This window comes from Saimiri boliviensis, chromosome 12 (genome assembly GCF_048565385.1).
Source record: "Saimiri boliviensis isolate mSaiBol1 chromosome 12, mSaiBol1.pri, whole genome shotgun sequence".
NCBI lineage: Eukaryota > Metazoa > Chordata > Mammalia > Primates > Cebidae > Saimiri > Saimiri boliviensis.
In genome coordinates this window covers 48492630-48636808 of record NC_133460.1, presented here as the reverse complement: position 1 = coordinate 48636808, position 144179 = coordinate 48492630, and the positions used below count along the sequence as shown (strand labels likewise).

Sequence of the window (144179 nt, the reverse complement as noted above, 5' to 3'; positions counted from 1 at the left end):
CCAATCCCCAGTTGGTCACATTGGCTCACACCTGTAATCCCAGCACTTTGGGAGGCCGAGACCAGTGGATCACCTGAAGTCAAGAGTTTGAGACCAGCCCGGCCAACATGGTGAAACCCCACCTCTACTAAAAATACAAAAAATTAGCCAGGCATGGTGGGGCATGTCTGTAATCCCAACTACTTGGGAGGCGGAGGCAGGAGAATCGCTTGAACCTAGGAGGCGGAGGTTGCAGTGAGCCAAGATCGCACCATTGCACTACAGCCTGGGTGACAAGAGCGAAACCCCATCTCAAACAACAACAACAACAACAACAACAACAAAACTCCAGTTCTCAAATACTTGAGGAGACTGATTTGAGTAATAATTCTGGTCTCCGCACAGCCTGCTCTGCGTGAGTTACTCTTTCTCTACTACAATTCCTTATCTTGATATATCAGCTCTGTCTAGGCAGCAGACAAAGTGAACCGGTAAGGGTGGTTACAAAATTAGTTAGAAAATACATGTGTGGGCCGGGCACGGTGGCTCACACCTGTAATCCCAGCACTTTGGGAGGCCGAGGCGGGTGGATCACGAGGTCAAGAGATCTAGACCATCCTGGTCAACATAGTGAAACCCTGTCTCTACTAAAAATACAAAAATTAGCTGGGCATGGTGGCGCGTACCTGTAATCCCAGCTACTCAGGAGGCTGAGGCAGGAGAATTGCCTGAACCCAGGAGGTGGAGGTTGCAGTGAGCCGAGATCACACCATTGCACTCCAGCCTGGGTAGCAAGAGCGAAACTCCGTCTCAAAAAAAAAAAAAAAAAAGAAAAGAAAATACATGTGTGTTATTCTAATTAAAAAAAGAGATAACTTTGGGAATGATGCCCATACAAAACAAAGCAACGAAATACAATAGAACCTGCATCCCTGACACCAAGGTACCCCCTCTCAGCCCCACACACTACCTCGATATTTCTAAAATTTGAGAGGAAAACAAAATTCCAATGTGTATATCCAAATGCTGTTTTGGAGTTTTCTGTTACTGCCAGCCAAATCTAATCCTAAGGGATACATAGGTTGAACAAATAAAGGGTAGGGATTTCAATTTAGACAGGATGGACAGGGAAGGTCTTCTGAAGATATGGCATTTCAGTAGAAACTAGAATAAAATGAGGGACACTAATCTAGTGTCTAGGAAAAGGGTGTTCCAGGCAGAACTATCTCCTCATCACCTTGGCTGAAAATCTGCCATCATCCTTGACCTCCTTCCACTCCCTGGGCTCCAGATCTAATCTGTTACCAAACCCCAATGATTCTACCTGTAAATGTACCTCAGAACAAACAAACAAAGCAAACAAATCAAACTTACTTTTTTTTTTTTTTGAGACAGAGTCTCATTCTGTTGCCCAGGCTGGAGTGCAGTGGATCAATCACAGCTCACTGCAGCCTTGACCTTCCAGGGCACAAGGGATCCTCCCAGCTCAGCCTCCTAAGTAGGTGGGACCACAGATGCATGCCATCACTCTCAGCAAATTTTTAAATTATTTTTGTAGAGACAGAGTCTTCCTATGTTGCGTAGGCTGGTCTCAAATTCCTAGGCTCCAGCGATCTTTCCACCTCCACTTCCCAAAGTATTAGGATTGCAGGTGTGAGCCACTGTGCCCGGACCTACAAACTTTTGTTCTGTTTTCAGACAGAAGCTCACTCTGTCACCCAGGTTGGAGTACAGTGGCACGGTCTTGGCTCACTGCAACCTCCACCTCCCAGGTTCAAGCAGTTCTCCTGCCTCAGCCTCCTGAGTAGCTAGGATTACAGGTGAGGTCCAACACGCCTGGCTAATTTTTGTGTTTATAGTATAGTGGGGTTTCACCCTGTTGGCCAGGCTGGTCTCGAACTCCTGACCTCATGATCTGCCTGCATTGGCATCCCAAAGTGCTGGGATTACAGACGTGAGCCACCACGCTCCACCTTATTTTTTCTTTTTTTCTGTTTTTTGTTTGTTTGGCCCATGCTTATATGTCTGAGGTTTTATTTGGGCTTTATTTTGTCTTGTTTCTAAAAATTATTTTGAATCCAACCTCTCCTTCCTAATCATTCTGCTAAACAGTCCTATAGTGGGTTAAATTGTGCCCTCAGAAACATATGTTCAGGCTCACGCCTGTAATCCCAGCACTTTAGGAGGCTGAGATAGGTGGATCATCTGAGGTCAGGAATTCAAAACTAGCCTGGCCAACATAGTGAAACCCCATCTCTACTAAAAATACAAAAATTAGAATCACTTGAACCTGGGAGGCAGAGGTTTCAGTGAACCGAGATCGTGCCACTACATTCCAGCCAGGGCAACAGAGTGAGACTCCATCTCACAAAAAAAGGCCTGGCATGGTGGCTCACACCTGTGATCCCAGCCCCTTGGGAGGCTGAGGAGGCTAGATCATGAGGTCAGGAGTTTAAGACCAGCCTGGCCAACATGTTGAAATTCCACCTCTACTAAAAATACAAAAAATTAGCTGGGTGTGGGGGCACATGCCTATAATTCCAGCTACTCGGGAGACTGAAGCAGGAGAATTGCTTGAACTTGGGAGGCAGAAGTTACAGTGAGCCGAGATTGTGCCATTGCACTCCAGCCTGGTTGACAGAGCAACCCCCATCTCAAAAAACAAAAAAAAAAAGGCCGGGCGCGGTGGCTCAAGCCTGTAATCCCAGCACTTTGGGAGGCCGAGGCGGGTGGATCACGAGGTCGAGAGATCGAGACCATCCTGGTCAACATAGTGAAACCCCGTCTCTACTAAAAATACAAAAAACTAGCTGGGCGTGGTGGCGCGTGCCTGTAATCCCAGCTACTTAGGAGGCTGAGGCAGGAGAATTGCCTGAGCCCAGGAGGCGGAGGTTGCGGTGAGCCGAGATCACGCCACTGCACTCCAGCCTGGGTAACAAGAGTGAAACTCCGTCTCAAAAAAAAAAAAAAAAAAGAAAAGAAAAGAAAAAAGGGGGAGGGCGGGTGCAGTGGCTCACACCTGTAATCCCAGCACTTTGGGAGGCCCAGGCAGGTAGATCACGAGGTCAGGAGATCGAGACCAGCTTGGCCAAGATGGTGAAACCCTGTCTCTACTAAAAAAATTAAAAAAATTAGCGGGCGTGGCAACGTGTGCCTATAATTCCAGCTACTCGGGAGGCTGAGGCGGAGAATTGCTTAAGACCTGGGAGGCAGAGGTTGCAATAAGCTGAGATTATGCCACTGCATGCCAGCCTGAGTGACAGAGGGAGACTCCATCTAAGAAAAAAAAGAAAAAAAAAAAGGTCTTTGAATATATAACCAAGTTAAAGATCTCAAGATAAGATTATCCTGGATTAAAAAAAAAAAAAAAAAAAACCCGTCAAGATTATCCTTGATTACCAGGGTGGGCCCTAAATCCACTGACAAATGTCCTCATAAAGACAGAAGGGGGCCAGTGCAGTGACTCCCTTTTATAATCTCGGCACTTTGGGAGGCTGAGACAGTGCCACTACTGCCTCAAGAATCTCTTAAGCCCAGGAGTTTGAGAGCAGCCTGGGCAACATGGTAAGACCCTGTCTCTACAAACAATGCAAAAATTAGTCAGGTGTGGTGGCGTCCATCTGCAGTCCTAGCCGCTTGGGAGGCTGAGGCGGGAGGATCACCTGAGCCTGGGGAGATCAAAGCTGCAGTGAGCTGTGATCACACCACTGCGCTCCAGCCTGGGACACAGTGAGACCCTATCTCAAAAAAAAAAAAAAAAAAAAAAAGAGGAAAGACAAGACATAGGGGAAAAAGGGGAAGGCCATATAAAGACAGAGGTAGAGATCAGAGCACCTCCATTCCATGCCAAGAAACACCTGGAGCCACCAGAAACAGAAGAGGAAAAAGATTCTTCCCTAGAGCCTGCAGAGGGAGCACAGGCCTTGGTGACCCCTTGATTTTGGGCTTCTAACCTCCAGAGCTATGAGAGAATTCACTTCTGTTGTTGAAACCACCAGGTTTGTGGTCATTCATTATGGCAGTTCTAAGGAACTCATAGAAGACGCTTACCAATGTCAACTCTCCTCCAGCCCCAGGCTATGGAACTTCTAATAGCATGCATATTTATTTATAAATATCAATGCATACTATTGCACTAACATACTATGTATGTCATAAAACATACCTAAGGCTGGGCGTGATGGCTCACGCCTGTAATCCCAACACCTTGAGAGGCTGAGGTAGGCAGATCACCTGAGGTCAGGAGTTCAAGACCAGCCTAACCAACATGGAGAAATCCCGTCTCTACTAAAAATACAAAATTAGGCGGGCGTGGTGGCACATGCCTGCAATCCCAGCTACTTGGGAGGCTAAGACAGGAGAATCGCTTGAACCCAGGAGGTGGAGGTTACAGTGAGCCAAGATCACACCATTGTACTCCAGGCCCTGGGCAACAAGTGCGAAACTCCATCTCAAAAAATTTAAAAATGGGGGAGAAAAAAGAGCATACCTAAAACATAGCCATGAAAACAAATGAGATAGATGGGAGTATAAAATGACATAACTACGTACAATGCCTTGAAACTGGCGGTTGCTAATAAAGTTGAATATCTACCCAACATATGACCCAGCAATTCCACTCCTGGATATTAACCCAAGAGAAATATATACATGCTAGCAAGGGAAGCAGTAGGAGTGGAGAAGGAACAAGGATAGCTGTAACTCATGATCAGTTAGTTGTAACTGTATGTGAACCAGCCAAGAAATGAAATATTTCTAAGGTTCATCTGTGTTGTAGTATATATCTGAACTTTATTCTTTTTCTGTTTAAACACGCCAGATTCATATTTATTCTTTTTTATTGGAAAATAATATTCCATTGTGTGAATACACCACAGTTCATTTATCTATTCATCAACAGATGGGCATTTGGCTTTTTCCACTTTTGGGGTTCTCTTGGTGGTGTATTAATTAGCTAGAGCTGCCATAATAAAAATATCACAGTCCGGATGGCTTAAGCAGCAGAAATTTGTTGTCTCACAGTTCCAGAAGGTAGAAGTCCAAGATTAAGGTGTAAGCATCTGTGGTTTCCTCTGAGGTCTCTCTCCTTGGCTTGCAGATGGCTGCCTCTTCACAGGGTCTTTTCTCTGTACACTCACCCTTTGTGTTTGTTTGTGGGTTCAAATTTCCTTTTCTGATGAGGAAACCAGTCAGATTGGATTAGGACCCACCCTAAAGACCTCATTCCTTACCTCTTTAAAGCACTTATATCTAAATGCAATTACATTCTGAAGTATCAGAGGGTAAAACTTCAATGTATGAATGGCAGGGGCACAATCCAGCCTGCAACACATGGTTATAGTTAAGAAATGGTCACCAAATCCAAGGTCACACAGATTTATACCCACGCTCTCCTCTAAGAGTTTCATAATTGTAGCCCTACATTTGGGTCTTTGATCTATTTGGAATAAATTTTTGTATATGGTATGAGGTAGCAATTCAATTTTATTCTTCTGCATGTGAATATCAAGTTGTCTTAGCACCATCTGTTAAAAGACTTTTCTTTCCCCATTGAATTGTTTTCACATCTTCATGAAAAATTATTATACCATAAATGTAAGGGTTTATTTCTGAACTCTCAATTTCAGTCCATTCATCTATATAATTATCCTAATCCTAGTATCACACTGTCATGATTACTGTAGCTTTATAAGTTTTGAAATCAGAAAATGTGAGTTTTCTTTCTTCTTATTTAAGATTGTTTTGGCTATTTGGCAACCCTTCCATTTTCATATGAATTTTAGAAGCAGCTTGTCAGTTTCTGCAAAGAAGCCGGCTGAGATTTTCATAGGAATTGAGATGAATCTATATATCAATTTGGGAATTTGCTATCTTAACAACAGTGTCCTCCAACCCATGAACATAGGATGTCTTTCCATTAATTTAGATCTTCTTTGTTTTCTTTCAATAATCCTTTGTAGTTTTCAGAGTAAAAGTGTATACATCTCTTGTTTATTCCTAAGTAATTTGTTCTTTTTTATGCTATTATAAATAAAAAAAAACTTTTTTAATTTAGAAAAGTCTCACTCTGTTGCCCAGGATAGAGTACAATGGTGTGATCTCAGCTCACTGCAACCTCTGCCTCCCGGATTCAAGCAATTCTCCTGCCTCAGCCACCCAAGTAGCTGGGATTATAGGCACATGTCAACACAAGTGGCTAATTTTTGTATTTTTAGTAGAGACAAGGTTTCACCTTGTTGGCCAGCTGGTCTCAAACTCCTGACCTCAAGTGATCCATCCGCCTTGGCCTCCCAAAGTGCTGGGATTACAGGGACGAGCCACCGCGCCCAGCCAGGAATTGTTCTCTTAATTTCATTTTTAGACTGTTCATTGCAAGTGTATAGAAGAAGTACAACTGATTTTTGTGTATTGATCTTGTATTTTATAACCTTGCTGAACTTGTGTATTAGTTCTTTTTTTTTTTTTTTTTTTTTTTTTTTTTTTTTTGAGACGGAGTTTCGCTCTTGTTACCCAGGCTGGAGTGCAATGGCACGATCTCGGCTCACCACAACCTCCGCCTCCTGGGTTCAGGCAATTCTCCTGCCTCAGCCTCCTGAGTAGCTGGGATTACAGGCACGTGCCACCATGCCCAGCTAATTTTTTGTATCTTTAGTAGAGACGGGGTTTCACCATGTTGACCAGGATGGTCTCGATCTCTCGACCTTGTGATCCACCCGCCTCGGCCTCCCAAAGTGCTGGGATTACAGGCTTGAGCCACTGTGCCCGGCCCAATTTTTTGTATTTTTAGTAGAGACGGGGTTTCACTATGTTGACCAGGATGGTCTCGATCTCTTGACCTCATGATCCACCCGCCTCGGCCTCCCAAAGTGCTGGAATTACAGGCTTGAGCCACCGCACCCGGCCTGAGTGTATTAGTTCTAATAGGCTTTTGTGGATATCCTACCTAGGATTTTCTACATACAAAATACGTAGGGCTCTTTTCACCATCTTTCCACACCACCGCAATGGTGCACATGAATGTCCTGGCTGATGCTCTCAAGAGCATTAACAATGCCGAAAAGAGGCAAACGCCAGGTTCTTAGGCCATGCTCCAAAGTCATCATCCGGTTTCCCACTGTGATGATGAAACATGGTTACACTGGTGAATTTGAAATCATTGATGATCACAGAGCTGGGAAACTTGTTGTGAACATCACAGGCAGCCTAAACAAGTGTGGCATGATCAGCCCCAGATTTGATGTATAATTCAAAGATCTAGAGAAATGGCAGAATAATCGGCTTCCATGCCACCAGTTTGGTTTCACTGTACTGACGATTTCAGCTGGCATCATGGACCATGAAGAAGCAAGATGAAAACACATAGGAAGGAAAATCCTGGGATTCTTTTTCTAGAGATGTAATACATATTTACAAATAAAATGGCTCATGGAAAAAACAAAAAACAAAATCATATAGGAATAACTTTTTGATGTATACGGTAACAAAAATATTAAAACCAGGCACAAGAGAATGTATATGTATGATTATATTTACATGAGGTTCAAGAACAGAAAAGCTGTGGTGACAGAAATCAGAATAGTGACAATCTCAGGACAGGAGATAGGAAGTATTGACTGGAAAAGAGCATGAAGGGATTTTGGGGGCTGATGGAAATGTTCTACATCTTGAACTAGGCAATGGTGTATACACGTGTTAAAACTTATTAAGCAGCTGGGCATGGTGGCTGACATCTGTAATCCAAGAACTTTGGGAGGCTGAGGCAGGTGGATTGCTTGAGCTCAGGAGTTCAAGACCAGCCTGGGCAACATGGCAAGACCCTGTCTCTACTAGAAAAAAATCAAAATTAAAAAAACAACTGGGCATGCTGGCACGTGGCTGTAGTCTCAGCTACTCTGGAGGCTAAGGTGGGAGGGTCACTGAGCCCATGGGGTGGAGGCTGCAGTAAGCCAACATCGCAACACTGCACTCCAGCCTGGGTGACAGAGCGAGATCCTGTCTCAACAACAAACTTATTAAGCTGACAGAATTTGTGCATTTGACTGCTAGCAAATTATATGTATATATATATATATATGTATGTGTGTATATATATATGTATATGTATTATATATGTATATATGTATATGTATTATATATGTGTGTATATATGTGTGTATACACACACACACACACATATATATATATATATATTTTTTTTTAGAAGGAGTCTCACACTGTTGCCCAAGCCGGAGTGCAGTGGTGTGATTTCAGCTCACTACAACCTCTGCTTCCCTGGTTCAAGCAATTCTCCTGCTTCAGGCTTCTAAGTAGCTGGGATTACAGGCACCCAGCACCAAGCCCGGCTAATTTTTTGTATTTTTAGTAGAGATGGGGTTTCACCATGTTAGCCAGGATGGTCTTGATCTCCTGACCTTATGATCTGCCCACCTCAGCCTCCCAAAGTGCTGGGATTACAGGTGTGAGCCACCATGCCTGGCCTATACTTTCATTTAAAAAAATAAAGAAATAGGTCAGGTGTGGTGGTGGTGCCTGTAATCCCAGCTACTCGGGAGGCTGATGCAGGAGAATCACTTGAACGCAGGAGTCAGAGGTTGCAGTGAGCTGAGATCACGCCACTGCACTCCAGCCTGGGCAACAAAGTGAGAGCCATCCAAAAAAATTAAGATGATAAATAAATAAATAAAGAGATAAAGATAAACTAGTTTTAAATGTGGTGACCTAGTAGTATCATTAGCTAATTCTCTCAAGGCACTCTGTACACATAGTGATTAGTTCATCATTAACAATATCATATGTAAAGTCAGAATTTAAATAGCCGTGCTGATTTTTAATTTTTTGACTGACTTGTCATTATACCTAATAAGATCTTTACCTTCTTTCAAACCCATGATGTAGCTAAATAGTCTGTACCAGGGAGAGGAAAATTATCAGCAGTCTTATTTTCTCATTGTTCATTTGTGTTAGCTTTAACCCAGTGCTTTTACTTTTCTTTTTAAGAGACAAGGTCAAAAAAAAAAAAAGAGAGAGAGAGAGAGAGACAGGGTCTCACTCTGTCACCCAGGCTGGAGTTAAGTGGCACAATCATAGCTCACTGCAGCCTCAAACTCTTGGGCTCAAGGAATTCTCCTCCCTCGACCTCTTGAGTAGCTGGGATTATAAAGACACACCACCATGCTCAACTAATTCTTAAAATTTTTTTAGAGATGAGGTCTTGCTATGTTGCCCAGGCTATCCTCAAACTCCTGGTCTCAGGTGACCCTCTTTCCTCAGCTTTCCAAAGCACTGGTTTATAGGTGTGAGTTACCACACCCATCTCAACCCACATTTTTTATGCAGAAATCTTTCCCTATAAAACCACTTGCCTGTCTTGCCTATATTGTGAGAGTCAGTCTAATTAAAGCCAAATAACATGATACATTGATACACAAGAGTACTTCAACCAAGCAATCCTTTTTTTTTTTTTTTTTTTTTTTTTTGAGACAGTCTCACTCTGTTGCCTGGGCAGTGGCATGACCTCGGCTCACTGCAACCTCCACCTCCCAGGTTCAAGCGATTCTTGTGCCTCAGCCTCCCAAGTAGTTGGGATTACAGATTCACACCACCATGTCTGGATAATTTTTTGCATTTTTAGTAGACATGGGGCTTCATCATGTTGGCCAGGCTGGTCTCGAACACCCGACCTCAGGTAATACGCCCACCTTGGCCTCCTAAAGTGCTAGGATTACAGGCATGAGCCACGGCACCGGGCCTCACACAAGCAATTCTAAAGCTGCCATGCTTCAGAATATGCTAAAGATGGTCCAGGAAATAAAGGAGGGGGCCGCTATCAACCCCTCCTCATCGTGAGAGGCCTGCGTACCTGCAAGGCCACCAGCATTGATCTGTCTTTAAAAAGTGGTAACAATAGAATTGTAATAAAGTTGACCCTTGAACAACACGGGTTTGCACTGCATGAGTTCGCTTACACCTGGATCTTCCTCCATCTCTGCCACCCAAGACAGCAAGACCAACCCCTCCTCTACCTCCCCGTCAGCCTACTCCAAGTGAAGACTACGAGGATGAAGACCTGTATGGTGATCCACTCCCGCTTAACGGATAGTACGTCCATTTCTCTTCCTTATGATTTTCTTAGCAATATTTTCTTTTCTCTAGCTTACTTTACTGTAAGAATACAGAATATAGTATATAAAACATACAAAATTTGTGTTAACTGACTTTATGTTATCGGTCACGTTTTGGTCAATGGCAGTTTTAGTAGTTTCGTTTTGGGGGCGTCAGAAGTTAATATACGGATTTTCTACCGCATGCTGTGGGGGCGGTCAGTGTCACCAACCCCCTCATTGCTTCAGGATCCACTGTACTTTCTTCCCACTGGGAAGTAGATCATCTTGCACAGCACACACCCTGGAGGTCTTGTTACACTTACGCCCGCTACACCCACTCTGGTTTCCTGGATACTCAAGGCTTCCTCCAGCTCAAGCTCCTTGCTACTGCCAGACAGAAAACAATGTAATCGAATGACTCCTCAGCCTGGAAGATCCTTCAGGCCCTGCTGTCAGAGTTTCTCAACTGGACCACCAATCCCAGCCCCCTTCCGCCTCCCCAGTCTCCTCAGCTTCTTCCCATTCTTTGCAGGTCTGTCTTTGCACTTGTTGCTGTCTCTGCTTGAAATGCCCTTCCTCACCCGACACAAGCTTTCCTCTTCTTCAAGACTCTGCAAATCTCATCACCTCTATCCAACTGGACCCAAGGCAGGGTTGACCACTCCCTCACCTGGCTGTTAAGGCACGTTACACCAACGTTGTAACTTTCTCTTTTTAAAAAATATGGAACTTCACTTCTCAGCCATTAAGTCTTTTGAGGCTGCAGACCGAATCTTTGTTTGTTTGTTTGTTTGTTTGTTTGTTTGTTTGTTTGTTTTGAGACGGAGTTTTCGCTCTTGTTACCCAGGCTGGAGTGCAATGGCGCGATCTCGGCTCACCACAACCTCCGCCTCCTGGGTTCAGGCAATTCTCCTGCCTCAGCTTCCTGAGTAGCTGGGATTACAGGCACGTGCCACCATGCCCAGCTAATTTTTTGTATTTTTAGTAGAGACGGGGTTTCACCATGTTGACCAGGATGGTCTCGATCTCTTGACCTCGTGATCCACCCGCCTCGGCCTCCCAAAGTGCTGGGATTACAGGCTTGAGCCACTGCGCCCGGCCCGAATCTTACTTATTTTCTTTTTTTAATTGAGATGGAGTTTTGCTCTTGTTGCCCAGGCTGGAGTGCAATGGTGCTATCTCAGATAACTGCAACCTCCGTCTCCGGGTTCAAGCGATTCTCCCACCTCAGCCTCCTGAGTATCGGGGATTACAGACATGCACCACCATGCCCAGCTAATTTTGTATTTTTAATAGACATGGGGTTTCTTCATGTTGGTCAGGCTTGTCTCAAACTTCCAACCTCAGGTGATCCACCCACCTCAGCTTCCCAAAGTTCTGTGATTACAGGCATGAGCCACTGCATCCAGCATCTTACTTTTTTTTTTTTTTTTTGACACGGAGTTTCGCCCTTGTTACCCAGGCTGGAGTGCAATGGCGCAATCTCGGCTCACCGCAACCTCCGCCTCCTGGGCTCAGGCAATTCTCCTGCCTCAGCCTCCTGAGTAGCTGGGATTACAGGCACGCCCCACCATGCCCAGCTAATTTTTTGTACTTTTAGTAGAGACGGCGTTTCACCATGTTGACCAGGATGGTCTCGATCTCTCGACCTCGTGATCCACCCGCCTCGGCCTCCCAAAGTGCTGGGATTACAGGCTTGAGCCACCGCGCCCGGCATCTTACTTATTTTTAAAAGAACACAAATAATCAGTGGAATGAGGAGCAGGGCAGAGCTTCAGGGCTCCAGGTTGAATCCATACCCAGCTTTGGGCCTCACCTGGGACTGGGTAATGGCCCGTGACACAAGGAAAATAGAGAATTTCTGTGCTTTTCTCCCAAGTTGATTCGTAAAGTCTATACCTTACCACCTTTGCATGAAGCAACCCATCTCAGATCCACTCTGTTGCCTCTTTAAAGAGACAATAAAGTGTATGCTTGGGGAATGGGAAGGAAGAAGGTAGGTCATCACAAACAGCACAGAAAATTCTCTGATTTGGAACTAAATGGGATGTGTCTATAGCAAAGATCTGACACGTGTCCATATTGAATTGCAGAGCAGATGGGTGCCAAGTTTCTGGCATGACTGACTGTGAAATGGAAAAGACAGGAGGGTAGAGACCCTTCCATTTCCCCTCCCAGAGTCCCTCACGGTCAGGATGCCACGCAGCTCCAAAGCAGGAGGGCCCTGTGTTTGGCTCTGACAATTAGCATTCCTAGTAACAGAGGCCCCTTTGAAAGCACCTTCCCTGTGCAGGTGGACTGAATCTAGCAGGGAGCAAGTTAGAGGTAAATACTGCTCCACACCCCGAAGAAGCCACAGCTGCCTGGCTGGCTTAAAACCGTGATCAGAATTCCCAAAGGGAATTGCTATGCACTGTCTTTTACAGAAAATGTTACAGAAGGAAATGAAAAAAAAATAATAATAACTTTCTTACCTCACTTTCAGTAAGCGGAGGTCGTTTTGGCTTTTTAGCTGCTACATCCTTAAAGAAAGACAGGACAAGTAGTGTTACAAATGTATTTCAGCAACTGGCGTTCACAACATTTTGAATGAGCTAAGTGAAAGCAAAAGTAATTACAAGTAACCTTGGAAAGTCTATGTAAATTCTAACACAATTACCAGTTCTCTGGATGAAATGCAGCAGAGCTCAGTAATATACAATTGGCGAATTTATTCACACAGACACTAGGTTCTTACAAATGTCCCAGGCACTGTGCTGGGAGCTAGAGATTCCAAGATGGAAAAACAACTGTGGTTCAGCCCTCAAGGAGCCCACAGTCCACGATGAAACACAGATGTGCCAGTCAGTAACGGAAGCACAGCAGCACCAGAGCTGCAGCAGAGTCCTGGAGAGGAGCTGTGGGAGCACAGGGATCTAAGCCCTGTTGACCCACTGGCCCCACTGCCTCCTAGACTGCAGGATGCAATGCTTCCCTGATGAGAAAGGAGGCAACCTGGCCATCAGGCAGTGACCAGCTCTTGGCGGGGTCTGCAAAAAATGAGTTAGCATTCTGCCACAGGGTCCCCTCTCTCTCTCTCTCTCTCTCTCTCTCTCTCTCTCTCTCTCTCTGTTTCCCCAGCTTGGAGTGCGCTGGTGCAGTTATGGCTCGCTGCAGCCTTGACCTCAAGTAGCTGGGACTACAGGTATGCAACACCACACCTGGCTAGTTTTTGTTTTTGTTGTTGTTGAGACAGAGTTTCACGGTGTCACCCAGGCTGGAGTGCAGTGGTGTTATCTCTGCTCACTGCAACCTCCTCCTCCCAGTTTCAAGCAATTCTCCTGCCTCAGCCTTCCAAGTAGCTGGGATTCATGCACGTGTCACCACTCCAGCTAATTTTTTTGTGTATTTTCACTAGAGATGAAGTTTCTCCATGTTGGTCAAGCTAGTCTCGAACTCCTGACCTCAAGTGATCTGCTTGCTTCGGCCAGTGCTGGGAGCACAGGCGTGAGCCACTGCACCTGGCCAAATTTTTTATTTTTTGAACAGATAGAGTCTCTCTATGTTGACCAGGCTGGTTTCAAACTCCTGGGCTCAGGTGATCCTCCTGCCTCAGCTTCCCAAAGTGCTGGGATCACAGGCATGAGCCACTGCACCTGGCAGATTCTGCTTTTTAATAACTTCCCTTGCCTCACAAATTTTGGAAGCTGCCACCAATTCAGAGAAAAGCTCATGTGAATTTCTTCATGACGGTAGCTGAATGAATAGGGAAGGTATAGTAAATTGTTTGCAAAAAAACAGCTACACTAATTCTCCTCCCCATACCCATGCTTTTACATAGTCTCCACCCACAGAGACTCTGGAATTGGCCATGTGACTTGCTTGACTCAGGACAATAGCAATGCCATGCAAACAGACACTTGAAATGTGCTTGCCCTTTGGGGCTTGACTTCTCAAGCTGCTCTTGGAACCTTTACAAACACCACTATGTGAATGAGCCCCAGTTAGGCTACTGAACGTGCGTGGCACATGGCCCAGTTACCATCCTTGCCTATAGCCAGTCAGCTGCCAGAGGTAGAAGAGAAGCCACAGACCTCAAGCTGTCTGCAGTCCTCTGAGAGAGCCAGGCTGACAGTAAATGAGACAGAGAAGAGCCACTCCAGCTGAGCTCAGTGCAAATTACCAACTCACGGTGTTGCAGATAAATAAGAGATTATTGTTTGTTGTTTGTTTGTTTGTTGTTTTTTGAGAAGGAGTCTCACACTGTTGCCCAGGCTGGGGTGCAGTAGCATGATCTCAGCTCACTGCAACCTCCGCCTCCTGGGTTCAAGCAATTCCCCTGCCTCAGCCTCCTGAGTAGCTGGGACTACGGACATGCGCCACCATGCCTGGCTAATTTTTGTATTTTTAGTAGAGACGTGATTTCACCATGTTGGCCTGGCTGGTCTCAAACTCCTGACCTCATGATCCACCCACCTGGGCCTCCCAAAGTGCTGGAATTACAGGCATGAGCCACTGCGCCCAGCCAAGAGATGATTGTTTTAAGTCACTAAGTATTGGGGTGATGTATTACACAACACACACAGCAAAAGCTAACTGACACAGAGGGAGATTTCAAGGTTGGAGGCAGAAATGATGGTGCATACATATCTTGGAGATACCTTCCTTCCTCCTCCAGTACCTCCAAAAATCATGTGCAAGGTAGCCTGTTTAGATGCTTGACTTTCTGGTTGTGGAATACTTCATGGAAAAGGAAACCTAGACCTACTAGAGGTGAACTGAGGCTGGAACCTCAGGCGCAGGTGAGTACCAACCCACCTGCCTAAAAGGGCATGTCCAGGGCAGCTGGCTGAGGCTGGGGACTGAGCTGTCCTGTATCAGTGGGCACAGAAGAAGGCTACCCAAGGAGCACAGAGTTGGTAAATGTCTCCACATACAGAAGATGCCAGATAGGGAGTGGAGGATGGATAAAAATGCCTGGTAATGGGCTCAAGTCACACCTCCAGAAATGAGCGTTTGGAGACACTCGTGTGGCCAGCATGCCTGCTCTGGAGCCAGTAGAGGCCAAATCAGTCTTGTCCAGTGAAGGCGGAGATGAATCAGATGGATTAGAGCCCAGCCCCACCTTTCCACCCAACACTAGCAGGGGATACAGTGGGTCCTGGTCCCACCAATCCTGGGGCTGCTAGAGACAAACTTTCTGGGGAGCCCCAAGCCAGCAGAGATATGGCCCAAACTCAAGTATATTGGTCCTAACAAGGGACTTCAAAGGACTCTACTCTTAACTTGGAGATCTCACAGGATTCTGATTGTCAGTCTCCACTCACCCCTGCAGGTGTCTCTGCAGCATGAGCGAGAGAGGGGCAGGAACAGGGGGGGAAAGTACGAATAAGAAAACTGAGGCCCCCCTCAGCCCTTTATCTGCAATGACAACCTGCAAAGTGCCTCCTGTCTTAGTGCATGGACCCAGAAAGCACAGCATAAATATTCCTCTTCTTGCTCCCGACTATTAGTGGGTGAGAAGAGATGGAATCCACAGTAACAGAGCACAAGAAGGAAACTCGCTCTCTAGGGAAGGAGACTGAAGTTCCTGGAAGGTTGCACAGCGGCCCACAGACATGCAGGTAGTGCCTGTAAGAATCAGGGGTAACCTGGCCAGGCACGGTGGTTCACGCCTATAATCCCAGCACACTGGGAGGCCAACAGTGGGCAGATTGCCTGAGGTCAGGAATTTGAGACCAGCCTGACTAACATGTTGAAACCCCATCTGTATTAAAAACACAAAAATTAGCTGGGCTTGGTGGCACGTGTCTGTAGTCCCAGCTACTTGGGAGGCTGAGGCAGGAGAATTGCTTGAACCCAGGAGGTAGAGGTTGCAATGAGTTGCAATGAGCTGCAATCACGCCATTACTCTCCAGCCTGGGTAACAGAGCAAGACTCTTTCTCTGAAAAGAAAAGAAAAATAGAACCAGGGGTAACCCATGTATGTTTCTCCCCTGGAGGGCAGGGATGATCTTTTCGGCACTTCTTGTCCCACCTCACACAGAGTAAGTGCTCAAGAAACATTTGCAGTTCACAAACTGAAAAACCATGCCCTCTTTTCAGTAGGTCCCAAGTCAAAGAAGCTCCACAGAAATCAAGGTCCTAGGCTGGATGCAGTGGCTCATACCTGTAATCCCAGCACTTTGGGAGGCTGAGGCAGGAGGATCACTTGAGGCCAGGGATCCAAGAACAGCCTGGGCAACATAGCAAGCACCTGTCTCTACAAAAAAAAAAAAAAAAAAATTAAAAATTAGCTGGGCGTGGGAGCACACGCATCTAGTCCCAGCTGCTTGGGAGGCTAAGGCAAGAGGACCAGTTGAACTCAGGAGTTCAAGGCTGCAGTAAGCCATCAGTGTGCCACTGCACTCCAACCTCGGTGACAGAGCAAGATCCCATCTATCAAAAATAAAATAAAAATGATGGTCCTAGGAAAACTAGGGAAGCAAAAAATAGCATCCCATAGAAAGTCTGAGCTATCAGAATAATCCAGGCAAATTTTCTATGTGCCCAAAGCCAAAACTGCCTAGGCCTTACACTGATACCCCCATGGCAGCCAACTCCCTGCTGAAATGGCTCTATTGTTGCAGATACTTGCAAGCCTACATGAGAACTTATAATAAGCAACAGTGAAAAATGCTGTCTGGGACTTGGAATTGTCAGGAAACCTATCAGAAGAAAACCAAATGGACCATGCAATTTTTGGCCCTTTCTTAGACTAACAGTGGACATTTCAATATCCCGAGAGTGAGTTTCTAAGCTTGGAACAACTCAAAATATATCTATCATTAGAAATATAGGGTTGAGGTCACACACCTCACCTTAAGCGTTGACCTTGAGGGGTAAGTAGAAAGAGCACAGTCCTGGAGTCAGAGAGACCTGAGTTTATGTCCTGGATCTGCCAGGACCAGCTGTGCAACCTGGGAAAGGAACGTAACCTCTCTAAGCCTCAGTTTACCCATCTGTAAAATGGGAATGATACCTTCTTCACCGGGCCTTTGGGAGTGGGGGGCACAGAGGACTTGCTTGGTAAATGGCAGATGATATAATAAAGACCATGAACTGACAGAGGATCCAGGCAGTAAGAACTACAACTGCCCTGGGCTAATTGATGGGACCAAATCAATGTCCAGCTGCTGGATTTCCATCTGTATCTGAGATCCCAGAACCTGTGTTTCTCTCCCTGGTCCTCCAAGCACCACAGAGGGCCTGTCAGATTGACACTGAACTCTGGGTGCCAGAGTCCAAACCTGCTGACTGCCACATGGCGCCTGTGACACTGGCTGCTTTGTGCCATTTCTCCAAGGCTGGCCTGGCCTACTTTAAACTGCTGGTGGCATTCTGCCTGGGACTGGCAAAGCCAGGCAGGGGCACAGGAAGGGGACCGTGAGAGGTGGCAATGGCATCCTAAACAAACTCCCGGGTTTGGAAAAGCTCCTCCTTTCCCAGAGCAGGCAAAACTTTTTCTCACCCTGGTTGGGGTGAAGGAGGAGATAAGGAAGAGGTCTAAGAAGTCCAACAGCCAAGAGGAATTTTGGACTTCTGGATTCAGTGACCTCCACTCCCCACTGACAACCACAGAAGCCTTGGATTCCACAAAGGAGAATGAGGCTGAGAGCTTGCAGTTGGGCATTAGAAACAGGATGGAATTCAGTCCTCTCAAAAGCCTGAGAGGGGCTGGGCATGGTGGCTCATGCCTGTAATCCCAGCACTTTGGAAGGCTGAGGGAAACAGATCACCTGAAGTAGGGAGTTCGAGACCAATCTGACCAACATGGAGAAACCCCGTCTCTACTAAAAATACAAAAATTAGCCAGGTGTGGTGGTGGGCACCTGTAATCCCAGCTACTTGGGAGGCTGAGACAGGAGAATCACTTGAACCTGGGAGGCGGAGGTTGCAGTGAGCCAAGATCGCACCATTGCACTCCAGCCTGGGCAACAAGAGCAAAGCTCTGTTTCCAAAACAACAAACAAAAAACCCTGAGAGGCAGGAAGGATGCACCTGAGCTGGACCTTGCAAAGCCCCTCTCAAAGACGCCGAAGAGGGCATTGTAAGCCACTCTGTAGGACTGAGAGAAAGATGCCCACCCTGGGTGGGCCCAAGCCCCTCACCTCTTGCCTCAAGGTAGAAGCAACTCCTTGTATTGTCCACTTGTGATACTAATCAGAAATTAATTTGCCACCCAAGAGCTGACCAGGAGAAAGTCTTCATAAAGGAAACAGGCCAGGCCACTGCAGTGATTTAAATGGGGCTCTGAGAGAGTTTCGGGCTCAGGGCACTCAGTTAGTTTGAGCACTGTGTCTGTTATTGAGGCAAACCCCAACTGTGTCTCAGTTTCCCAAATTGTTCTCTTGGTGGGGGGGGGGAGGTGGAACAGCTGTAGTCCTTGCTCCAGAGGGACCCATCTGCAGCATAGATTAATTTAATATGAACCAGCTACTCAGAAGAGCATAATTTGTCCTATAAACATTTTCCAGGGTTTATTCCAACATCCAAGGAGAGAATCAAAGCTCTTTTTTTTTTTTTTAAGATGGGGTTTTACCATATTCATCAGGCTGGTCTTAAACTCCTGACCTCAGGTGATCCGCCCACCTCAGCCTCCCAAAGTGTTGGGATTACAGGCATGAGCCACTGCACCCGGCTTCAAAGCTCTTTAAGATATAAGAACAGGCTTCTAGGCAGGCATGGTAGCTCACAGTGTAATCCCAGCACTTTGGGAGGCTGAGGCAGGTGGATCACCTGAGGCCAGGGGTTTGAGACCAGCCTGGGCAACATGGCAAAACCCCATCTCTACACAAAAATACAAAGTTAGCCGGGCATAGTGGTACACGCCTGTAATCCCAGCTACTAGGGAGGCTGAGGCACGAGAATCACTTGAACCCAGGAGGTGGGACAGTGAGCTGAGATAATGCCATTGAACTCCAGCCTGGGCAACAAAGGGGAGACTCTGTCTCAAAAAAAAAAAAAAAAAAAAAGTTTTTAAAATGGGCTTCTGCATTTACATGGCAACATAAAATTTGGCCAGAGGGGGCTTATCTTAAAGAAGAAAAAAGCCAAACTTCTATTTCCAGCACACATGAATGACTTCACAACATAACTGTCTAAGAAGCAATTAACCAGGGGGTTGCAGAATGATCCTCTGGGCTTTCCTTGGTCAGAACCCACGTGGCCCCTGCTGCATATGAACCTGCACCAAGACTTAGAGGCTGAGGCTGAGGGGCTCCTGTCTTGCCTCATGACACTTTCCTGCTGTGCTCTTGGTCAGAGTTTTCCCTTCTCTAAGATGGACCCCAACACACTCATCTCCCAGGGGTAGTGGGTTGAGCAGGCTGCGGTGCACGTGACCCCTCTGAGAAGCTAAAGAAACACCAGAGCTGCTGGACGTGGTGACTCACACCTGTAATCCCAGCACTTTCGGATGCTGAAGCAGGTGGATCACCTGAGGTCAGGAGTTCAAGACCAGCCTGACCAACAGGGAGAAACCTCATCTGTACTAAAAATACAAAATTAGCCAGACATGGTGGCACATGCCTGTAATCCCAGCTATTTGGGAGCCTGAGGCAGAAGAATCACTTGAACTCGGGAGGTAGAGGTTGCAGTGAGCTGAGATCACGCCATTGCACTCCAGCCTGGGCAACCATCCAAAAAAAAAAAAAAAAAGAAAGGAAAAGAAACACGGGAGCTTACCAATTGTCGCTGGCAGATCTGCCCCATAGTGGGGAAGGCACTTGCTGAGCTCGGGTCCTTTCCTGTGCTTTTCTACTCTCAACAGCTGGGTCTCGAACACCTGGAGAAAGGCAAAGTTCAAGGAAGGCAGGGTCAAGTTCTTGGCAGCCCCATTTTTGTTCTCACCAATTAGAAAGCTAAATACTCTGGTACTGAGAACCGAGACATAGTGCAGACACATTTCTAGATGATTCATAAACCCAGGTAAAATGATATAAGGTTTCTCGTTTTGTTTGTTTGAGGCAGGGTATTGCTCTGTTGCTCAGACTAGAGTGCAGTGGCGCCATCATAGCTCACTGCAGCCTCTGTTGCTCAGACTGGTCTTGAGCTCCTGGGCTCAAGCGAACCTCCCACCTCAGCCTCCTCAAGTGCTGGGTTACAGGCCTGAGCTATTGCTCCCAGTCAAGGTTGCTGGCAGGATACCATTCTAGAATAAATTCCCTGGAGCTTGGTCTGGAGGTGGTACTTCATCACCAACTACAACCTCCTCTGCTTATAACTATACCCAAAGAAAGAGTCATGCTTTGGATAGGAAATTCAATGGAAGCGGAAATTAGCAAAGACATCTCCAAAAGGCCAAGTCAGAGTTTCACTCTGTTGCCCAGGTTGGAGTACAGTGGCACCATCAGAGCTCACTGCAGCCTCAAGCTCGTACTCCTGGACACAAGCGATCCTTGTGCCTCAGCCTCCTGAGTAGCTGTAACCACAGGCACATGGCACCATGCCAGCCTAATTTTTAATTTTTTCATAGAGACAGGATCTCGCCATGTTGCCCAAGCTTGTCTTGAACTCCTGGCCTCAAGTGATCCCCCTGCTTCGGCCTCCCAAAGTACTGGGATTATAGGCATAAGCCACTGCATTCAGTCTATTTATGATTTTCAAAATCTCACCCTATAACTTTTTAAGGCTATTTTTTTAATAATGTACACATTATTTATATATGTTTTTTAAAAAATGAGCTACAACTCACATACCAAAAGATTCACCCTTTAAAGTGTATAATTCAGTGATTTTCTGTATATTCACAAGGTTGTACAACCATCATCAGTAATTCCAGAAAATTTTCATCACCCTATAAAGAAACCCATACCCATCAGCAGTCATTCCCATTCAATCCCCACCCCAGCCCCTGCAACCACTAATCTACTTTCTGTGTCTGTGAATTTGCCTTCTGGCCATTTCATGTAAGTGGAATCATAAAGGTATATAATCTCAAAATAATTAAAATGCATGTACTAAGGAATGCCAGAGATGGCTTGGCTTTGTGTCCCCACCCAAATCTCATTTTGAATGATAAACCTCATAATCCCCACATGTCAAGGGAGAGACCAGGTGGGAAGTAATTGGATCATGGGGGTGGTTTGCCTTATGCTGTTCTCATGATAGTGAGTGAGTTCTCACAAGATCTGATGGTTTTATAAAGGGCTCTACCCCCTTCACCCAGCACTTCTCCTTCCTACAGCCTTACAAAGAAGGTGCCTTTCACCATGATTGCAAGTTTCCTGATGCCTTCCTAGCCATGCTGAACTATGAGTCAACCAAACCTCTTTCCTTCAGTGGCTCACACTTGTAATCCCAGCACTTTGGGAGGTCGAAGCGGGCGGATCACGAGGTCAGGACTTCGAAACTAGCCTGGACAACATGGTGAAATCCCATGTCTACTAAAAACACAACAATTAGCTGGGCGTGGTGGCGTGTGCTTGTAATCCCAGCTACTCAGGAGGCTGAGGCAGGAAAATCACTTGAACTCAGAAGGTGGAGGTTGTAGTAAGCCGAGATTGTGCCACTGCACTCCAGCCTGGGTGAAAGAGCAAAAAACTCTGTCTCAAAAAAAAAACCTCTTTCCTTTTTAAATTATCCAGTCTCGGGCAGTTCTTTACAGCAGTGTGAAAACAGACTAATACAATGTGTCTGCAAAAATATTTTACTGATGGAGTATGTAACCAAATTGGCCTGGAAAGCCCTGGCTGAAGGCGTAAAGCCTTCTAGGATTTGTCCCTGGCTTCTCTATGAGCTTCCTCTGCAGAGGCACTGATGGGTCCCCTAGTTCAAAGCAAAGCATGAGGCCAGGCACCTCATGAGGTGGCTCGCACCTGTAATTACAGCACTTTGGGAGGCCGAGGCAGGTCAGGAGTTCAAGATAAGCCTGACCAACATGGTGAAGCCCCATCTCTACTAAATACAAAAAAATTAGCCAGGCGTGGTAGCGCATGCCTATAATTCCAGCTACTTGGGAGGCTGAGGCAGGAGAATTGTTTGAACCCAGGAGATGGAGGTTGCAGTGAGCCAACATTGCAACCAAAGTGAAATTCCATCTCAAAAAAAAAAGTAAAGCATGGTCTAAAAATAAAATATATGCCTTGCAATTATTTGCTCATTTTTGAGACAGGGTCCTGCTCTGTCACCCAGGCTGTAGTGCAGTGCAATCACTCTAACTGCAGCCTCCACCTTCAGAGCTCAAGTGATCCTCCCACCTCAACCTCTGCAGCTGGGACTACAGGCTTGAACTACCACGCATGGCTAATTTTTAAAATTTTTTGTAGAGACAGGGGTCTCACTATGTTGCCCAGGCTGGTCTTGAACCCCTGGGCTCAAGCGATTCTCCTACCTCAGCTTCCCAAAGTGCTGGGATTACGGGTGTCAGCCACTGCACTCAGCCATAATTTATTATTTAACTTTGTTTTTATAAAAACGTTCTTATTATGCTACATGGGCTTAACAAATTTCAACAAATTCCACACACATTTTTGCCTTCCTTTCTGATCCCCAGGCAAATTCCTAAGTCTAGTTCAAACACTGCTCTGAATTACCAAAGCACTTACAGAGAATGCCTGTTACCTCTTTTCCATTGGTATTTATTTCTTAAAAGCTCCCTGGGTCTGTAACACGACAGAGAAGATTATGCTATCACCCCCCTTTCTTCCCAGGCTTACAATGTTGTTACCCAGGAGACGGAGTAGGAGGAAGGGAAGGAACCCTTGGGACTGGCCCAGGGCATTCACTTTGAAGGTCATTCAAAGCAGAGTTGCTTTTTGTCTAGAGAGGATTTGGTCCAGAGGTTATGTAGAAATTGGTGGGGGTTCCACCAGCCCACCATGCAGGCCAGTTTACAGCTAGTGGTTCCATTCTCCGTGCACTCTCACCCCGGAAGCAACAGGCCCTCTCTCTGCTACTTACACAGGTCTCTGCAGAACTGTACCCCTCTCTCCCTCCTCAAGATCTAGAGCATCTGTGTAAGCCAAGTATTGCCCTTCCCCGAAATCTGGCACAGGCATCACCATAACACAGCTTCAAATTCGATGCTTCGCTTATTGTGTCATTTACTTGAGTTTAGGAATCCTGATATCTCCACATCTTAGTAACAGAAAAATCCACATTCATTTGAATTTTGCTAATAGCTGGGTTCCTTTCTCTTTTTTGTTTGTTTGTTTTTTAAGGAATAGGATCTCATGGTTCAGCTTGGTGGCTCATGCCTGTAATCCCAACCAACACTTTGGGAGGCCAAGGCGGGCAGGTCACCTGAGGTCAGGAGTTTGAGACCAGGATGGCTAACATGGTAAAACCCTGTCTCTACTAAAAATACTTTAAAAATTAGCTGGGCACGGTGGTGGGTGCCTGTAATCCCAGCTACTCAGAGGGCTGAGGCAGTAGAATAACTTGAATCCTCGAGGTAAAGATTTCAGTGAGCAAAGACAGTGCCACTGCACTCCAGCCTGAGCGACAGAGCAAGATTCTGTCTCAAAGAAAGGGAAATAGGATCTTGCTGTGTTGTGCAGGCTGGTCTCAAACTGCTGGGCTCAAGTGATCCTCCTCCCTCAGCTTCCCAAAGTCCTGAGATTACACGAGTGAGACGCTGCAGCTGGTTTAGCAGCTGGATTTCTCGTTCCTTTCCAGGTAATGCTTTTTTTTTTTTCTATTTTCTTTCTTTTTTTTTTTTTTTTTTTTGAGATGGAGTTTTGCTCTTGTTTGTTGCCCAGGCTGGAGTGCGATGATACAAACTCTGCTCACCACAACCTCCACCTCCTGGGTTCAAGCGATTCACCTGCCTCAGCCTCCTGAGTAGCTGGGATTACAGGCAGGCACCACCATGCCTGGCTAATTTTTTTTTTTTTTTTTCTTTTTTAGTATAGAGACAAGGTTTCTCCATGTTGGTCAGGCTGGTCTCAAACTCCCGATCTCGGGTGATCCGCCTGCCTCGGCCTCCCAAAGTGCTGGGATTACAGGCATGAGCCACCATGCCTGGTCTATGCCTTTTTTTAAAAGCAAAGAAAAAAAAAAAAAACCATGGTTTTAGCCTCGCTTTCAGAGAGGATGTACCCACTATTCAATTGAGTTTCACTTTGCCCTTAAGCAACTCTCTTGGAAGTCATTATAATTAGCATTTATTGAATACTTCCTGCCTGCCAGGCACTGCTATAAATATAATACCTCATAGGCATTAGTTCACAACAACCCCTCGTAAGTTCTATCTTCCCAGTTTTACACATGAGGAAACTGAGGCTTACAGCAGTCAAATAGCTTCCCAAGGTCATATGGCTGTAAGTTAACCAAACTGAGATTTGAAGTCAGGCTCCACCACCCTTTTTTTTTTTTTTTTTTTTTTTTTTTGAGACGGAGTTTCGCTCTTGTTACCCAGGCTGGAGTGCAATGGCACGATCTCGGCTCACCGCAACCTCCGCCTCGCCTCCTGGGTTCAGGCAATTCTCCTGCCTCGGCCTCCTGAGTAGCTGGGATTACAGGCACGCACCACCATGCCCAGCTAATTTTTTGTATTTTTAGTAGAGACGGGGTTTCACCGTGTTGGCCAGGATGGTCTCGATCTCTTGACCTCATGATCCACCCGCCTCGGCCTCCCAAAGTGCTGGGATTACAGGCTTGAGCCACCGTGCCCGGCCCATCCTTTTTTTTGAGGCAGGGGTGGACAGAGTCCTGCTCTTTCTCCAGGCCGAAGTGCAGTAGTGCAATCTTGGCTCACTGCACCCTCCACTTCCCGGGTTCAAGCGATTCCCCTGCCTCAGCCTCCCGAGTAACTGGGACTACAGGCACCCCCCCATCACACCTGGCTAGTTTTTGTATTTTTAGTAGAGACGGTGTTTCACTATGTTGGCCAGGATGGTCTCCATCTCCTGACCTCGTCGTCCGCCCGCCTCGGCCTCCCAGGCCAGGCTCCTCCTTTCTTAATCACTCTGGCACATTGTCCTTCAACTGCAGTGTCAGTCCCAAATCCTGAAGCTAGTACAGGACAGATGGGTACTCAAGGAAGAGAGGCATTTTACAAGTTATCAAGCTGTGAGGAATATCAGCACAGCATTTACCTTAAAAACAAAACAAAACAAAACAAAACAAACAAAAAACCATAGATGGCATTAGCTCAGTCACTTCAAACAAAAAGGCTCAACTAGAGTGAGCTTTGGCCCAGTTATAAATTACTGTGTATCTCTAGGAAAGTGTTTGCCCCTCTCTGGGTCTCATCTGTAAAATAAGCGGGCTTAAACTCCAGGATCTACCATTTAAGATCCCGAGAGCTGGATAGCTCTTTCTTTTCATTTCATTTCTTTTTTTTTTTTTTTTTGAGAGTGTCTCACTCTGTCACCCAGGCTGGGGAGCAGTACAGTGGCATGAACTTGGCTCACGGCAACTTCTGTTGCAGCCTCCACCTCCTGGGTGCAACTGATTCTCCCGCCTCAGTCTCCTGAGTAGCTGAGACTACAGGCGCCTGCCACCATGCCTGGCTAATTTTTGTATTTTTAGTAGAGACAGGGTTTCACCATGTTGGCCAAGCTGGTCTCGAACTCCTGACCTCAGGTAATCCACCTACCTTGGCCTCCCAAAGTTCTGGGATTACAGGCATGAGCCACCATGCCCAGCTAGCTCTTTATTTTTAAATTTTTATTATTTATTTATTATTATTTTTGAGATAGAGTCTCACTCAGTCACACAGGCTGGAGTGCAGTGATGCGATCCCAGGATCACTGCAGCTTTGACCTCCTGCACCCAAGTGACCCTTCCCCCTCAGCCTCTGCAGTAGCTGGGACCACAGGCATGCACCACCACATCAGGCTAATTTTTTTTTTTTTTTTTTTTTTTTTTAGAGATGGGGGTCTCTTTATTTTGCCCAGGCTGGTCTTGAACTCCTGGCCTCAAGTGATCCTCCCACCTTGGCCTCTCAAAGTGCGGGGATTATAGGCGTGAGCCACCTCGCCCTGCCAGATTATCCCTTCATTCATTTTATTTTACAGAGAAGGACAGGAAGCTGCTTAATCTGAACGCCAGAGAGAGTCTCATGCGGGAGTGAGGGCGTCACAGCCCAAGCTACCCCCCACTTGCCTTGGGATGACTTGAGACACCTTTGCTTGCTCTTCACTTGGGCTCATTCTCATTTTTCCAAAAGGGCAACATACACTGTCCTTGCAACCCAACTGTGGATTCTTGGCACGAAGCAGGTGTGGGTGGGTGTTTGGACTCTTTTCCTCCTCAGGAACAATGCTCTGGGGAACAGTTCTTCAGCTGGTTATTTGAAGCCCTGAGAACAGAAAGAGACAAAAGATGCATTTGTCATAAAATCAAGAGTCACAAAAGGTTTGCAAGGGGTAGAGCCTGCGCCAGCGTCCTTGGGAAGGAAAGCATCCTTGGATGTTACTGAGGACCTGTGGCAAGGGGCTAGGGCACTTGGATGCCCTTGACATTCAGACAGTGCTTCATGGTTATGAAGTTCTTTGCCCACTGGGACCTCAGAAACCTTGGGTGCGGGGACAGGAACAGTGACAGTGGTGAGGAGGGTGATGACATTGAAGATGGTGATGACAATGGTCACTCGTGTGCATTGAGCCAGGCGTTGTGCTAAGGGCTTCATGTGCACTGATTCCTGGAAGCGTCCCAACAATGTTAGGAGTAGAATCCATTTTCAGCAGGGAAGCTGAAGCTTAGGGGAGTTAATCCAGGTACTCATGGAAACGCAGCATTAGCAGAGCTGTTGTACTTAGGTCTCTTCAGCCCTGAAGCCTTAATTCTTTTTTTTTTTTTTTTTTTTTTTTTTTGAGATGGAGTCTCACTCTGTCACCCAGGCTGACGTACAGTGGCATGACTGAACTCGGCTCACTGCAACCTCCACCTCCTAGGTTCAAGTTTCAAACAATTCTCTTGCCTCAGCCTCCCAAGTAGCTGGGACTACAGGTGCTTGTCACCATGCCTGGCTAATTTTTTGTATTTTTAGTAGAGACAGGGTTTCACCATACTAGCCAGGATGGTCTCTATCTCCTGAACTCATGATCTGCCCGCCTCAGCCTCCCAAAATGCTGGGATTACAGGCATGAGCCACCACGCCTGCCCTAATTCTTTATTTTATGGGTGCTCTAGCTGAGGCTTAGAGCGGGTAAGTAGCTCAGAGCTAAAAAAAAAAAAAAAAACAACTTGGGTTTTAAAATGTGTGGAGAAATGAAATGCACACCCTATGGCCAAAACAGAGCAGGCAAACCTCTGGTTGGCACCAGAGAGAGCTGGGCTAGACTTGGCAGCCAAAGTTCAAATGGATGTTCCAGGCCACGTTTTTCCTTCCTCCTCCCTTCCCTTCCTTTATTCTTTGGGGACTGAATCTTCTGTTGTTTTACTCTCTTTTATTGGGCTCAATCCTGGGGGTGACTCACTACCATTCCCCACCCAAACCCTTCCTTCTTTCCTTCAATTCTCAAATCCTGTCTTCATGGAGCGTACAGTCTCTGAAGGAAAGAGAGATTAAGAAATCACATGAACCACAGCTGCAAATTGTGAATTATGTTAGCTGTCAAGAAGGAGAAGTATAGGAAGCCACAACATCTAATCCTGGGGTTCATGGATGCCTTCCTAGAGAAAGTGATCTTGGATCTGGGACACATTGGTCTAAGTCAAAGTTTTCTTTGGTGGTCCCTGAGGCAGGGATCAGGTAAGCCTTGATAAAGAGGAGGATGGGGAAGAAAAAGAGGAGGAAGAGGACAGCACGCCCTGGTACTTGTTAATCTGCCCCCTCTGCATTTGGATTTTACTGAGGGTGGGCTAACTTGGTCTCCGTCCTCGAGGGTGGTGGTTCTCCAAGCATGGTCCTTGCACCAGTGGCAACAGGATTAGGTGGGAACTTGTTAGAAAGGCACATTCTTGGGTCCTTCCGCGGACCTACTGAATGGAAAATTTTGGGGTGAACCCAAGACTCTGTTTTAACAAGCTCTCCTCCTGATTCCGTGACCTGCTAAAGTTTGAGAGCCAGGTTCTAGATGCCTACAGTCAAGTGGACTCACTCATTAAACGTATAGAAGGTCCCCGGTTCTCTCTCACTCTCTTATGTTCTCCACATGAAAGAGGAAGTTTTGTTGTTTTTTTCTTTGAGACGGAATTTCGCTCTTGTTACCCAGGCTGGAGTGCAATGGCGCGATCTCGGCTCACCGCATCCTCCGCCTCGCCTCCTGGGTTCAGGCAATTCTCCTGCCTCAGCCTCCTGAGTAGCTGGGATTACAGGCACGCGCCACCATGCCCAGCTAATTTTTTGTATTTTTAGTGGAGACGGGGTTTCACCATGTTGACCAGGATGGTCTCGATCTCTTGACCTCGTGATCCACCCGCCTCGGCCTCCCAAAGTGCTGGGATTACAGGCTTGAGCCACCGCGCCCGGCCCGGAAGAGGAAGTTATAAATGGTATTTTGAGAGGTCTGATGGGGCCTGCAGCTACAGAGAGAAATAGGACAGGTTGTTTGATAAGGTGGAGAGTGGGAGACAAAAATGCGAAGATTTTAGCAAGTCAGAGATTAGTTGCACAGAGGCTGAAACTCCAGGAGGTAAAAGCATATTATATTATTTGAAAGCTGAAAAGAACCTAGCACATCATATTCCACTCCCACCCTCACTGTCTTAGTCCCTTCAGGCCGCTACAACAAATTACTGTAGGCTAGGTAACTTACAAGTGATGGAGACATAAAGGCTGGGAAATCCAAGATTAAGTCACCAGCAGATTTGGTGCCTGGTGGGACTCATTTCTCAAAGACAGTGCCCTTTTTTTTTATTTTATTTTTTATTTTGACAGGGTCTTGCTCTGTCACCCAGGCTGGAGTGCAGTGGTTCCATTTTGGCTCACTGCAACCTCTGCCTCCCTGGTTCAAGTAATTTGCCTGCCTCAGCCTTCTGAGTAGCTAGGATTATAGATGCATGCCACCACACCTGGCTAATTTTTGTATTTTTAGTAGAGATGAGGTTTCACCATATTGATCAGGCTGGTCTTGAACTCCTGACCTCATGATCCACCCGCCTCAGTCTCCTGGAGTGCTGGGATTACAGACCTGAACCACTGCACCTGGCCAACAGTGCCTTCTTTACTCTGTCCTCACTGGTAGAAGGGACAAACAAGCTCTGTAGGGTCTCTTTTAAAAGGGTGTGAATCAAATTCATGAGGGTTCCACCCTCAGGACTTAATAATCTCCAAAGACCCCACCTTCTAATATTATCACATTGGAGATGAGGTTTCAATTATGAATTTGGGGGACCATAAACGTGCATGCCATAGCACCCAACCAAGACAAGATCCAGAGAGTTGCTACCTCATTCTTTAAAAAACCTTTTCCATCGTTGGCTGGTTAAATCTGAAATCCAAACTACTTCCATCTGACTTCCTTCCATTGGTCTTAGTTCTCTAGATTCTTGCAGGTAAATCCTTTCATCCTTCCTCATGTCTGCCCAGGGATGAGAATATGGGTGGTTCTTAGTGAAGACACGATCACTGATCAACCAAAGTATAAAAGAAGCTCCTGGACTTATAAATGCTTTTATTAAAGCAAGAGTGAAGGTGAAATAAACTTCAAGCACACGTGCCCTCTATCTGAGAAGCTGACATGACAGCGGCTTTGTAGATTGGGCCACATTCCGGAGAAACTGTTAAGTCAATTTTGCAAGGTCCTGATTTCTAACTCTGGCCCAAGCCTCCAATGTCCTAGGTTACAGACACCTCTCACATGTGGTTTCCCTTACGTCCTGCATTTATGACTTGGCTGATTAGGAAGAAATTTTTGGACCACGTATTTAAACTATCATTGCTTGCTATGGGTACTGGCTACTTCACAGGCCAAGATCGACTTAGTTTCTGGAGAAACATGTTTCTTGTGTCATTCTGAGGTTCCCCATCACACATTTAATCTACGTATGTTCATTCATACATTCATTTAACCATTCTGCACATCCTGCAAACCCAGTTTAGCCTCCTCAGTAATCAAGCACCAAAGTCAACAATGGACAAGTTCTATTTCAAAGAATATGCTAACAAAAGACCCAATTCAGAAAAAGCAAATGTGACAGAGTACAAAAGAGCAGCTCCAACTGGTGCAATTTTTTTTTTTTTTTTTTTTTTTTTGAGACGGAGTTTCGCTCTTGTTACCCAGGCTGGAGTGCAATGGCGCGATCTCGGCTCACTGCAACCTCCGCCTCCTGGGTTCAAGCAATTCTCCTGCCTCAGCCTCCTGAGTAGCTGGGATTACAGGCAAGTGCCACCATGCCCAGCTACTTTTTTGTGTTTTTAGTAGAGACGGGGTTTCACCATGTTGACCAGGATGGTCTCGATCTCTCGACCTCGTGATCCACCCGCCTCGGCCTCCCAAAGTGCTGGGATTACAGGCTTGAGCCACCGCGCCCGGCAACTGGTGCAATTTTGGCTCACTGCAACCTCGGCTCCCCGGGTCCTGGTTAAAGCAATTCCCCTGCCTCAACCTCCTGAGTAGCTGGGATTACAGGCACGCACCACCATGCCCGGCTTTTGTATTTTTAGTATAGACAGGGTTTCACCATGTTGTCCAGGCTAGTCTTGAACTCCTGACCTTCTGATCCACCCACCTCAGCCTCCCAAAGTGCTGGGATTATAGGCATGAGCCACTGCGCCCAGCCTTCAATTCTCTTTTGAACCATACTTACATGTTGTCCTAATGCCCTTCACGACATAAGTAAGAGGGCACAGACAGGAGTAGCTCATTTTAGAAAGCGCCAGAGCAAAGCACAGGAAGAAAATAGAACACAGAGACCTGCCTCTCAGCCTGGGCCTCCCACCACCAACCAGGGCCCCCTAGGCCTGTGAAGGCTCTTGGGGACACCATCGTAAGGAGATGACATCAGCCCATGAGTGATAATATAGCATCAACCAAAACAAAACTTCAAAAAGAAACTTACTATGAAATGGGCCTCTGAGATTTCTTGCATAAAGATGATCTCTGAAGAGTCACACCACAATAAAATCACCGTTTCTCTACACTCTCGATGATGCCGGACAAAAATGTGACAACATGCTCTTCAACTGGCTTCCCGCCAAACACCGGAGAGTGAGCTCATGTGCCCACCACCATGTAATAACCCAAGCCAAATCTCTGTTTTATTTTTACCAATAAGGAAAAAAAAAAGACTTCATCTTTCCACAACAGTCCATTGAATTCAAGCCTTTTCACAGAGGAAGCAAAAGACTTCCTAATCTCTAGCAAAAAATGCCAGCTATGTGCTCCCACAGGGTTCCAGTCGCTGGAGGCCGCAGGGCACCAGGACTATCACAGTAACTTCCCAGCTGATCTACAATTCAATTCCCTTTTGTGCAAAACTCCAGATACTGTCCAACAGTTTGGATCCAGGCTTCAATCCCGGGACGTTCCAGCCTTGTCGTCAGCCCCAGTGCATTCCCTGACCTGGCAAGCAGACTCAGAAATCAGGACTAGAATCTGGGACCCAGAGCCTGACCACATAGCTTTAGCTGCCTTTGAGAGGAGAGATGGATTTCCAATTTGATCCATAGTACTTTCCATGTACCAGTCCCCAGAGGGAAAGGGGATGGGTGAGCATGGAGTGTGTGGCATTGTAGACTACAAAGCCCTGAAAAACTTCATGGACAAAATGCAGATTAAACATACATATATTCAAGCAAAGCCAGCCAGGCATAGTGTGAGCAGTGGGTGCTTTACAGAAATTGCTTCAGATATCAGAGGAAATGGCAGGGAGGTTCCAAGAAGATAGATTGGAATTCAAACATTGGTTAACCTGTCAGTTTCACTTATTTTATTTATTTGGCTTTTTTTCCCCCTTTTTTGTGAAGAACGGGGTCTCACTATATTGCCCAGGCAGGTAGGTCTCAAACTCCTGGGCTCAAGCTGTCCTCCCACCTCTGCTCTCTAAGAGCTGGGACTACAGGTGTGAGCCACCTCACCTGGCCATAACCTGTCAGTTTCCCTAGGAAATGTCAGTCTCATTTCCTCTGCCCTCTCAGTCCTAACCCTACCATCAGATTTATTTTTGTGCTCAGCCGTATCCCTTATACCACTACCGTTCACTATAAAACAAACCATTTTTGCCAGCACTCAGTTATCTGGTAAATACTCTTTTATTTAGGCTTATGAGGAGTTGTAAAATACAAAAGAAACAGAGTGGGAAAACCATTTTGTAATATATAATAATAAATGAAAAAAGCTAGATAAAATTTCTAAAGTAGAATTCCATTTATTTATTCATTTATTTAGACATAGGGTCTTCCTCTGTCACCCAGGTGATATAAATATATATATCCTACAGATATAGGATGGAAGTGAAGATATTTACATATATAAGCTATTACATGTAATTATATATAAGCATAATTGTTATAATTATTTAATTAAATGATTGAATGATTTGATATTTATTAACAAATAATTTTAATCATTTAAAATGTCTTAAAATTTAAATATTAAAAAAAATTTTTTTTTTTTTTGAGACAGAGTTTCGCTCTTGTTACCCAGGCTGGAGTGCAATGGCGCGATCTCGGCTCACCGCAACCTCCGCCTCCTGGGTTCAGGCAATTCTCCTGCCTCAGCCTCCTGAGTAGCTGGGATTACAGGCATGCGCCATCATGCCCAGCTAATTTTTTGTATTTTTAGTAGAGACGGGGTTTCACCGTGTTGACCAGGATGGTCTCGATCTCTTGACCTTGTGATCCACCCGCCTCGGCCTCCCAAAGTGCTGGGATTACAGGCTTGAGCCATAGCGCCCGGCCAAAATTCTTTTTTTTTTTTTAAAGACTGATTCTTATCTTGTTGCCCAGGCTGGAGTGCAATGGCACGATTTTAGCTCACTGTAACCTCCACCACCTGGGTTGGGGCAGTTCTCATGCCTCAGCCTCCTGAGTAACTGGGATTACAGGTGTACACCACCACACCCAGCTAATGTTTGTATTTTTAGTAGAGACAGGGTTTCACCATGTTGACCAGGCTGGTCTCAAACTCATAACCTCAGATGATCCACCTGCCCTGGCCTCCCAAAGTGCTAGGATTATAGGCATGAACCACCGTGCCTGGCCAGATGTTAAAATTCTAATAAATTAAGCACAAAATATTAAAGCAAGAATTGTTAGACCTACAGAAATATTCTGAAAAATCCACATTATAAGAAAAATTTATGGCCAGGCGCGGTGGCTCACGCCTGTAATCCCAGCACTTTGGGAGGCCGAGGCGGGTGGATTTGAACTCCTGACCTCAGGCAATCCACCTGCCTCAGCCTCCAGTGCTGGGATTACAGGCATGAGCCACACCGTTCAGCTAATACAGAATCTATATATACAGAATCTTGCTCTCTCATCCAGGCTAGAGTGCAATGGCAGGATCTTGGCTCACTGCAACCTCCGCTTCCTGAGTTCAAGTGATTCTCCTGTCTCAGCCTCCCGAGTAGTTGGGATTACAGGCATGTGCCACCACTCCCAGCTAATTTTTTATTTTTAGTAGAGACGGGGTTTCACCATGTTGTCCAGACTGACCTCGAACTCCTGACCTCATGATCCATCCACCTCAGCCTCCCAGAGTGCTGGGATTACAGGCACAAGCCATTGTACCAGGCATCAGAATATATTTTCAAATGCACATAAAAGGTCCTCAAATTTCAAAGCAAACATATTTATAAAGCAAGTCTTAATAAATTTGTAAATAATTAAGATAATTTAGACTAGGGGTTGACAAACTAGGAACTGCAGGACAAATCTAGCCTGTCACTTATTTTTGTAAATAAAGTTTTATTAGAAGCAAGCCATACCCATTCATTTACATGTTGTCCATGGCTCTTTTTTGTTACAACAGCACAGATTATATGGCCCACAGAGCCTGCAATTGTGACTGCCTGGCCCTTTATAGAAATAGTCAATCCCTGATATAGGCCATAGATTTCAACATACAATTAAGTTAAAATTAACAAAATTATTAAATTTAAAACAACATACTTGGAAATTATAAATGTACAAACTTAAGCTTTTTTCTTTTTAAAAATTTTACATTTTTTTTTAAATCTAATAGAGACAGGGTCTCACCATGTTGCCCAGGCTGGTCTTAAATTCCCAGCCTCAAGCTGTCCTCTCGCCTCGGCCTCCCAAAGTGCTGGGATTACAGGTGTGAGTCACCACACCCAACTTTAAAAGTTTTTTTTTTTTTTTTTTTTTAAATAACTCATGATATCATAATGGGAATTTAAGATATTTAGAATTGGTGGTTAGAATATGGGATGTAAGAGGGAAGCAGTAGACCATTGTGTCCACTATAGAACTAGAAAAAAAAAATGGATCAACTAAAAAGCATATATACATTTCTTTTTAGAGACACTGGAAGGCTGGAAATCTAATTGAACTAAATTCCAGAGCAGAAAGCACACTTCCAAGGTGAGTGGAGATTCATGACTGCTTTCTTCTCTGAGGGCATTTGTTAGGTCTCACCATGGGCTGGGAGAGATTAGACTTGCCAGAATCGAGGCAAGCCTACTCAGAGAGAATGAGAAACCAGCCAGCTTTGATGGTCTTGTGAGCTGGCTAGACAGAGTCGAATCTGGAGAAGCTTCAAATGCCTTGCTGGTTTTCCCCACCTGCCAGTGCTCCCCATAGGATTTTTGCTAAGTTCTGGGCAGTAGAGAAGGCTAGGTTGGAAATTTAGATACAGATGTCCTATGATATTGTCGTATTTGAGAAAGAGAAAGCTGCTTGAAAAAAAAGGCTGCTTGTAATAAACACAAGACAGGCATTACTCTAAGATATTTGAAACTTTTTTTTTTTTTTTTTTTTTTGAGATGGAGTTTCACTCTGTTACCCAGGCTGGAGTGCAATGGTGCAATCTTGGCTCGCTGCATGCTCTGCCTCCTGGTTTCAAGCAATTCTCCTGCCTCAGCCTCCCAAGTAGGTGGGACTACAGGCATGTGCCATCATGCATAACTACATTTTGTATTTTTAATAGAGACAAGATTTCACCATGTTGGCCAGGCTGGTCTCAAATTCCTGACCTCAGGTGATCCACCTGTCTTGGCCTCCCAAAGTGCTGGGATTACAAATGTGAGCCACCATCCCTGGCCAAAACTTTTTTTTTTCAAATTAAAATTTGAAAAATTAAAAAAAAAATACAGATGAGGTCTCACTATGTTGGCCAAGGTGGTCTGGAACTCCTGAGCTCAATTGATCCTCCTGCCTCAGCTTACCAAAGTGCTAGGATGACAGGCATGAGCCATCATGCTCAGCTGACATTTGAAACTAAGAGTGAACTGATCCAGCTCAATATCAGACTGGATCAAAGTAATCAGTTCATTACCTTAGCTAACTGAGAGAAGAGTGTTCTCTCCCCAGTGAAAAATAACATCTACATCAGATGCTATGGCTATTTATGCAGATTATTAAAAAAATACATAATATATTCTAGAAAAATGTGGGCTGTAAGCAAGAGAAAAAATAGACAACAGAAACAGCCCTACAGGTAACCCACATGTTGAAATTAGTAGACAAGGACTTTAAGACACTTTTGTAATTATGTTTTTTTGTTTGTTTGTTTTTTAAGACAAGGTTTCACCATGTTGGTCAGGATGGTCTTGAACTCCCGACTTCAGGTGATCCACCCGCCTTGGCCTCCAAAATGCTTGGATTACAGGCGTGAGCCACCACACCCAGCCGTGTAATTATCTAAAAGAAAAATAAAAGTTGGACAAAATGGATGAAAAGACAAAAAAGAATGCAATAGAGAAATTAAATCTCTAAAAAAGGAACATGGATATTCTACAATTGAAAAATATAATGTTTAAGAATTCATTGACTAGGCTTAACAGCAGGTTGGCCACAGTAGAAAAAATATATCACTGAACTTGCAGACTAGTTATTAGAGATTATGCAAACTGGCCAGGAGCAGTGGCTCGCACCTGTAATCTCAGCACTTTGGAAGGCCGATGCAGAGGGATCACCTGAGGTCAGGAGTTCAAGACCAGCCTGGCCAACATGGTGAAACCTCATCTCTACTAAAAATACAAAAATTATCCAGGTGTGATGGCACACACCTGTAGTCCTGACTATTCAGGAGGCTGAGGCAGGAGAATTGCTTGAACCCAAGAAGCAGAGGTTGCCGTGAGCTGAGACAGTGCCATTGCACTCCAGCCTGGGTTACAGAGCGAGACTTCATCTCAAAAATAATAATAATAATAAATACAAATAAAAACAGAAAAGTTATCTGGGCATCGTGGCGGGTACCTGTAACCCAGCTACTTAGGAGGCTGAGGCAGGAAAATTGCTTGAACCCATTAGGCAGAGTTTTCAGTGAGCTGAGATTGTGCCACTACACTACAACCTGGTCAACAGAGCAAAACTCCATCTCAAAAAAAAAAAAGGAAGGAAGAAAGAAAGGAAAGAAATTATGCAAACTGAAGTACAGAGAAAATGTAGTAGCAAAAGAACAAAACTTGAAAGAGAGGTAAGTCAGGAGGAAATGCTCTAACGTTTGCATATTGGAATTTCGGAAGGAAAGAGGATAAATAACGAGTCATAAGATAAGAATTTTCAAAAAATAATGAAAGATATTAACACATGGTTCAAGATGCTCTTAGCAAACCCCAAAAGGATAAATTTCAATTAAACACACACACACACACACACACCCCCAAGCACATTATAAACAACTGTTGAAAACTGACGAGAAACAGAAACCCTTACAAACAGCCAGAAAGGAAAAAAAAAATCTCTTGCAGAAAAACAAAACAATAATACAAATTACAACTGACTTCCCAAAAGAAATTATGGAAGCCAGAAGAAAATGAAATGAGATTCTTAAAATACTGGAGGAAAAAACTGCCAAACTAGAACTGTGTATTGTATATTCTTAAAAAGAGAGAGGTAGAAAGACATTTTCAGACAAACAAGTTCAGTGAATTTACTACCATCAGTGCTGAACTACAAGAAATGCTAAAATGGTTAAGATCTGCCATCTAAGATATTATCTCTAAACAACTGTCAGCTCCATTAGAACATTTCAATCAGAGATTAATAACCTGGGCACTAGAGACACCCAAGGTAAAGGCTGGTATCCATAAGTTTCTGTGGGTAAAAAATTACAAATTAATTTTGGATGGTCTCTAATTGAAATTCAGCATTTCCTTTCATTATGAATATGGTCAACAAACCTACCAGTGCTAGCAGCACCTGTGACTTTCTCTCTAGTGGAAACTACAGATACTTTGGGCCATGCACAGTGGCTCACACCTATAATCTCAGCAGGAGAATCATTTGAACCCAGAAGGTGGAGGTTTCAGTGAGCTGAGATTGTGCCACTGCACTCCAGCCTGGGATACAGAGCAAGAGTCCATCTCAAAAAAAAAAAAAAAAGAAAGAAAGAAAGAAAGAAATCACAGATATATTCATATCTATGCTGTTTGTATCAAAGTAGTGTTTACACTCATCAGGACTTCAAAATTGCCATTGTTATTAGGTTCCTGCTGGATCTTACTACATAACGCATTAATAAATACATGCATGTATTACCATACTGCCACTTTCACATTTTAATAACTGTAATTCACACTATTCCTTTCCTATGTATTTTATGCATTGAAAAACATTATTCTGAGAAAGGATACACAGGTTTCATATGATTGTCCAAGGGGTTCATGGTGCGTGCACACACACACACGTACCTGTGCAAACAGGTTGAGAGTTCCTGATCTAAAGGAAGTAGGAAATGGTCGGGAACTGTCCTCACCTTGATCCTGTTCACCATGTTGTATTACAGATATTTATATATCTTTCCTTACTATCCTATGAATTCTTACAGGGCAGGAATGATGTCTTTTATTTCTTTGGGTCATCATTATAGAATATCTTCTGTGTATAACAATTGAGCCCCATTGGGTGAGGAAGAAGAATGGAGAGATTCAAAGGAGAGAGATAATTAATTCATGTGCTTATCTGAGCATGCATTCATTCATTCAGAGAACTGTTCAATAGCTACTCAATGCCAGCCAGTATAGTAGGCTCTGGGGACAATAGGAAGAATGAAACCCAAGTCTTTATTCTCATGGAGTACCCATTCCAGCTAATGGAAGAAAGATAAAAGATTTCTAAAGAAAGACGAATGAGAATGAACTCACTTGTTCTGGAAAGGCAGCATCATGTGGAAACTCTAGTTCTTAAATCTATATTCATCAACTCTTTCTGGGTAAAATGTTACTGGGAGAAAGTAACACTAAGGCTAAAAAATGAAGATAAAGATGCTCTTCCTCTTTTTTTTTTTTTTTTTTTTTTTTGACAGAGGCTTGCTCTGTCACCCAGGCTAGAGTGCAGTGGCACAATCTTGGCTCACTGCAACCTCCACCTCCTGGGTTCAAGCAATTCTCCAGCCTCCCGAGTAGCTGGAATTACAGACATCTGCCACCACGCCTGGCTAATTTTTTGTATTTTTAGTAGGGATGAGGTTTCGCCATGTTGGCCAGGCTGGGCTCGAACTCCTAACCTCTAATGATCTACCCACCTTGGCTTCCCAAAGTGCAGGGATTACAGACATGAGCCATCATGCCCAAAGATGCTCTTCTTCTTTGCTTTCTTTTTTTGCGATGGGATTTCACTCTTGTTACCCATGCTGGAGTGCAATAGCATGATCTCAACTCACCACAACCTCTGCCTCCCGGGTTCAAGTGATCCTCCTGCCTCAGCCTCCCAAGTAGCTGAGATTACAGGCATGCATCACCACCCCCAGCTAGTTTTGTATTTTTAGTAAAGACAAAGTTTCTCCACGTTGGTCAGGCTGGTCTCCAACTCCTAACCTCAAGTGATCTGCCTGCCTCGGCCTCCCAAAGTGCTGGGTTTATAGGTGTGAGCCACTGTGCCCAGCCAAAGATGCTCTTCTTAAAAGGCAGAGTCAGCTGGGTAAAGTGGCATGTGCCTGTAATCCCAGCTACTGAGGAGGTTAAGGTGGAAGGATTGCTTGAGCCCAAGAGTTCGAGACCAGACTGGGTAACATGGCAAGACCCTGTCTCAAAAAAAGAGAAAAATAAAGTCTCTGGAGTTCTCATGAGGACAATTTACCTTGCTGTATGGCTGCTGGTCTTACCTAGTAAACTTTGAGGATAAGTTAACCCTCCATTGCCCAAGATGTTTCAGGGACTGGCCTGTTTTAAAAAAGCAAGATAGATGTCTGCCTTCTCAGAGTTCTGGTTCTCGTTCAAGGATTCTATGATGCTATCAATTAGTCAGAATGTGCAAGGTTGCCTAGATACCTTGGGGCTCCTTTTTCTTGTAAGAGACCAGAGCTGGGAGAGAAGGGGCCGAGTGACCTCCCCTGACCTGCCAAACATGAGCTGAGAGACTGGGTCATGGCAGAACTTAACGGCACAACACCCTGAACCTATGGGTCAGATCATTTGTCCAGAAAGGACAGCAAGAAAGAGAAAGACCCCCTAGCAGAACCAGGGAAAAGAGGGACTGGAAGCTGAGGATGTCTTACCATGAAATGGGAGAACTGGGGAAAGAGAGTAAGGACAGCAAGGTTTTTAATTGATTAAGACAAAACCTGATAACGTGCAACTTTTCTCCAAAGAGGCATAACTTCCAAATACAAAAAGGTACATTTAATAAATTCATACAACATTTCTCTAGAGAGATATAACCTTAAAGTACAAAAAAAAAAAAGATAATTTTGGTAAATCTAGGACCTATTCACAGTAGTATCACCATACATTTGTATTGAAAGTATGGACCAGGCACGTTGGCTCACGACTGTAAATCTCAGCACTTTGGAAGGCCAAGGCAGGAGGATCACTTGAGGCCAGGAGTTTGAGACAAGTCAGGGCAACATAGTGAGACCCCTGCCTCTACAAAAAAATTTAAAAGTTAGCTGGCATGGTGGCATGCACCTGCAGTTCCAGCTACTCAGGAGGCTGAGATCGGAGAATGGCTTAAGCCTGGGAGGTCAAAGTTGCAGTGAGCTGGGATTGTGCCACCGCTCCAACCTGGGTGACAGAGTGAGACCTTGTCTCAAAAAAACAACAAAAAAGAAAGAATAAAAAACTATGTCCCAGGGAACCCTCAGCTCCCTCATTACCTCCAGCCCTAGCTGGCCTCTCTCTCTCGGTCTTTAGACTCAGCCTCCTTCACTCCATCTGGACATCCTGCTTCAGCAAGTGTTGACATTTAGAGCTGGAATTAAAAAAAAAATTTTTTTTTGAGACAGAGTCTCGATTTGTTGCCCAGGCTAGAGTGCAGTGGCTTGATCTCGGCTCACTGCAACCTCCACCTGCCAGGCTCAAGAGTTTCTCCTGCCTCAGCTTCCCAAGTAGTTGGGATCACCGGCATCTGCCACCATGCCCAGCTATTTTTTTTTTTATATATATTTTTAGTACAGATGGGGTTTCACCATGCTGGCCAGGCTGGTCTCAAACTCCTGACCTCAAATTATCTGCCTGCCTTGGCCTCCAAAAGTGCTGAGATTACAGGCATTAGCCACCGGGCCCAGCTGAAGCCATAATCGTTTTCTTTTTTTTTTTTTTTTTTTTGAGACAGAGTGTCACTCTGTCACCCAGGCTGGTGTGCAGTGGCGTGATCTTGGCTCACTGCAACCTCCGCCTCCCAGGTTCAAGCGATTCTCTTGCCTCAGCCTCCCAAGTAGCTGGGACTACAGGCATGCGCCACCATGCCCAGCTAATTCTTTGTATTTTTAGTAGAGACAGGGTTTCACCTTGTTGGTCAGGCTGGTCTCAAACCCCTGACCTCATGATCCACCTGCCTCGGCCGCCCAAAGTGCTGGGATTACAGGTGTGAGACACCACGTCTGGCACCATAATCTTTTGAAGAGACAGTAAGAGCACTCTGTGGAGTTGTCATAATTAAGTATATGATTAAGCATATAAATAAAAATAAAAATAAAATCACTGTGGATTATTCTTTTCCGTTTGTTTCCCATGACAATAGTTGACTCTCCTTTCTTTCTTCCTTCCGCTCTTTCTTTTCTTTCTCTCTCTCTCTCTCTCTCTCTCTCTTTTTTAAGAAGCAGGGTCTTGTTCTGTTGTCTAGGCTGGAGTGCAGTGGTACAATCATAGCTGATTGTAACCTCTAACTGAGACTCAAGAGATTCCCGCCACCTCAGCCTCCTGAGTAACTGGGACAGCAGCTGTGCACCACCACATTCTACTAACTAAAAAAATTTTTTATATGGGTGGAGGTCTTGTTATGTTGCCCAAGCTGTTCTTGAACTCCTGGCCTCAAGCAATCTTCCTGCCTTAGCCTCCCAAAGTGCTGGATTACAGGTTTGAGCCCCCATGCCTAGTCCATTCTTTTTCTGAAGATAATTTCTTGAAAAGTTCTATTTTTTTTTTTTTTTTTTTTTTTGAGACAGAGTTTCGCTCTTGTTACCCAGGCTGGAGTGCAATGGCGCGATCTCGGCTCACCGCAACCTCCACCTCCTGGGCTCAGGCAATTCTCCTGCCTCAGCCTCCTGAGTAGCTGGGATTACAGGCACGCGCCACCATGCCCAGCTAATTTTTTGTATTTTTAGTAGAGACGGGGTTTCACCATGTTGACCAGGATGGTCTCGATCTCTCGACCTCGTGATCCACCCGCCTCGGCCTCCCAAAGTGCTGGGATTACAGGCTTGAGCCACCGCGCCCGGCCCTATTTTTTCAATCAAGTAAGTCTTTGATAGGAGTGGCAGAGTACTAGGTTCACTAGAGCAATACAAGAATGTGTCTGACAAAGAGTTTACAATCTATCTGGCCAGATGCGAAATCACGCAGATAACTATGTGGCAAAACAGAAAAGCACAGGCAGTTCCGGTAAAGCAGGGAAGCGGGTCAGAGAGAGGACATCAACTAGAGAAATGGTCAGGGACAGGCCAATTCCACATAGTTCTGCAGGGTAGAATGGAGACCAATGGGGCGTATGGGAGGATCCCAACTCAGAAGTCAGAAGGACTTCCAGTCAACTCCAGCTGTTCAAAAGCAAGAGCTGTAGGATCATGTGGGAAATCTGGATAATCTAATGAAATCTGGATAATCTGTTAAGTATTCTAATGAAATCTGGATAATCTGTTAAGGATATTGTAGAAGATATTCCATATATTTCCCCTTGTTGGTAAGAAGTTTGGACTAGAGAAAAATGCTCAAGCTCCTTCTGACGCTGAATCCCTTATTCCACCAACAAAGCATGGCTTTGCCAAGTGAGCCTCCCAGAAGAAATATCAGCATCTCATGCAGTGTTTCTTGGAAAATCAAAAATTTTTTATTAATTTGCTGGATTTTGTATACCTAATGATCCTTAAAACAACATCAGCAGCAACACAAACCACATGCAAAATGAAAAATTGATGCCCCAGACAGCACCGCACCGCATAGCACACGCTTAATAAGGAACAAAACCCTACAGGATGCTGACATAACTTACTTTAAACATGCAAAGACTCCTGCAGGGCTCCCTGGTAATCAACCTCCCTGCATCCTGAGGCTGGATGCTTCAAAGTCTTTGTTCCCTCATCAGATTTGAAGTCAACATGGCAAGTTAAGAACAAGTTAGATGAGATCCCCCTAGTTCATGACACGAGTTCCTCTTCCTCTCCAATGTTCATCCACAAGTAGAGGGCCTGATCCCCCACCAGAGATGGCTTAAGCGTCCTGGGGGGAAACTCAGCCTGCCAGCCACATGGGGAGATTCTGTATGTTTCCAAGTGCAGCAGCCACAGCACTGAAAGCCATAGAGAACTTTCAGCTCAAGCCTCAACTGAAAAATGTGTTGAAAGGGGAGCTCTCAGGACAGAAATTTTGATTTCACAAGTTGGCCCATTTTGGCCCAAATATACCAAATAGAGATGTCATGTAATGTCACTGCAAATCCAGTAACAAGATACTAAGAGTACCCGAGAACCTGGGGTTCTCTTTCGGCCATCCAGAAGGTGAGGTCAGCCAGGACGGTGCCCACTGGTCTCTGTCCAACTGATCTGCCAGAGGAAAGGCTGGTCAGTATCCAAGATGCATCAGGCCCAATCCCAGGGGTTCCTAGTTCTCCTTCCGTGCCTGCTGTATCCTCTTCGCCACAGCAGTGATCAGCGCTGCCCCTTTTCCACTGCCATCTTCTGACAGCATGAATGTCACATCACATCGAGGGGCTAGTTCCTTGACAGTTTCCTGCAATATTCTAGAAAAGCTATGAAAAAGAGAGAGAAACATCATCAGCCCTTCCATGTAGAATCAGCACGTTTGTAAATGATCATAATCTAATTTCTTTAGTCTCTTCCCTTTGGTTTGCTTTCCAAGGCTCTAAACAGCTTCTTTTTAAATTTTTTTTTTTTTTTTTAAGACACAGTCTCATTCTGCAGCCCCGGGATAGGGCACAGCTGTGCAATCACAATTCACTGCAGCCTAGAGTTTCCAGGCTCAAGCCCCCCAGCTCAGCCTCCCATGTATCTGGGACTATAGGTATGCATCACCACGCCCAACTAATTTTTGTAATTTTTGCTCATTGTGTATTTTATTTATTTATTTTTGTAGAGATGGAGTCTCTCTGTGTTGCCCGGCTGGTCTCGAACTCCTGAGCTCAAGTGATCCTCCCATCTCTGCCATTACGGGCATGAGCCACTGCAACCAGTCAACTTAAATTTCTTGAGTCCTGTGTGAAGCACTTTACATACGCTAACTCATTTCAACCTCATGCATTTAGCCCTATGTCTTAGGGATTATTAGTGCCAGCCTTTTGTGGATGAGAAACCCGGGGTTGAGAGAGGCCGGCTAACATTCCCACATCATATTACTGGGTAGCAGAGGCACCAGGGCTCACGTCTTGTGTGTCAGATTGAATAGGTGACTTGACCACACAGCACTCCTTTCCCATAAAAGGACGGGGACACATCTTCCCATGCATCAGTTGAGGAGGCTATGCCAAATCCACCCTCGTCCGCCAGCACCTCCGCTGCCCCACCCACCACGCCTCTCCTGGGCACTCACTGAGGGTGCAGCTTGTACAGGGTGCCATCCACACCCACAGTGATCTTCAGGTGTTCCAGCCCCTGGTCTTCTCTCCTTTTTTCCACTACGGCAGCCAGGCCAGCACCGCAGAGCTGGGCTGCCCGCCGGGACACAGCTCCGCACACCTCCTTCACCACGATGCTGTCCTCACATGTGCTGTCCAGGCCCAGCTCCTGCAGAATCCTCCTGACCTGGAGGAGGGCCAGCCGATCGCTGCCGGCAACAGAGCAGGGAGTCAGGACCTGCTTTCCAGGGCCCTGGGTCATGCTCAATGCAACCCATGGCCTCCCCATTCTTAGATGCCCATGCAGCAGGGAGGAGAAATTGACCCAGGCAATGGCTAGGCTGGAGCAGAATGCCTTAGAAGCTGAGACTCAGGAAGGTCCACCACCCCTGGAAGTTCCATCAACTTTAAAAAATAAAGTGTGAGTGCCTGTGGTGTTCAGCATGTTCACATCTACGATCTCACTAGAAGCCATATGAGCTGTAGCAACCAACGCGCCAGGTACCCATTTTTCAGAAGAGGAGGCTGAGGCTCAGCCTGCTAGAGCTGTGCCCTCTCGGTAGAGAGCAGGGGCTCAAATGCAAGCCTTTTCACACCACCTCTTGTACTTCCCCATGAATCGTGCCAACTCCCATACTCTGGCCCCCTTCAACTGAAGGCCACCTTTCCTTCTATTTAACTTTTTCTGATTCTCTGCATCTTCTTCCCTTTTTCTGATTTCTTGGCTCTTGGACAGTAAGACTATATTTTCAGTAGTAGCCAGCAGGGTATATTTAATGAGCAAGTGAATAAATGAATATACAAAATACAGTCAGAACCTTAGAGAATGGGAACCCGGTAGGACTGTAAACACATGCAGAGAAGCACCCATCATAGCGCAGGCTGGCTTTGAGTCTAAACCCTGGTCATCTCACAGGGAACAAATGGTACTTAAACAGAGCCCTGGCTCCTATGCCATGCAGTGTGAAGTTGTAGCCTTGACTGTCTCAGGTAATATTTAGGGAAGAAGAGTGTTATCAAGAAAGAACAACTGAGGGCCGGGCGCGGTGGCTCAAGCCTGTAATCCCAGCACTTTGGGAGGCCGAGGCGGGTGGATCACGAGGTCGAGAGATCGAGACCATCCTGGTCAACATGGTGAAACCCCGTCTCTACTAAAAATACAAAAAAATTAGCTGGGCATGGTGGCTCGTGCCTGTAATCCCAGCTACTCAGGAGGCTGAGGCAGGAGAATTGCCTGAACCCAGGAGGTGGAGGTTGCGGTGAGCCGAGATCGCGCCATTGCACTCCAGCCTGGGTAACAAGAGCGAAACTCCGTCTTAAAAAAAAAAAAAGAAAGAAAGAAAGAAAGAAAGAACAACTGAGAAACAATCTATATGACCATACAGGGAATTCAGCTGGTAAATGGTGGTGTAGCCAAATGATAGAATTCTTTGTAGATCTTAAAGATGAGTTTGTGGCCAGCACAGTAGCTTATGCGTGTAATTCTAGCACTTTGGGACACTGAGGCAGGAGAAGCACTTGAGGCCAGGAATTTGAGACCAGCCTGGGCTATATAACGTGACCACATCTCTACCAAAAAAAAAAAAAAAAATTAAAAATTAGCCAGGTATAATTGCACATGCCTATAGTCCCAGCTATTTGTGAGACTGAGGCATGAGGATTGAGCTCAGGAGTTTGAGGTTGCAGTGAGCCATGATCATACCACTGTACTCCAGCCTGGGCAAAAGAGTGAGATCCTGTCTCAAAAAGAGATGACTGTGCATGAGAATATTTCATGCCATGGAAAATCTTCATGACATAGTGAAAAAATATATTATGAAATATTATGTGCTGTATGATTTTGTTTTTTTGTCTTAATGTTTATCCTTGCCCAGAAAACACACACACACACAGGGAAATCTATTCATTGTCAGGATTACAGGTAATTCTTATTTTTCTTTTCTTTTTTTTTGAGACAGAGTCTTGCTCTGTCACTTAGGCTGGAGTGTAATGGTGCCGTCTCAGCTCACGGCAACCTCCTCCAGCCGGGTTCAAGTGATTCTCCTGCAGGCACCCGCCACCACGCCCAGCTAATATTTGTATTTTTAGTAGAGACAGGGTTTCACCTTGTTGGCCAGGCTAGTCTCAAACTAGCCTTGAACTCCCTACCTCAGGTGGTCCCCCTGCCTCAGCCTCCCAAAGTGCTGGGATTACAGGTATGAGCCACCATGCCTGGCCTAACTCTTATTTTTCTTTTGCTTATCTGTATTTGTTAGATTCTCTAAAATGAATGAATAACATTTGCGTAGTAAGAAAAAAAGGTTTTTTAACTGGTATGTCTCAAGAGAAAGCCTGTAATTCCTTCCTGGGCCCGGCTTTTCACAGCTTACCCAGTTCAAGTACATTCCCTTCCTGATCCTCAGAGCAATCCTGGGGGTTAAGCAACAGGGCAATTACTTACATTATGAGGCGGGAAACTGAGGTTCAAAGAAGTGAAACAACCTGCCTCAGGTCACGCAGAATCAACAGGTTAAGTAGTGGAGGTAAATCTTAAACTCAAGCTCTAAGTCCCAGGGCTCTTCCCCCTGAGAACTCTGCCCCATCCATTTGACAAACTGCTTTGAAATGGGCTGCAGTCAGCACAGCGCCTACCAATTCCCATCAGCAATAAGTGGATAGGATTTTCTTTTTTCTTTTTTTTTTTTTTGAGACGTAATTTCCCTCTTGTTGCCCAGTCTAGAGTGCAATGGTGCAATCTCAGCTCACCACAACCTCTGCCTCCCATGTTCAAGGGATTCTCCTGCCTCAGCCTCCCAAGTAATTGAGACTACAGGTATGTACTGCCACACCCTGGCTAATTTTGTATTTTTAGTAGAGATGAGGGTTCTCCATGTTGGTCAGGCTGGTCTCGAACTCCTGACCTCAGGTGATCCGCCTGCCTCAGCCTCCCAAAGTGCTGGAATTATAGGCATGAGCCACTGTGCCCAGCCATGATTTTCTTTTTATTTCGTGAAGGTTTTAAAAAAGAAAACCTGGCCGGGCACAGTGGCTCACGCTTGTAATACCAGCTCTTTGGGAGGTCTAGGCAGGCGAATGGCTTGAGCCCAGGAATTCAAGACCAACCTGGGCAACATGGTGAAACCCCATCTCTACAAAAAAAAATACAAAAATTAAAAATTAGCTGGGTGTGGTGGTATGCGCCTATAGTCTCAGCTACTTGGTGGGGTGGGAGCAGGGGAGAGGGGCAGGGGTGGCAGCTGAAGTGGGAGGATCACTTGAACCCAGGAGGTCAGTGATGCACTGAGCTGTGATTGCGCCACTGCATTCCAGCCCAGACAACAGAGTGAGACCCTGTCTCAGAATAAAAAAAAAAATCTGCAGAAATGAAGACATCCAAAACAGATACCTCTTGTGCAGCAGAGGCAAATCGTTCTGGAGGCATAAGAGTGTTGCCACATTGCACTTGTCTAGGAACAAGTTCCCTTGTATTACAGCAAAAAAAGCAAGGCAAAAATAAATAAACTTGTTTATCTACTGCTCATCAGAGAGAAGCTGTTTTATATAGCAAAACAGGATCCCTTTAGTCACCAAACATGATGATTTTTAACCTGTCTGTTCAGATTGGATGGGCTGAAGACTAGACAGGAGAAGGATGCTGAACACTTGCTAATTAACACTCCAAAAATACATAATCGCTGCTGCTGTTACTGATTCTGCCATCGTCTCCTTAAACAGTAAGAACTCCCCTTAAACAGCCCATCTGATTTATCTCATCAAGTATACCACTTTTGTGTACAATGTGTTTTCTCCCCCCTCCCCCACTGCAAAGTAGTTTTTCACTTGTGGGCATCTGACCATAAAGACCAGGAGAATTAAATGAGGGATCACAAATGGAGAGAAAATCTAAATACAAAGCATCAGATAACAACCAGTGCTAGCATAAAAAGCAGTGAAACTGACACATTTGTACATAACTGGTAGTGACAGAAACTGAAAATATTAAAAAAAAAAAAAAATACTGCGCCCATGGCAAAACACTTCTTTTAACCAAACATTTCTACTACTAAGGAAGTAATTTACATAATTCAAATGACTATGTGTACTAAAAGAACTACGGTGTTACTCAGAATAACAGGAATTTATAAATTAACAATCTAGATGTCCTATACTAAAGGGAAAGTTTAGTAAATTATAGCACAATAACATCGTTTAATATGCAGCCATTCAAAATGATAATTACACCAAAGAGTTGATAGGGGAAAGTTCCTCTTTCTAGAAGTATTCCAGCTAATAACTGCAGGAATCATCACCATTTATGATGTCTAGTGAAATAATAGATCCAGGCAATATGCATCAATGACTGATAACATCCTAAAAGAAAGAAAGACAGACAGACAACTCAATGCCACCTAAGAAATATTCTTGTCCAAAATTCACTACTGAATCTAACTAAGCATCTGGGTCTAACTATAAGTTTTCAGGAAATACAAGAAGATAGAGGAAAATGCTAAATGCTGCAATCCACAAAATCTAGAATACAGGAAACTCATAGGATAAGATGACAGTTTCTTCAAGAAATACATTGCAAAGGAAAACAAGGGTGGGGAACCCACAGATTAACAGAGATTGTTTAAACATATCAATCAAATGCCATGTATAAACTCTGGATACCGATGCAAACAAAAGAACTGTAAAAACCATTAATTTTTGGCAATTCAGGAAATCAGAACACTAGCAGGATGTTTTATGAGATTGAGGTTTATCATTAGCTTTTAAAGTGTGATAATGGTACTATAGTTATGTTTTATTAAAAACCCTTATATTTCAGAAATACATTATGAAATATTTATAGATGAACGGATTTAAGATGTGAGATTTGTTTCTAATAACCCAGCCTGGGGATGGGTCAGCAAGACTGTATAGATGAGCCCAGTTTGGCCATGAGTTTATTATTGTTGAACATGGTGATGAAAACAGTGAGCTCACTTTACTTCTCTTTCCACTTTTGTATATGCTTAACACTTTGTGTAATAAAAAAAAAAACAAAATAGCTGGGCACGGTGGCTCACGCCTGTAATCCCAACACTTTGGGAGAGCAAGGCGGGTAGATCACCTGAGATCAGGAGTTCAAGACCAGCCTGACCAACATGGTGAAACTCTGTCTCTACTAAAAAAAAAAAATACGAAAAATTAGCCAGGCATGGTGGCACATGCCTGTAATCCTAGCAACTCGGGAGGCTGAAGCAGGAGAGTCGTGTGAATCCAGGAGGCAGAAGTTGCAGTGAGCCAAGATTGTGCCATTGCACTCCAGCCTGGGCAACAAGAGCCTGAGATGAATTTATTTATTCATCTCAAAAATAAATAAATAAAAATAAAAATAAAACCAGAATTTTAAATGAAAATTTTCACTAACACTGAAAACATAATATACAGAGTGAAAAATGTAATATGATTATGATTATGAAAAATGTTTGCATGAATTCAGAAACTTAAAAGGAGCAGGGCACAGTGGCTCATGCCTGTAATCCCAGCACTTTGGGAGGCTGAGGCCAGCAGACCGCTTGAGGTCAGGAGTTCGAGACCAGCCTGGGCAACATGGGGAAACCTCATCTCTACAAAAAAATACAAAAATTAGCCGGGCATTGTGGTGTGCGCCTGTGGTCCCAAGCTACCCAGAAGGCTAAGGTGGGAGGATCATCTGAATGAATAACATATGTATAGTAAGAAAAATGAGATAGATCAGTATTAATGGTTAATATTGTAGCAAAAAAAAAAAAAAAAAAAGAGAGAGAAAAGAAAAAAGAGATAGAGGCTGTAATTAGCCACGATTGCACCACCGTACTCCAACCTGGGTGATGGAGTGAGCTCCTGTAACCAAAAATAAAAATAAAAATAAAAATAAAAATAAATATATAAAATAAAAGGGAACATAATACGCAAAAATCAAAATAGCTGTATTTGAGCATTTGGTTGATTTTTTCCTGGATATTCATTTCATTTTATGGACACATTATCTCTTCAGGAATAAAAGGGAATTTTTTTTTTTTTTAGCTTTAACCTAACTCCTGTGTAGCTATTTAGGAAGCTTGGTGGAGGACTCAATCATCTCTGCTAAACATTCTGAGGCCCAGGAAGGCTGCGGGCCCCACAGTGCTGTGCACATGGTCCTCGAGGCTGTGACCCTGAATCAGGTAGAAGGAAGGAGCGACCCCAGGAGGCAACCCCTTGCCCAGCCAGAGCCTTTCTGTTTTTATCTTTAAACCTCAAATTGGCCCAACCCCAGCGTGGTGGCAGTGTATGCCAGTCAGAGTCTCACAATGAACTTGATCACAGGTCACCTTTCGATCTGGGACAGGAACTTGGTTTCGAAGATGCCCCTGGTCCGGAGACGCTCTGAAATCTGCCCTCGGAAGAGGAGACCCTGCTTGGTCAGGTCGATCAGGATCTGCCGTACGATCTCTCCTAGGTACATCCCACTGGTCATTTTCTCGTATCTGTTTGGGAAGAGGGATAAGGTTGGGGCAGATACGCAATGCAGAAGACCCCATGATGTGAGAAAGCCAGGCTTTGACGCCACATGGAACAAGATCTGGGTCCCGGCTCTGCCACATACTAGCTGTCTGATGTGAGCAACCACTGCAAGCTATCATCTACAAAACTGGGAGCAGAGCAGCCCCCCACAAGACTGTTAGGAGGCAAGCATCTGGGCACAGTGGACACTAAGCCAAAGTTAGTCCCCAGCCTTGGCCCCAAAGCCAATTCTCCTTGGCTTTACATTACAAATCTGTTCCACTGGAGATTCTGCTCTGTGAGATAACCACTGAAACTGTCTGCATGCACCGGGGGTTCTCAAAGGTGTTAATTCACTCCCCAGCACTTTGGGAGGCTGAGGCAGACGGATATGAGGTCAAGAGATCGAGACCATCCTGGCCAACATAGTAAAACCAAATCTCTACTAAAAGTACAGAAATTATCTGGGTGTGGTGTCATGTGCCTATAATCCCAGGTATGCAAGAGGCTGAGGAGGGAGACTGAACCAGGGAGTCGGAGGTTGCAGTGAGCAGAGATCGCGCCCCTGTACTCCAGCCCAGTGACAGAGGAAAACTGTGTCTCAAAAAAAAGTGTTAATTTCTTCCCCGTTTCTACCATACTGTGAGCTCCAAGAGGGCCAAGAGAGCAAGAGAGAAAAGGGGACTTGTACTGACCGGGCACTCTACACAGGGTGTGTAATGGTGATACACATCATCATTAACAACAATGACACAGAGCCAGACTGCCACTGCTTGCAGAGTCAAATGGAAAGCATTTACGTGCTGAGCTTGGGTTCTCTTAACTGCACAAGACCTCATCAGTCTAACGGAATTAACACCAGAACAGACAAACAATGATGGTTTCAAGGCAAGTTCAAAGGTGTTGCCCCCTTAAAATCTCAGTCCAAAAATGTAAGCTTTCAGCGGATACAGACACAAAACTAACTAGAAGGAACTGCCCCTTGAGAAGAACCATGATACTCAGATGCCCCAACTTAGGATTCAAAGGTAAGATCCCTTCTTTCTGGAGCAATCCCTGCTTCAGCTGGGCTTACCACAACTCACCTGCCTTCCAGTTACAAAGATTGGTGCCAAAGGGCGCTGGTCTTTTGTCTGATCTGAGCCTCTTCCTAGACAACGTTCTCAGTTCAACAGCTCCCAAGGTGTCCATGGCCTAGGCATCCCCTCCCATTTCCCATCTGCTCAAGCCCTCCATTTGGATAGCACCCATACAATAAATCTATGTTTCCCCTTCTTTTTTGAGACGGAGTTTCGCTCTTGTTACCCAGGCTGGAGTGCAATGGCGCGATCTCGGCTCACCGCAACCTCTGCCTCCCAGGTTCAGGCAATTCTCCTGCCTCAGCCTCCTGAATAGCTGGGATTACAGGCACGCGCCACCATGCCCAGCTAATTTTTTGTATTTTTAGTAGAGACGGGGTTTCACCATGTTGACCAGGATGGTCTCGATCTCTCGACCTCGTGATCCACCCGCCTCGGCCTCCCAAAGTGCTGGGATTACAGGCGTGAGCCACCGCGCCCGGCCTCCCCTTATTTTCTATATTAAGACACTGAGTAGCTTTGATAAAGACCATATGGCCTGCAAAACATAAAACATTTACTATCTGGTCTTTTACAGAATAAGTTTGCCAACCCTTCTTCTAGTGGATGGTCCTGGGTTAATAATCAAGTTTTAGCATGTGATATGGTTTGGATTTATGTCCCCACCCAAATCTCATGTTGAATTGCAATCCCCAGTGTTGGAAGAGGGACCTGGTGGAGGTGACTGGATCACGGGGTGGATTTCCCCCTTGCTGTTCTGGTGATAGTGAGTTGAGTTCTCATAAGATCTGGTTGTTTAAAAAAAAAATTTTTTTTTGAGATGGAGTCTCACCCTGTTGCCCAGGCTGGAGTGCAGTGGCATAATCTCAGCTCACTGCAACCTCTGCCTCCCAGGTTCAAGCGATCCTCCTGCCTCAGCCCCCCTAGTAGCTGGGATATACAGGCATGCGCCACCACGCCTGGCTAATTTTTATATTTTTAGTAGAGACGGGGTTTCGTCATGTTGGCCAGGCTGGTCTCAAACTCCTGACCTCAGGTGATCTGCCTGCCTTGGCCTCCCAAAGTGCTGGGATTACAGGCGTGAGTCACCACACCTGGCTGATCTGGTTAAGTGTGTAACGCCTCCCCCTTCACTCTCTCTTCCTCCTTCTTCAGCTATGTAAGGCATGCCTGCTTACCCTTCACTTCCACCATGATGGTAAGTTTCCTGAGGCCTTCCGGCCATGCTTCCTGTACAGCCTGTGGAACTGTGGGTCAATTAAACCTCTTTTCTTCATAAATTACCCAGTCTCAGGTAGTTCTTTATATGAAAAGGAGAATGGACTAATATCACATGCCAGCTCTATCTCTGCTACCCCTTTCTCTTGTAATATCAGCATGCAAGTGAAATCTACTCTTTTTTAAGCCATTCATTAGTTTCAGTATTTTTCTTTTTTCTTTTTTTTTTTTTTTTTTTTTTTTGAGACGGAGTTTCGCTCTTGTTACCCAGGCTGGAGTGCAATGGCACGATCTCGGCTCACCGCAACCTCCGCCTCCTGGGTTCAAGCAATTCTCCTGCCTCAGCCTCCTGAGTAGCTGGGATTACAGGCATGCGCCATCATGCCCAGCTAATTTTTTGTATTTTTAGTAGAGACGGGGTTTCACCATGTTGACCAGGATGGTCTCGATCTCTCGACCTCGTGATCCACCCGCCTCGGCCTCCCAAAGTGCTGGGATTACAGGCTTGAGCCACCGCGCCCAGCAGTTTCAGTATTTTTCATATGGTTAGTCATTGGAATATACCTTGCAAGTGGCCGTGACCCATGGTAGGACATGACATCATGGTTGAGAACCAGCACTCCCGTCCATCACAGGTGGCCACTTCCCCACCCCCAGAAAAGGTCACCAACCTGGTAGCCGGCTCCTGAAGGCCTGAAGACGTTCGCCTCTGAAAGAGACTTATTAAAAGCCCATCCCGAGAGGGCTCACTCACCATGCCCTCAGCGAATGAACATGCTGGCATGCTCTGCCTCACTTCCAGAACCACCACTAGAGCTTATGGGGCCTTATAGTAATTAGAAAAAGGGACTTTTTACCTGTTCCAAACTTGTCATATATTTTTCTTTTGTTCCCACATGATACTTCACTGACATTTGACAGCTGTAATAAGCACACAAAGCTAAGCTGTCTATGGTACCCCCTTAAGTCTGGTAGTGTTGCTCACTACACAGCCGGCATAAATGCACACATCCACTCTCCTCACCTCTGCTTGCCAGGATTCAAGGAGCCCTCGTCCACCTCCGTGTCATATCGGGTCCGGATGTCCTCTATGCAGCCATTGTCCCCAAATCCTCCCCACTCTGTGTTGATGCACATCTTCCCTTCATCCGCCTCCACCATCTCAATGTTCCTCATGTCCTCCATGTAGCACAGGTTGCTGCCTGTTCCTAGAGGGAATTGTGAAGGAACATTCGTCTTTGAAGACACCACCAGGTTTTAGAAAGGCAGCAGAGTGCAGCAAATAAGAATTTAGGCTTTGAGTGAGATATGACTGAATGTGAATCCAGCTTTACAGCCATAGCTGGCCAACCTTAGGCAAGTATCTCATCTTTCAGAGGCTCAGTTTCTTCGTTTCTAAGAAGGAAATAAGGCCGGGCGCAGTGTCTCATGCCTGTAATCCCAGCACTTTGGGAGGCCAAGGTGGGCGGATCACCTAAGATCAGGAGTTCAAGCATGGCCAACCAACATGGCAAAACCCCATTTCTACTAAAAATACAAAAAAAAAAAAAAAAAAGCTGGGTATAGTGGCATGTGCCTATAATCCCAGCTACTCAGGAGGCTGAGACAGGATAATTGCTTGAGCCCGGGAGGCAGAGGTTGCGGTGAGCTGAGATCACGTCACCGCACTCTAGCCAGGGCAACAAAGAGTGAAATTCCAACTCACACACACACACACACAAAAGAAGGAAATAATACCTGCCTTATGGATTTGTTATGAAGTATTATTTGTAAGTTTCCTTCACATGGTAAGCATTCAATAAATCGTACCTGCGTTCTTCATCATCATGATTGTTAAGCCCTAGGCACACGAAGCTTCCAACTAGTCATAAAATTAGCAGTCAGAGCTGGAAGGGACCATGAGGAATCGTCTAGTCTTGGACAAGAACATGCTTGCCATCTGTGAGTCACTCTCTTCTTCCTTGCCCATGACTTGGCCTCAGAACTATTCTCAGCACAGCAGTCCAGGCAAGAATTACAGTCAATCAATAGGCCTCACCTCTTTGCCCTCCTAGATCTAGCCCGATCCCTCCCACAGATGAAGAAACTCAAGTCAGACAGAACAAGCCACCTGCCCAAGCTCACAAAGCAGGTAGGAGTTAGAGTGAGAGGAACCCTCTTACCTGGCATTGGAGATAGCTCAGTGTGTCCCACCTCCTCGTTCCACCTGCTGCGTATACCCAGAAAGCCCAGATGATCAAATGAAACAACTTTTCCAGGTTCTATCCTTACTTAGCCTGTTCTTACCTGAAATGCCTTTTGTTCCCATCTCCACCTGTTCCAATCCTACCCATTCTACCCGTCATAGAGAGAGCTTCCCCCTATAATCTACCCTTGGCCTTAATCACGGCCAGACTTCTTCCAAAGACCCTTAAAATGCCTGTATCAGGCCACTTCTTTCCCCTCTTCTTTTTTTTTTTTTTTTGAGACGGAGTTTCGCTCTTGTTACCCAGGCTGGAGTGCAATGGCGCGATCTCGGCTCACCGCAACCTCCGCCTCCTGGGTTCAGGCAATTCTCCTGCCTCAGCCTCCTGAGTAGCTGGGATTACAGGCACGCGCCACCATGCCCAGCTAATTTTTTGTATTTTGAGTAGAGACGGGGTTTCACCATGTTGACCAGGTTGGTCTCGATCTCTCGACCTTGTGATCCACCCGCCTCGGCCTCCCAAAGTGCTGGGATTACAGGCTTGAGCCACTGTGCCCGGCCTTTCCCCTCTTCTAAGTTTATTTCCAGCTCCTCTCCTTCCTGTGCCCCCCAAGAACCAGAAGAATTCAGAGAACAGAAGAGGTGCACATTGAAGCCAGAGTGAAAATCTATAATAGCTCCCTCAGCCCCAGGCCAGGATAATCCAGCCGTGGTCTCCTTCCTCCCAAGACAATCGCTCCCAAGGTCATAACTGAAAAATCCCTTCTTCCTGTGCCATTATCCTTCCTCAATCGAAAGGATAACCTTGGCTTAGGACTCTTAACGGAGAAAGAACTTGGCAACCTGGAGTTCCAATCGTAACTTCATCTCTGCCTTGGGCAGAGCCTTTGTAGAACAGAACAATGCCCGTCCCCTCACTATGTTAAAAGGGAACCATCAACAGATTCAGGGGGATTAGGCCAATGGGCCATGCCAGACCACTAACCTGCAATCAGGCCAATCTCACAATTAGGATCTTCATAGCCACAGGTCATCATGGTCCCCACTGTATCATTCACAAGTGCAACAATGTCCAGGTCAAACTCCTTCAAAAAAAAAAAAAAAAAAAAAAAAACAACAGCTCTACTATGAGTTGAATGTGCAAGTCAAACAGCCTTAGCAGGGGCATGTCATCGCAAGGCGGGCAGAGGCCAGAGTCACAGGAACTGGGCAGAGGCTGGCAGAGCAGAGGGTCTCGGGAAGGCGGCAGGAGCAGGCATGAGCCTCAGCACCACAGCCTACATTTCTCCTCTTGATGGCTTCCCTGAGCATGTCCACCACGTCCTCCCCTTCACAGTCAGTGGCCTTGAAGCCTTTGGTCCACCCTATGAGTGCTCCCTGAAAGAAAGGAGGGAAAATTCATTTGAGCAATAGTTTGCTGGGGCCACTGCACAACCTCAACAATCAACAGCTGCAAGGCACTATAGCTGTCAAGTACACATGTCACTATGCGAAACACCTGACTGCTTGTCAAGTGCACATGTGGTTTTAACTGTGCCTACACCTCCCCAGCCCTAACCCTGGGCACACCAGCATCACAGAGCACAACCACTGAGTGGTCTACCGCTGAGTGGAATCACTGCAGCAATTCATACTCGTCAAAGCTCAAATCATGTTCCCTGGCCATGACTACCCAGAATAAAGGCCTAGAATCATATGATCCTACTTCTTTCTTTTTTTTTGAGACGGAATTTCTCTCTTGTTGCCCAGGCTGGTGTGCAATGGCACAATCTCGGCTCACAGCAACTTCCATTGGGTTCAAGTGATTCTCCTGCCTCAACCTCCCAAGTAGATGGGATTACAGGCATGCACCACCATGCCCAGCTAATTTTCATTTTTTCTCTTTTTGAGACAGAGTCTTGCTTTGCTGCCAGGCCTCAGGCTACAGTGCAGTGGCATGATCTCAGCTCACTGCAACCTCCGCCTACCGGATTTAAGCAATTCTCCTGCCTCAGCCTACTGAGTAGCTGGGACTACAGGCGCACGCCACCACATCCAGCTAATTTTTTTGTATTTTTAGTAGAGACGGGGTTTCACCATGTTGGCCAGGATGGTCTCGATCTCTTGACCTCGTAATCTGCCTGCCTTGACCTTCCAAATTACTAGGATTACAGGCATGAGCTACCACATCCAGCCATGATCCAACTCCTAACTTAGCCAAGGAAAGATTATAATGTAATCAAAGGCAAAGCTACCAAATGTTTATCAAAGCATGTTTCACAGTGAAAAACTAGAGGCATCCTGCAACTCAACAGTATGGATTTATCATTCTGTACCTCGATACAGGACATGGTATATACCCACAAATAATTGCACTGTCAGAGAACATTGGACGTGAGAGAAAGAGATTTTCCATACACTGTTAACTGAAAGCACATCAAACAAATACAATTAGTGAATTATTTTTTATTTATTATTTAAAAAAAAAAAAAAAAAGATGGGGCTTCACCATGATGGCCAGGCTGGTCTTGAACTCCTGACCTCAGGTGATCCACCCACCTCGGCCTCCCAAAGTGTTAGGATTACAGGCGTGAGCCACCACACCCGGCTATTTTTTTTTTTAATTTTTTTGAGATGGAGTCTCACTCTGTTGCCCAGGCTGGGGTGCAATGGTGAGATCTCAGCTCACTACAACCTCCACCTCCAGGGTTCAAGTGATTCTCCCTGCCTCAGCCTCCCAAGTAGCTAGAATTACAGGCACTCACCACAATGCCTAGTTAAGCTTTTCGTTTTGTTTTGTTTTTTGGTTTTTGGGTTTTTTTTTTTGGTTTTTGTTTTGTTTTTTGAGACGGAGTTTCACTCGTTACCCAGGCTGGAGTGCAATGGCGCGATCTCGGCTCAGTGCAACCTCCGCCTCCTGGGTTCAGGCAATTCTCTTGCCGCAGCCTCCTGAGTAGCTGGGATTACAGGCACCCGCCACCATGCTCAGCTTATTTTTTGTATTTTTAGTGGAGACGGGGTTTCACCATGTTGACCAGGATGGTCTCGATCTCTTGACCTCGTGATCCACCCACCTCGGCCTCCCAAAGTGCTGGGATTACAGGCGTGAGCCACCGGGCCCAGCCGCTTTTTGTATTTTTCGTAGAGATGGGGTTTCACCATGTTGGCCAGGCTTATCTCGAACTCCTGATCTCAGATGATCTGCCCACCTCGGCCTCCCAAAATGCTGGGATTACAGACATAAGCCACTGTACCCAGCCTCTATTTGCATTTTTAAAATTATACTCATATACACACAGATACTTACATCTGGAAAAGGACTGGAATAATATATACAGCAAAACGGTTAACAGTGGTTCTCTCTGGATACAAGATTATGTGTCACTTTTCCTCTCTCCTTTTTGTTAGTCTATATTTTCTAATTTTTCTAAAATTAAAATATATAATTTTTATACTATTGAGAAAGTAGTTTTTTTTTTTTTTCTTTGAGACAGACTCTCACTCTGTTGCCCAGGCTGGAGTACAAATGGCGTGATCTCGGCTCACCGCAACCTCTGCCTCCTGGGTTCAAGCAATTCCCCTGCCTCAGCCTCCTGAGTAGCTGGGACTACAGGCATGCGCCACCACACCCGGCTAATTTTTGTATTTTTAGTAGAGATGAGGTTTCAACATGTTGGCCATGCTGGTCTCAAACTCCTGACCTCAAGTGATCCGCCCACCTTGGCCTCCTAAAGTGCTGGGATTACAGGCATGAGCCACTGCACCCCGCCAGAAAGTAGTATATTTAATTCTCAAAAGGAAGCCTCAAAAGGTTGCACTGTTAGCCTGAGGTAGGATTTAGTCTAGCCCCAGACTCTATCACCTAGAAAGCCAGGGTGGGGTGAAGGCAGGCAGAGCTGGGGTGTCTAGGCCAGCAGAACCCCTGGGACAAGAAAGGAAGTCAGAAAATCTGATAGCAGCACAGTCAGCCCCGTGGCTGGATGCCATTCACCCTCAGGCCGTTAGCCCGCAAGCGCGGGTCTCCCCACTTCCCTCCATAGTTCTTGGGAAACGGGGCCCCTGGATGGCTCCTTCCCTGGTTGGTATGCGTAGAACATTAGAGAGACACCCCCAACTGGGAAACCTCTCTTATTAATTGCAATTATACGAAACTAATCCATTTTTTGATGTCTCTCTTTTTTCCTCCCCAGCCATCAGGGGCTTTGCTTCTAGCTACCCATGGGTCTCCCCTTCCTCCTCACTGAGTCTTCATGACACCTTCAGAGCTGCTGGGAAAGAGGCCCAGAGGCACAGTGTCCCGAGTCAGGAGCAGTAGCTGTGCCCTGGCGCCCAGTCAGGACCGCAGACAGCTGCACACGGCACCCTTCCGGACCGCGTATTAATTTTTAATGGCAGCAGCAATGCAGGAATGCATTAGTGTAAAAAATTAAAATGTTGCTGATAAGGATAGTTCCCTTCAACTCCCATCCCTCCAATCTGAGAGCTAACCTCTGTCATTCCAGACCTTCTCCTCTTAATAGTTTTTTTTTTTCTTTTTTCCCCATTTCTTCTTTTAGGTGTGAAAGTACACATATTTTTAAGTAAATAAATTCACACTGAGTGTGAGCTACTGCAGTTTGTTTTTCTCATTCAGTAATGAATCTTCCAGACCCTTCCAGGCCATTTATATGGATGTGCCACCTTCCTTCACTGAGCAAAATATTCAGAAATAAATCCACAGAACACACCTATAAAATGAGTTCTATTTTCATGATCATTTTCAAATGAAGGAAACAAGGAACAGAGAGGTTAAATAACTTGCCCAAGCTCACACAGCCAATAAGTAGAAAAGCCAGGATTTGAACCCAGGCATTGGCTCCAGAGCTCATACTTGTAACTATTCCAACTACTGCCACCCAGTTAGGTAAGGAAGTATCCATGAAGCACTTAGAATAGTGTCTGGCAAAGAACAGGCACCATGCATGCATTTGTTAAATAAAAATCAAGTAGTTAACTCCATATGATTGATATACCATACTTCATTTAGTCACTCTCCATTGCCAGATATTTGGGTTATTTCTTTTTTTTTTTTTTTTTGAGACCGAGTTTCGCTCTTGTTACCCAGGCTGGAGTGCAATGGCGCAATCTCGGCCCACTGCAACCTCCGCCTCCTGGGTTCAGGCAATTCTCCTGCCTCAGCCTCTTGAGTAGCTGAGACTACAAGCATGTGCCACCATGCCCAGCTAATTTTTGTATTTTTAGTAGAGACGGGGTTTCGCCATGTTGACCAGGATGGTCTCAATCTCTTGACCTCGTGATCCACCCATCTCAGTCTCCCAAAGTGCTAGGATTATAGACGTGAGCCACCTCGCCCGGCCTCTCATTTTTTTAAAAATTATTATTTTTTTTTTATTTTTTATTTTTTTATTTTTTTTGAGACGGAGTTTCGCTCTTGTTACCCAGGCTGGAGTGCAATGGCGCGATCTCGGCTCACCGCAACCTCCGCCTCCTGGGTTCAGGCAATTCTCCTGCCTCAGCCTCCTGAGTAGCTGGGATTACAGGCACGCACCACCATGCCCAGCTATTTTTTTGTATTTTTAGTAGAGACGGGGTTTCACCATGTTGACCAAGATGGTCTCGATCTCTTGACCTTGTGATCCACCCGCCTCGGCCTCCCAAAGTGCTGGGATTACAGGCTTGAGCCACCGCGCCCGGCCAAAAATTATTTTTTTAAGGCAGAGTCTCGATCTAACTCCAAGGCTAGAGTGCAGTGATGTAATCTTGACTCACTGTAACCTCCGCCTCCCAGGCTCACGTGATTCTCTTGCCTCAGCTTTCCCAGTAGGTGGGATTACAGGTTATTACCACCATGCCTGGCTAATTTTTATATTTTTAGTAAAGATGGGGTTTCACCATGTTGGCCAGGCTGGTCTCGAACTCCTGACCTCAAGTGATCTGCCCACCTTGCCTCCCAAAGTGCTGGGATGACAGGCGTGAGCCACTGCTTCTGGCCCTGGACAAAATCTTAATGCATCTTTGGTGCTACTCTTATTATTGTCCTGAGCTCTCTGGTTGACTTGCTGAGCTGATCAGAGTTCTTTCATAAATTTAGGAAGCTGTATTCTGCTTTACACCAGTCTTGGAAGCTTGGCTGATGAGAGTCTATTAGAAAGACAGAGCTCCTCGCCACAAGCTGGTGAGTCTGTCTGTGAAGCTGAGGCCAGGGGTTTGCAGAGAATCCACCGCCATCATGTCAGCCCCTAGTGACAGTGTACCCCTTTCTCACCACCACAACCAGCACCAGACTCCTCTCAGCCTTTTCCAGGCTGAATTCCAATCCTATGCCACCTTAAGTCTGAAGGATGACACTAGGATTTGAGTGCCTGCCAGGTGCTAGATACCATGCTGTGCATTTTATACACACGAGCTCATTTACTTCTCACCGTATTCCTCCCCTTTCATCAGTGGGGAAACCAAGCCTCAGAGAAGTTAGATGATCTTCTCAAGGTTACTCAGATGTGGGCCGGGCACAGTAGCTCACACTTGTAATCCCAGTACTTTGGGAGGCCAAGGCGGGTGGATCACCTGAGATTGGGAGTTGGAGACCAGCCTGACCAACATGGAGAAATACCATTTCTACTAAAAACACAAAATTAGCCAGGCATGGTGGCAAATTCCTGTAATCCCAGCTAATCAGGAGGCTGAGGAAGGACAATTGCTTGAACCCAGGAGGCAGAGGTTGTGGTGGGCCGAGATTGCACCACTGCACTCCAGCCTGGGCAACAAGAGCAAAACTCTGTCTCAAAAAAAAAAAAAAAAAAAAAAAAAAGGTTATTCAGATGGGAAGCAGTAGAGACAGGGTTGCAAACCAGGAACCCATGACCCCAGAGCCTGTGTTTCCTGACCTTGGGATGGACACCGGGCCTCTCTGTGTGGCCACATCTGGGCCTGCTCCCAAGCCCCTGAAGAAGGATATGTCCCTTCCCAGAGGCTTCCTATGTGGGCACTGGTAGAAGCTGCAAACTGTCTCCCTCCATCTGCAGAACAGACAGCTCTGCCCCAGCCTTATGCAAAGGCCCAGCCTCATGCACCCACTGCCAGCTTGAGGCAGAGGCCCCCATGACTCACTGGAGCTCTGGGCACTCTAAGAGCTCAGGCCGGTATCTAGTCCCCACATCTAAGCTCTACCTCTTAGTTAAGCTAGTTTACAAAAACAAACAAATACAAACAAACAAAACCCATGCTAAAAAACACACATTGCTGGCCTACCTGTGTCTTAGCTTCCCATTTAAAAACCTTTATTCATTATACATACAATTTAAGCCTGGGTGGTTTGTTGTTGGTGGTGGTGGTGAGGTGGAGTCTCGCTCTGTCATCCAGGCTGGGGTGCAGTAGCATGATCTCAGCTCACTGCAATCTCCGCCTCCCAGGTTCAAGCAATTCTTCTGCCTCGGCCTCCTGAGTAGCTGGGATTACAGGCGCCCACCACCATGCCTGGCTAATTTTTGTACTTTTAGTAGGGATGGGGTTTCACCATGTTGGCCAGGCTGGTAAACTCCTGACCTCAGGTGATCCGCTCGCCTCAGCCTCCTAGAGTGCTGGGATTGCAGGCGTGAGCCACTGCACCCAGCCTTGTTTGTTTTTACACACAGACACATAAATACACACACACACACACACACACACACACACACAGAGAGAGAGAGAGAGAGAGAGAGAGAGAGAGAGAGAGAGAGAGAGACGGGGACTTGCTGTATTGCCCAGACTGGTCTCTAACTCTTGTACTCAAGTGATCCTCCCACCCTTGCCTCCCAGAGTGCTTGTTCTGTATATGTGTGTGCGTGCTTCTTTTTTTTTTTTTTTTTTTTAATAGAGATGGAGTTTCACTCTGTTGCCCAGACTGGAGTGCAGTGGTGTGATCATAGCTCACTGGAAACTTAATCTTCTGGGCTCAAGTGATGCTCCCACTTTATCCTGTCAAGTAGCTCAGTTTTGTTTGTTTGTTTTTTTAAGAGACAAGGTCTTAGGCGGGGCGCAGTGGCTTACGCCTGTAATCCCAGCACTTTGGGAGGCCGAGGCAGGTGGATCACAAGGTCAAGAGATAAAGACTATCCTGGTCAACATGGTGAAACCCCGTCTCTACTAAAAATACAAAAAATTAGCTGGGCATGGTGCTGCGTGCCTGTAATCCCAGATACTCAGGAGGCTGAGGCAGGAGAATTGCCTGAAGGAGGCGGAGGTTGCGGTGAGCTGAGATCGCGCCATTGCACTCCAGCCTGGGTAACAAGAGTGAAACTCCGTCTCAAAAAAAAAAAAAAAAGAGAGACAAGGTCTCACTGTGTTGCCCCGGCTGGTCTTGAACTCCTGGCCTCAAGCAATCCTCCCATGTCGACCTCCCAAAATGCTAGGATTACAGAGATGAGCCACCACACCTGGACAACCCTGGGTGTTTTTACCCTAAAATTACAAGAAAGACTTTGTGATAAATGTCCCCATATTTTTATGAATTATCTATTAAAATGATAAACCATGATGTTCTTCAATGTCAACTAAAGTGGCCATGTTAGCAATTCCTTTTGAGATAGTAATATTAGAAAACAAATGCATTTCTTGCCAGGCACAGTGGGTCATTCCTATAATCCCAGCACTTTGAGAAGCTGAGGCAGGCAGATAAGGAGGTCAAGAGTTCGAGACCAGCCTGGCCAAGATGGTGAAACCCTGTCTCTACTGAAAATACAAAAGTTAGCTAGTCGTGGTAGCAGATGCCTATAATCTCAGCTACTCAGGAGGCCGAGGCAGGAGAATCACTTGAACTCAGGAGGTGGAGGCTGCAGTGAGCTGAGTTTGCACCATTGCACTCCAGCCTGGGTGACAAGAGCAAAATTCCATTTCAAAAAAAAGAAATCATTTCTTATGATGTGCTGGTAAGCCTTCTTTCATCAGATGATAAAAACCCATTGTAATCCCCTGTTTACATAGCTGTCCAGAAATACACAGATCGTATTACTGTGCAGTTGTTATAACTGGCCTTCACCGCTCATTACCTCTTTCTCTCTCTCTCTCCATAATATTATTCAACCTCTCCTTTAGTAGGAATATTATGCATACGTCCCTTTATTGCATACTACTCTAAATTATCTTGTGAATATCAATCTAAAAAAATCATGATAAATTGTTTAAAAATTAAGTTGTTGAAATTCTCTATCATGTGTCCCCAGCTGCCCTAAACCTAAGATCCCTGTAAAAATGAAGGCTGGCTGGGAGTTACCTGGAGATGGCCCCAGTAGAGGAGGGAAGCCCACTGGGCTGGCCATGAGCCTGGCAGGGCTGTCTTACCTTGTCAATGCTCATCTGCCTGCAGGGAAATGAGAACGTGAAGCCCAAAGGTAGGGGGGCTCCCTTGAGGCCCATGTAGTCCAGGAAGTCGGCGATGCACTGCACAATGTGGTCGAAGAGCTGCAGAGAGAGAGAGCGGCATTCACACCAGGCGGGCACCGATGCAGCATGGCAGGTCAGCGCCACAGAGCGCAAAGCCCTCACTTGGCACTTACCTCCTCGCCAGTGCCCTGCATGATCCCCAGGGGGATGGCGAAGATCTTGTTGTACATTCGTACTGACCTCCGTCCACTTCTGATCTTCACCAGGAGGACGCGAAAGTTGGTTCCCCCGAGATCGAGGGCAAGGAACTTTCCTTTCTCTGTAGTGGAGAAAGTAGCAGTTACATTCCATGACAGGGACTCGAGTCGGGGCATTGGGAGGAAGAGGAGATGCTGGAGCAGAGCAGACCCAGGGCCTGCACTCCTGGGCTTCACAGACCAGAAGGTCACGGTGGCCACCCTGTGCAGCGCCACCTGGGCCCTGGGCAGTTATCATGAGCCTGCATGAGGCCGGGCTGCTTCCCTTGGCCTCCACTTCTGCAGGAAAGGCCCAGGCACCACCTATGCTGTCACCAGGGAGGTGCTGTGAAAAGAACCCTGGCCTGGAGTCAAGGGACCTGGGGCTTCTGAGAAATGACTTTTTATCTTGAGCAAGAGGGGCAAGGTCCCATCCTTCCACATCTGCAAAGTAAGGGGAGTAGACCTCCGAAGGCTCTTTCAGCTTCACTGACTGACAGCCCTCTCCAGAGCCCGAAGGAACGGGTGCAGGCATCCAGTCAAGGACAGGCATGTTTCTCAAACCCAATGGGCCTTCGTGGGTGAATCCAGGCAAGGCTGCCCTCAGGGCAAGGGACTCTGGAAGGTGTTTTTATCCTGTCTCTGTGGCCTAAGGAACTGTTTGTTACCAGCATGAAACAATTCTTCCTGTTCTCCACCTCCTTCCCCAGATCCCCAAACCTCCACCGAGCTAACAAGGAACCTGTCAAGTTCTACCTCGTGGTCCCGTGTGGTCACCCACGTGTGGTGCCTGTCACTCCTCTGATGGCTCGTGGCATCCAAGTCTGCTCTGTAGAACTGTTCACTGCCCCTCTGCCTCACTCACTGTGTTCTGGCCACACTGGTCTTTTTTTTTTTTTTTTTTTTTTTTTGAGACGGAGTTTAGCTCTTGTTTCCCAGGCTGGAGTGCAATGGCGTGATCTCGGCTTACCGCAGCCTCCATCTCCTAGGTTCAGGCAATTCTCTTGCCTCAGCCTCCTGAGTAGTTGGGATTACAGGCACACGCCACCATGCCCAGCTAATTTTTTGTATTTTTAGTAGAGACAGGGTTTCACCATGTTGACCAGGATGGTCTCGATCTCTTGACCTCGTGATCCACCCGCCTCGGCCTCCCAAAGTGCTAGGATTACAGGTTTGAGCCACCGCGCCCGGCCCCACACTGGTCTTTTTGCTCTGCCTTGAATTTGCCAAAGACACCACTCCCAGCCATCTCTCTGACTCCCTATCTGCTTATTTTTCTCCAGAGCACCTGTCATCACCTGGCACAGTATGGCATTCGCTTGTTCACTGTCTGCCAGCCCAGCAGACTGTGAGCTCCTTGCAGGCATGGACTGTGTCTCACTGTGCTATCACTGTGCTGGACAGAGCCTGACACAGAGTAGGTGCTCAGTGAAACTTTGAGGAATGAAGGCAGAGGATTAAAGGGATAGAAGAATAAATAGGTCAGGAGTGGCGGCTCACACCTGTAATCCCAGCACTTTGGGAGGCCGAAGCGGGCAGATCACCTGAGGTCAGGAGTTTGAGACCAGCCTGCCCAACATGGTGAAACCCTGTCTCTACTAAAAATACAAAAAATCATTTGGGCATGGTGGTGGGCACCTGTAATCCCAGCTACTCGGGAGGCTGAGGCAGGAGAATCACTTGAACTTGGGAGGCAGAGGTAGTAGTAAGCCGAGATCATGCCACTGCACTCCGGCCTGGGAGACAAGAGTGAAACTGTCTCAAAAAGAAAAAAAAAAAAATTTTTTTTGTTTTTTTTTTTTAGAGATGAAATCTCACTCTGTCACCCAGGCTCGAGTGCAGTGGCATAATTTCAGCTCTCTGCCACCTCCACCTCCCAGGTCAAGTGATTCTCCTGCCTCAGCCTCCCAAGCAGCTGGGACTACAGGTGCCCGCCACCCTGCCTGGCTAATTTATTTTTAGTAGATACAGAGTTCCACCGTATCTGCTAGGCTAGTCACAAATTCCTGGCCTCAAGTGATCCTCCCACCTTGGCCTCCCAAAGTGCTGGGATTACAGGCATGAGCCACTGCGCTCAGCCAAGAATGAATAATTGAACACTGTCTGTTACTGCTTTCAGTTAAGAGATCCCAGGTACAGCTGTCGGACCTTGAGGAGGTCATCTAGCAGCTGTAAGTCAGTTGCAGTATCCGTAAGATGGGAACCATTCCCTCTTTGTTAACATTCCAAGTGGGCATGAAATGAAATGAAAGGTTCAAAAGTAAATTATAAGATGTAAAGCATTTTACTAAGGTCATTATTTCTGGAAGAGGCTCGTCAGAGTCAAAAAGGTAAAATAATTTGTCTGAAGAACTGACTTCACAACTTAGTGGCTTCTCTTGGCTGAGCACTGAGGACCAGAAGGATCAAGGGTTGGAGAAGTTGGGGGCAGAAGTGATGAGAGGGAAAGGGAAGCGAGCCAAGCCGCAGAAGAGAACAGAGCCGGAGCGGCGGCAGTAAGACAAGCCCAGGCAATCCCAGGCGTCTGAAACAAAGCTCCTGGGGACAGAATCTGGGGGCGGAGTTGGGGGGTTGCTCAAAGCATGGGGTACGTTCATGCTCTCATCTACACACACATAAATGCACACACACAAATGCACACACATAACCTAATGTAGGTTTTTTGTTTTGTGTTTTTAACTGCAAATGCCTCGACTTAACCAAGGCCAGCCGGGCGCTGTGTCTCACACCTGTAATCCCAGCACTTTGGGAGGCTGAGGTGGGCAGATCATGAGGTTAGGAGTTCAAGACCAGCCTGGCCAATATGGTGAAACCCCATCTCTACTAATAATACAAAAATTAGCTGGTCATGGTGGCATGCACCTGCACCTGTAGTCCCAGCTACTCAGGAGGCTGAGGCAGAATTGCTTGAACCCAGGAGGCGAAGGTTGCAGTGAGCCATGATCGCGCCACTATACTGCAGCCTGGGTGACAGAGCGAGACTCCGTCTCAATAAAAAAAAAAAGAGTTAACCAAGGCCAACAGATTTAAAGGAATACTAGCCTTCTACCTACTCCTGCTTTCCATTAGACACATGAATCCAAATCCCTAAAAACAAAGAACCTCACTGGCTTTAAGGAGTTTTGATAGGAGGCCCGGATAGCTGTTCAGAGAGGGAGGCTGTGCCAGCCCACCTGTGCCATCCGGCAGCCCGCAGACGTAGGTGGGCAGCATCCTGACCGTGGCCAGCGCGTGGCTCTTCTTCTTCAGCCCGTACTCCAGCTCAGCCCGCATCTTGGCCTGCACGTCCACGAGCTGCTCTCGGGTCAACCGGAACAAAGCCAGCACCTTGTCAATCTGCTTCCTTTGGGCCTGCACACGGGAGGCCACCGCGGTCACCATGGCGGCCCCCTTGGTGCTGCCACTCTCCGACAGGAGGAAGCGGACATCACAGCTTGGGACCAGCTTCCTCACCACCTTATGCAGGCGTTTTGGGTACCTGAAGTGGGGGTGATGGCAAAACATTTAGTAATCATAAAGGCCAGGCTCAGGCACAGACCCAGGGGCAGCAGTGAACCCAGTCCCGGAGGGCCCTGCCCAGCCAGGGCGCAGCCCTTTATTTGCTGATGGTAGGGAGGGCAGGGTGGACGGGAGGGAGGAACTAAGAAGCTGGAGCAGTGGCGGGCACTTGGGAGGCTCAGTGAAGTGCCTATCAACCAACATTTCCCCTAATCTGTGCATAAGCGAACAGATTGGCTGAACATCATTCCTGTCCTAAGGGAAGGATTTCCTTTCTCAGCTCTTTCCAGGGTATAACCACTTGACTTCCAAGTCTACCCCTGGTAGCCCAAGGGGCTTTCACTCTCCTTCCTTCTGGAAAATTCCCATTTCCTTGTGTTTTCCTACCAGGATCCTTCCATAATCTTGGCAACCTGTGCCATCTCTATTTTTCACCATCTAGATGTATCTTACTCTTACTTCCCGGTCTTAACCACATAGTTGGTGTTCAGTAAATAATGGAAGAATGAATGGGTAGATGAATGGATGGGTGATGGATGGAGGGACATAGATACATGGATGGGACAGTATTCCTAATTAGGCAACTGGCTTTAGCAGCAGCAGATTTTTCTTTTTGTTGTTGTTTTTTTGTTTTTTTGAGATGCGTCTCACTCTGTCACCCAGGCTGGAGTACAGTGGCGTGATATAGGCTCACTGCAACCTCCACCTCCAGGGTTCAAGCGATTCTCCCGCCGCAGCCTCCTGAGTAGCTGGGATTACAGGCGCGCACCACCACACCCGGCTGATCTGTGTATTTAGTATTTGTGTATTTAGTAGAGACAGGGTTTCGTCATGTTGGTCCAGGCTGGTCTCGAACTCCTGACTTCATGATCTACTCGCCTCAGCCTTCCAAAGTGCTGGGATTACAGGCATGAGCCACCGCACTCGGCAGAATATTTCTTTAAGAGTGATCCCCAAAAGCAACCTAGGTAGCCAGCTACATGTGGGCCCTGGATTCACCCTTTCCCTTGTAATCTCAGAACCAGCAAGAGAGGTGGATGGTTCCAGACCCCAGAGAAGCAGTATAGTCCAGAAGACACTGGGGCCCTGCTCCAGGGAGACCTGTCTGTAGGGGCGTGGCTGGCAGGCAGCACTCACTGAGGGTGGATCTTGTAGAGGGTGCCGTCCACGCCCACCGTGGTCCGCAGCCGTTCCACCTTCTTGTTCTCCTGGAGGCGTGTCAGGATGGCCGCCAGGGCTGCTGCACAGAGGTTGGCGGAGCGGAAGGAGACGATGGTGCAGACATGCTGGACGGCAATGCAGTCGGCCTCGGACGGCTCCAGGCCCAGATCCACCAGGATCTCTCTTGTATTGGCAAGGCCTTCTTTATACCTGGGCAGGGGACAGGAATGAGCAGACCACACTTCTCCATCCCATCGGTATCCTCCTGGGGAGACTAGCTTCCCCACCTCTCAGGATTGTGAAAATAAATAGGCTGGCCCATAGTAATAGAATAAAAATAACAATTATCAACATTGATAGTAGCAGCCACCACAAACTGAGCAGTCACCATGAGCTCAGGTTGTCTAAGGATTTGGCATGTATTAACTCCTTTTAAGCCTCACAAAAATCCTGCAGGGAGGCCAGGCACGGTGGCTCACGCCTGTAATCCCAGCACTTTGGGAGGCCGAGGCGGGCGGATCACAAGGTCAAGAGATCGAGACCATCCTGGTCAACATGGTGAAACCCCGTCTCTACTAAAAATACAAAAAATTAGCTGGGCATGGTGGCGCGTGCCTGTAATCCCAGCTACTCAGGAGGCTGAGGCAGGAGAATTGCCTGAACCCAGGAGGCAGAGGTTGCAGTTAGCCGAGACCGCACCATTGCACTCCAGCCTGGGTAACAAGAGCGAAACTCTGTCTCAAAAAAAAAAAAAAAAAAAAAAATCCTGCAGGAGGCACTGTCATTACCCTAGCGTACAGATGAGAGATGTGAGGTGCAGAAACAGTGAATAACCTGTCCATGGATGCACAGCTAGTAAGGGATAGAGCTGGGATTTGAACTCAGCAGTTAGATTCTAGCACCCACACTTTTTTTTTCCTTCGAGACAGCGTTTGGCTCATTACCCAGGCAGAAGTGCAATGGCGCAATCTCAGCTCACCAACACCTCCGCCTCCTGGGTGCAAGGGATTCTCCTCCCTCAGCCTCCCAAGTAGCTGGGATTACAGGCATGCCCTACCATGCCCAGCTAATTTTGTATTTTTAGTAGAGATGGGGTTTCTCCATGTTTGTCAGGCTGGTCTCCAACTCCCGACCTCAGGTGGTCTACCCACCTTGGCCTCCAAAAGTGCTGGGATTACAGGCGTGAGCCACTGGGACCGGCCGCACCCACACTTTTTAAATCAGCCTATGCAATGCTGACTTTCACAGAAATTCTGTCCCTGCCAAGTTCTGCATAGACATAGACACCGTAGGTCAGCGCCACATGGCTGAACTCAGAATCTAAGCTGATCACAAAGTCAGGGCAATGCCAGTGTTTCTAAGCCAGAGGAGCAGGACCCTCAGATGTACTGGATGGCAATGTAGTCACACTGGGGCCGGCGTCTTCACCTCCTGCCTTCACCAGCCAGCTCCCCCAGCAAGGGACCTGTGTGTAAGGCCTCAAGTCACCACATTCAAAGCCAGTCCCTGACGGGTGCGGATGGAGAAGGCTTTGCCATCACAGGAGCTCTGGACTTGGATTCCACACATGGGCTTTGAGGATCCAAGGATGCCCTGATATTATAAGCAAACTTGTGTGTGAATGTACATTTTTGGGGTTAAGGGTCTAGAACTTGAATAAAGTTCTCAAAAGGATCTGTGATCCTAAAAAAGTTACAAGTTACCACTTTAAGAAGGCAGCAACAGAACATGGGAAGACAGTGGCCCTCTGACAGCAGCGTCCCTCACTGATGAAACCAACAAGAACATCTCATCTGAGTCATGGCAGAAATTGCTAACCCATCTGAAGCCACGTCTAAAATCCTCTTGATGAAGGAGGAGGATCTGGTCCCTCCTGCTGTCCCACCATGTGGAGCACCCCACACCTGGGCCTCCCATCCCAGCCCTCCACAGAGCCAAGGCAGAGGGGACCTGCTTACTTCTCCATGGCAGCTACGTGCCGTGTTTCGATCTTGCCCTTAGTGTGGAGAGCAGAGGATTTCTCACCGCCGAACAGGAGGCCGGCCTTGGCCATCTTCAGCAAGATGAGCCTGACAAGCTCCCCCAGGTACAGGCCACTGATCATCTTCTCGAACCTGCAGGTTAGTGAACAGATCAGTGGATGCAGCCCCCTTTGGCTTCACAGCATCATTTCCTGAAGACCGGGAGCCACTGCCCGAAGCCAGGAGCAGGTGGGAGAGGGCTGAGCTAAGATTCCCTCCCGCTCACATAGTGCTGGATGGCAAGAACCTTTGTTTCAAATCACCCTGGCCATGGGTGCCATTCGAGCATAGGGACTCTCAACTTCATAGACTTTGGGTATTTTCCCAAGATCACTCAAACATGATGTGACAAGTTGAATTTCATACTCAGATGCTTCCCACACCTACATCAAACTCCTGTCCAAGAGAGAAGAATGCTGTGCCTGTGAAATGGGCTTGGTCAGCCCCAGAGAGGCTCTACAACAATGTGGATTTAAGATCCTCATAGCTGGCCGGGCGCGGTGGCTCATGCCTGTAATCCCAGCACTCTGGGAGGCAGAGGCAGGTGGATCACAAGGTCAGGATATGGAGACCATCCTGGCCAACATGGTGAAACCCCGTCTCTACTAAAATTTAAAAAAAAAAGAAAAAAAATAGCTGGATGTGGTAGCTGGCACCTATAATCCCAGCACCTCGGGAGGCTGAGGCAGGAGAATGGCTTGAACCTGCAGAGTGTCAAGAGATCGAGGCTGCAGTGAGCAGAGATAGCGCCACTGCACTCCAGCCTGGGCAGCAGAGTGAGACTCCATCTCCAAAAAAAAAAAAAAAAAAAAAAAATCCCTATGGCTACCTACAGCTTTACTCCAAGTCTGCACACCAACAATTCCTGTCTCCCAGGTAGATTGTTAATTATCATTATTATTACTAGAGACAGGGTCTCATTCTGTCACCCAGGCTAAAGCCCAGTGGTGCAATCACAGCTCACTGCAGCCTCAAACTCCCAGCCTCAAGTGATCCTCCTGCCTCAGCCTCCCACAGGTATGTACCACCACACTTGGCTAATTTTTTTCTATTTTTGTAGAGACAGTGTCTCGTTATATTGCCCAGGCTGGCCTCAAGTGTTTCTCCTGCCCTGGCCTCCCAGAGGACTGGGATTACAGATGAGAGCCACCGCACCAGGCCTAAATATGTTTATTCTCCAAACACAGTAAGACACAAAATCAAGGACAATCTATTTCATAATCTACCTTATATAGTTCACTATAAAAAGTCTTCAAGAAATAGAAGACAATCAACAGAAATTTAGGGTGGATGTCAGGGAATATAATGTATATATTTTTTGAGATAGGGTCTCGCTGTGTTGCCCAGGCTGGAATGCAATGGTGTGATCACGGCTTGCTGTGCCCTGGACCTCCCAGGCTCAAGTGATCCTCCCATCTCGGCCTCCTAGTTAGCTGGGACTACAGGCATGTGCCATCACACCCAACTACTTTTTTTTTTTTTTTTTAATTTTTGTAGAGACTGGTCTCACTATGTTTCCCAGGCTGGTCTCAAACTCCAGGACTCAAGCAGTCCTCCCACCTCAGCCTCCCAAAGTGCTGGGATTATAGGTGTTAGCCACCATGCCCAGCAGGAATAGAATCTATTTTAAGTAAAATGGAAATGGGTGAAGATGATAAAATTAAAAAAAAAAAAAAATGGATGCTACGTCCTTGGGACATGACTGCTCTGGGTCACTAGAGCACAGGCAAGTGCCTGGATTAGGTGCCACCAAGGCAGAATGTGCTCCCCGGGTATTCAGTTCTAGTGTTCAAATCGCTCCTTGGAGGTGCCTGAACTTCACCAGCCTGTCTTGGCAAAATGGCTGATTCCAGGGTTACGGCTAGGAAAGTGTAACATGAGCCTGGAACATCTTAGGGTACCAGGAAATAAGGAAGTACTTAAAGAGTGATAGAACGGCCGGGCGCGGTGGCTCAAGCCTGTAATCCCAGCACTTTGGGAGGCCGAGGCGGGTGGATCACGAGGTCAAGAGATCGAGACCATCCTGGTAAAAATACAAAAAATTAGCTGGGCATGGTGGCGCATGCCTGTAATCCCAGCTATTCAGGAGGCTGAGGCAGGAGAATTGCCTGAACCCAGGAGGCAGAGGTTGCGGTGAGCCAAGATCGTGCCATTGCACTCCAGCCTGGATAACAAGAGTGAAGCTCTGCCTAAAAAAAAAAAAAAAAAAAAAAAGAGTGATAGAACACCCGGCGCAGTGGCTGACGCCTGTAACCCCAACACTTCGGGAGGCTGAGGTGGGCGGATCACCTGAGGTTGAGAGTTTGAGACCTGCAAGACTAACATGGGGAAACCCCATCTCAACTAAAAATACAAAATTAGCCAGGTATGGTGGCGCACACTTGTAGTCCCAGCTACTTGGGAAGCTGAGACAGGAGAACTGCTTGAACCTGGGAGGCAGAGATTGCAGTGAGCCAAGATCGAGCCACTGCATTCCAGCCTGGTCAACAGAGAGAGACCACATCTCAAAAAAGAGGAAAGAAAAGAAAGAAAAGGAAAGAAAGAAAGAGGGAGGGAGGGAAAGAAGGAAGGATGGAAGGAAGGAGGGAAGGAGGAAAGGAAGGAAGGAGGGAGGGAGGGAAGGAAGGAAAAAGGGAGGGAGGGAAGGAAGGAGGGAGGGAAGGAAGGAAGGAGGGAGGAAAGGAAGGAAAAAGGGAGGGAGGGAAGGAGGGAAGGGAGGAGGCAAGGAAGGAAGGAAGGAGGGAGGGAAGGAAGGAAGGAAGGAGGGAAGGAAGGAGGGAGGGAAGGAAGGAGGGAAGGAAGGAGGAGGGAAGGAGGGAAGGAAGGAGGGAGGGAAGGAAGGAGGAGGGAAGGAGGGAAGGAAGGAGGGAGGGAAGGAGGGAAGGAAGGAGGGAGGGAAGGAATGAATGAATAAACGAACAAATGAATGAAAGAACAAACGAACTTGTGGTGGCGGATAGCTAGTCACCACCGGAGAGCCTCCCAGGTAGCCAGGGGACCTGAGCGATTGCACAGTGCCCAGTGCCGGTGCCCAGATAACCGCGGCAGGGAACTCACAGTTGCTTTCCTGGGTTGAGAGAGCCGAGGTCCAGCTCCCTGTCGAACTCAGTGCGAACGTCCTCCAGGGCCCCGTCGTCCCCGAAGGCCCCCCACTCTGTGTTGATGCACATCCTGCCCTCGTCGCCCTCCACTAGGTCAATGTTGCTCATGTCCTCCATGTAACACGCATTGGTGCCCGTTCCTGAACCAGGGATCAGAGAGAATATGCAGAGAGGGCTCCCAGCTGGGCACAGACAGAGAACTCTTGACTGCAGGGGAGACCTCCGCCATGTCCCACAAAGTGCTTTTCATCCCCGGGGCGGGCTCTCGCTGGGGGAAGCAGCTTGGGCGAGCCCCAAGCACATGGGGAATACAGCTGACAAGTCAAGTCCGCACTTCTCAGGGTGCTCAGCGTTTGCATTTCTGAATGGAGTCAATTGTGAGGAAGTCCCTGATAAATATGGATGAAAGCTGACGAAGCGCTCTTACGAGACGATGACAAATGAAGCTAATCTTGTAAAAAAAATTTTTAAATCACCAACCCAGAGTAATTTTGAAAATTCTTTCCCTAAGCTACTTAGCTTTGCCCTATTTGATACGGAAATATTCTTTACTTATAGCCTGCCACAAATTGTTTCTAGCAGAAGCTGCATCCGTGTCTTAGACGGTGATTAGCTATCACCTAAGAAAGCAACGCTCCATGATGCAAACACAAATTCACTCCCAGGAAATGCCTCAAACACTTGAACGCTGGGGAATGACTACTAATGGGCACCATCTTTTTGGAATCTTTTGGGAGGATGGAAAAGTTCTAAAATCAGATTGCAGTAATGGTTGCAAAACTGTACATTTACTAAAAATCATTGAATCGTGCACCTAAAATGAGAGGACTTTTATGCCTCAATAAAGCTGTTTGAATTTTTGTTTGTTTGTTTGTTTTAAGGATCTTCTCTTGGCTGATATTCTGGTGTGAGTCTTTTAAATGCCAACATGGAAAATGAGAAATGTTGAACAGCAGAGTGTGATATTTGGAAAAAGCTTTTCTCAGAAATGCACGGACACCGGTTAGGCATGTCCCCCAGTCTGTGGTTACCAGACGCAGCCACGAGGACAGACGGGTGCCATGACTGGCAAGGGCCTGATCCATTTTGAGGCTCCCGGAAATGGTCGGGCAGATGGAGCCCCTCAACTTTAAAGACCTGCCCTTCGGGAAAGCCAGGCTGAGGAAGGGCTTGTGGGACAGTAGGGAAAAGCAATTCAGAAGAACCTTCCGCAGGAGTGGTAAAGGAGCGGGGAAAGGAGAAGGGGCTATTCAAGAATGACCTGTAAGTCAGAGCCGTTCGGCTTTACTGTACCCCAAACTGCCTTCCCACACATTCCTCCAGCAGACCCCTCAGCTCTGACGTGGAGACCACCCACAGGACACCCGTACCGCACCACGACTGCCCTGGTCCGGGCTGCACTGTACCCCACCCGACAGTCCAGTGGTCTCTTGCCTGGTCACCCTGCTTCCACGCTTGTCCCCGGTCATCGATTATCCACACAGCAGCCAAAATGGGCTTTTAAAAAAAATGCACACCTGGCAGGGTGTGGTGGCTCACGCCTGTAATCCCAGCACTTTGGGAGGACGAGGCAGGAGGATCACCTGAGGTCAGGAGTTCAAAACCAGCATGACCAACATGGAGAAACCCCGTCTCTACTAAAAATACAGAAATTAGCCGGGCATGGTGGCGCGTGCCTGTAATCCCAGCTACTCAGGAAGCTAAGGCAGGAGAATCGCTTGAACCCAGGAGATGGAGGTTGCAGTGAGCTGAGATCATGTCACTGCACTCTAGCCTCGGCGACAGAGCAGGACTCCATCTCAAAAAAAAAGGATATCCATTTATCCATCCCCCACCCAGAGGTCTTCAGTGCCTTCCAGTATCCCTCAGGGGATAAGCCGGTGACCTTACAATGACTGTGTCCATGTCCTGTGCAATCTGCCCAGTCCGTCCACCCCCTCTCACTTGAATGACCTCTGACTCTCAGCCTTCACTCACCTCATCCAGACACCACTCAGCTGTAGGGTTCCCCCGGTCCCCCCACCCCCACCCCACTCCACCCTGGACCCCTTCCCATCTCTAAGCTATAGGTGTCCTTTCCTTTGCAAGGGACTGTCTCCCCCCCGCACCCTCACCTTGCTCCCTGGTTTGCCTCACTGAGGTCCCAGCTCAAATGCCACCCCTCGGAGAGGCTTCCCTGACCACCTCGTCCCACTCAGTCACATCTCCCTCTGTGTTTTTTTATCATGCTAGCCACCACCTGAAATTACCTTAGCAGTTCAGGCCTCCTGGCCTCTCACCCACCTCCCCGCTGAAAGCTGCAGGAGCACAGGAACTGCCCACTTCGAACCTGGCACCAAGCCCAGGGCCCAGCACCCAATGGATGGGCACTCAGTAAACACTTGTTAAATGCATGAATGAATATGCATAAATGAATGAATAAATGAAAGAATGAATTTGTCATGTCCCTCTGTTGCTTCTCCTAAATAGTGTCAGTGCTCTTCCCGCCAAATTCACTCAGAGTTTGCTAAAATGAAATCCCGGAACAGCCCCTTCTCCCTCACTCTCAAAAAACCCAGTCCAGTTGAGTTACCGACGATGACACCAACTTCGCAGTGGGGGTCGTCATATGCACAGGTCATCATGGTCCCCACGGTGTCATTGACCAAAGCCAGGATGTCCACGTCCATGTCCTGCCGAACACAAGGCAGAGGCCATCAGCGGGTGGGAGGGAGGTGTTCCCTCCATCCGTCCCACATAGGCAGCAGTGAAGGTGGCTGCTGAGACATCCCTAGATCCTGCCTGCGGGGCCACCCGAAGGAGCAAGACCTCATCACGATTCAGGGTCTAGGGGAGCGAAAGAGCCGTGGGGAGCTGAAGAGGGAACTCCGCCCTCCTGCTTCGCGAGTGAAGGCCTCTATGCAATGGAAATAGGAGGGACAGACCACCAGGACTCCAGGCCTTGCTTTTTGGGTTTTTGGGGGTGTTTTGTTTTGTTTGTTTTTGATATGCAGTCTCACTCTGTTGCCCAGATTGGAGTACAATGGCACGATCTTGGCTCACTGCAACCTCCGCCTCCCAGGTTCAAGCGATTCTCCAGACTCAGTCTCCTGAGCACCTGGGATTACAGGCACACACCACCATGCCTGGCTAATTTTTGTAATTTTAGTAGGGATGGGTTTCACCATGTTGGTCAGGCTGGTCTCGAACTCCTGACCTCAGATGATCCACCCTCCTTGGCCTCCCAAAGTGCTGGGATTACAGGCGTGAGCCACTGTACTCAGCCTGTTCTAATTTTTAAAAAATTTTTTGGGCCGGGCGCAGTGGCTCAAGCCTGTAATCCCAGCACTTTGGGAGGCCGAGGCGGGTGGATCACGAGGTCAAGAGATCGAGACCATCCTGGTCAACATGGTGAAACCTCGTCTCGTAATCCCAGCTACTCAGGAGGCTGAGGCAGGAGAACTGCCTGAACCCAGGAGGCGGAGGTTGCGGTGAGCCGAGATCGCGCCATTGCACTCCAGCCTGGGTAACAAGAGCGAAACTCGGTCTTAAAAAAAAAAAAAAAAAAAAAAAATTTTTTTAATTTACAGGTAGGCTATCAGTATGTTGCCCAGGCTAGAGCGTGATGGCTGTTTACAGGTACAAACAGCACAGCACAGCCTCGAACTCCTGGGCTCAAGTGATCCTCCTGCCTCAGCCTTCTGGAAGTTGAGGTCCTACAACTTTCAGCCTTTCTGGGACCATGGGAAGACACCGAGGATAGCATGTTTATCCTGGGAGAAGCGGCATTTCCAAGGGAAAACACCACGTGAGAAGTCCTCGCCCACGGGGACATCTCAGCCAGCAGGCACAGCCTCAGCCAAGTCCTCGCCGTGTATGGCACAGTGACTTCCTGTCTGGATTTCCTGTTCCACCATGTCAGCTTGAGCTACTGCACCAACATCCCCCAAGGTTTGGAAGAACATTTTAAAGTGAAATGAGAGCCGGGTATGTGGCTTATGCCTATAGTCCCAGCTATGCAGGAGGCTGAGGTGGGAGGATCATTTGAGCCCAGCAATTTAAGGATGGAGTCTCAGGCACTGCCAGCCTGGGAAACACAGCAGGACCTCATCTCTAAAAAAATTAATAATAAAGTAAAATGAAAACAAGGGAAAACACAGACTGTAAAAAAAATAAGATCCCAGCTTTAAAGAAAAAAAAAAAGACTGGAAGGGCATGCAGTAAAATATGTCTCTTGCTGCCAGGGTAACAAGCAATTTGGGTTTATTTGTGTACTTTTCAGCTCAGCAAGGAGTAGCCCTTGCTTTTGCTAATTTAAATTATTGTAAAATACATTCAACAAACAGGGATTTTTTTTTTTTTTTTTTTGAGATGGAATTTCACTCTGTCACTCAGTCTGGAGTTCGATGGCATGATCTTGGCTCACTGAAACCTCTGCCTCCCAGGTTCAAGCAATTACCCTGCCTCAGCCTCCCAAATAGCTGAGATTACAGGCACCTGCCACCATGCCCAGCTAATAGGGATATTTTTTGTAGTTTTTAATAGAGATGGGGTTTCACCATGTTGTTCAGGCAGTTCTTGAACTCCTGACCTTAGATGATCCTCTTGCCTTGGCCTCTCAAAGTGCTGGGATTACAGGTGTGAGCCACCATGCCCAGCTAATAGGGATATTTAATGGACAGAGAGTGGAAAGTGAAATAGAGAGCCAGCCCGGAAAGAAAATGATCTTTTCAGACTCAGAGAGGAGGGTGTGTGAGGCCTCCACACAGCACCAGATCTAACCCAGACATTCGGAGAGGGCTGTGGCTGCTGGGGAGGCCCAGGGACAGGCTGGCCACCTTTCAACTGGGATTGCTGCAAACCCTGCCTACCAAGGCTCTGGGGGTTCATCCAAGTTGGCCACATCTGTACTACAGTGGGACTTTCCCTGAGACCAATTCCTTCTCTGAGTCTCCCTCCACACAGGCACCATAGGGGGGCCCCTCACCCCACCCCCACCAACCTAAGTGAAAGGAGCTGGGGCTGGGAGAGCCTCCCACACCGAGGTGAATTCCTCACCTTGTGTCTTCTGATGGCTCTGGTCAGATGGCTCACCACATCTGTGTCCTGGACTCCTCTCGCCTTAAACTTCTTCGTCCATGAAATCAGGACACCCTGTGAGAAGATTTCAGGTCCAGTCTGAATGAAGGAGGTGGTGAAATGTGCAGCTGAGCTGCAGAAATTCACCCTACGTGCATCCCTCACGGCCTTCCTTTCCCTATGCGGAATCACCCAGCTTTTTAAAACATTGCTTCCACAACCTTTTCTAATAATGTAAATGACTATTACTCTCACCTGAGTCGTTTGAAATATACGGTAGCAGGAGCAATTACTGAAAAGTCAGAGCTCTTGGATTCATGAGACACTAGACAAGTCATTTAACCTCTCTGAGCCTCAGTCTACTCCTCTGCAAAATGGAAATGTTATCTCCCTGCCTCTCTCAAAGAAATGCGCTAATGAAAATACGTAGTGGGCCGGGCACAGTGGCTCACGCCTGTAATCACAGCACTTTGGGAGTCTGAGGCAGGTGGATCACAAGCTAGGAGTTCAAGACCAGCCTGGCCAATATAGTGAAACCCCGTCTCTACTAAAAATACAAAAAATTAGCTGGGCATGATGGTGGGGGCCTGTAATTCCAGCTACTTGGGAGGCTGAGGCAGGAGAATCATGTTAACCTGGGAGGTGGAGGTTGCTGAGATCACACCATTGCACTCTAGCCCAGGTGACAGTGCAAGACTTCATCTCAAAAAAAAAAAGAAAAGAAAAGAAAATATCTAGTGAGCCAGGCACGGTGGCTCACGCCTGTAATCCCAACACTCCAGCACTTTGGGAGGCCAAGGCAGGTGGATCACAAGGTCAGGATTTCGAGACTAGTCTGACCAACATGGTGAAACCCCATTTCTACTAAAAATACAAAAATTGTCAGGCATGGTGGCATGCGCCTGTAATCCTGGCTACTCAGGAGGCTGAGGCAGGAAAATCCCTCGAACTCGGAAGACAGAGGTTGCAGTGAGCAGGGATCCTGCCACTACACTCCAGCCTGGGTGACAGAGTGAGACTCCATCTCAAAAAAAAGAAAGAGAGAGAGAGAAGAGAGAGAGAGAAAGAAAGAAAGGAAGGAAGGAAGGAAAGAGAAAGAAAGAAAGGAAAGAAAGAAAGAAAAGAAAGAAAGAAAGAAAGAAAGAAAATAAATACCTGGTGTATTAAACATGCAGGATGCATGGTTTGCCAGGTCCACAAAGCAGAACTAACATGGTGTAACCTTGCAGAACTGTCTCAGGATCTTAATTTCAACTTAGAAAAATGATTCTCAACCCGGCATAGTGGCCTACACCTGTAGTCCCAGCTACTTGGGAGGCTGAGGCAGGTGGATCACTTGAGGTCAGGAGTTCCAGGACAGCCTGGACAACACAGCGAGACCCCCATCTTTCAATAAAGAGAGAAAGAAAAACGGTTCTCAATTTGCATTATCTATCATTGTTTACAAGTAGTGTTTCCTGAGTTTTGTGTCTGAAATCGCAAATAATCACAGAATTTTTCAGACTGGGGCTGGGTGCAGTGGCTCATGCCTTTAATTCCAGCACTTTGGGAGGTCGAGGCGGGTGGGTCACCTGAGATTGGGGCTTCAAAACCAGCCTGATCAACATGGAGAAACCCTGTCTCTACTAAAAATACAAAATTAGCCCGGCGTGGTGGCACATGCCTGTAATCCCAGCTACTCAGGAGGCTGACACAGGAGAATCGCCTGAACCCGGGAGGCAGAGGTTGCTGTGAGCTGAGATCACACCGTTGCACTCCACTCCAGCCTGGGCAACAAGAGCAAAACTCCGTCTCAAAAAAAAAAAGGAAAAAGAATTTTTCAGACTGGAAGAGAACTTGGAAGTTAAGAGAATTGCCCATGCCCTGTCAGTCATGAGCAGCTGACCCAAGCTCACAAACTTCCTGACCACATCTCCTCCATTCTCCTCAATTTATGGACTAAAAAAAACCTTGAGATTGCCAGAGGGAGGAAATTGCTCTGAGTCTCATGGCGAGTGAAGGACAGAGCTCAAGCAGAATGCAGGTCTGACTCTGGACCCGCCCTCAGGCTTTTCCCCTGCACCACAGCGCCGCCGTGTGGCAGCTCTCTCTAACTTCTGTCCTCACGGGCTATGGCTACATCCCTGTCTCCCAGGACAGAGCAGGGAGAGATGTACACTGTGGCTTTCTTCAAAAAAAGGTGCCAGGGATACGTGTTGCAGGGAAGGTGGATGGGGAAGTGAGAGATAAATGTTCTTGATAGAATGTTAAATTAAAAAGGCAATTACATACAACTGTACATTTTTTTTCTCAACTATTCGGTGACTAGAATAAACTACAAATTTGTCAAACTATAGATACAGGATAACACTTGTATTTAATAAAGATATGAGTGAAAGGAAATCCCACAATTCTAGTGGTGGGAATATTTGAATGTTGAGATTAGAGGTGATTTCTTTTTTTTTGAGACAGAGTTTCGCTCGTTACCCAGGCTGGAGTGCAATGGCGCGATCTCGGCTCACCGCAACCTCCGCCTCCTGGGTTCAGGCAATTCTCCTGCCTCAGCCTCCTGGGTAGCTGGGATTACAGGCACGTGCCACCATGCCCAGCTAATTTTTTGTATTTTTAGTAGAGACGGGGTTTCACTATGTTGACCGGGATGGTCTCGATCTCTTGACCTTGTGATCCACCCGCCTTGGCCTCCCAAAGTGCTGGGATTACAGGCTTGAGCCACCGCGCCCGGCTATTTTCTTCTTTAAACTTTTCAATTCCTTCTTTTTTTTATCTTGAAAAAGTATTACCATTTACTTTATTATCAGAAAACACACACACACACACACACACACACACACACACACACTCAAAGAAATCTCTCTTTGGTTCAGACTTTCTGTTCCCTCAAAAACAAGAACAGGCTGGGCGTGGTGGCTCACGCCTGTAATCCAAGCACTTTGGAGGCCAAGGTGGGCAGATCACCTGAGGTCGGGAGTTCAAGACCAGCCTGACCAACATGGTGAAACCCCATTTTTTTAAATTTTTATTTATTTATTTATTTATTTTGAGACGGAGTTTCGCTCTTGTTACCCAGGCTGGAGTGCAATGGCATGATCTCGGCTCACCGCAACCTCCGCCTCCTGGGTTCAGGCAATTCTCCTGCCTCAGCCTCCTGAGTAGCTTGGATTACAGGCATATGCCACCATGCCCAGCTACTTTTTTGTATTTTTAGTAGAGACGGGGTTTCACCATGTTGACCAGGATGGTCTCGATCTCTCGACCTTGTGATCCACCCGCCTCAGCCTCCCAAAGTGCTGGGATTACAGGCTTGAGCCACCACGCCCGGCGAAACCCCGTCTTAAAAAAAAAAAAAAAAAAAAAAAAAAAAAAACAAGAACAAAAAAACAAGTGAATTCTTCCTTTTAATTCTCATGCTTTTATGATGTTGGCTATGAGTTAAACATCATCATCATAATAATAATTCTCACGCTCCTACCTTCTTTAATAATCTCCAGTTTCTCAAAGAAGCTCCATAATCACACCTCCTCACACAGGCTTCCCCTTTCCATGCCTCTGCAGTCTCAGCTGAACAGAACCCATCTTCCCCAGGAACCCTTATTCTAGTGTCACAGAACCCACTCCTACAGTAGAGCCCTGGTTAAATAGCTTTGTAGCACGGGCCCACATTCAGGTATCATCAGGAATGACTTTTCTTGTGGTTGGAACTTTTCTTTTTTTTTTTTTTTGAGACAGAGTTTCGCTCTTGTTACCCAGGCTGGAGTGCAATGGCACGATCTCGGCTCACCGCAACCTCCGCCTCCTGGGTTCAAGCATTTCTCCTGCCTCAGCCTCCTGAGTAACTGGGACTACAGGCACGTGCCACCATGCCCAGCTAATTTTTGTATTTCTAGTAGAGATGGGGTTTCACCTGTTGATCAGGATGGTCTCGATCTCTTGACCTCGTGATCCACCCGTCTCGGCCTCCCAAAGTGCTGGGATTATAGGCGTGAGCCACCGCGCCCGGCCTATGGAACTTTTCTTTTTTGAGATGGAGTTTCACTCTTGTTACCCAGGCTGAAGTGCAATGACGCAATCCTGGTTCTCCACAACCTCTGCCTCCCAGTTTCAGGCGATTCTCCTGCCTCAGCCTCCCGAGTAGGTGGTATTACAGGCATGCACCATTACACCTGGCTAATTTTTGTATTTTTAGTAGAGATGGGGTTTCTCCATGTTGGTCAAGTTGGTCTTGAACTCCTGACCTCAGCTGATCCACCCCTGCCTCTGCCTCCCAAAGTGCTGGGATTACAGGCATGAGTCACCATACCCGGCCATGGTTGGAAGTTTTCTACTTAACTTTAGATTTTATTGAAAGGAAGTTTGGGAGGAAATTTTTTTTTTTTTTTTTTTTTTTTTTTGAGATAGAATCTTGCTCTGTGATCAGGCTAGAGTTCAGTGGCACAATCTCGGCTCACTGTAACCTCCGCCTCCTAGGTTCAAGTGATTCTTCCGCCTCAGCCTCCTGAGTAGCTGGGACCACAGGCACGTGCCACCACGCCCGGCAAATTTTTTTGTATTTTTAGTAGAGACGAGGTTTCACCATGTTGGCCAGGATGGTCTCGATCTCTTGACCTCATGATCCGCCCGCCTCAGCATCCCAAAGTACTGGGTTTACAGGCAGGGAGGAAATTTTTGTAAAATATATTTAATGAGATTGTAATGAGAAAAAAAAGCATTTTTCTCTTCCTTGGTATAATTAAATGCCCTTCCTTAGTTTAAATTTTACCTGAAAAATCTTTATTGTGCTATGACACTAAATGGATCAAAATGGGCCAGGTACGGTGGCTCACATTTGCAGTCTCAGCACGTTGGGAGGTTGAGGAGGGCAGATCACCTTAAGTCAGGAGTTTGAGACCAGCCTGCCCAACATGGTGAAACACTGTCTCTACTAAAAATACAAGATTATCCAGGTGTGGTGGCACATGGCTGTAATCCCAGCTACTCGGGAGGCTGAGGCAGGAGAATCGTTTGAACCTGGGAGACGGAGGTTGCAGTGAGCCAAGATTGTGCCACTGCATTCCAGCCTGGGTGACAAAGCAAGACTCTGTATCAGAGAAAAAAAAAAAGGATCAAAATACTTTCAGGCACCTCCTGACATTTTAAACGAAGTTCTAAAGTGGTATCTTTCTGGAAAGTCACTGTGGTTGGGAGCTTATGAGCTTGGGCTGGGCTATTCTTGGTTGTGTGACCTTGTGCACGTCTCTTAACTTCACAGAGCTGCAGTTTTTCTCAAATATAGAATGAAGATAATCCTATCAATGTCATAGAATTTTGGGGGGGATTTCACAAGATAATGCACTTAAAGCATTTGTCACAGTTCAAGGCACAGTGTCAAAACCTGAGGTATGTGCTTCTATCATTGTTATTATTGAGAAGAACACTGGTGGGTATTCCACATAGATAACTGACAAAATCCTGGATGGACAAACCATACATTCACACCCTCCACTGCCAAGCTATCAGGAAAGCATGTGTGTGGCCCGACCCCCTGACACACACATCTACTCTCTCCTGGGATCTCTCTCTGCCAGCCAGCTCCACCTGGCCTCACCCAAACACTCCCTGGAAACTTTTTCTTTTGTTTGCTTGTTTTTTTGTTTGTTTGTTTCTTTGTTTGTTTTGAGAAGGAGTTTCGCTCTTGTTACCCAGGCTGGAGTGCAATGGAGCCATCTCGGCTCACCACAACCTCCGCCTCTTAGATTCAAGTAGTTCTCCTGCCTCAGCCTCCCGAGTAGGTGGGATTACAGGCATGCATCACCACGCCTGGCTAATTTTTGTTATTTTTAGTAGAGACGGGGTTTCTCCATGTTGGTCAGGCTGGTCTCAAACTCCCGACCTCAGGTGATCTGCCCGCTTTGGCCTCCCAAAGTGCTGGGATTACAGGCATGAGCCACCACGCCCGGCCTCATTTGTTTGTTTTTCAGACAGAGTCTCATGCTGTCGCCCAGGCTGGAGTGTAGTGACATGATCTCAGCTCACCACAACCTCCGCCTCCTGGGTTCAAGAGATTCTCCTGCCTCAGCCTCCCAAGTAGCTGGATTTACAGGTGTGCGCCACCATGCCAGGCTGTTTTTTGTATTTTTAATAGAAACAGGGTTTCAGCATGTTGGCCAGGCTGGTCTTGAACTCCTGATATGAGGTGATCTGCCCACCTTAGCCTCCCAAAATGCTGGTATTACAGGCGTCAGCCACCAAGCCCGGCCTCAAGCAGATATTATTATCCTTGCTTTACAAATGAGAAAGCAAGGCTGGGCACAGTGGCTCACACCTGTAATACCAACTCTTTGGGAGGTGGAAGCAGATCACTTAACCCCAGGAGTTTGAGACCAGCCTGGGCAATATAGTGAGACCTCACCTCTACAAAAAATAAAATAAAAATAAATAAAACATTTTGAAAGAGAAAATAAGTCTCATGAAATTAAGGAACTGGTCCAAGGGGACACATTTTGTCCTGAACCATGATTCAAAGCCATGTGTGTAGAACATGAAAGCTCATTGCTGGCCGGGCGCGGTGGCTCAAGCCTGTAATCCCAGCACTTTGGGAGGCCGAGGCGGGTGGATCACGAGGTTGAGAGATTGAGACCATCCTGGTCAACATGGTGAAACCCCGTCTCTACTAAAAATACAAAAAAATTAGCTGGGCATGGTGGCTCATGCCTGTAATCCCAGCTACTCAGGAGGCTGAGGCAGGAGAATTGCCTGAACCCAGGAGGCGGAGGTTGCGGTGAGCCGAGATTGCGCCATTGCACTCCAGCCTGGGTAACAAGAGCAAAACTCCGTCAAAAAAAAAAAAAAAGAAAAGAAAAGAAAAAGAAAGCTCATTGCTTTCACTATCCCACACTCAAACCAACAATATCAAGCACATCCCAAGGAGGACCATGTGACTGTCAACTGGGCATCATGGCCAGAAGGGGCAGTAGGAAATTGATCAGGAGCCCCAATCCCAGACAGGAGTAGCCCAGGGAGACTAGACTCTTGACAGCAAATTCCCCAACCCGGCCCCAGAACGCCCCCTTATTTCCTGTCTTTATTCAAACAAGATCGTGTTAGCTTCCTCCTGCTTACAGATTGAAAACTGAGACCCGCCGGGTGGGCGCAGTGGCTCACGCCTGTAATCCCAGCACTCTGGGAGGCCCAGGCGGGCAGATCACGAAGTCAGGAGATCGAGATCATCCTGGCCAATGTGGTGAAACCCTGTCTCAACTAAAATACAAAAAGAAAAAAAAATTAGCTGGGTATGGTGGCAAGCACCCGTAGTCCCAGCTACTCAGGAGGCTGAAGCAGGAGAATCGCTTGAACCTGGGAGGCGAAGGTTTCAGTGAACGGAGATCAGACCACTGTACTCCAGCCTGGCAACAGAGCAACACTCCGCCTCAAAAAAAAAAAAAAAAAAAGAAAAGAAAAGAAAAAAGAAAAAAAGAAAACGGAGATACACAGAGATGAGTTACCAGGAACCCCAGCCTGGCCGGTGGCACAGCCGAGACTATGACTCCCATGCTCTGTGTCTGCTTGAGGACATTCTCACTCCGGTGGCCCCACTTTAATCGTCCTCCCAGGGGCTCACTACAGGGAGAGACCCCCCAGCCTTCCTGAGCTTCTTCTAGTTGGCTACGTCAGTGGTTTTAAGTGCAAGCCTGAGCATCACATCTCCTGGGAAAATTTAGAGCCTCCTTGCAGAACCACTGATTCTGGCGGGCCCAGCAATCTGTGCTTAAAACAAGCTCTCCAGGGAATTCCGCACACCAAGGTTTGAGAACTGCTGAAAAGCATTCCGCTCCCTGGAGCTGTGCCCATGTGAATCGTAAAATCAAGGCCACTGCGTTAACCAGTTCTCTGCCTCACACTGCCACCTCATCATCAACAAAAAGAAACACACAAGAAAACTCCTGCCATTCTCTCCTGCACACAGCCTGACTCCCGCCCAGGCCCGCATTCCCCAAGCCCCGATTCCTGCACAGCCACTTCCCTCCGTGGGTTCCGGCCTTACCTCTTCCAATTTCGTCTGTCGGCAGGGGAAAGAAAAAGTTAAGCCAAGGGGCAATTTCTTATGCATTAAATCTTTGGTCTTCATGAAATCTGCCAGACAGTCAGCTACATATTCAAACAGCTGCAGAGAAGAGAAAGCAAAGGACACGGGTTAAGGTGTGGTTTTCAACGCACGGATGCCACCGCCTTCACGGGAGCCACCTGGCCAGTACCTCTGTGCCATTCCCGCGGATGACTTCACTGGGCGTCGGGTAGAACTGACTCTCCATCTGCACATGCCGCTTCCCCTCTTCAGCGACTTGAACCTTCAGCACTCGAAACTTGGACCCTCCAAGATCCAGAGAAAGGAACTCCCCCTTTTCTATTAAGAAACAAATTCAGTTTCCATGTATTGAGGGTCTACTACAGATATGGCAAGCTCTGCATCAGAGGCTGGACGTAAATCAACGTCATCAAATCTTACAACCACTAGGTATCATGATGCCCATTTACCAAGGCTGAGGACTACGGCCATTGCTCAGGGCCCTCGAGATAAGGCGCAGAGCTGAGGTATGAACTAAGTCGGCCCGACTCTGCAGCCTGAACCCAACCCACTGGCTCCTGCTGTGGGAAGGCACATTTCATCTGGAGAAGGCCAATGTGAGCACACTCCTTGCAGGTGATATGAGAGGTGGCCTTGAGGGTGGAGTGGACCCCATCCTGGAATGCCATCGCCTAGAAGACAGAGCCGGTACTCCCAGCCTGGGGAAACTCAGATAAAGGCATGAGGGGGAAGACAGGGTGTGCAGTGAGGAGCAGCCAGCCTCTTGCAGCTGATGATTCAGTGGGCAGACGGAAAGCACTCCTGTAGGATAGAGGAGACAGGGGCCCTTGAGGTGCCAAGGATGCCGAACTTTTTAGGCCAGAGCCACTCCAAAAGGAGAAATTGGAACACAACCCAACTCAGCCCAAGACAGAGGCTATTAATTAAAAGGTGGGGGCCAGGCACGGTGGCTCACACCTGTAGTCCCAGCATTTTGGGAGGCTGAGGTGGGCAGATCACCTGGGATCAGGTGTTCAAGACCATCCTAGCCAACATAGCAAAACCCTGTCTCTACTAAAAATATAAAAATTAGGCCAGGCGCAGTGGCTCACACCTGTAATCACAGCACTTTGGGAGGGCAAGGCAGGAGGATCACCTGAGATCAGGAGTTCAAGACTAGCCTGGCCGACACGGTGATGCTGCTGCTGTTGCTGGTCGATGGACCATAGTTAGAGTAGTAAAAACGCAGCCAGCTCAGTCTTTGCTTTTGTGGAGATATTTGGAGTTTCTTACCTTCCCAGATCAGCCACAAAGCAGCTGATGGAGCCGTTTAATATTTGGTGAGGGAATTCAGGGAGTTAATTCCATGCAACTTTCATTAGCATTTATCATGCACCAGGCAAGAGGGTTGTCCCAGATGCTGTCTTGCTGTGTGGGAAGTGGGCAGATCACACAATCCCTGTCCACACATTTACTGAGCATCTACTCTGTGCCAAGCAACATGTGTCAGGCACTGCGGATGCACAGATGAAGGACAGTGTGCCCCCTGGGAAACTGATCCAAAATACAGGCACATAAACCAGCCATTTCCATATGGTAGGACCAATGCTCAGATTGTGAGAGGCACAGGGAGAGATATCCAGATCAAAGCTGGGAATCAAAGGCAACTGGCTCTCCAGGGAGGGGACACAGAACCGAGTGTTGAAGGCTGCGCAGGAGTCAGGCTGAGGGGAATGGGGGTCATAGGGAGAGGAACCCCGGGCAAAGGCATGAGACAACATCCGATGGGAGTGAGTGTGCTTTTGCTGAGGGAGGGCAGCTGTCACAGAAATGACGTTGGAAGATGGTCTCAGGTTAAATTGGGATGGATTTGGAAAAGCTATCCCACCTCAAGGAGCTTGGGCTTTATCTGGAAGGTGAGAGGGAGCCACAGAAAGATTTTAAGCAAGGAAGTGCCAAGATCTAATTGAGATTTTGGGGACGAATGCCTCTGACACCGACCGGAATAGACTGAGGGTTTAACAAAAGGAGGGGCTGCTGCACTGCCATTGGACGGGAGGGGAATCTGTTGAGACCTGGCCAGAGTTGGTGCGGAAAATCCCCCCTCCCAGCACCCGAACCGTGATTGCTATCAAACACCTCACTCCACCAGTGGCTCGAGGTGCCATTTCATGGAAGCCACGTGGTGTGATCCCTTCTGTGTCTCTGATTGTAGAAAACAGGACCTAGTGGACCCTGGGGGAGGGAGGACCTGCCCAGCCTTTACAGACATCAAGAAAACAGCCCAGCTGGGCCCTGTAATCCCAGCACTTTGGGTGGCCCAGGAAGGAGAATCCCTTGAGGCCAAGAGTTCAAGACCAACCTGGTGAACATAGTAAAACCCTGTCTCTACAAGAGACAAAAAATCAGCTGGGTGCAGTGGCATGCACCTGTAGTTCCAGCTACTTGAGGGGCTGAAGCAGGAGAATCGCTTGAGCCTAGGAGGTCACGGCTGCAGTGACCTAGGATGGCTCCACCACACCCCAGGTTGTGCAACAGAGGGAGACCTTGTTTCTAAAAAGAAAGGAAAATGAAAACAGCGTCCTAAGCGGGGTAGACTCCTTTGGCCAATCCGCCTGCTGCAGAGGATCCTCCATGACCTGCCTTGGACACCAAGGATTCCCTTCTCCTAAGTCACTCCTGGGGCTTGGGCCTTCACTCCCTCCCATTCCCCAGTGCAGAGTCTCCCAAAGGCGCACAGTGGCTGAATGGGGAGATTCCTGGAGATTCAGAGTCCCCAGGGAGAGGCTGGGTAAGTGCATATTAGGACACACTCCAGGTGAATCCTCTGCTCAGGAAAGAACGGGACCCTGTCCTGGTATGAGGCCCCAGGGCTTGTCCCCGGCCCAGGGCTGACAACTTCAGGGCTCCCGGACTGACGACCTCAGGGCTCCCAGGCTCACCCCCAAGGCCTAACTGGCCTTGGAGGCTAAGGCCTGGAACAGCGCCAGCAGGGATCAGGCCAAAGAATTACCATCACCCTCATGCTTGCCGTGTCCCTTCCAAGACTGGCAGAGAAGGCTCCAGTGTTAACACAGCACTTTCAAGGCGCTTGATCCTAAGTCAGAACAGACTACCGCAGCCCACCCCACTTTACTTCAAAAGGCTGGGAGCTAACTAAGGCTCAAGCAGGTAACCCCCTCACAGGGAGGTTCTGACGGGAGTCGGCAAACTCAGGACTTCTCTGGAAACGGCGTGCATGTCTGAAACGGACGCCATAGGAATCAGGAGAGTTTTGTTTGTTTCTTGTTGGTAATCGTGAAATTATCCCACCAGCTCACAAGCACTACAGAGGACTTCAGACGGGATTTTAGAGATTTTAAAGCACGCCATCCACGTAATCTCATTGAATGCTGACAATCATGTGGGGTGCTGGGATTTACCAAGACCACTTGGTTTCTTAGGGACTCTGGGCCCAGGGACGTCACCACAGCAGAGTCACTGGCTAGATGCTTAGTGTGGTGAGAGGCTCTGCGGAGCCGGAGGTGGGAGCTGGGCTCCTCCCAGCTAAGGAGGAGTTTCTATGACTTAGTCAGGTTCACTTTTGAACTTAACTTAGGAGCCTCCAGACCATCAAAGGCCACCTTCCCTTGCTTCTGGGGACACACCCTGTCTGTATCTGGAGGAGGGGCCGCAGTCCAGGAAGCCAGGTGGACTTAGCCCTAGTGCTCCCCACGCTGGCCCGCCCCTATGACACAGGTGCTTCCTCTCAAGGGCACTGGATGCCCTGTCAACGACCCATCCCAGCATCCTCATCAGGCTGTGTCAGGGACAGGGCCAAGCTTTCAAAGTAGGGTTGTCTGTCTGCAAAGCTCACGTCTCTCTAGGGCGGTGCACTGTCCACCGCAAACACCTACCCACAAGTGAGGGCACAGGGCCTTTCGGTGCAGTATCGCAGGACCTCACAGCCAGCAGAGCCCACCTCGGTTCAGGCATTGCTCCACAGAGGGCCAGAACCCGGCTAATCCCATCAAAGCCTCCTGCGAGCTCCCAAACCTCAGTCCCTGCTCCCTCAAGAGCCCCAAGCCTCCTTCACGAGCTTGGTTTGAGCACTGGGACCCTGACCTGGGAGAAACTCCTTGGTCCTTGGTTGTTCTGTCTGACTTGGTGATAATAGCCAAACCACAGGGTTTGTCACAGGAAATAGGTGGCTCAGTGAGTCCCTAGCACCCTGTGACCACAGCGGTTGCTCAGTAAATTACAGCCTTTTTCCCTCTTTTTTCTTTCTTGTTTTTTCTTTTATCTCTCTCTCTCTCTCTCTTGTTTTTTGTTTTTTTTTTGTTGGTTTTTTTTTGTTGTTTTTTTTTGAGAGAAAGTCTTGCTCTGTTGCCCAGGCTGGAGTGCAGTGGCGCGATCTCAGCTCACTGCAACCTCCACCTCCCGGGTTCCAGCGATTCTCCTGCCTCAGCCTCCGTAGCAGCTCGGATTGCAGGTGCGCGCCACCAGGCCTGGCTAATTTTTGCATTTTTAGTAGAAGTGGGATTTCACCATGTTGGCAAGGCTGGTCTCGAACTTCTGACCTCAAGTGATCTGCTCTCCTCGGCCTCCCAAAGTGCTGGGATTACAGGCGTGAGCCACTGTGCCGGCCTATAGCAGCCCTTTTCTCTCTTATGGCTTCATCCAGAGGCTAAGAATGGAAGAGTTGGATGGGACCTAATAGATCCTCTCTAGAGAGTTCTAGGCCATTGTAGACAAAATAAGACTCCCACATCCTAATCCCCAGATCCTGTGAATATGTGAGGGTGCAAGGCAAGGGGGAATTAAGTTTGCAGATGAGATCAAAATTGTTCATCAGCTGACCTTGGGGTTGGAAGATTATCCCGGATTATCTATGCATGACTAATGTGATCACAGACTCTTTAAATGAAGAGAGGCACAAGGTCAGGTCGGAGAGGGACCTGAAGAAGCTATACTGCCGGCTTTGAGAACAGAGAGGGGCATGCCTCAAGGGTGCAGGTGGCCTCTCGAAATTGGAAAAGTCAGGGAAATGGTATTCTCCCCTCGAGCTTCCAGGAGGAACGCAGCCATGCCGACACCTGAATTTTAGCCCAGTGAGACCCGTTTCAAACTTCCGTCCATCAGAACTGTCAGAGAATAGATTTGTATGGTTTTCAGCCACTGTGTTGGTGGTGATACATCACAGCAGCCGTAGGAAACAGATAAGCGGGCCAACTCTCATTCTACAGATGGGGAAACGGAAACTAAACGCTGGCCTTGGGTCACTGCGAGTGACGGAGCTGGGCCTCAGACCCAGGTTTATTGAATTATCATTGAATATTATTTTCACTACATCATGCTTGCTTCCATGACTCACACCCTGTTTCCTAGAACTTAGACACCTAGGAGCGAGCGCCACTTATTACTCATTCGACGACTGTGTCAGGGCCTGGCGTGCACCCAGCGCTACATCCGGTGCTGGGAACACTGTCCGAGTGAGACCTCAGACCCATGGAAGGGTTAATTTGGTGGAGACTCAGTGGGGACACAGCAGAGTGACAAATGCCCTGACAAGCACCCAGCCCAGCATGGGGATACTTCCTAGATGGAGACAGGGACCTCTAGGCTGAGGTGGAAAAGCCACGTTGATACTCACCAGGGTAGAACACGGAGATGCTCCAGGAGCAGAGGGAGCAGACGTGTGAGGCCACGACGGGCAGAGAAGCCAAGATGCCCGGGGCTCCAAGAGGGGTTCAGCAGGACTGGAGCACAGACGGGCATGAGGGAGGGATGGCACAGAGAGGGCTAGAGACAGAAGCCAAGGTCCAGGGGCAAACCTTAGGTACTTTAAACATGCTTCAGCCAAGAGGAGCCAGGGAGCCTGGTGGCTCCTGGCTGCACTCACCTGAGCCGTCGGGAATGGCCCTGACGAAGGTGGGCAGCATCTTCACTGCGGCCGTGGGGTTCGTGTCCTTTGCCAGGCCCTTCTCCATCTCGGCCTGGAACCGCCTCATGATGTCCAAAAGGGTGTCATCGGAGAGCCGCATGTGATACAGGAACCTGTCCACCTGGAACAGACACCGGCCACCAGGGTGGGCTGCTGGGGCCCTTGCCCTCCAGGGGAGGCTGAAACCCCCCTCCATCCCTCAGCAAGCTGCGTTCCGTTCCTGACTCTAGGGATAGCGCTGAGATGTGGATTCCCACAGGCTCGCTATCTGACCCCTCATCTAGCAGAGGACAAGGAAGGGAGTTGGGGAAGGGGAATGGAACAGAGGGCTGAGAAGGTGTGGAGTTGTGCCTCCGAAGGGCAGACTCTGAGGAGGAAATGATCCCCCCGTTATTCTGATGAGACAAGAGAGAGGCAGAAGCTAAGAAGGATCCAGAGTTTCCAATTCCCAGGTCAGGGCCTTCATCAGAGCCCCAGTCCTCTCCACGGAAAAAGGCCAGCTAGAGCTTGAGTCAGGTTCCTCAACATGGAAGCTTTCTTTTATCCAATGATGACAACAGATATAGCCAAACCCGTTTCTCTTTGTTTATTGGCTGGTAGGAAGCTCAGAACTAAATTCAGTTTCCAAAAGTAATCTCTAAAATCTAGTCCTTTAAATTCTTTTATTTATTTATTTATTTATTTATTTATTTATTTATTTTTGAAACGGAGTTTCGCTCTTGTTACCCAGGCTGGAGTGCAATGGCGCGATCTCGGCTCACCGCAACCTCCGCCTCCTGGGTTCAGGCAATTCTCCTGCCTCAGCCTCCTGAGTAGCTGGGATTACAGGCACGTGCCACCATGCCCAGCTAATTTTTTTGTATTTGTAGTAGAGACGGGGTTTCACCATGTTGACCAGGATGGTCTCGATCTCTTGACCTCATGATCCACCCGCCTTGGCCTCCCAAAGTGCTGGGATCACAGGCTTGAGCCACCGAGCCCGGCCTTTTTTTTTTTTTTTTTTTTTTTTTTTAGACAGAGTCTCACTCTGTCACTGGAGTGCTATGGCACACTCTCAGCTCACTGCAACCTCCACCTCCTGGGTTCAAGTGATTCTCCTGCCTCAGCCTTCTGAGTAGCTGGGGTAAGTGCCACCACACCTGGCTGATTTTTTTTTTTTTTTTTTTTTTTTTGTATTTTTAGTAGAGACAGGGTTTTACCATGTTGGCCAGGCTGGTCTTGAACCCCTGACCTCAGGTAATCCACATGCCTTGGCTTCCCAAAGTGCTGGGATTACAGGGGTGAGCCACTGTGCCTGGTCATAAATGTCCATTTTGGTTTAACTTTGAGTTGCTCTAGTTAAGATAAAGCTGAATTGTAAAAGTCAGCTGAAATTGCTATTGAAAATAAGGCCAGGTGTGGTGGCTTACACCTGTAATCCAAGCACTTTGGAGGCCAAGGCGGGCGGATCACCTGAGGTTGGGAGTTCAAGACCAGCCCGACCAACATGGTGAAACCCTGTCTTTAAAAAGAAAAGAAAAGAAAATGAGTGGATGTCACTCATGTAACCAGAAAACTGGGGCTGAGGACCACTACCCCAAAGGAGGGAAGTTATACAAATCACTGTGGCTATACTCAGTCCGCTTGACGGTAACATGTCACATTAGGGATGGCAGCAAAGCTTCCTCCCTCACACTAATTAATGCTAATCAATTGGTGGTGGCAGTCTGAAGCCCCGGGCTCAATGGGATGGATGATTGATGATGGCAGGGGAGAGACAGGGGCACATGCCCCCGTGCTTCCCAGCCCTGTTTTCTACACTGAGCACTCTCCACCCTCCAGGTCACAACAAGGCTCTGTCCCTGGCACATTCCTGGTGAATGGGCATTTATCCAGGGTCAGGAACATGTGCTGTGGTCTACGAAGGGAGTCCATGCATGTCCCCTCTTCTCATCCCCACAGCACCCCCTTGAGGCAGCCAGGTAAGGCCAACGTTCTTGTCCCCAAGTGAGAGGTGAGGGGAGAGGGCTCAGAGCCTCTCACAAGAAGCAGAGCTTTGGCTGCGTGGGACTGTAGCAGTCTCTAGACCCCTCGCCTCCACCGCCTGGCTTTGGCTCATAGCTCTGTGGGGGATGCATAAGCCCAACAGACAAATTATACCAAATGCACAGGGCTCTCATCACCTTCACACTAGGACAGGGGCCATCAGCCAGGCCCCAGAGGCCAGCACCCAGCTCAGTCCCGTGACAGTGAAGAGACCCAAGCCACTGAAATGGTCCTGTGGCTCCAGGGACTAGGGGGCCAGAAAAAGAGCAGAAAATCATCAGAGAGCCATTAGCAGAAAAGGACAATTGAGCTTCCAGCATATTTGAGAAAACAAGATGGAACCAGGTCAGGCTTCATTAAGGGCTTCCGGCTCCCCTAGGGCTGTTTATGACTAATTGGTTGGCACAGCCACACACAAACTGAGAAAACTGGATGCAAAGGACGTGACCCAGGTAATTGGGGCTGGGGAGGGGTGGAATGCTCCACATGGGAACCAAACTTGATTCTTTCCTACCCAAAGGGGCCTCAGACAGCGCCCCTGAACCTACTGATTGTTTTTGCTTAGCCTAACAGTGTAAAAAAAAAAAAAAATCCACAAAATCCCATCCCTTCAGTGTTGACCTGTTTTTTGAGGCCCAGCTGGGGTCATTTGTGAGCTGGGGTTTCATGCGGTCATTGGGCACTTTGGTTTGCTGCTGCTCTTTCAGTAAGTTAAGGTCGTGACAGAAAGAATGTCAATTTGGCAATCATTTCTTCTTGATTTTCTGTATCTCCCACAGCACCAGGCACAGTTGTTAGAAGGGAAAAGTGAGACATATGTTGGGACAACAAGCAAGTCATGTGGGGTATGTGTAACCAGGGACAAGCGTCCCAGGCACTAAAGGAGAGTCCTCGAGCTGCGGAAACCAGGCCCGCTCTCGGAGAGACGCACAAACCAGCATGGGAGACATCTTCTAAGCAAGAAAGCCAAGCAGCAGCGCATTTCAGTTAGAGCAAATTCAGACATTCAAGACTCAGAGCTGCTGAATTACAGCAGGTGAGAATGGAGGGGCCTTAGAAGTCATCTAGCCCAAAGGTCTCACATGATGAATCAAGAGTCATAAAAAGATTCTGCTCTTTGGCCCGGGGCTTTCATTTCCGGAACATATTCTTAGGAAATAATCCTGACTATGGAGAATCATAAATCTCTACCAAGGCCGGGAGCGGTGGCTCACGCCTGTAATTCCAGCATTTTGGGAGGCTGAGGCAAGTGGATCACCTGAGGTCAGGAGTTCGAGACCAGACTGGCCAACATGCTGAAACCCCACCTCTACTAAAGATGGAGAAATCGGCCGGGTGTGGTGGCAGGCACCTGTAATCCCAGCTACTGGGGAGGCTGAGGCAGGAGAATTGCTTGAACCCAGGAGGTGGAGGTTGCAGTGAGCCGAGATCGTGCCATTGTACTCCAGCCTGGGCAACAAGAGCAAGACTCTGTCTCAAAAAAAAAAAAAAAACTACCAAGGTTTATCATAATACTTTTATTTTATTTTGAGACAGGGTCTTGCTCTGCTGCCCAGGCTGGAGTACAGTGGTGCAATCACAGCTCACTACAGCCTCAACCTCCCAGGCTCAAGTGATCCCGCCACCTCAGCCTCCCAGGTAGCTGGGACCCAGCTAATTTCTGTATTTTTTGTAGAGACAGGTTCTCTCTATGTTGTCCAGGCTGGACTCAAACTCCAGGATGCAAGTGATCATCCTGCCTCAGCCTCCCAAAATACTGGGATTACAAGCATGAGCTACCTCGTTCAGCCTAATATCTTAATTATTAAAAATGTTTTTAAAGTATCCAAATGTTCAACAAGAGGGAAAAAGTTAAAATACATTCTGGCATGTCCACTTGATTGGATATTAGGAAGACATTGCAATGATAATTACGATGACAAGGAAGAAATCTACATAAGTGGTTACACTATAACAGTGAAGGAAGCAGTTCAGAACTGTGTGTACCTCATAAATATAACTAAAAACATACAGCACGAAGAAAAACTAGGAAGGCTTCCACCCAGCAGATAGAAAAGTGTTTGAGATTAAAAGTAAATCAAAGGTGGAATTACAAGCAGCATTTCCACTTTTTTGTAATGTTGACATACAGAGCCGTAAAATATACGCTTTGAAAACCTCCCAGTTCTACGGCTGGACAATCTGCAGGTCAGTGACCAGGCCTGGCCTGGTGCTATTAATAGGGCAAATCATGTCAATATATTGAATTGGAAAAGAAGCTGTCAGAGTGGTTTCTCTTTTCTTTTTTTTGTGTTGTTTTGTTTTTGTTTCAGTGCTGGTATGGGGAGATTTTTAGAAATCGTTCCAGGGTCTCAGTAGTAACCCTTGCAGGCAAGTCTGGCCCAGGGTCTGGACAATTCTAGAGGCAGGAAGCACAGAGATGAAGACAGGGACTCACTGCCTGACCACAGAGAGAAGAGCTGTACCTTTTGACCAGGTGTGTTTCCACCATGTGCTGGGAGGAGTGTTCTGAGAACCATGACTCAGCCCCGTAGCCATAAACCAGTCTCCGGCACTACCCCAGAGGCTGTAAAAGTGCTTCCAACTTCCTCACCTCCCACAGGGAGAGGGAGGTCAACTCCAGGAATTGACAAAGGCTGATCATCCTTCCTTTGATGATCAGCCTTTGTCAGAAGGACCTGGAGCCCATCAGCAGAGGCCGTTTCCCTTCGCAGGGTGCTGCTGAGCCTGCACCTGGGCTGGTGGACAAACATGTCCCGCCTGATCCTAGGGTACAAAAGGTTAGCCAACACAAAGGGGCCCAAGGAAATGATATAGATTTGCAAAAGCAAAGGTTTCAGGGTTCCAAAGAGTCTCCCTTGGGGGTGGGAGAGATACCATGCAAGTTGCATGTTACCTGCTTAGTGGTAAAGACTAAGCAGGTAACGAAAGTGGATTCCTAGGCAGCGCCTCCTGAAGCAGCCAGCAGAGGGCTCTGTGAATCTAATCAACAAGTGATTGCTTTACAATATTTTTAAATTTGCTACCACCTCTAACTCAACTCTCTAATGAATAGAATTTAGTGGGAGTTAAGCCACATTTCCTCTCTCTCTCTCTATCTCTCTCTCTCTCTCTCTCTCTCTCTCTCTCTTTTTGAAACAAAGTCTCACTCTGTTGCCCAGGCTGGAGTGCAATGGCACAATCTCAGCTCACTGCCACCTCCGCCTTCCAGGTTCAAGCAATTCTCTGGTCTCAGCCTCCCTAGTAGCTGGGCTTACAGGCACACTCTACCACACCTGGCTAATTTTTGTATTTTTAGTAGAGACAGGGTTTCATCATGTTGGTCAGGCTGGTCTTGAACTCCTGACCTCAGATGATCCACCCACTTCAGTCTCCCAAAGTGCTGGGATTACAGGCATGAGCCACAATGCCTGACCTATTTTTTCTTTTCCCTTCTTTCTTTTCTTTTTTTTTTTTTTTTAGACAGGGTCTCATTCTGTCACCCAAGCTGGAGGGCAGTGGTGCAATTTCGCAGGCTCAAGCCATCCTCCCACTTCAGCCTCCTGAATAGTTGGGACTGCAGGCACACACCACTATGTCCAGCTAATTTTTACATTTTTTGTAGAGACAGGGTTCCTCCAATGTTGTCCAGGCTGGTCTCAAACTCTTGGCCTCAAATAATCTGCCCATCTCAGCCTCCCAGAGTACTGGGATTACAGGTGTGAGCCACCGCGCCCGGCTTTCTTTCTCATTCTGAAAAGCAGGAAAGCATCATGGCACAACAGAAAAAGTATTGAAGGAGGAGTCAGTCAGTCTGGGCTTAATCCTTGTTCCATCCTAAATACTTGGTGTCCTTGGCTAAGTCCTCCTGCTAGGAGGACTTCTGTCATCTGCACATTGAGAGGCGCTTTTTGCTCAGGGCCCTGACAGCCAGCTGGTGTGGCCAGAGTAGCAGATGGGGCTCATTTCAGCTGCCTGGAATGAACCCTGGTTCCCCCCACCCCTGCCCCGTTGACCCTTGGCAACCTTTAACCAGCCCACCTTGGAATTAATTTTGTAGACAAGTTCCCTGAGCAAAGTGGCAAAATAATGTGCACCATGAATAGTGTACCCTTGGCAAACAGCAGGTGCCAATAATAGATATTTCAATTACTGTCTATTACAACTCACACTCTCTTGCTGCCCATATCTATATGCTTTCAAATACAAAAATAAACAGATCTGCTCCAATAGTTTTTAAAACTTCTCTGAAAATGATCCTCCTCGTCATTGTGGCCTTTCTGAGCAAACATCCCTTACAGCAAACACCATCCGCTTCAAGCTTTCCAAACTCTCCTCACCCCCTTCCACATCCAACACCTGCCAGGAAGTTCCAAGTGAAATATAAGGTTCAGGACAGTAATGGAGTGCCCAGGAGTGTGGGAGAATTACTTCCTCTTCCTCAGTGAGTCTTTTACTGGTCAAGGCTCCCAGTATCTTTTCTAATAAGCTCTCTTAACTCCCTTCTGATTTTTTTTTTTTTTTAAGGGAATCAATTCTATTTGTGAAGAAGGAACCCGGCATCTCTTAGCTTCATGGGTCCTCCTTACCTTCTTGATCTGATCCTCCTTCAGCTTGCTGAAGTAAAATGCCATCAAGTGGACTGCAAACATTTTCCTCAAGTTTGGTTTCTCCTGAGATGGGCAGAGATTCCTGTGGAGGGTTCACTCCCACGACTCTGGAGTGCTGCTCGCTTCCAGACCAGGCTGGCAGACCTCCTGGGGAGCGAGGTGCCACGGAGTAAATACCTCCAGCCTGCTTGGTTCAATGATTAAACTCCCCCCCGCCCCACCACCACCCTTTGGTCCCTCCCTCTGGCACATGCTCGATTGTCTAATAGAAGACTCTGGGTGGTAGCCGAGGGTTAGCAGAGGGGAAAGCGGGGAATTGGTGGGTTGCTTGATTACTTGAGAATCAGGTGTCATGAAATCTCATTGCTAAGCAACCCTCTCAAGCCAGGGCTCTGCCAGACCCACTCAGCTGAGGAAAATCTTCTGAGAAGTTGGGCACTAAACAAAGCCAACTTTCTTTCTTTCCTTTTTTTTTTTTTTTGTTTTTTTGTTTTTTTGTTTTTTTGTTTTTTTTTTTTTTTGAGACTGAGTCTCATTCTGTCGCCCAGGCTAGAGTGCAGTCGCACAATCCTGGCTCACTGCAACCTCCACCTCCCAGGTTCAAGTGATTCTCCTACCTCAGCCTCCCGAGTAGCTGAGATTACAGTTATGTGCCACCACACCCAGCTAATTAACAAAGCCAGTTTTCAACCAGTAGAGCTGCTCTGCAAATTTCCAGTCCCAGGCTTTTCTCTTTAGTCTTTTTATGCCGGTGGCATAACTCTGTGACCCCCTGCTCCTCAGAGGCACCATGCTAACTAAAATAAACATCGTCCTGGTCAAAGGGATTTCAACAATGTCGGGGCGGATTCTTCCATTTGTGACAGATCAGATATCTTGACTAGTAGCCCATGGTTAACAGAAAATGATCAATAAATGTTTACCTATTTACAATGTTAAGCCAGAAAACCTTTATTTCACAGGTAATGACCCAGGAAAAAATATACCTGAGAAAGGGTGAACTGAAGTCACCAGTACTCACTGGGAATCACTGCTGCAGAGAAGGAAGTCACAGATAAGAAATGTCTCAGACCAGTGGGGCATGGTGGCTCATGCCTGTAATCTCAGCACTGTGGGAGGCTGAGGCTGGTGGATCACCTGATTACCTGAGGTCAGGAATTTGAGACCCACCTGGTCAACATGATGAAACCCCGTTTCTACTAAAAATATCAAATACTTAGCTGGGCGTGGCAGCGGGTACCTGTAATCCCAGCTACTCAGGAGGCTGAGGCAGGAGAATCGCTTGAACCTAAGAGGCAAAGGTTGCAGTGAGCCAAGATCACACCATTGCACTCCAGCCTAGGTGACAAGAGCAAAACTCCATCTCAAAAAAAAAAAAAAAAAAAAAAGGAAATGTCTCAGGCCACTGAGGAGATATTTTATTCACTCACTTCTCACTCATTATACGTGGTGTGAGAAGGACCCAGAAAGCAGCCAATACGGGGTACAATCAGCCTTGTACTCTTTCCACACTCACTGACTGGCTAAGTGAAACCAACAACAGCTGTGTTAACAATAGCAGCTAATGGCACACTTACCAATCCCATTTTGTTTTTATTATGATGATGATTACTTTTTTTTTTTTTTTTGAGACGGAGTTTCACTCTTGTTACCCAGGCTGGAGTGCAATGGCGCGATCTCAGCTCACCGCAACCTCCGCCTCCTGGGTTCAGGCAATTCTCCTGCCTCAGCCTCCTGAGTAGCTGGGATTACAGGCACGCGCCACCATGCTCAGCTAATTTTTTGCACCATTAGTAGAGACGGGGTTTCACCATGTTGACCAGGATGGTCTCGATCTCTTGACCTCGTGATCCACCCGCCTCGGCCTCCCAAAGTGCTGGGATTACAGGCTTGAACCACCGTGCCCGGCTGAGGATGATTACTTTTTAAACAGGGTCTCATTCTGTCCCCCAGGCTGGAATGCAGTGGTGGAATGAGGACTCGCTGCAGCCTCAACCTTCCGGGCTCAGGTGATCCTCCCACCTCAGTCCCCAGGGTAGCAGGGACTACAGGTGTGCACCACCATGCCTGGCTAATTTTTGTATTTTTGTAGAGATGGGGTTTTGTCATGTTGTCCAGGCTGGTCTTGAACTCCTGGGCTCAAGTGATTTACCCACCTCACCCTCCCAAAATGTTGGAATTACAGGTGTGAGCCACCACGCCTCGCCCACTCTCATTTTATAAGTGAGAAAACTGAGGCCCAGGACGGTTAGGTGATACCAAAGCCATAAACAGGACAGTGAGGGGTCAATCCTGGGAGTTTGATCCCAGGGCCCAGCTCTTAACACGTGACATTGGCTCTCCATCCCTGCTTTCTTCACTCAATAGATACTCAGTAGATATCCAATTGGTAACTATTAGTAGCAGCAGCATTCTGTTGGGTTATTAAGAATTTCTTTTTCTTTTTCTTTTTTGAGACAGCTTTACTCTGTTGCCCAGGCTAGAGTACAGTGACTCGATCTCGGCTCACTGCAACCTCCAGCTCCTGGGTTCAAGCAATTCTCCTGCCTCAGCTTCCCAAGTAGCTGGGATTACAGGCACACACCGCCACACCTGGCTAATTTCCGTATTTTTAGCAGAGGCGGGGTTTCATTCACCATGTTGGCCAGGCCGGTCTGGAACTCCTGACCTTAAGTGATCCACCTGCCTTGGCCTCCCAAAGTGCTGGGATTACAGGTGTGAGCCACCGCGCCCAGCTAAGAATTTCAACTACATACTTGGAAAACTAAATACAGAGATATCATGTCAATTATGTCAATAGGGTGTTCCCAGTAGAGAGAAGGCAAATGAAGACATTCCTGACTATAGTGTCCCAAACACTAATCAAATGCTCCCTAAAATTAGCAACTGACCAGATGTTCACATAGGTCTGCTGGACACCCTGATGTTTCTCCCTTCTACATGGCACCTGCTTCTCATTACGAGGGGCCTCTGGCGGGGTGGCGGGGGGAACGTATTTTTTCTGGTCAACTTGACAGCTTCAGCTTTGTTTGCTTTCCTACTGCACAATCTCATCAATCAAAACAATTGCTGAATGATTGCTTGGCGAGGGAACCTTCAATAGCTACCTCTTCAGAAGCCACTGACTCTCCAGTCAATGCTCCCTATCCATCGCCATGTGGACCATCCATCAGGTCTCACTTAAGCCCAGAATGCAGAGGCGGCTCAGTTAAAATTACTCCAGATGCTTTTTTCATATTGATATAAACATATTAAAACTGTCTCCCAGATTGAGAATCCCCATCCTTTTCAGTCCATTTACCTTCAGACTATGACTTTTAGCTTTCTCCTTTATTACACAAGAAAACAAAGATGAACCTTTCGTTCCCCAAACCATTCAGTTCCTCAAATCAGGTGGAATTGTTGGTATTCTGAAATGGGCATGCTATGCCCTAGCCCACACTGGCTGAGGATAACATCCTGTGAAGGTCATCTGTCAATTATTTATCCCCCACTATTTTTTTAATTTCAGAAACAGTCTCGCTACGTTGCTGGATTCGAACTCCTGGTCTCAAGTGATCCTCTAGCTTAAGCACCCTGAGTAGCTGGGACTACAGGCTTGGATAACCACACCCAGCGTTTAGTTCTCCCATTTAAAAAGTAACTGGGCCAGGCACAGTGGCTCATGTCTGTAATCCCCGCACTTTGGGAGGCTAAGGTGGGCGGATTGTCCAATGTCAGGACTTCGAGACCAGCTTGGCCAATGTGGTGAAACCCTGTCTCTACTAAAAATGCACAAATCAGCTGGGCATGGTGGTGGGCACCTGCAATCCTAGCTACTTGGGAAGCTGAGGTAGGAGAATCGCTTGAACCTGGGAGGCGGAGTTTGCAGTGAGTCGAGATTGCACCACTGCACTCCAGCCTGGGTGACAGAGTGAGACTTTGTCTCAAAACAAAAACAAAAAAAAAGTAACTTGGCCAGGCACGGTGGCTCAGGACTGTAATCTCAGCATTTTGGGAGGCCAAGGTGGGCAGGTCACCTGGGGTCAGGAATTTAAGACCAGCCTGGCCAACATGGCAAAACCCCATCTCTACTAAAAAAAAATACCAAAATTAGCCGGGCATGGTGATGCATGCCTGTAATCCCAGCTACTTACAAGGCCGAGGCAGGAGAATTGCTTGAACCCAGGAGGTGGAGGTTGCAGTGAGCCAAGATCGTGCCATTGCACTCCAGCCGGGGCAATAGAGCAAGACTCCATCTCAAAAAAAAAAAAAAAAAAGTACCCTCCTCAGTGTAGTATGCACCAACTGTCACTGATTTGTTCAACATCGGTAAAAGAGGTTACAGTGGCCAGTGGATAAAAGGACGCAAACCATAACCAAAGAGCTCTGCAATCCCACGGTTCCTTGTGTGAGTCAGATAGGCAGCCCTTGGGTTTTAATTGGGCAAATGACACAGGACGATTTTCATCTACTGCATCGTTCCATTTGTAATCTGAGCACATTAGCATGTACATTCCAGGGCTGACTGAGGTGACTAAACCAGGAAGTTTAATGATTACAGAGATCACATGCATTTGGAGTCATCTAGCTCAGCCTCCTCACTTTATAGAATCAAGACAAAATAATTAGGTTATTTTACCATTCCTCATCTGATTATGCCAATTCAAGTCTTGGGATTTTTCACCCTTACTAAAGCTCTATTGGCTATTCAAATCTTATAAGTACTTGGATTTTGCTTAAGAACACCCATTTGAGGGCAGACAGGGACAAGTGACATTTCAGTTACAGTGTATCACACATCTGGCCCAAATCTTCCATGTAAGAAGGGAAACTCTCCCATCTCTAGGTACAACTCTGCTTCATAGAGCTCCCCTTTAATCTACATGGCCCCTTTTGGCAAGGCCCAAAGATACTACCTGTTTTCCTTACTGAGCTTGGTGGGAGGACTAGAAGTCCAGTAAAAATTTACCTATTTAGCCAGGCGTGGTGGCTCATGCCTATAATCCCAGCATTGTGGGAGGCTAAGGCAGGCAGATCACCTGAGGTCAGAAGTTTCAGACCAGCCTGGCCAACAGGGAGAAACCCCATCTCTACTAAAAATACAAAAAAATTAGCCAGGCATGGTGGCACATGCTTGTAATCCCAGCTACTTGGGAGGCTGAGACAGGAGAATCGCTTGAACCCAGGAGGTGGAGGTTGTGGTGAGCTAAGATTGAGCCATTGCACTCCAACCTGGGCAAGAAGAGTGAAACTCCCTCTCAGGAAAAAAAAAATTTTTTTACCCATTTATTTAGCAAACACTTCCATGGGTTTTACTAGATGTCTTACAATAATAATTTCCACAGTAACTATCATTCTCCCTGTTTTACAGATGGAGAAACAGAGCCCAGCAGGGATGTGGGGGAATTGAGATTGGGACGCAGGCAGTCTAGCTCCAGAGTTCTTGGTTGCCCACTAGGCTAGAAATAAAGCACAAGGGAAACACGTCCCTCAGCTGGAAAACTAGCCCTACGGTCCAGGCAGCACAGTGGAAATTACACAGGCCCTGGCGTCCCACTTTGGCTTTTTTTTACTGAAGATGAAAGTCCATGTCTATATTCATATCTGTAAAAGCTTCATAGCTAGCCGGGCGCTGTGGCTCAAGCGTGTAATCCCAGCACTTTGGGAGGCTGAGGCGGGTGGATCACGAGGTCAAGAGATCGAGACCATCCTGGTCAACATGGTGAAACCCCGTCTCTACTAAAAATACAAAAAAATTAGCTGGGCATGGTGGCGCATGCCTGTAATCCCAGCTACTCAGGAGGTTGAGACAGGAGAATTGCCTGAACCCAGGAGGTGGAGGTTGCGGTGAGCCGAGATCGTGCCATTGCACTCCAGCCTGGGTAACAAGAGTGAAACTCCGTCTCAAAAAAAAAAAAAAAAAAGCTTCATAGCTATGTCAGTGGTCACTATAAGAAAGAAAGTAAATCGGTGAGATCACACACGGAAAGGCATGTGGCCTGCACACTGAAAGCATCTCCTGAAGCTCAGCCACTCCCTGGCTAGGGACCCCTCTTCCGTTCAGCCCACTTGGTCTCTTAGGAAAGGAAACACGTGCAGACCTTTCAGTATACTCAGTAATCCATGATCACCTAACATGAGAAGGTACCTGCTCCATTTATTGGAATGATAGGAACAGTTGGGAATTTTATGGAAATTCTATTCCTTTCACTAAGGAAAACAGTTCTTGAATTCTGCCATGTGTTTTTTTTAGGGGTAAGGCCAAAGTTAAGTTGTCAGAGCATAAATCAGTCTGACCTGCTGGCACTTCACTTGCTACAAAAGAATAAGAAACTGGGCAGGATGCAGTGGTTCACACCTGTAATCCCAGCACTTTGGGAAACTGAGGCAGGAGGATGACTTGAGGTCAGGAGTTCAAGACCAGCCTGATCAACATGGAGAAACCCCATCTCTACTTAAAATACAAAAAAATTAGCCAGGTATTGTGGTGTATGCCTGTAATCCTAGCTACTCGGAAGGCTGAGGCAGGAGAACTGCTTGAACCCGGTAGGCAGAGGCTGCAGTGAGCTGAGATCACACCATTGCACTCCAGCCTGGGCAACAAGAGCAAAACTCCATCTCAAAAAAAAAAAAAAAAAAAAAAGAAAGAAAGAAAAGAAAAGAAACTGTGTGAGAGAGAGAGCAAACTTCCATATAAGAAAACCAATGTAGAAAATTCCAAACATGGCCAGTAGTTAACAGTTACAATGGTGTCTCTATGGGAACAACCACAAATAAAATGGAAGTGTTAACCTCAGCAAGTTTGAAAAGAATGCTACTGATGATTGTTACAGGTTTATTACCAATCGCAGACAGGGAATGCTCAGGAAGAAATTCTGACACAATTTCTAAATCATGACTGGACATTAATGGTCATATTTGCAAAACACAAATCAAGGAAAGAAAAGTCATACAAGGAAACACAGTTCACATGGTTTTTAACACTTTTCAGCATAATTACAACCTCAATGCACAAAACAAAACACCAAACGATAGGGATGTGTCAAAGGAACACAGGAGTCAAATGAAAGTGAAAGAGTTCCTTATTTTAAAATAATCAACTTTTAAAAGCAAACGCAAGATCTGGTTAAACATGGCATTAACCTACAATGACACAGAGAAAGGAAAGAGTGACTGATAAGAGATCTTAACATAATTCTGGAAGACAGAAAGCTCACAGAAGTAATTGCTTAGCAGAGGAAACACTGAAACCTGAGTGCCCACAGAGGGTGATTTAGCTGAGAAGGGAACTGTGACATTTGTAAAACTCTAAAAATGCTCAGGAATCAGAAGCCCAGGGGACAAGACATAGAGCCCAAAACAGGCGATTGGTTAAATACCTATGTAAAAAAGCTTGGCCAGGCATGGTGGCTCACCCCTGTAATCCCAGCACTTTGGGAGGCCAAGGTGGGTGGATCATTTGAGGTCAGGAGTTTGAGACCAGCCTGGCCAACATGGTGAAACCCCATCTCTACTAAACATACAAAAATATTAGTCAGGCATGGTGATGGGCACCTGTAATCCCAGCTACTGAGGCAAAAGAATCGCTTGAACCTGGGAGGTGGAGTTTGCAGTGAGCTGAGGTTGCGCCACTGCACTCCAGTCTGGGCAACAGAGCAAGATTTCATCTCAGCAGGGGGAAAAAAACCTGCAGATATGGAAAAGGGAAAACTATAGAGACAGTAACTTGGTGGTAGCCAAGGATCCAGAAAGGTGGGGGATGCTAAGTAAATAAAACACAAGGACGTTTTTAGGGCAGTGAAAATATTCTGCATGACACTGTAACGGTGAATACATGATACGTTTGTCAAAACCCATAGACTTTGACAGCACAGAGCATGAACTTTAATAGACATACATTTTTTAAATGCTTAGAAGGTCAGTGATGCAACACAGACTGTGACAAGAAAGTCTAACTGTATCACAGATGTGTGAAATAAACTGACTGAAGGGGAAGGGGAGGGAAAATAGTCCGACCTAAGAAACTTTGGAAATTAGTACAGTAGTAAGACTACCAGTAAAAGGGAGTGTATGTGGCACTGTATTCTGGTTGATAAAGTTGCTTCTTGCAAGAGCATGCTTAGCAATTCTGAAACCACTATACCAGAATACTGGAAATGAACAATTAAGTACATGGATGGTGGATGGTAGGAGGAAGGTTTTTTGCTATTGGAGTGAGAGGCTTCAAGCTGGGGAGAAGGCTAGAGAATGATTCACGCCACTGGATTAGAACTGAGGACATCTGGCCGGGCGCGGTGGCTCACGCCTGTAATCCCAGCACTTCGGGAGGCCAAGGCAGGTACATCATGAGGTCAAGAGATCGAGACCATCCTGGTCAACATGGTGAAACCCCGTCTCTACTAAAAATACAAAAAATTAGCTGGGCATGGTGGCGCGTGCCTGTAATCCCAGCTACTCAGGAGACTGAGGCAGGAGAATTGCCTGAACCCAGGAGGCGGAGGTTGCGGTGAGCCGAGATCGCGCCATTGCACTCCAGCCTGGGTAACAAGAGCGAAACTCCATCTCAAAAAAAAAAAAAAAAATAGAACTGAGGACATCAGTATAAACTCATGTTTAGCTTCACATGGATATAGATGGCTATACATATATGTTTATATAAATATTTGAAGACATGTATATAGTTTAGTATACACATGCATATGTCCTTGCTTTGTCAGCTGAGAGACCCTAGAAGCAATGACACCCAGTAGCAACAAGCACACCTAGTGCCCTGATCTTGGTTTCTAACATCACTGTAGAAGAAAAAAAAAAAAAAAAAAAATCAGGTCTATACAAGATGGCGACTCTTGTAGTGCCAGAAAGGAAGGAAGTAATCAATAAAACAAAACACCAAATGATAGGGATGTGTCAAAGGAACACAGGAGCCAAATGAAAGTGAAAGAGTTCCCAATAATTAAAGCTAGAAAAAATTAATAGGAGTGTTAACAAAAAAAAAAGAAAAAATTGATCAAGATAAAGTATGATTAGATTATAACCCAAAGTATACATTTTCATTAGTCTGTGCTTATATAAACAAATAATTGAATAAATATATAAGTGAGGGAGCAAGGACCAATCTCCCATGAAGAAGGAATTTACACAGATACTCCACCCTCAAAGAGGTGAAGCATAGTGTATACAATGACTCTTTCCAGAGAGTTCAGTATGGAAAATGAGAAAAGGGTAACATGACAGCGAGGAAACCTGACACATATCCTCAGCGACGTGATCAAGGTCAACTTCAGCAGGGTTAAGTCATGTTGACAGTACAGATACGTGATATGAGGTGGTAAGAATGGCACCTTACCACGAGGCTCTATCAAAACCCACAATGCTAGTCTAATCATAAGAAAAACATCAGACAAATCCCAATTGAGGAATATTCTATAGAATACATGACTAGTACTCCTCAAAGCGGCCAAGGTCATCAACAGCAAGTCTGAGAAACTGTCACAGCCAAGAGGAGTCTAAGGAGCCAACTAAATGTCACGTGGTATCTTGTATGGGGTCCAGAAGAGGCCACTGGGTAAAAAAGGAGATCCAGACAACCTGTGGTCTTTTGTTAATAATGTATCAATCTTGGTTCATAAAATTAATTATAACAAGTGTACCATACTAATGTAAGATGTTAATGTGGGAACTGTGTGTTGGGTATATGGAAATTCTTTGTACTATCTTTGCAATTTTTCTGCAAATCCAAAACTATCCTTTTTTTTTTTTTTTTTTTTAAGTTTATGTTTTAAAATCCTTAAAGACACTGCTGGGTGTGGTAGCTCACACTAGCACTTTGGGATCACCTGAGGTCAGGAGTTCAAGATCATCCTGGCCAACATGGTGAGACCCCATCTCTACTAAAAATACAAAAATTAGCTGAGCGTGGTGGTGCACACCTGTAAGCCCAGCTACTCAGGAGGCTGAGACAGCAGAATTGCTTGAACTCGGGAGGCAGAGGTTGTAGTGAGCCGAGTTTGCGCCACAGCACTCCAGCCTGGGTGACAGAATGAGACTGACCCAAAAAATAAAATAAACCTTACAGATACTGACATTTGGGGAATCATTTTAAAAAGCCAGCTTACCATCCAATCAACCTGCATCAAAACTGAAAAGACATTAGGTCTACAAACAGAGCTCTCCATTAGCTTAATTCTTCACTTTTAAACATAGACACAGGCAAGGATCACTAGACACGTAAGACAAGTTTCCAACAATGAAGGTAGAAATCAAATCAAGCTGGGAAAAAAAAAAAAAAAAAAGGAATTAGAAAGAATGTAAAAAACATAAAACTGTAAAATGATAGTATCTAGAGAAGCTATAGGTAGAGGTTTATCTATTTTTTTTTTTTTGAGATAGGGTCTGGCACTGTGGCCCAGGCTGGAATGTAGTGGTGCCATCTCAGCTCACTACAACCTCTGCCTTCTGGGCTCAAGTGATCCTCCCACCTTAGCCTCTCAAGTAGCTGAGACTACAGGCACACGCCACCATGCCTGGCTTATTTTTGCTCTTTTTGTTGACACAGGGTTTTGCCATGTCACCCAGGCTGGTCTGGAACTTCTGAGCTCAAGCGATCTGCCCGCGTTGGCCTCCCAAAGTGTTGCGGATTTACAGTCTTCCACAGTTTATGTTCAGTGGAATCCGCAATAATCCATGGAGGGCTCTCAGGTGAGTACTTCAAAACTTTTAAGAAATATTTTAAGCCGGGCGCAGTGGCTCAAGCCTGTAATCCCAGCACTTTGGGAGGCCAAGGCGGGTGGATCACGAGGTCAAGATACCGAGACCATCCTGGTCAACATGGTGAAACCCCGTCTCTACTAAAAATACAAAAAAAAATTATCTGGGCATGGTGGCGTGTGCCTGTAATCCCAGCTACTCAGGAGGCCGAGGCAGGAGAATTGCTTTAACCCAGGAGGCGGAGGTTGCAGTGAGCCAAGATCACGCCATTGCACTCCAGCCTGGGTAGCAAGAGCGAAGTAGCAAGAGCGAAAACTCCGTCTCAAAAAAAAAAAAAAAAAAAAAAAATTTAATATATTTTAAAGCTTTGAAACTGGGGAGGGAAATCTCAGCATGATTCCCTTATCCCTTTGGCTGTCCCTTAGTAAACATCTATTTTTCATTATATCCTAATAGGTTTGAGTTGGACACACACAGAATGACTGCATCATAATTAGACTCCTAGTTTTGAGTCGTAAGAGACTGATTTGTGATGATAGTTTTGCATATTTGTGATTTAAAGTCACTTTTCAAGTTTCATTTTACAGATTTATATTCTTCCACGTATATAACATACAAAATATTACAGGTCATTGGATATTATCCCCAGTCAGTGGTTTTGTTGTTGTTGTTGCTGTTTTGAGACCGAGTCTCGCTCTCGTCCATGCTGGAGTGCTATGGCATGATCTCGGCTCACAACAATCTCCAGCTCCAGGGTTCAAGCAATTCTCCTGCCTCAGTCTCCTGAGTAGCTGGGATTAGAGGCATGCACCACCATACCCAGCTAGTTTTGTATTTTTAGTAGACATGGTTTCTCCATGTTGGTCAGGCTGGTCTTGAACTCCCAACCTCGGATGATCTGCCCACCTTGGCCTCCCAAATTGCTGGGATTGCAGGCGTAAGCCACCGCGCCCAGTCCCCCAGTCAGTCATTTTCTAACCATATTTTATTAAATTTCCAGGTCTGTAGTGATAAGCTGAAATTAGTATGTCAGGCTCAGTCCACAGCCCATGTTTATGTGCAGTAGAATCCACAATAATCCATGGAGGGTTCTCAGGCAAGTACTTCAAAACCTGCAAGAAAACTGCAAGGATAGGAAAGAGCTGTCTTTCAGCAAAAGCAACAGGACCTAGTGAAATGAACGCCTGCGATTTAGTTGGCCCTGAAGCCCACAAAGAAAGATAAGTGACATGTCAAGCTTGTTGCAGAGAAGGAAGACTAGGCTGTTATCTTGGTGACAAGTTTAGGCACACTGAAGAGAACTCTCCAGAGCCACTGCAATTCTCTTTCTCCTGTTTTGCTTCACATGCTGTCATCTTTTCTTTAGTCTCTTCTAACCACGATGTCCTCCTTTCCCTGCAAAGGAAGGAGACGTGAAAGGGCAAACCGTTACTATTTATAAATGCTCGTTAGCTAAATGTTCATGCAGCCCTTCCCTTACAGCATCCCCCACCCCCACCTCTCTTATTTGAGGCTTTAACTTTAACTTTATTTAGAGACAGGGTCTTGCTCCGTTGTCCAGGCTGGAGTGCAGTGGCATGATCACCGCTCACTGCTAGGCTCAAGGGATCCTTCCACCCCAGCCTCCCGAGTAGCTGGACCACAGGTGCATGCCACCACACCCAGCTAATTTAACTCTTGTAGAGATGAGGTTCTCACTGTGTTACCCAAGTTGGTCTCAAATTCCTGACCTCAAGTGATCTTCCTGCTTTGGCCTCCCAAAGTAGCTAGGATTACAGGCATGAGCCACTGTGCTCAGCCACTTAAACTTACTCAAGACTTTTCACTTGCCTTAGTTTTTAAGTGTCTTGCCTAAGTCTCTTTGAATGACCAACTCTCGCCACCAAACTGGAGAAAACAGGAGAGTTGACAGCACTCTAAGTGATGTACCCCATCACTTAAATACAATGGGACCAAATCCACTATTTAGTTCAGTTCATAGCTATTTCTTATAACCATCTGGACAAGAATGACTATGTCTGCTATGGTGTAAGTCACAGAGGTAAGCAAAGTCTAGAAGGGGCAGTTGCCCTATTGCAGAATATCAAGAGATAAGCACTTCCAGGCATTTCACTAGTTTATCTACAAGCAAGGGAGAAATAGAGTCAGTGTCACCCACTCAGCCTTTATTTCCATGAAGGCAAAGGTCAGAATGAAGATTATCATGTCAGTTAAATATGTTACCTCTAAACTACCAAAGAAAAAAGCAGAGAGAGGTGGCAAATCTGGCTACATTCCCTCACCCAATTTGAATCAAATCATTTAATCCCTACTTTGAGGTCAGCCTCAATTCGATAGTTACTCAAGATATTAGGCCAGGCGTGGTGGCTCACGACTGCAATCCCAGCACTTTTGGAGGCCGCGGTGGGCAGATCATGAGGTCAGGAGATCGAGACCATCCTGGCCAACATAGTAAAACCCTGTCTCTACTAAAAATACAAAAAAAATTAGCTAGGCGTGTTGGCAAACGCCTGTAGGCCCAGCTACTTGGCAGGCTGAGGCAGGAGAACTGCTTGAACCCAGGAGGTGGAGGTTGCAGTGAGCTGAGATCACACCACTGCACTACAGCCTGAGCGACAGTGCGAGATTCCGTCTCAAAGAAAAAGAGAAGAAAAAAGAAATTAGTTCATTGCTGACATCCTCAGCAATGGCATAGTAAACTGGTTAAACAATTAACCCAAGTGATTTATTCCCTGTCTAGCACTGTCTTAGACTAGTCTAAGAGTGCACTGTCTTAGTACTATTCCACAAATGGCCATTATATAAATATTTAAATTAAACCTCTATGATATCCTAGTATGCTCTAAACTTAAAAAGAGTTAACAGTTTGGTCACTGTTAAGAGTGATTTTTCTGCACAAAAAAAAAAAAAAAACACCAAAAAACCCCCAATACCAGCTAGCCACAATACTAGAGCAGGGAGTAAATGCATATGAGGGAAAAGCATTCAAAATAGATTTTTATTTGCAAATTTAAATTAAAAAAAAAAAAAACAACAACAACCAGTAACAGAAAACTAATCTGAATCAGGTTCCTTCTTTCTTCTCGTTCCTTTTGAATGAGTCTCAGACTCTGTTCTTTCTCTGTTGTGTTCAATTTGTTGTGTCATCCACTCTTTCTCTAGCTGTTTCAGCATGTCTGGAGTGAGGAGTCCTTGCTGCACCAATCTGGAAGCAAGGGACAGCTCTCTGGCATCGGGGCTGGGTGGCTCAGCAGCTTTACTTCCTAGAACTTTGGTGATGCGTGCCCTTCTTGCTTGGCTCCTTAAGGCTCCTGACAATCGTGACCGGCTCTCTGATGGAAAGCTCTCCAAATTCAACAGCTTACGTGTCTCAGAAATTTTAATCAATTTAGTGATATTGTGCACACCATCTTGGATAATAGCATCTAGTTCTTTCTGGAGATCTCGAATAACGCTGGCATCTGGAAACATATCCATAAATCGGTAGCTGGGAAAAAGAAACAACATTACAGGAACAGCTCTTATCACCATTAACATTACAGGAACAGCTCTTATCACAGTCAATGGCACACCTAAATCTTGACACTGATTCATTCCAAATGTTCTCTTTTTGCAAACTCTGTTCAGTGCCTCTGCTCAACCTTCATTTCTGCCCCCCACACACCCAAGGAATATGTCATTCTGAGGGTGGGTCGGCACTGTACCTCAAGCATTCTGATATACTCCTGGAGAGAGACATGCCCTCCTTTGAGAATCACTGGCCTAGTCGGACGAGGTGGCTCATGCCTGTGATCCCAGCACTTTGGGAGGTCAAGGCAAGCAATCACAAGGTCAGGAGATCGAGACCATCCTGGCTAACACGATGAAACCCATAATTACTAAAAATACAAAAAATATTAGCTGGATGTAGTGGTGTGTGCCTGTAATCCCAGCTACTCAGGAGGCTGAGGTGGAGAATTGCTTAAACCCAAGTGGCAGAGGTTGCAGCGAGCCGAGATCATGCCACTGCACTCCAGCCTGGGAAACAGAGCGAGATTCTGTCTCAAAAAAAAAAGAGAGAGAGAATCACTGGCCTAGAATAGGACTTCTCAAATGATAATGGACAAGTCAATCACCCGGGGAGATTGTTAAAATGCAGAATCTGATTAAGTCAGGGATAGGCCTGATACTCCTTAGTTCTAACAAACTCCTGGGTGATACCAATGCTTTTGGTCCAAGGACCATCCTTTGACTAGCAAGAGTCCAGTGGACGTTCCTTCTCACCTAGCCATCTTAACTAGAATTGCAAGAATTCAAGTCATTTTTGGAATGGGTATAAACCAGGTTCAACTGCCTTTATGGACCATAGACATCATACAGAGCACCTTGCAAATATGTCCATAATTTGAAAGAGAAAAACAAATTCATAAAACCTTTAACTTGCCCTTCTGGAAAAATGAGAGCACATAAAGGAGAAATGTTGGTACCTTAGCCACAGGTAAAGATCCAAGACATCGTGGATAGCTTCAAGATCCACGAGGTCTTTAATATTCTTAGGTGGAAGTAAAGGCCATTTGATGTGTCGGCGTAACCACGCAAAGGTCAGAGGCTCATTCCTGCTATACTGCCTGGCAAACTGAGAGAAAAAGAGAAAAAGAGTTTCATAGAAGTGTCAAAATTCTCTTAAGTTTACAGTTAGAAAGAGAAAAAAAAAGAAAGCAAAACAAAACATTAATTGTGGTTGTATGTCAAAAGACAGGTGGTTTATTTTCTCCTTTATACTTTTTTACATTTCTAAGAACATTTAATACTTTATCAGGCCAGGTACAGTGGCTCACGTCTATAATCTCAGCACTTTGGGAGGCTGAAGCAGGCAGATCACTTGAGCCTAGGAAGTCAAGACTAGCTTGGGCAACATAGAGAAACTCTGTCTCTACAAAAAACATGAAGAATTAGCTAGGCGTCGTGGCATGTGCCTGTGATTCCATCTATTCCTCAGAAAGCTGAGGTGGAGGATTACTGAGCCGAGGGAGGTCAAGGCTGCAGTGAGCCATGATGGTACCACTGCACTCCAGCAGAGTGAGACCATCTGGAGAAAAAAAACTTTATGAAGATACTTAAAAAAAAAAAAAAAAGGAGGCCGGGCACGGTGGCTCAAGCCTGTAATCCCAGCACTTTGGGAGGCCGAGGCGGGTGGATCACGAGGTCGAGAGATCGAGACCATCCTGGTCAACATGGTGAAACCCCGTCTCTACTAAAAATACAAAAAATTAGCTGGGCATGGTGGCGTGTGCCTGTAATCCCAGCTACTCAGGAGGCTGAGGCAGGAGAATTGCTTGAACCCAGGAGGCGGAGGATGCAGTGAGCTGAGATCGTGCCATTGCACTCCAGCCTGGGTAACAAGAGCGAAACTCCGTCTCAAAAAAAAAAAAAAAAAAAAGATTTCCTTCTTTTTCCAAAACCAGGGTAATAATATGTGCATCAGAAGCTGTACAAGGGCTACTCTGGGCACACTGCCTGTAGGGTATCTCTGCTTCACTAGGAGCAGTAAAACAAAAAAAGAAGCTGTAGAAGAACTAATTTCCCAAGGCCTAAGTCTGTTAACTCTTTTTTTTTTTTTTTTTTTTTTTTTTGAGACGGAGTTTCGCTCTTGTTACCCAGGCTGGAGTGCAATGGCGCGATCTCGGCTCACCGCAACCTCCGCCTCCCGGGCTCAGGCAATTCTCCTGCCTCAGCCTCCTAAGTAGCTGGGATTACAGGCACGCGCCACCACGCCCAGCTAGTTTTTTGTATTTTTAGTAGAGACGGGGTTTCACCATGTTGACCAGGATGGCCTCGATCTCTCGACCTCGTGATCCACCCGCCTCGGCCTCCCAAAGTGCTGGGATTACAGGCTTGAGCCACCGCGCCCGGCCTAAACCTTTCGATGGGGCTTTGCCTTTCTTTTTTTTTTTTTTGAGACGGAGTTTTGCTCTTGTTACCCAGGCTGGAGTGCAATGGCGCAATCTCGGCTCACCGCAACCTCCGCCTCCTGGGTTCAGGCAATTCTCCTGCCTCAGCCTCCTGAGTAGCTGGGATTATAGGCACGCGCCACCATGCCCAGCTAATTTTTTTTGTATTTTTAGTAGAGACGGGGTTTCACCATGTTGACCAGGTTGGTCTCGATCTCTCGACCTTGTGATCCACCTGCCTTGGCCTCCCAAAGTGCTGGGATTACAGGCTTGAGCCACCGCGCCCGGCCTAAGTCTGTTAACTCTTATTTAGGAAAATGTTTTGTTCTAAGCTATGTACAGACAGTACCTGAAGACTCCCATTTTCTATCTCATGATGTAATAGTCCTATAACCTCAAATACAAGCTTAAGTTTCTCTATCTTGTTAACGTCCTCCCTTAGTATAAAGAAAACCTCTGAGGTGGCCTGGTGCAAGGCTGGTCAGAAGTCAATCTTGGCTCTGCCTCCTGCAAGTTGTATGGCTTTGGCCAAGTCACCACTCTGTGCTTCAGCTTCCTCATCCGTGACGTGAGACACCACAGCCCCATCTTGAACCACAAGACACTGCTAGGGAATGTGCTTTGAAAACCATGTTGCATTCCAGGCATTAGGCATTATTATACATCACCTGTACTTCAGAAGACAGACACAAAACCACACAGTAAGACCCCTTAAGCAAGAGTTTAAATAAAATCTTCAGCTTCAAGATTTAAGATGATTTCAAATGATTCCTTTCCTAACTAGGAAAAATTATCTCTAAATGCTTAGCGTAAGCAAGGTCAATACATCAGAGAGGAAGAGCAGTTTTAGACCAACTGTGGTTAAATAATGCCACGATTTTGTTAAATTCAGGCTGGTGCCCTCATAAGTTTAACAAATGCCTAGTAGGATAGCCATAAAGGACAGAAATGTGACCACACTACCTGCTAGGCAGGACAAGCCAAGCATGAGTTCTCAAGTTATCTTACAAAGGCAGTGGCTCTATTTTTTTTTTTTTTTGGCCACAATTAGTGGAAGCCCAATATATAAATGAGATAAGTAAGGATCTATGCAGAGAGGGCAGGGAGAGATGCCCATCCATGTATCTATCTAGCAGCTGGCCCTAAAGGAGCTCCATGGAGCACAGCTTCCAAATCACTGTCCTAAGGGGCATCATAAGCCATCAATGTAATTGAGCTCTTTCATAGTTCAGTAATCACAAAGATCAAGAAAAAAGGAAAAGCCTCTAGATTTTATATTCTATTATGTATGTATGTATGTATGTATGTATGTATTTAGAGACAGAGGCTCTCTCTGTCCCTCAGGCTGGAATGCAATGGCCTGATCTCTGCTCACTGCAACCTCCACCTCCCGGGTTCAAGCAACTCTTATGCCTCAGCCTCCCAAGTAGCTGGGACTACAGGTGCCCACCACCATGCCCAGCTAATTTTTTGGTTTTTGTTTTTAGCAGAGACATTGTTTTGCCATGTTGGCCAGGCTGGTCTCGAACTCCTGGCCTCAGGTGATCCACCCACCTCGGCCTCCCAAAGTGCTAGGATTACAGGTGTGAGCCACCACACCCAGCCCATATTCTAATTTTTTTTCTTTTTATTATTTTTATTTTTTTTAAGACAGGGTTTGACCATGTTGGTCAGGCTGGTCTTGAACTCCTGACCTCAGGTGATCTGCCCACCTTGGCTTCCAAAGTGCTTGGATTACAGGCGTGAGCCACCACACCCAGCATATTCTAATTTTTAAACAGAAAATACATGGGAAGGCTGGGCATGGCCGCTCACGCCTGTAATCCTAGCACTTTGGGAGGCCAAGGCAGGTGGATTACTTGAGGTCAGGAGTTTGAGACCAGTATGACCAACATGATGAAACCCCATCTCTACTAAAAATATAAAAAATTAGCCAGGTGTGGTGGTGCATGCCTATAATCCCAGCTACTCAGGAGGCTGAAACCGGAGAATCACTTGAACCCAGGAGGCAGAGATTACAGTGAGCCAAGATCATGCCATTGCACTCCAGCTTGGGCAACACAGCAAGACTTTGTCTCAAAAACAAAACACACAAAGTGTCATGGCACACACCTGTGGTCCTAGCTACTCAGGAGTCTGAGGTGGAAGAATCGCTTGAGCCCAGGAGTTTGGGGTTACAGTGAGCTATGACTGTGCCACTGCACTGCAGCCTGGGCAATACAGCAAAACCTTAAGAAAACAAGCAGGCCGGGCGCGGTGGCTCAAGCCTGTAATCCCAGCACTTTGGGAGGCTGAGGCGGGTGGATCACGAGGTCAAGAGATCGAGACCATCCTGGTCAACATGGTGAAACCCCGTCTCTACTAAAATACAAAAAATTAGCTGGGCATGGTGGCACATGCCTGTAATCCCAGCTACTCAGGAGGCTGAGGCAGGAGAATTGCCTGAACCCAGAAGGCGGAGGTTGCGGTGAGCCGAGATCGCACCATTGCACTCCAGCCTGGGTAACAAGAGCGAAACTCCGTCTCAAAAAAAAAAAAAAAAAGAAAACAAGCAATTGTTGACCTGCACATTCCAGAGACTCTTTACACCTTAGTAAAGAGCTTCTACTTCACAAGAATAGCTGCTTAAAGGATGGTGTCAATGGGGCCAAGGCCATGAGACTGAGTTCCAACTGGGTCAGTTTAAAGCAGTTTAAGACTCTGTTCCATAAACTTCGCCCTTATGCTAGCTAAGTCTTTCACAATTGCCAGCTCTAAGAAACATATTTTCTAGTTTAACATCTGGGCATGGAAGATCTCTAACATATATTGTTAAGAGAAAAAGGGCAAGTTGCGAGTAATTCATTAATACAACATTTATGGGGCCGGGCACAATGGCTCATGCTTATAATCCCAGAACTTTGGGAGGCTGAGGCAGGTGGACTGCTTGAGCTCAGGATTTCGTGACCAGCCTGGGGAAGATGGCAAAACCCTGCCTCTATGAAATATACAAAAATTAGCCAGGCATGGCACCTACCTGTAATACCAGCTACTCAGGAGGCTGAGGCACGAGAATCGCTTGAACCCAGGAGGCGGAGGTTGCAGTGAGCCAAGATGGCACCACTGCACTCCAGCCTGAGTGACAGAGTGAGACTCTGTTTCAAAAAAAGATAATATTTATGGGGAAACACACCCTCACAACAAATCTAGTGCTTCCACATGAACACGCATGTAGGCAAATGCAATGAAAAACAGTCTGCAAAGATACATGCCAGCTTACACAAGTAGTTATTTCAGAGGACTAAGATTAGGGGAGGTAGTAAAATTTAAGCTATCTGCAATATTTTAATTTTGTATAAAGATGATAAGTATTATTTATGTAATTTTTTTTTTTAAAGGATGGAATCTTGCTATGTTGCTGGTGATGTTCTCGAATTCCTAGGCTCAAGCAATCCTTCCTGCCTCGGCCTCCCAAATTGCTGGGATTACAGGCATGAGCCACAGCACTGGACTCTTTATGTTATTTAAAAAGTAAGTTTAGAGATAGATTTGATTAGAATATAGCTGGTAAGCAGAATGCTCAGGCCTACAGAAGAAATGGCAGTGAACCTCAATAAGTCAGGACAAGATTCAGAAAAGGCCTTTGGGTATAGTGGGGTGGGGAGAGCATGCGAAGCAGAGGAAATAGGGTGGGCAAGGTCCCAGGGAGGTGAGAAAACAGCATGTGAGGGCAGGAAGTTAGTTTCCACTGTCCTTCCTGGTCCCCCAGAATCCTGTGCTTCCCAGAAGTCAGAGATTTTCATCCCTACCCAAATGAGTTTAAAGGGGCTAGAAGCTTGGCACGGTGCTCACACAAGACAGTAACCCCCAGCTCAGTGCTTTACACGTAAGAAAACTGAACACTATTGCTACTATTAATCCCCATTTACATTTTAACAAAGTCTCTCACATTACAGAGTACTCTTCCAATTGTTTTATTTTGAATAACAAAGCACTGTTTGGGGAAACTGTGTCAATCAGAAGCAACTCAAAATATTTTAAAGATAAAGGCTTACCTGTAACAGGGAAGAGCACACAAAAGGCTGCTTCTTGTTGATAGGGGCTGTGCAGAAAACATACCTCACTCGCAGACTTAATGGAATATGCTGGATCAACTCTGCAGAAAATTTAAAATCATCCATATTGCAGACAAAATACTGCCCGTCAACTTGTGAAAAGTCTACAAAAATATCCTGGGGAAAAAAGATACATAAAATTACTGGACTGCCTAAGTGAATTAAAATGAACACTGAATAACATACTCAAGTCTACAAACGACGATCTCTTTAATCCAGAAAAGACTTCCAGAAAGGCTTGCTTTAATCACTGCCTCTTAAAGCCAGATGATTTCTCCCATACCCGTCCCCACCTGAAATCTGAGGAAATTCCTCAGGACTAACGTCCCAAAAGATTTTGAGTAAAAGTTTTTGCTTATAAGATAAATTTTATAAATAGTAACTTCTCAAAGGCAAACTATCCATTCATGATCATGCAGTTAACCAGCAATCACCTGACATATCAACATTTTTAGAAGAGATTTGAAAGGGAGTTTCCACTTACAATGAGATTGGAAAGCGTTGTATCAGGGAGATGGTAGGCAAACATTTCAATCTGCTCAGCAGTTGGATGAAGACCAGCTGCCTTTTAGTAAAAGAAAAAACAATCATCAGCTGATTTTTTTTTTTTTAAAGGACAGATTTTTTCTTAAGCGATTTCAGTGATAAAGTCCTACTCAGGCTAAGCTCTCACCAAATAAACACATTCAGGCTAAACTCTCACCAAATGAAGTAAATGCCAAGAATTTGAGTAAAAGAAAAAATACTGTTTCATATTTATTACCAGTTAGAAAAGTTGATGAGATGATTTAGTAAAAATGACAGATTTATTGCCACTGAGAAATTAGTCTTTTGATTACATTTTAGTCATATTTCTAATACCTATGATGATCTGATAGAGTATACAAAAATGATTTTATGGCCAGGTGCAATGGCTCATGCCTGTAATCCCAACATTTTGGGAGGACAAGGTGGGAAGATTGCTTGAGGACAGGAGTTCAAGACTGCTTGAGGACAGCCTGGGCAACATAAGGAGATACCATCTCTACAAAAATTTTTTCTTTTTTTTGGTCTTTTTTCTTTCATGTGACATCCAGGAATACAACAATTTTTTCAAAAAATTAGCCAAATATGGTGGTGAACACTTAAAGTCCCAGCTGCTCAAGAGGCTGAGATGCGAGGATTTCCTGAGCTCAGGAGACTGAAGTTACAGTGAGCTATGATCATGTCACTGCACTGCAGCCTGAGTTACAGAGTGAGACACTATCTCAAAACAAAACAAAAAAATGAAAGAAAAACCTGTTTTCCAGGTTAAAACCACTTTCCATCTTAATTCTCCTCACTGAATTAAAATGAATAGGAAAAACCCAGTCGCTTTAACCAATGCAATAAAACTAAAATACATATATATATATACATAAATACATACATAACATACATCTAGAAAGACATGAGAACATTTTTAAACTAGAAGTGAGTTCTCTGTAACTGCACATTGCAGTGTTAAGACATGACCACAGGTAAGTAAGGAATTAAGTATGAAATAGACAAAGTGAATGAAAAAGACAAAGAAGAAAGGAGGCAAGAGAGATAAGTCATAAGGGAGGGAAGAAGAGTCTGATATATGAGGTGCCCGGGTGGGGAGTGGGGAGGTCACGGGAGCCACCCACAAACCTAACTGTACTGCTAAGAAAAGTTACAGCAATGATTCCAGCACAGCCTTCCCCTGGGAGCTTCTCCCTGCATTATCTCATGTCTATATTCCCCTTCCATCTAGTGTCATGGGCAAATGAGATAAGCCATGTAAATGAACTTTCCAGGCAACTTCGAATTTTATTTATAGAAAGTTAGTTTGTTTCAAATATGTACAATTCTAACTCATTAACTACAGTGACCAAAATTTAACCTTGTCTTCACAGGGTGAAGTTGTATTGCTTAGTGCTGTTTTTGACCTACACTCAAGGGTTTCATCTATCTTCAGGCTTCTGGTCATTTTTCAGTCCACTAATGTAGCTCTGTGTGCTCACCTGAAGCAACTGCTTTCCTCCCTATTCCTTCCCGCTGCTAGATTCCAGAAGAAATTGATGGAAAATCAGGTTAACTAAACTTTGTCAATCTGGACCTTCACTTGCATACCATTCTCTGATCAAATGATCTCTATGGCTCTCTGAAGCAAAAAGTAGGGGTTTCTGGATGCACTTTTCATGGCACAATATTTTTTTTTTCACTTATGTTGTATCCAGAAAAGTGTCTGAGGCAAGAGTCTGGATGGTGGGTGAGGGAAAGAATGACTGTCCTTCAAAGAGAGGTAGTAATTAACATGTTACACCTTACCCTTATGGGATCCACAGGCCTATTCAAAATTTCCTTTAATAAACTGAGATCTTCGCGGTTCATTGTTGTAACCTCTCCTTCTTTAAACTGCGAGCTGAATCTGCCAGCTCTGCCAGCAATCTGCAGGGCCTGAGAGGTTGTGATTGGTTCTATTTCTTTCTCTCCCTTTTCATTGATACTGGGCTTTATAAGGGAGTAAAAAATAATTCTCCTTATGCTCCTGAAACAGAAATAAAAGTGATCCCACAGACTGTATGAAAAACCCTCCAATACTGGATCATTATATAATGCTCACTCCAATACTAGCTTAGGTCCTCTTGCAATCTTAACTGTCACTTAAAAAATTAAGGAATGCCAGGCACAGTGGCTCACACCCATAATCCCAGCACTTTGGGAGGCTGAGGCAGGAGGATTGTTTCGAGGCCAGGAGTTCAAAACCAGCCTGGGCAACATAGCAAGACCCAGTCTCTACAAAAAAATTTTAAAAATCAGCTGGGTATGATGGTGTGTGCCTGTAGTTCTAGTGCTCAGGAGGCTGAGGCAGGAGGACCGCTTGAGCCCAGGAGTTTGAAGCTGCAGTGAGCCATGATCACACCACTGTACTTCAGCATGGACCACAGAGTGAGACTGTCTCTAAAATAAATAAATAATATTTAGGCTTAACACTGTTATTATTTAGAGATAATAACTAGCCCCACATGCATACTAGGCACTCGGACACCTGACTGAGAAACTGAAAATGAAGTGATATAGTACAACAGGTTAGCAGCAGTGGAGGTAAGCATTCAAACGTCCTAGTTTGGGCCAAATGTAGTGGCTCACGCCTGTAATCCTAGCACTTTGGGAGGCTGAGATGGGAGGATCACTGGAGGCCAGGGGTTAGAGACCAGCCTGGGCAAAAGACCTTGTCACTACCCCCCAGAAAACAAAAAATTAACCAGGCTTTATGGTGTGTGCCTGTGGTCCCAGCTACTCCAGAGGTTGAGGAAGGAGGATTGCTTGGCCCCAGGAGTGCAAAACTGCACTGAGCAACAGTCACATCACTGCACTACAGCCTGAGCAACAGAGCAAGATCCTGTCTCTAAAAAAGTCCTAGTGCTATTTAATATTTTCTTTTTATTTCCTCAGTAGGTGAAGGCAAGACAAATCTCAAATCTATCCTATAATATTTATTCTCCTAAATCAAAGTGTTTGGTCATGAAAGACAATTAGAAAATTGAAAAACAAAAAACCACCACCCAACTCTACTGAATATTCATGCTTATTAAAAACAAATTACTTACAAATTAAGACCCATGCCAATTGCATCTGTAGCAACCAAGATTTTGCATGGGTCATTGGGATCATTAAACTTTTTTGCCTGAGCAAGTTTGGCCCCTGAAATAAGAAAAATTTATGTTAAATAAGTAGTCTTTATTACATCATGTTAAATACATCTTGGAAACCCTCACCTCCTCTTCCCATTTTTAATGACAAAACCTTTACTGTTTCAAACTTTTATTTCTTTATGTCCTCAAGAAGCCACTTATCCTTTAAATCCATTCCTTCAAATATTCCGTCATGTAGCAACACAATCCGCTCCCCCCACCCCACTAGCCTTATCATTCCTGAGGACACAGATTTCAGGACTACAACTTAAAGGACATGGTCAAGTCTAGATTTCAATGACATTTCTGTAAGAAAATAGTAAACTCGACATTTAAGATACAGTCTAATAATAGCAGCCACAAGAGCTATAATTAAAATACTTCTATTTCCACTAAGATGAAAAAGAAAATTATTTTATATGACGTTTAACAAATCACCAATACGTCAAGCAGCTTAATTCAATATTGTTTACTATGTTTTCTATACATATATCAACATAAATTGCAAAGATAAAAGACTTCATATCTTGTCATAATGAAAGTCATTTACCAGGTGGGAGACTGCCATATATAACAGCTGATTCTAATCCTCGAATTTCAACCTGCCGACTCACAGAATAAATATCATTCTTGCTAAAACAGACAATGCAGTCCCCAGGCCGAAGGTTATCTAAAGATTCTAGTGCATGGTCCAGCACAGAGATGGGGGTAAGCCTCTTATAGTCTCGAACCTACAATAAAGACATGAAATGGCAAAATGACACACATAACTCAACTTCCTGTGACTAGTAATTAAGTGAAAAGCTTGCAATGCAGTTAAGAGTAGCTAAAAATTGGTAAGTACCAATGGTATTCAAGAGAAAAGACAGAAAAACATTTATTTTTATATTTTAAGTGTTAACCATCTCTTCTCATTGACGTCTCTAAATTAATAAGGTGAGATACAGTGGTTCATATATTTTCAAAGCTTTTTCTCATATATTTGATTTTCATGGCAATGTGTTAGGTTCCGATGGGTTATTAACTGTTATTTCCATTTTATAAAATAGTAAAACTGAGCCCAATAAAAGATTAATGTCCAAGGCATTTTGCAAGTCTAACCTTTTGGGATTTGCCTAAATAATGCAAAGCGAAGAAGGGCAAAACATAGAATGGACTCCAAAATTTATTCCACTATATTCCACTATCTCTCCTTAACTTCAATTTTCTGGGAAGTGAGAGCGCTTATGTGAATGTGTGTGTATATTTTTTTTCCAAACCTTGAAAGCTGGGCACAAAACCAAAATAACAGGCTAATTCAAAATTATTTCCTTGGCTCATGCTTGTAATCCCAGCACTTTGGGGCTCAAGGTGGGAGAACTGCTTGAGCCCAGGAGCTCAAGACCCGCCTGGGTAACATGGTGAGATGCCCTTGGAACAAAAAAATAAAAAATTAGACAGGCATGGTGGCACACGCCTGTAGTCCCAGCTATTTGGGAGGCCAAAGTGGGAGGATCACTTGAGCCCAGGAGGCTGAGGCTGCAGTGAGTTGTGATTGCACCACAGCACTTCAGCCTGGGTAACAGAGTGAGACTTTGCCTCAAAAAAAAAAAAAAAAAAAGAATTCTTCATTTTATTACAGAATTCGGATAAAGAAAAAGAGAATTAGGCTTAAAAGGAAACCAGTTACTCCTAATTCTAAGAATCTGAAAAAAGAATATAAACTGTGTCTGGCACTTAGATGTGTATCAAAGGCCCCAATATCTGACATACAAGACTTTGAAAACGAAAAACTTGCTTAGAAGTCTGAGAAGGGTCTCAGACGTTTAAGAGTCCTGATTTATTTAATTTGATCTACTCAATCCCCACAAGGTTTTGTCAAGAAGGGAAGAATTAGGCCGGGCGCGGTGGCTCAAGCCTGTAATCCCAGCACTTTGGGAGGCCGAGGCGGGTGGATCACGAGGTCAAGAGATCGAGACCATCCTGGTCAACATGGTGAAACCCCGTCTCTACTAAAAATACAAAAAATTAGCTGGGCATGGTGGTGCGTGCCTGTAATCCCAGCTACTCAGGAGGCTGAGGCAGGAGAATTGTCTGAACCCAGGAGGCGGAGGTTGCGGTGAACCGAGATCGTCCCATTGCACTCCAGCCTGGGTAACAAGAGTGAAACTCCGTCTCAAAAAAAAAAAAAAAAAAAAAAAAAAGAAGGGAAGAATTTCTTGTACTCTTGGAAGACTATGGTGTGATCACTCTGTCAGAACTTCAGATCATGAGGTTCAATCAAATATATATGATTTAGTTGGTCACAGAAAATAAATCTTTCTTTTTAGTTGAGTTCTGATTTTGGCATTATCTAGGGCCTCCGAAACCACTGCCTAGGTATGCTGGACTATTTGATATGCCACCTGGAGAACAAAGCATCTAATCGAATACCTCCACTTCCTCTCCCGTTGTGAACATAAGCTCCGTCACCAGGTCAATAGCAGCAGGTTCTCCACACAAATGAATTTCTTCAGCACAGAGTCCTGTCAATGCAAAACTGGGTTTCTGAATTTTAAAGATTTATAATTAACTATGCAACATTTTACACAGCCAAAGTACTTTACATTGGCTTACATATTGCTTTACAACCTTACCAAGTATTTCCAAAAATATTATCTCTCAGGCCAGGTGCAGTGGCTCACACCTGTAATCCCAGCACTTTAAGAGGCTGAGGCAGGCGGAACACCCGAGGTTGGGAGTTCAAGACCAATCTGACCAACATGGAGAAACACTATCTCTACTAATAATACAAAATTAGCCAGGCATGGTGGCAGGCACCTGTAATCCCAGGTACTCAATAATCTGGGTGTCGTGGCTAATGCCTGTAATCCCAATATTTAGTGAGGCTGAGGTGGGAAGAGTACTTGAGCCCAGGAGTTCAAGACCAGCCTGGGCAACATAGGGAGACTCTGTTTTTACAAAAAAATTAAAAATTAACCAGGCATGGTAGCAAACATGTGTGGTCCCAGCTACTTGGGAGGCTGAAATGGGAGGACTGCTTGAGCCCAGGAGGTCAAGACTGCAGTGAGCCATGACCACACCACCACACTCCAACCTGGGCATTAAAGCAGGACCCTGTCTCAAAAAATAAAAAGCTTTGGCCACAGAGACTTTTAAGGCAGCATTATTAGTAACAGGTAAAATAATGTTCAACTCTATGGAGCAAATTACGGTATTGCCCTTCAGTGGAGATATGAGATCATATTAATATGTAGAAAAAACATCACATGAAAAACAGAAGTAAAAAAAGCAAGATACAAAATTAGGTGTTCTCAAAACACCATATACACACAAAAAAAACGACTAGCATGAAACACATCAAAACATAAACTGTAGTTGTATAAATATGATGAGATTTGAACATTTTAACTTTGATTACATGGTTATACTAGCTCAGGAAAAAATGGATTTCACATTATTAAAATAACATTTAGAAAATAAAAACTCACACTTAGCTGACTTTTGTGTCAAAAAGAAAGAATCTAGGTGATTCTATTTGGCAACGGCAAGCAGATAAATATGCATCTCAGTGCAGATGTCATGAAGCGTGGGTTTTATAGCATTAAGACCACCAACCTAGAAGTGCTCTGGTCCAGGCCCATCCTCTAGCTGGATCTCTAATCATTTGAATTTCATCAATTACAGCCACTTCATCTTAAAATAAAAAAGTTAATGTAAGCAATATCATCTACTTAAATAGTATTATAAACAAATTCCAACACCAAAATTCAAGCATTCACCATCACCACCACATACTGGGTTCCTCTTTTCTGGCAGGTTTGTTCTAAGTGTTTTATAATTTTACCTTCTCTTTTAATACTCACAACAAATCTATGAGGTTAAGTATTATCACTATCTCCATTTGACAGAAAAGTCAAAGGCCCAGAGAAATTAAGTAACTTGCCCAAAGTCTTACTCTGTCGCCTAGGCTAGAATGCATGGCGTGATCTTGGATCATTGCAACCTCCGCCTCCTGGGTTCAAGTGATTCTCCTGCCTCAGCCTCCCAAGCAGCTGGTATTACAGGCACCTGCCACAGCACCTGGCTAACTTTTATATTTTTAGCAGAGACAGGGTTTTACCATCTTGGCCAGGCTGGTCTCAAACTCCTGACCTTGTGATCCACCCACCTCAGCCTCCCAAAGTGCTGGGATTACAGGTGTGAGCCACTGTGCCCAGCCTACTCTTTTTAATTTTTTTTAATTTTTTTTTTTTTTGAGATGGAGTCTCGCTCTGTTGCCAGGCTGGAATGCACTGGCATGATCCTGGCTCACTACAACCTCTGCCTCCCAGGTTCAAGCGATTCTCCTGCTTCAGCCTCCTGAGTAGCTGGGACTATGCTGCCATGCTCAGCTAATTTTTGTATTTTTAGTAGAGACCGATTTCACCATGTTGCCCAGAATGGTCTTGATCTCCTGACCTCCCAAAATGCTGGGATTATAGGCATGAGCCACTGTGCCTGGCTTTTTTTTTTTTTTTTTTTTTTTTAATTTTGATACAGGGGTCTCACTATGTTGCTCAGGCTGGCCTTGAACTCCTAGGTGAAAATGATCTTCCTAACAGTGTCTTGCTCTATCACACAGGCTGAGTCCAGTGGCACAATCATAGCTCAATGTAACTTCAAACTCCTGCGCTCAAGCAATCATCCTGCCTCAGCTTCTGAGTAGATGGGACTACGGGCACATAGCACCATGACCAGCTAATTTTAAAAACATTTTCTTTAGCAGTGAGGGTTTTGCTATGTTGCTCAGGCTGACCTTGAACTCCTGGCCTCCAACAATCCTCCCATCTCAACCTCTCAAGTAGCTGGAATTAACGGGCACAAGTCACCGCACCCAGCTCCAAGTCCATACTTTTACCTACTATACCACACTGCCTCCCAAATGGAACAGTTCTGTTTGTCCTATTTTTTTACAATATAAGAGACAGCCTGGAGAATTTGCCTGATAAGAAATACCACATCTATACAGAAGTAAAAGAAGGCAGCAAGTTCCAGAACAAGGAGGAGACAGCCCTTCATTTACTAATGAAGCATCTCTACAACAGGAAACCAGGCAGCTCTCAGGAGTAGGAAGTGAAGTGGAAGCCATGCCCATTCTTTGGGGTATTAAGCCCATCACTATGGCAAAAATTCATGTCTCGTCTTATTTTCTAAAGCTAAAATGCTTCCAAACATATTATTCTATTCCCTGTAATTCATATATATATATATATATATATATATATATATATATATATATTTTTTTTTTTTTTTTTTTTTTTTTTTTTTTTTTGAGATGGAGTTTCGCTCTTGTTACCCAGGCTGGAGTGCAATGGCCCGATCTCGGCTCACCGCAACCTCCGCCTCCTGGGTTCAGGCAATTCTCCTGCCTCAGCCTCCTGAGTAGCTGGGATTACAGGCACGTGCCACCATGCCCAGCTAATTTTTTTGTATTTTTTTAGTAGAGACGGGGTTTCACCATGTTGACCAGGATGGTCTCGATCTCTCGACCTCGTGATCCACCCGCCTCGGCCTCCCAAAGTGCTGGGATTACAGGCTTGAGCCACCGCGCCCGGCTAATTCATATATTTTTATTTTCTTCCCCAAATACCACAGAATTGAAAAGAGAACATTTTAAAAAGTACAATTAATATGCTTATTAACTGTATACTTAGGAAAGTAAAGAAAGATCATTTTATACTGAAAAATCACCAGATTAGAAATTACTTATTGTGACTGGACATGGTGGCTCATGCCTGTAATCCCAGCACTTTGGGAGGCCGAAGTGAGGTGGATTGCTTGAGCCTAGGAGTTTCAGACCAGCCTGGGCAACAAAGTGAGACCTCGTTTCTACAAAAAAAAAAAAAAAAAAAAAAAAATTTTAATGAAGTGGGAGGATTGTTTGAGCCCAGGAGGTCATGATTGCAATGAGCCGTGATCATGCCACTGTACTCCTATCTAGACAACAGGAGTGAGACCCTGTCTCAAAAAAAAAAAAAAAAAAAGTACTTTGTGATGTGGGTATGTACAGACAAGACTAGAAGAGAGGACGTGGAGAAGAAATTCTGATTTATAAACTTCTGTGCTATAGTACAATGTATTATTTTATAATACACTGATTTTTTAAAAACTATTCATCTCATGAAGTTGACTGCTAAAATGAAAAAAAGCAAGCTACCAAATAGCAAAGTATATTTCTATTTAATATATACACTCACCATGCACACACAAGTATATGCATACACAACAGGAACACAAATATTGACAAAGTCTGGAAAATATATACCAGAGGGTTAATTAACACTTGTTGATTCTGGATAGGTGGGACTGGGAAATTACGTAGGTTTGTTTTCTTCTCTTTGCTTGCTTACATTTTTGTATTTTTTTTACATTTTTATATTTTCAATAATGAAGATATGATTGCTTACATAATAAGGAAAAAGTTAATTTTCACTTAAATGTTAAGGCCAGGTGTGCTGGGTTCCACCTGCAATCCCACTGCTTTGGGAGGCCAAGGTCGGATGATCACTTGAGGCCAGGAATTAGAGACCAGCCTGGGCAACACAGCAAGAACCCATCTTCATAAAAAATGTAATAAAAAGTTAGCTGGCTGTGGTGGGTCACACCTGTAGTCGTAGCTACTCAAGAGGCTAAGGTAGAAGGATCACTTGAGCCCAGGAGGTTGAGGCTGCAGTGAGCCATGACTGCACCACTGCACTTCAGTCTGAATGATACAGTGAGACCCTGACCTAAAAAAAATAAAAATAAAAAAAAACCCAAAAACCAAAAACTTTAAATAGAAGCTCACTGTGGCACTGTACATGATAGGAAAACACTCTAAACAACCAAAATATCCTTTAACCGGGGAAATAATCATTTCAGTCCTAAGATGGAATACTGTAAAACAGTTTAAATGAATTAACTACAGATATGCAGCCACAGGTAATTCAACAAGACTAGATCTGAACACGTTTGTGGAGTAAGCAAGTAGCAGAACAATAATAACAATATAATAATCACATAAATGTTTTAAAACACAATCTAAAATATTGATAAGTAATACATATCAATGATATAATATATATCCTGAAAAGAGACAGGAAAACTATACACACCAAATATTTGTTATCAGTTAGAACAAAAGTGGAAAGAGGAATTAAAACTGGAGTGTGGTACAAAGGAAGTTTCAATTATACTTACTAACATTTTAGCTCTTTTAAGAGAAAAAGAGAAAGAATTTCAGGTGCAAGCATTTGTCAGTGGTGGCTGACTGCATGTCTGTCGTACTTAGTCTCTTCTTTTTCTAGATTTTTAAATTTTTTCTTCACACATACAAAAATCATATTTCACATTTCAAGTGTATTTTAAAATTAAAAATACCAAACCACAGTTTCTTAAACAGCATATACATACAAGGAGTTGTAACACTGCACATCTCAACTGTACAAGCAACATGTGAAGCCTGTTTCCCATCTGGCTGAACTGTCACACGCTCCTCACCTGTCACCAAGTCACATGGCACACCCTAGAATGAACAGAAAAAAACCTAGAATTATTTCTATCTTGAAAATAATGGCAAAAATAGGTTTTGGATATTTAACAGAGTATTCTCTCCACCAACAGCAAATCAGTTTGTTTCACTGTTAAAACAAAACATTCCCAATGCTTTTTCCCTTTTATAAAAAAATAAAGTAAAATAAGAGCCACTCTCTTACATAACCTAGGTGAACTTGGAAACATCTCAAATCAGCTAAATCACCAGGAAACACAAGGATGAGACACTGCAGCAGTTTCATATTTTAACTTTGTACATCTCTGAACTATTTGGCTTTATTAAAATGAACGAGTTGTTTCTATATTCAAGAAGAACATTATGAATACAATTTAAGAATGTAAAGACCTCCTATTATAATTCCCTGAAAGGGACCAACATCAATGCTATGTCAGGGTGATATGGTTTGTCCAAGACTAATGGGTTCCCCAGAATGGAGGATTCTTGGTGCTAAATCTGGGGAAGTCCAGGCCAATCATCATAGTGGCCCAAATCAAATCATGGGGAAATACTAGACATATCCTAACTGAGGGACAGATTGCAACACAATTGACCAAAATGTACAGGTTACAAAAGACAAAGTAAGACTGAGGAACTGTCCAAGATGAATGGAACTAGAGCTATGACAACTAAAAACACTGTGAGACCCTGCAAAGAACCCTGGAAGGGTGGAGGATGGGGTGTAATTGGACAACTGATAAAATTTGAGTATGGACTGTGATTCAGTAAGAGTAATCAATATTAAATGTTTTGCTTCAGACAAATATCCCGTGGTTATGGTAAAAGTCTGTTCTGAGGAAATATATTCTCAAGTATTTACAGTAAAGAGGCATTATGTATGTACATTACTCAAATTGTTCAGAAAAAAAAAAAAAAAAAAAAAAAAGAGCATGCAAACTACCTACCAAAACTGGTTAAGTTCACATTATAAAGTCATAATAAAACAACGAACAAAAACGTAGCCCATTTAGTGAAAATGATGCCTCAGACCACAGAGCTTCAGTCCTTTCAGTTTTGAAAAGGTAGCTTCAGTCTTTATCATTAGTTCTGGCTGATAGCATTAGAGGTCTAATCCAGGTGTCCCCAAACTTTTTACACAGGGGGCCAGTTCACTGTCCCTCAGACCGTTGGAGGGCCGCCACATACTGTGCTCCTCTCACTGACCACCAGTGAAGAAGGTGCCCCTTCCTGAAGTGCAGCGGGGGGCCGGATAAATGGCCTCAGGGGGCCGCATGTGGCCCGCAGGCCGTAGTTTGGGGACACCTGGTCTAATCTATAAAAGGTAAATTAAATATCATAGAGTGGTGCTTAATTCTGAGGTGGCAAAGGACTTCAGAGTTTCAACTATATCAACAATATTTTATTTCTTAAAAAAATAAGTGAAGCAAGTATGACAAAATGTTAAGGTATGATGAGGTGGGGTAATAAGTTCAAGCTTATTCGTATGTCACTTTCTGCATTTCTCTCTATATGTAAAGTGTTCTTTAAAACTGTCTTTCATTCTACTGGGCACATGTTTTCACGTTTTTGTATCTCTGAAATCAAGGTGCATCTTAAGAACTGATAACATGTCAGAGTGCAGTTGGTAGAATTTTTTTCTTAATTGTACGTAAAATAATGATACATCTTACAATTGATAGCTTCTTAAATACAATAAAATATGGTAATTTTGTTAACAGTAAATTACTACAAACATCTTTTCCCACTCCCTCCGAAAAAGAAAAATTTAAAAAAAAAAAAAACATGAGCAAATAATTGGTAATATACTGACAGCAGCATTACTCTTTTCGAAGATCTCATGTGCCAGTAATTTTAAAGGACCACAATATACTCCAGACTTTGCTGAGAAGTATTTCTGGATTGCGTGATAAGTCTTTCCACTGTTTGTGGGGCCTGAATGGAATATTATCTTCCGCTGCATGGCTCTAGCGTCAGGGTACCTAAAACATGAGTAGGTAAACAGCTTAATCCCGTTAACCTCAAAATCCATCCTAGCAAAGATACCAGTTGAAATAAATTCCAAATGAAATATCCTCTTAATCTTCACAACACCAAGTCTTTGAAAAACTAAATTAAACAACGGGTTTCATAACTACATTAAAATAATGACTGGTTTCCAAGAATGGCATTTACTAACTAGAGGACCAAAAAACCCAAATGCAAATTAATGTCTTGAATATTTTTCCCATTGTATAAATCTCTTTTGCTCAGGGGTTACTAAAAATAAACTTAAGCTGCTATCAGTTCTGTACCTATGTTCACATCATTCCCACAGCTCTAAACATATAACTCTAAAAGTAACCGTTCCCAGGCCCCTGAATTCCAAACATATGCAAATACAATAATGGAGTCTTCTACCTCTGGCCATGGTGGAATAACTGGTACTAGACTTGCCCTTCCACTAAAAACAAGTACAAAGTGGGGGAAAATATGTGCAGTAAATGTGTGGGGACATGGGCCACAGGCAGTGCAGGACTGCAATCCCTGAAAGAAAAGAACACGTGAGATGAGCCTTACTGCACCCCAGTAAGGCAGAGGGAGGTGGACAGTCCCACTGAAGCGAGCAGCAGAGATCAAGTTCTGAGCTATTTAGCAGCTAAAATGTGAAGAACAGAGTGTGGAAGAGAAGGGTGCACAGAAGGAGAGCCTGGAAGTCTGTGTGGGGGTTCTCGGTGAGTTTCTGGCCAAGGGCTGGGCTAACCTTGTACAAGGTAGGAATCAGCAGGGTCTAGGAAAGAACAGCCTACCAGGGGTTTGAGTGGAAAGTCTCAAAGACATCTCAAATGCTAGGGGATGTTGCAGTTCCAGCCACGGTAGAAAGAACTCATTAACTCCCAGGCACTCAGTTAAGACACCAGAAAGGCCATAGGCTTAAGGACAACATCCTTAAGTCAGGGCTATTCTAGAACTGCCCTAATGAAACCTAAAACCACACTCAATCTGGATCAAGGTGAGATACCAGTTAATTGCCTAACAGAGTTAATTGCCTCCTTTTTTGTTTCTTTTAGGAAAACAACCTAATCCAGACTCCTTAAAATTTGTTATCTAGAATACAATAAAAAAATATGATGATCACTAATCATCCAAGATTAGAAACTGAAAATTTCGAATCCACAAATGGAGAAACTAACCAGTTAGGTGGTATCCTTAAGTCGCTGATTTTACGTAGATCATCCTTACATTCCAACACAGGAAATATTTGTTTGGCATGTCTCAAGAAAAATGGAAATAAGTCATCCACATGAGCTGGAAAATAAAACACTGTATTAACATGTGCAATCTACATTTAAAAAAGGGAAAAAAAGTAGAAAAGTCCTGAAGTTAGGGACCTTATCCTTTTCTGAGATCCTGTTTTGTCTTATTTCCTTTTAATTTCATCTGTACCTTTAGGAAAACAGGAAATTGGCTAGCAACCACCACATTCTACTCCTTTAGTACAAACAGGCAAAGATTAGCACTGGTGAAAGTTAAACTAAAAATAAAGAACCTAGACATACACATTACAGAGAAGAAGGTATGAACATTTTTTAGACTTTGAAAACCACAGACAAGCAAAACATGTATTTGCTCCTGAGCACAAAGTCTCCACATCTTTGTGGCTCTGAGAGGGGCCTGGGGCATGTCCCATTCAGCGATGTATCCTCAGTGCTGGGCATAAGGCCCAGGTCTAAGAGTCGAATACATAACCAAAGCCAAACTGCCGTGGGAATAAAATGACGATATTCTCACTATTTTTTTGTTTTATACTAAGAACTTTGTCCTGATACGAGGCAGAAGGAAGCCAGTGGCAGAAACAGATGGAATCTGCTATGCACTAATTCCAACTTGTATGACAGCTTATTTCACTGTGGCCCCACTCTTCCTCCAGTCTTCAGACATATGGGTGACGTAATAACTAGCTCAGGGACCCAATATAAAAGTAAACAACCTACAAGTCAAACTGTCAAAGCACTGAATTATTTACAGAGGATGTTACCAGACCCATTCTAAACCAAATAAGCCTTTCTGGAGAAATAAACATGAAGTATGGGAAGAAACAGAAGGCATGGTCAATAGGATTTTTAAAATTCTCTAAGCACTTGCCTGCACCGAAGCAAATATCATTCAAAACAATGTGAATGTCCACATCCAGGGAATGAGACTGCATAATATAATTTCTAAAGCTTATGAAAGCTTGGTGGAAGAGACGAGCTGTAGAGACACAAAATGAAAAGGTGTAAGGCTTAGTTTTCATTTTAAAAAATACACATACACACCACACCAAACTCACCAGAGTCTTTTTTTTTTTTTTTTTTTTTGGTAGTATAGCTGGTTTATTATGATCTGGGCTAAAACTGAAGTCCTGGCACAGCAAGAAGGAAGGCCGTACCTGCAGCTCCTCTGCTGTGCAGTATGGCTTACCAGGTTAGCCTCGCCAGTTTCCTGCCCAGCCAGAAGCAAAGGGCGGGGACATGTCTCGAGACTACAACAATGCACTTATTTCCACATCACACAAGGGGCTGCACAATCCTGACCAAGCTGTACTGTAAGAAGTAATAAAATATCTCTAGGAAGATGTTTTGGGCCTTACCATCGAGTCCATAATCAGCACCCAGTTTCTGAACTTCTCTCCTCTTGTAAAATTTGTCTAAGATCTCCTTTACTTTATCTAGAAGAGAGATATCAAAATTTAACATGTTTCCTTATCTTAGACAGATCTGAAAAAAAAGCAAAACAAACGACGCAATACCACTAAAGGCAGCAGTCTAATGAGTGTTGCAAGAACTTGAAGGTTTTAGTTGATCCTTCTTTACGGACTGATATGTGATGGGAATGTTTAGAAAAATCGAGTCAAACAGTGCAACACTCTGTTATACCGCAGAGGAAATGAGCAACACACTCTGGATCAGAGGCAGCCTCCAGCCTTCACCAGGCCACTTATAGACAGCCACACTGTGGTTCACTTACAACCATTCTGCATATCCAAACAGTGAGCAGCTAAAACACATCCAGAAAGACAACCAATACAGCAAGGACCATACCCTCATGCTTTTGTGAAAGTGACTAAGGGAGCCGGGCTGATCTTTAGTTTCGAGGATGACAATTTCAGAGTTGACAGATAACACTTGTTTTGTTCTAGATGGCATAACTGAAGTCAGTGGGAGCAGATTTCAGTGGAATTTATATAAGAACTTCCTAACAATTAGAACAGGGAAAAGTGAGAACTCCTTACCAATGGAATTATTCAAGCAAGTGTTAGGTGACTGTATTTCAAGGGTGATGGCAGAGAAATGTCTATGCTATTGGGAGATAACACATCACTATGAATCAATAATCTTATAGTAAAAATATTTTAAATTAATCAGGATGAGATTGTATTACGGTTGTATATGTTAAAATACTACAGCATTATTCAATAAACATTTTACGGACTTAGCCACACATGTATTTCTAGGAGAAGCCAACATGAGTACATAGGCCTTGCCCATGAAATTCAGAAAGGCTGAGTAGCCTGTATTTTTACCTTCTACAAATGTACCAACCACATTTTCACACAGCCGAACACACACAACACACATTGAAGAAATCAAGCCTAAACAAAGCATTCCACTAACAAAACTTCATCTGACAGAATGAGGAAATTTCAGAATCACTGGTTTAGCCACTACGTTTGCCCACAACTAAATAAGAGATACACGTGTGTGTGTGTGTGTGTGTGTGTGTGTGTGTGTGTGTGTGTATTGCAGATCACAGGCAGCTATTCTCAGATTTCTGGGTCTCTGTTACTTTGTACTGAGTGGGGACAACAGTTTCTTAGTATCAAGGGTAGAAAAATCAATGACAAATAAAAGATTGGAAAAAAGCATGTGCAATTGCTTGGGAAAAGTCTGCTGACCTATGAACTCGATACTAACTAAAGACAGATCACATTTATTTAGAATTAACCTATTTTCTGTGACTAACACTATGATGTTATGTAAGATTCATGCCTCTTTACTCAAATTTAAATGCTTCCAAAATGTGAAATTTCTCATTATGCTAAGTGAAAGAAAGCAGTTACAAAAGACCACATACTATATGACACTATTGATATGAAATATATAAAACAGGTAAATCACCAGACAGAATGTGGATTAGTGGCTGTCTGGGGACTGGGGGACTAGAGAGTGAATTGCTAACAGATATCAGGTTTCTTTTCAGGGTGATAAAAAGATTGTAAAATCCTGCAAATATACTAAAACCTAATGAATTATACACTTTTAAAGGGTGAGCTTTCTGGTATAAATTAAAATTATATCTTTTTTTTTTTTGAGACAGGGCCTCACTCTTGTTACCCAGGCTGGAATGTGGTAGTGTAATCTCGGCTCACTGAAACCTCCACTTCTCAGGCTCAAGCAATCCTCCCACCTCAGCCTCCCAAGTAGCTGACGTATAGGCCCACACCACCATGCCCACCTAATTTATGTATTTTTTTGGTAGACATGGGGTTTCACCATGTTGCCCAAGCTTGTCTTGAGCTCCTGGGCTGCCCAAAGTGCTGGGATTACAGGCGTGAGCCACAGCGCCCAGTCTAGTCTTTTTAAAAGAACATTCTGACTGCAGGTAGAGAATAGAATGGAGAGATCAAAGGCATATGAGGAGACACATAGGGGCCATATGTGAAGTCCCATCAAAAGATGGAAGCTGGCAATGTAAGCTAAGTTGGTTGCAGTAGGAGAATGAATGAATTCAATATTTATGAGGTAGAATCAACAAGGGGTTTTCTCTGATTGTTAGATGTAGGGGGTGAGGGATGAAAAAACAACGACTACCAGGTTTTGATCTGAGCACCTGGAGGAGCAGGCTGAGGGGAAGGTAAGTTGTCTTGACATGCTAAGGTGAGGCGTGTATAAGAAGGACAAGTGGAGATACCTGGTAGGCAGCGAGATGGATAGGTCCAGGGTGAAGGAGAGAGGTCCAGGGTAGAGACAAAGATCTGAGGGGAATACTGAACTATAGAGGGGGAGAGAGAAAAGGAGACACCCCATAGCGAGCACAGAATAAGGCATCAAGGTGATACAGGGCAAAGCCTTTAAGTACCTCAACTTTTTAGGATAGGCAAAAGACATTGAGAAGTGACAGCTTCTTATCCCAATTGCTAAACAAAGTGGAAATCTGACACCTTAACCACGTGGCTATATCAGAGTGTAGTAATTCATCATCTTCTGTAGCCCCTTCTGCAGTACTGAAAAATCATTCTAGTAAATTCAACATCTGGACCAATCCCAGTCAAAGGAGATGAAAAATCACCTGGCACACAGACCCAATGAGGTATCTAAGGATTTTCCACCAGAAGAAAATCTAGCGCTGACAAACCTATGTCTCCATTCTATCTTCTTACTGGAAGCAGCAAAGACATTTTATTTTCAGGTAAACTGGAATGGCTGCAGAAAATAAGAATTTATCAACATTTGAATACAACAAGGCAAACTATCTCATCTAAATTACCTTATGCCTGCAAATAATATAAAATAAATGGAAAATTATTATTTAATGGGTAAACTATTATTTGAGTTTCAACTCTCCAAGAGGAAAAAGTTCTCAATCTATTGCAACAATGTCAATATACTCAACGCTAGTGACCTATGCACTTAAAAGTAATTAAGACTGGCTGGTTGCATTGGCTCAGGCCTGTAATCTCAGTGCTTTGGGAGGCCATGGCAGAAGCATCCCTGGAGCCCAGGAGTTTGAGAACAGCCTGGGCAACATAGCAAGACTCCATCTCTAAAAAAATTTTTTTAATTATCCAGGCATGGTGATGCACGCCTGTATTCCTAGCTACTTAGAAAGCTAAGGCAGGAGGGCTGCTTGAGCCTGGAAGCTGGAGGTCACAGTGAGCTGTGATCATACCACTACACTCCAGCTTGGGTAATGGAGGAAGACTCCGTCTCTTAAAAAAAAAAAAAAAAGAGCTGGGCGCGGTGGCTCAAGCCTGTAATCCCAGCACTTTGGGAGGCCGAGGCGGGTGGCTCACGAGGTCGAGAGATCGAGACCATCCTGGTCAACATGGTGAAACCCCGTCTCTACTAAAAATACAAAAAAAAAATTAGCTGGGCATGGTGGCGCGTGCCTGTAATCCCAGCTACTCAGGAGGCTGAGGCAGAAGAATTGCCTGAACCCAGGAGGCGGAGGTTGCAGTGAGCCGAGATCGCGCCATTGCACTCTAGCCTGGGTAACAAGAGCGAAACTCCGTCTCAAAAAAAAAAAAAAAGAAAGAAAGAAAGAAAGAAAAGAAAAAAACTAAAAAAAAGTTTAAAAGAGTAAATTTTATGCATTTTCACAATTGAAAAACAAATAATACTATAAAATAATTACATTTTTTAAATTAATTAATTAATTTATTTATTTCTGAGACAGAGTCTTGCTCTGTCACCCAGGCTGGGGTGCAATGGCGCGGTCTTGCCTCACTGCAACCTCCGCCTCCCAGGTTCAAGCAATTCTCCCGCCTCAGCCTTCAGAGTAGCTAGAACTACACGTGCAAAATACAAAAACTAGCCACCACGGCTGGCTAATTTTTGTATTTTTAGTAGAGACGGGGTTTCACCATGATGGCCAGGCTGGTCTTGAACTGACCTCGTGATCCACCCGCCTTGACCTCCCAAACTGCTGGGATAGATAACAGGCGTGAAACACTGTGCCTAGCCTACATTATTAAAATAATACAGTCTCAACAGGCCGGGCGCGGTGGCTCAAGCCTGTAATCCCAGCACTTTGGGAGGCCGAGGCGGGTGGATCACAAGGTCAAGAGATCGAGACCATCTTGGTCAACATGGTGAAACCCCGTCTCTACTAAAAATACAAAAAAAATAGCTGGGCATGGTGGTGCGTGCCTGTAATCCCAGCTACTCAGGAGGCTGAGGCAGGAGAATTGCCTGAACCCAGGAGGCGGAGGTTGCGGTGAGCCGAGATCGCGCCATTGCACTCCAGCCTGGGTAACAAGAGCGAAACTCCGTCTCAAAAATAAATAAATAAATAAATAAATAAAAAATAATACAGTCTCTGCTATGGTTTGAACATCTTCTCCAAGACTCATGTTGAAATTTAACTGCTATGTTAACAGTTGAGAGGTGGAACCTTTAATAAGTGATTAGGACATGAGGAATCTGCCCTCGTGAATGGACTCCATTATCACAAGAGTTGGTTAGTGGGCTCCTGGAAAAAAGGGTAAGTTCAGCCCCCTTTCTCTCTGTCTCACAGGCTCACTTGCCCTTCCACCTTCCACCATGCAATGATGCAGCCAAAAGCCCTCAGGTCTCCAGAATCATGAGTCAAATACACCTCTACTGTTCTCAAGTCTCAAGTATTCTGTATAGCGGCAGAAAACAAAGACTCCCAACTCCAAGTAAAGTGAAAGGCCTTGCTTAACACTGACTTGGAAAAACAGGTCAAAGAATAACATATACTGTGAGTTCTATCACATATTTAGTCAAAGTACTGTACTTCCGCCCTGAAAAACAAGATCTGACCCAAGCACGTTGTAATCTGTATTTTAGATTTACAAAAGGAGGCACCAATGTCGATGGTTGAAGTGAGACATTTCTCCTCCTATTCCTGGAGACAGTTCCTGGATACCATTTCCTCAACCTCCCAGTTTCATTTGGTCAGAGTAGCTCCCTTACCTCCCTAATCATCCAGGAACTCACCATGAAAACATTCACATACCTCTCTGTCAACAAATCCATCTAAAGTTGGTTTTGCTGAGCAAAGCTCGCTGTCACTCACTGATGCTACGCTCTTTTTTTCTCTCTGGAGCCGGGGATGATTAAGATACCTACCACCTGTTGCTGGGAGATCCTACCTTGTTCTACCTTCTCATGTTCTACCTTGTATTATAATTCATTTTCTATACGCGTGACCTTCCCCACGACACCGTTAAGTTTCTTGAGAGGGGCTCCAGTTCCTCTTGACAACCACCACATAGCGTAACAGTGTGGTATGATTCGGCGCCTACTCAATGACAAAGAATCCTAAAATAAGTCTCAGCTGGCTTTTTACTGCCACATCCCATTCCCCTTCTAGGGGAGGGAGAGAAAGAATACATGAAGAAGCGGGCATCCACCTAACAACTCAGAAAAAGTCAAATCATCCCAACACATGAGTGTTTAAACCAGAGAGCAGGGCAGTGAAAGAGAAAAGGCGACTTCTGGGACGAGGCGTTAAGAATTAATCAAAAACAGTCCCAAACTGTTTGCGGCACTCACACACCACCGAAGGAGGCAGACACTGAGAGGCACGATGACAACGCTCGATGGGGCCTCGGGTCCCCAGGGGTAGGGGGTGCAGCATCCTCCCAACCAGCCTCGGGCCGACAGACACCACCCCCTGCCGCCCTCTGTAGCTCTCGCACTCACTCTTGTCCAGAGGTCGGGTTAGCTCGGCCCCAACGTCGCCATCGGCGCTGGGGCCCTGAGGTTTCACACTCAGGGGCACAAACAAGGCCGTGTTCGGAGTTTTGGAGCCACCAGAGGCAGAGGAGGAGGTTGTGGCAAGGACAGACACTTGCCCCAGAACCCCGGGAAAGGGCCCACAGTGGGGGCGAAGGGCAGAGCAGATGGCTGCCCGGTGGCCAGCCTGGCGCCCCGCCGGGAGCCGAGCCCACAATAGGGCACACCGGGGGAAGGACATCGAGGCCGCAGGTTTTACAGGGGATGGCAGCTGCCGCGGACACGGCGGCGGACAGTGACGCACACATCCAGCGCCTGCTGTCCAGAAAGACCCAGGCCGAGCAGGTGAGCTGCCCAAGAAAACGCCCGATCGATAAGGAAAAAAATCGTGCGGTAAGGGTGTTCTTTCAGGGAAGAAGAAGCTTAGCGGAGAAAACTACAAGAGATCGTTCTCGTTCTCTTTCTCTGTTTTGTTGGCGACTGGGACCAGCTTTCCCTAAAGAAGGGAAAATAATCAGGCATCTTTGGAATGTCATAGATGAGCGGAGGGGGCCCTGCTAGTTGTGTCACGTGACGCAAACTAGTCCTTGGGCAAGCACGTGTTCAGAAGCGCCGCAGTAGCGGGGTGAGCAGTGAGGAAATGGATGATGGAGAAGAAACGGGTGATGGAGAAGGAACTGCCGACACTCCGGATAGTAGTGTGTCTTGCAGACTCAAACACTAAATAGCATTTCCCCAGAGTTTCTTGCATTGTTAACTGTCATTTCTTGATAGGGTAATGTTAGCGATGATAACTTGATACGCCCCTCAGAAATGTTGCTAAGAAATAAGTACTTTTTTTTTTCTTTTTGAGACAGAGTCTATCTCTGTCGCTCAGGCTGGAGTGCGGTGGCGCGACCTCGGCTCACTGCAGCTTCCACTTCCCGCTTTTAAGCGTTTCTCCTGTCTCAGCCTCCCAAGTAGCTGGTACTACAGGCGCCCACGACCATGCCCTGCTAATTTTTGTATTTTTAATAGAGATGGGATTTCACCATATTGGTCAGGCTGGTCTCGAACTCCTGACCTTGTGATCTGCCCACCTCGGCATCCCACCGTACTTTTTCTTTCCTTTCCTTTTTTTTTTTTTTTTTTTTGAGAAAAAGTTTCATTCTCGTTACGCAGGCTGGAGTGCAATGGCGCGATCTCGGCTCACTGCAACCTCAGCCTCCTGGGTTCAGGCAATTCTCCTGCCTCAGACTCCTGAGTAGCTGGGATTACAGGCACGCGCCACCATGCCCAGCTAATTTTTTGTATTTTTAGTAGAGACGGGGTTTCACCATGTTGACCAGGATGGTCTCGATCTCTCGACCTCGTGATCCACCCGCCTCAGCCTCCCAAAGTGCTGGGATTACAGGCTTGAGCCACCGCGCCCGGCTGTTTTTTTTTTTTGTTTTTTTTTTTTTTTTTTGAGACGGAGTTTCACTCTTGTTACCCAGACTGGAGTGCATTGGCGCGATCTCGGCTCACCGCAACCTCCGCCCCCTGGGTTCAGGCAATTCTCCTGCCTCAGCCTCCTGAGTAGCTGGGATTACAGGCACGTGACACCATGCCCAGCTAATTTTTTGTATTTTTAGTAGGGACAGGGTTTCACCATGTTGACCAGGGTGGTCTCGATCTCTCGACCTCGTGATCCACCCACCTCGGCCTCCCAAAGTGCTGGGATTACAGGCTTGAGCCACCGCGCCTGGCAAATTCACAAATTTAATCTGGGCGTGGTGGCTCACGCCTGTAATCCCAGCACTTTGGGAGCCAAGGCCAGTGGATCTCCTGA

General features: G+C 45.8%; 2 protein-coding genes across 9 annotated transcripts; both read right to left on the bottom strand.

The window, feature by feature from the left end:
- Positions 1-26158: 26158 nt before the first annotated feature.
- HKDC1 (hexokinase domain containing 1) lies at positions 26159-100189 on the bottom strand. 6 transcript variants are annotated; one of them, XR_012512836.1, is made up of 20 exons: positions 100001-100189; positions 93366-93528; positions 87675-87823; positions 87464-87583; positions 79426-79521; positions 76961-77060; positions 74345-74528; positions 71225-71380; positions 69243-69476; positions 67781-68085; positions 64545-64690; positions 64330-64449; positions 56317-56412; positions 56021-56120; positions 53875-54058; positions 50382-50537; positions 44040-44273; positions 42487-43242; positions 40154-40248; positions 26159-26349 (listed from the first exon to the last, which is right to left on the bottom strand). XR_012512836.1 is itself a non-coding variant. In XM_003928658.3 (18 exons), exons 1-18 carry the CDS (start codon positions 100061-100063, stop codon positions 43095-43097), a joined length of 2754 nt encoding a protein of 917 aa, XP_003928707.1. In that variant the 5' UTR covers positions 100064-100189; the 3' UTR covers positions 41762-43094. The 6 variants fall into 6 exon arrangements, 3 of the variants coding, with proteins under 3 accessions (XP_074238445.1, XP_003928707.1, XP_074238444.1); XR_012512837.1 differs by lacking the exon at positions 40154-40248; XM_003928658.3 differs by lacking the exons at positions 26159-26349; positions 40154-40248 and having other exon boundaries at positions 41762-43242.
- A 6635-nt stretch (positions 100190-106824) lies between these two features.
- SUPV3L1 (Suv3 like RNA helicase) lies at positions 106825-142681 on the bottom strand. Of its 3 annotated transcripts, XM_010339306.3 has the most exons (16): positions 142337-142680; positions 136537-136614; positions 136050-136157; positions 135098-135212; positions 133738-133906; positions 131828-131939; positions 128012-128089; positions 126827-126918; positions 124965-125145; positions 124331-124424; positions 123048-123267; positions 121219-121299; positions 120675-120851; positions 115177-115325; positions 113752-114197; positions 106825-112105 (listed from the first exon to the last, which is right to left on the bottom strand). In XM_010339306.3, the coding sequence occupies exons 1-15, from the start codon at positions 142608-142610 to the stop codon at positions 113765-113767; spliced, it is 2361 nt and encodes a 786-aa protein (XP_010337608.1). In that variant the 5' UTR covers positions 142611-142680; the 3' UTR covers positions 106825-112105; positions 113752-113764. The 3 variants fall into 3 exon arrangements, with proteins under 3 accessions (XP_010337608.1, XP_074238443.1, XP_003928708.1); XM_074382342.1 differs by having other exon boundaries at positions 106825-114197; positions 131915-131939; positions 142337-142681; XM_003928659.4 differs by having other exon boundaries at positions 106825-114197.
- Between the last annotated feature and the right edge of the window lie 1498 nt (positions 142682-144179).

Bases quoted from the DNA above. Each gene is read 5' to 3' on its own strand.
- HKDC1 (XM_003928658.3), bottom strand. From the start codon at position 100,063: ATGTTTGCAGTCCACTTGATGGCATTTTACTTCAGCAAGCTGAAGGAG. The intron at 87,824-93,365 runs GTGAGTGCAGCC...GTTTCTTAATAG, and splicing joins GGCCATTCCCGACGGCTCAG to AAAAGGGGGAGTTCCTTTCT. The intron at 71,381-74,344 runs GTGAGTTCCCTG...ACTAACCTGCAG, and splicing joins CTCAACCCAGGAAAGCAACT to GTTCGAGAAGATGATCAGTG.
- SUPV3L1 (XM_003928659.4), bottom strand. From the start codon at position 142,610: ATGTCCTTCCCCCGGTGTGCCCTATTGTGGGCTCGGCTCCCGGCGGGG. The intron at 124,425-124,964 runs GTAAATGACTTT...TTCTTATTTCAG, and splicing joins ATATGGCAGTCTCCCACCTG to GGGCCAAACTTGCTCAGGCA. The intron at 120,852-121,218 runs GTAAGTGGAAAC...TTTTTTCCCCAG, and splicing joins CAACGCTTTCCAATCTCATT to GATATTTTTGTAGACTTTTC.